The sequence below is a fragment of the Phyllopteryx taeniolatus genome, chromosome 4 (assembly GCF_024500385.1).
Source record: "Phyllopteryx taeniolatus isolate TA_2022b chromosome 4, UOR_Ptae_1.2, whole genome shotgun sequence".
Classification (NCBI taxonomy): Eukaryota; Metazoa; Chordata; class Actinopteri; order Syngnathiformes; family Syngnathidae; genus Phyllopteryx; species Phyllopteryx taeniolatus.
The window spans coordinates 12,193,046-12,304,305 of NC_084505.1; the positions used below are offsets into that span (position 1 = coordinate 12,193,046).

Here is a 111,260-nt window from a genome sequence, read left to right on the forward strand (position 1 = left end):
AATGTGCGACAATGTAAGACAGTTAAATATGCAACCTGACAATCTAACGAGTGGAATATCTTATTTCCTTTTGTTGTCATTTAGAAAGTTTGGCCACAGATCAGCACCTTAGGCCCGTTAGACACCGAGCTATGTGGACGGCCGTCAGCCACTCATGAAAACTATTGGGGGATGTAACGGCCAATCAAAAATGCTGTGAGCTTTCACAAGAAAAACAATCATTTATGGATATGAAGTGAGATCCGGCTGGTCGCCACCAAGCCATACTAATACAGTATTAGATAATAACTATAGTGGTTTACAATAATCCTAAACTATATTTCTAATTTCACATGGACCACTGGCTAAAAAGCAAAGCGTGAAGAGTCTCTGTTGCTGAAATACACAAGTGCAGTCAATGAATGGGGCGATCAATGATTGCCAAGCACCTCTCAAATATCAACACTCTCTTCTGTATTTCTGACCCTTTTCCTCTCTTTATGAGCTAAAGCGGCTTAGTGCTTCTTCCTTGACAATTGAGCCATGTTGTTTGTGGTGCAAAACGTTTTTGTTTCAGCGAGTTAGCTGTGTGCAAGGGATAATCACCCGCTGTGCGGGTGTGAGTTGTCAACTCTTTTTTTCGCAATCGTCTCGCTGCGACGCCGTTCGCCTGCAATTCAAATGCATTGCCCAGTGTGCGCCGGGCCTTGCAAGCCTGCTGGCAGACCAGTCACTCTGGAGCAAGCTTCTGTGATGTGATACAGACAGGCTGGTAGACAGACCGACAGACAGAGATACCGAGCACGGAATAAAATGTTCCATTGCATAGATGGAATACAGAATATATGGCAGCGAACTGTCCACCTGTTGCCTGTCATGTCTGTAATACTTTGATGATTCATTCAGTGTGTATTTTGGTGATGGTGACAGCACGTCCTGAGAGTCGTCCTCTTGTGGATGACAACTGAGGAACAAACACAAAAAGGTGTGTGCGATACATTGACTTACTTAACCTTAGAAAAAGCCGTGTTTGAGATGAAACTCTATTAGTTCTCTAATCACAGCTTGTTATCCTTTGATAGTCAATAATAAAGTCAGACCTGAAAAATTTTACCGTATACCCTGCTTGCATTTAAAAGCATAGACCTACTGTGGTTATAAGAAAAAACCCTAGGATCCTGAGCACATACCATACAATTGCTCGCCTAAAATTTGTGTTTCATTACAAATATTATCTTCTTAGTTGTGTACAAGCTCGAGAACTAAATGCTGTACCTGGATATTAAAGCAGAACTGTTCATCATTATCACTGTCTTTTTTTAAATTCATTTTTATTTATTTTTTTATGTCAAACCCAAATGCTTTCAGTCAAGAGATAAAATAAAGGCTTGATGTTGAAATACTTTGAAGAGTGAATGAAATCCAGTGAAAGAACTCCCACCTGTAAAATGATATATGCATGTAGATGCATGTAATCTACCAGATGACATCACTATGTGGCTCGAGTTATCACACATAACAGTGCACATGCATACAATTAATAAAAAAGATTGTTCAACATGTAAAGTTTGGCATATACCCAATGTAATTATTGAGTAGATTTGTCATTTGGGACAAATTTAGATTGTACAGTGTTTGCTATTTAACGCCCTGTTCTCCTACAGAATCTGTTATGACTTGCTCTTCTTTGTGTGCTTCCATTTCCGTCACTTGTCATTCTGGGTCCAGTCAGGCTGTATTAGTCGGGTATGATCTGCCTTCTGCTCAAGTGCCAACAGTATCAGGTTCTTGTTCCTGTGTGCTTCTGCTCCTTTTGAGTCCCGTGTAGATTTTTTCCTCTCGCTCTTTATAATTGGTCAGGACAAACATGTTTCCACGGCAAAGCATGTACCTGCTTGGATGCCTCTATTGCCTCAGCGTGTGCACATAGCTATCTACAAGCACACACCCAAAGTCCCAAATATGGGCACGGTTATTACTTACACTGCTCTCAACATGGCAGAGCAGAGCACGAACATACACAGAGGAGACACATGAGGGAGTTCTTTAATTCACATTTTATTATGAAAGGTTGGCAAATAACCAGCAAGTATGACAAAACTTGATTGTATACAGCATGTGAGAAGCAAAGATGTTTAACACTTACGGGTATACTGTATGTAAAAGGATCATCAAACACCTCAATAGGAAGTGAAAATGTGCTCTTGGACATTGAAGAGAAAGTTGAAGGGGGGAATGAGACAAAAGAAAGAGGTAGTCATGCTCGTGGAGTACAACATTCGTAAAATTGAACCAAATATATAGATTTGAATAACAAAATAATCATTTATGTGCTATAAAACTGCAGAAGCTGTAATTTTTGTTGCATGTGAGTTTGATTTAACGGCTGCTTGATGAGAGCAGTTGAATTACTTGAAACTGTTTTACTCAATTGCATCATTGCCTTTATGTGATTTACAAATTCTTGTCAAAGAGGCTTGAATATTTTTACATATTTACACCTAACAGTTTTTTGTCCGGTTGACTTAGCTGGTAAATATTTTATGTTATAGATTAAACTCACACAACCAATTGTTTGCTTGAGCGAATAATTATTTTGTTGCATTTAGCTGAGAACAGTACAGTACCAGATTTCTTCGGGATACATAGCATCTATTTCTCCATGAACACCAGCCACAATATTAGGTACACTTGGATAGGATCATGTGCAAGAACATTCTGCTTTAAAAAAAAAGAAAAAAAAAAGATAATGCTGTTTGATACATAATGCCAGAGAGGAAGTAAATTCACAATATTATTCACAGTATTATTGAGTTTGTATCGTTTAATTCCTATCAAGGTCAAAAATTAATTGGACAAAACATGACATAACTAAACACACTGAATGAAATATCATGAGAATGTTAGTGTTAATGCTTGTTTGTTTATATGTGCGCTGCAATTGACGGGTGATCAGTCCAGGCAGGTGTACCCTACCTGGGTTAGGCTCCAGCTCACCCGGGACCCTAACAAGGACAAGCGGTATAGAAAATGGATGGCTGGACAGACTGTATCCGTCAATAAACAAAACACAGGGCAGTTTGACAGAGAAATGATTTAAAAAAAAAAAAAAAATCTTGTCATTGTCAATAAGTAAAGATACATTGTTTGATTGTTGGTGGACAGACTGATATAAAATATTTCTTTTTTTAAATGAGGAAGTTAAGCGTGTACATGTGAGGATAAGCGGTACGGAAAATGGATGGATGGATGGATGTGGTGTTGTTTTTTGTTGTTGTAATATTTGAGTTTCAGCCTGTGTGTTTCATGTACAGTCGTCATCCTCAAAGTGTGTTTTTTGCAAAACCTTCACGTGACGGTCATAGATCTTGAGGGCGGGGCCTAGCCTGATTGACAGACCAGTCAAAACGTCATTCCGCTGCATGAGGAGAAGAGACTTCCCATCGATTTCCTAAAGAGAGCAAAGCCAAGTGCAGTCGGTGGAAAAGGAAACGTGTACACGTGTGAATAAAATGTACAGCTGTTGAGCTGGTCTGCGGTGCCCCCTGGTGGTAAATAGGGAAGTGCCTCCTCACCTGTGTGCCAAAGGCAGCGGCCTGCTCAGGGAAACCAGCTAAGGTAAAATAAGTGACCACGTCAGACACGGTCCAGTCCACAGGGCTCCTCCTGACCCCTTCCATCTTTATAAACCTAAAAATTTAAACAATTGAGTTAGTGCTGGGATACACTCACATGTGGGTAATGAAAGTCACAGTCACTGATCCACTTATCAGCCATTTATTGGACGGCTTGAGGTTAAACTTAAATTTGAGCACACACGCGGGAGCTGCTGTCAGCCACAGCCCACGCCCAGACAATCACACGCAGACTAACCATGTCACACGCCACCCCAAAGGGACATTCATGTCTCTAACACGCAGGTACTACAATATGTACAGTATTTTCTATATATTTTAAGGTGCTTACACATTGCACTTGGTTTGTGTGGCGCCTGCCGTGGGGTACCGCGCAGGATGGCACAGGGAGGAGGGCGGCACGGCACAAGCTTGCCCATATTTGGCACTGGTTGATCAGCGACCGAACAGGAAGTAGTCTGGTGCCCTTTCCCGGTGGTTTGGACATAAAATAGGGCGCTGTGCGATAATATGGATTTGTCACTGTTGCTACGGAAAGTCCTGGCTTTGCTTATAAGGCACTATGGTGCACTACAGCATCTCTGTTTGTCCGAAACACTTTTTTTGGTCCATATTCAATGCTGAGTATTCTCAAGGTCTTTCACGGTGTCCATCATGGGCTGTGTTGAGATGGGTACGCGTGCAGTGTGGAGTCACCTCGACACCTCTCTGCTCATGCGGCGAGATTTTAGTTTTCAAAATATTATGGACTAGTCACGGGTAAATCGCGTTATTATGCAAGTGTATCTGCAAATGTAGACATTAGCTAATTTTAGCTAGCCACATTAGCTGAATAAGTCATGGATAAGTGTTTTTATGCCCGTGTGTAGAGAGGTTTGGAGGTGACATCCATGGGTCCTGTTGATGCATTCATTCAAAAGTAATATATAAATATAAATAAATATAATCCAATTTAATTTGTTGTATTACTTTGAGAAAATAACTAAAATAGTTAAACTGCTTATACATGTTCAACAGGGTAACTTGTAATTGTACCGGACTTCATTTCCCGCATAATCTTCCCAACACGGTCCACCCGTGACTCTAAAAAGGTTTAGCGGTAAAAAAAGAAACAAACAAAAAAAACCATAAAACAGATGGACGGTTAAGAAAAGCCTGAGCTCACCCCCCATTAGTGACGCCACCGTTGATCCCGTGTTCTTCAGACAGGCCAGTGTCTCTTGGCGAGGCCGTGGGTGTGAGCAGGCATGAGGACACGCCTACTTCTGTCTTACATTCAACACCTGCCCAAAAAAGAAAGTTTGATTGCTTGCTCTTGTTGCTAGTAATGTTACTAGTAATGTTGAAATGTACATGAAAATCAACACACGCACACACACACACACACACAATGAGGCGAGAGGAACTCACCGTTAAAGCCTGACTGGTTGTGCTGGATCTGACTCTGCGTGTGAAGAGAGGTTTTTCAATATTGGCATAAATCAATAACTAATAACTAATTTAGTTAACACTTAAGACAGTGTAACAGGTGAAATCATGCTAAACCTCCTAATGATTACCGAAAGGACAAAAAGAAGCTGGCTGCATCATGTTACATTGTGACAAATTGTGTAATATACACGTCTGGACAGACTGCATATACAAAACAAGTTAGCTTGTTATAAAAATCTGAAATCCATCCATCCATTTTCTGACCCGCTTCTCCTCAGTAGGGTCGCGGGCGTGCTGGAGCCTATCCCAGCTGTCATCGGGCAGGAGGCGGGGTACACCCTGAACTGGTTGCCAGCCAATCGCAGAAAAATCTGAAATCAACTACTTTATACTATATGTTACTTTATATATCATCTAATCACAGTTTACTATATTTTCTTTCTTTCAAGTAGTTGGGGAAATTGGTTTATTCAACTACAGTGCGTCCAAAACAGAAAACCTTGGCGAAGTTCCACTGTAAAACGAGACTTAGCTCTTCAAAGTAGTAAGCAGCCCACAAGGCAGGTAAACGCGTTACATTGATTAAGATGTGAGCTGTACTGTGATAGTATGTCTATGCAGGTTCGCACTGGTGTAACTTAGATCATGTTTAAGTACAGTATGAGGTGCCGTAAATGACATCTACCTCACAAACACACACGCGCACACGCACACACACACACAAACACACAGTTTTTTTTTGTGTGTGAAAGGTCAATATTATTTTTGGCCGACAATATATACGGAACCTAATACTGATGAGTATATTCTTTGATCTACTGTATGTTTTAATAGCCCTCCTATTATCTTGGGGCCAGTTTGACCCCATTCAACATTTAACGTCACTGAATATATCCATATATTTTCTAGAAACCTTTGTCCTCATTAGGATATACCCGGGACTGGCCGTCAGCTAATCGCAGGGCAAATATAAATATTAAACAAACAACTATTTGCAGTCAAATTCCAATGGGCAATTTAGAGTTTTCAATTAACCTAAAATGCATGTTTTTGGAATGAAGTGAAGCTGGAGTACCCAAAGAAAATCTATGCAAGCATGAGGAAAACAACCATGCTTCATACAGGAAGGCCGGGGCTGAGATTCAAACCCTGAACCTCAGAGCTGTGAGGCAGACGTGCTAAGCACTTCACAATGTGTCACTGGTCAATAAATCTGATTGACAGATTTTTTTTCGGTCTTGTGACTTTTCCTAATTTAATGGGGACCACTGGGTTATTATTATTATTGTAATCATATTTTAAATGGCACGGTGGCCAACTGTTTAGAGCGTCAGCCTCACAGTTCTGAGGACCCGGGTTCAATCCCTGGCCCCGCCTGTGTGGAGTTTGCATGTTCTCCCCGTGCCTGCGTGGGTTTTCTCCGGGCACTCCGGTTTCCTCCCACATCCCAAAAACATGCATGAATTGGAGACTCTAAATTGCCCGTAGGTGTGAATGTGAGTGCGAATGGTTGTTTGTTTGTATGTGGCCTACGATTGGCTGGCAACCAGTTCAGGGTGTACCCCGCCTCCTGCCCGATGATAGCTGGGATAGGCTACAGCACGCCCGCGACCCTACTGAGGAGAAGCGGGTCAGAAAATGGATGGATGGATGGATATTTTAAATCATCCCACAGCTATGGGAGGCCACACGAATGATCGGGGGCGGGGTCTCCAAGTGCCCACTTTATGTCGAAAATCATCCAACCTCGGAGGTCTGCTTGCAGTTCTGTATAAATGTACTTTGCACGCTTCCACCAAGCAAATCAGTTTCTTCTTGGGAAAAATTTTGTAGTCTGTGCTCCGCCATGTCAAAGGCCGTCAGTGCGCTACTAGCGTGCCACATTTAAAGGGAAGGAGAGGAGCTGCTTTGATTGGATATGATTGAAAACGGGTGTAATCACTCCCACAACGGCACAAACCTCTCTCTTTTAGATCCACAGGCCTGCACTTGTTCACGAAATTACCAACAGTCTAACCAGCCTCTAGCGCACAGTTGCCGTTGATGAAAAAAAGGGCCCAATATGTTTTCAATGGCCTGTACATATGTTGTATGCATTTGACCACAGTCTGTTTTAGCTGTATAAAATATGTATGAAAGATCCCATTTTAACATATATTTGTTTTCCTGGATTTTATACAGATAAAAAGTGACATGGTGCCCTTTACGAGACAAAATTAGTTTGATTTTAACTTTGAAACGTAAATCGGACTAACCTGGAAGTGAACGCAGATGTTCAACTTCGACGAATTTATTTCTTAAATAAATTACGTTTTATCCAAACGCCAATATAGGCAGAGGTAAAGGGCTTTATTCAGGTAGTTGATCAAGAACCCGATGGTCACTCTGTCAGAGCTCCAACGTGGTCACTCTGTCAGAGCTCCAAGGTTCCAAAAGAGGGGAACCTTCTAGAAGGACAGCCATCGATGCAACATCACAGAAATCAGGCAAAATTCCCTGATATATTGAGACAATGATGGAACTCAGATGTTAGATATGGAAAAAACCCGGCACTGCTCAACACCTCGCCAATAGCATCTCTACAGTAAAGCATGGTGGTGTCAGCATCAACAGTCAACATAATCTATTGATATACTGCACAATATAGAAAACTACTGTATGCCCTGTATATCAGTCCATCCATCCATGTTCTATACCGCTTCTATATTCAGGGTCGTGCTGGGTTGCAGCCTATCTCAGCTGACTTTGGGCAAAAGGCAGACTACACCTTGGACTGATTGCCAGACAGTCAAAGGGCACAACTCACATTCACGCAGTCACCCAGTGGGAAAACAGTCTAATGTAATGACTACCTTTAATAGTTATTTTTTTGTTTTATTTTGATGTATATTTTTTTTTAACAAAGTGGTTTACCTGCATGTCCATAGGTGGCTGATCAGGTGTGGCAGGTCTTTTTTCCACATATGCTGTGATGGACATAGAAGGGGGCGCACCCAAAGGAGGTGGACACCCAGTCCTACTAAGTGGATCCATGACTGAGAAGGCATTTGCACGTATAAGGGTGAATTAGTAAATAACCATTCGCCACTAATGCATAGATATGATATTGTCAAACATGTTATTCACCGGCCACGATATCAGAACACTTGCACAATCTAATGAGACCCATTACACGTATCAAAAGATGTGTTAATGCTCAGGTTTGATTGACATTTTCAGAGAGGTATTAATAGAATATGTCTGCATTCGTGTAAAACTGCACTGAATCATACTGGGAGGTGTATCTTATAGTTTGCTAACTTTAGCCACACAAATAGCTGTAATAGAAACAGCTCTCCATGTGATGCAGAACAGTACATCAGTGTATGTATAGCACAATACTACAATTCCAAATCCAATGAAGTTGGGACGTTGTATTAAACAAATAAAAACAGAATACAATGATTTGCAAATCATGTTCAACTTATATTTAATTGAATACACTACAAAGACAAGATATTTAATGCTCAAACTGATAAAAGTTATTGTTTTTAGCAAATAATCATTAACTTAGAATTTTATGGCTGCAACACATTCCAAAAAAGCTGGGACAGGTGGCAAAAAAGACTGAGAAAGTTGAGTAATGCTCATCAAACACCTGTTTGGAACATCCCACAGGTGAATAGGCAAATTGGGAACAGGTGGGTGCCAAGATTGGGTATAAAAGGAGCTTTCCGGAATTGCTCAGTCATTCACAAGTAAAGATGGGGTGAGGTTCACCTCTTTGTGAACAAGTGCGTGAGAAAATAGTCGCACAGTTTAAGGACAATGTTCCTCAATGTACAATTGCAAGGAATTTAGGGATTTTATCATCTACGGTCCATAATATCATCAAAACGTTCAGAGAATCTGGAGAAATCACTTCATGTAAGCGAAAACCAACAGTGACCTTTGATGCCTATGGCGGCACGGCATCAAAAACCGACATCAATGTGTCAAGGATATCACCACATGGGCTCAGGAACACTTCAGAAAACCAATGTCAGTAAATACAGTTCGGCGCTAGATCCGTAAGTACAACTTCAAACTCTACTATGCAAAGCAAAAAACATTGATCAAAAACACCCAGAAACGCCGGCGGCTTCTCTGGACCCGAGCTCATCTAAGATGGACTGATGCAAAGTGGAAGTGTTCTGTGGTCCGACGAGTCCACATTTCAAATTGTTTTTGGAAATTGTGGACGTCGTGTCCTCTGGGCCAAATAGGAAAAGAACCATCCGGACTGTCATGGACGCAAAGTTCAAAAACCGGGATCTGTGATGGTATGGGGCTGTGTTAGTGCCAATGGCATGGGTAATTTACACATCTGTGAAGGCGACATTAATGCTGAAAGGTACATACAGGTTTTGGAGAAACATATGCTGCCATCCAAGCAACGTCCTTTTCATGGGCGCCCCTGCTTATTTCAGCAAAACTATGCCAAACCACATTCTGCACGGGGTACAACAGCGTGGCTATGTAGTAAAAGAGTGCGGGTACTAGACTGGCCTGCCTGCAGTCCAGACCTGTCTTCCATTGAAAATGTGTGGCGCATTATGAAGCGTAAAATACGACAATGGAGACCCCGGACTGTTGAACAGCTGAAGCTGTACATCAAGCAAGAATGGGAAAGAATTCCACCTACAAAGCTTCAACAATTAGTGTCCTCAGTTCCCAAATGTTTATTGAATGTTGTTAAAACAAAAGGTGATGTAACACAGTGGTAAACTTGACCCTGTCCCAGCTTTTTTGGAACGTGTTGCAGCCATAAGATTCTAAGTTAATGATTATTTGCTAAAACAATAAAGTTTATCAGTTTGAACATTAAATATCTTGTCTTTGTAGTGTATTCAATTAATTATAGGTTGAACATGATTTGCAAATCATTGTATTCTGTTTTTATATATGTTTAACACAACGTCCCAACTTCATTGGAATTGAGCTTGTAAATACCTCTGTGAATGTTTCAATCAAAACAGAGCATTGTTATCCTTTATCCTCCTTTGTTATTCAGCTTTTATATCAGATCTCTTTAGATTGTGCAGGAGTATAGTGCTTCACGGCCAGGGCATGCAACATACTAAAAATGTCCTTCACTAAATGATAAATGAATTCTTCTTGAACTCTGACAAACACGCACCTTTGTCACGATGCGGTTGATGACAGAGGCTCTCCTCATCTTCCGACGCTTTCTGGATGTCGCTATCTTCACTGGCTTTCCCAACAAGTGCTGCTGTGGTTGTCATGGAGACTAGGGATGGTCCTCCTTCCTCATTAGAACTCCTGGGATCCTCCTCTTCCTCACTGTCCTCCTGCACACCATCTTCTTCATTGGCTTCTTTCATCGGCTCACTCTCCTGAAGAGACGGCAAGTGCAGCAATGACATGTACAGTATTGAAAGATGTCTAAAAAATGTTGAGGACTCGTTTAGACTTTGTGCTTTTGAACAACATTACCAATGATTTATGGTAATTTAACAGGGTTTTTCACTTTGTAAAGTCCCCTCCAAAAGTATTGTAATGGCAATTCCTTTGTTTTTGTTGAATACTGAAGACATTTGGGTTTCAGATCAAGGACAAAAGTTCAGAATTCAAGCTTTTATTTCATGGTATTTACATGAACGGTGAATAACTGGTTAGAGCGTCTGCCTCACAGTTCTGAGGACTTAGGTTCAATCCCCGGCCCCACCTGGGTTGAGTTTGCATGGCCTTTCCATCACTTTGGTAGAGGTTAATCTTCGTCTCATCAGTCCATCAATATTTGTTCCCAAGTGTTTGTGGCTCATCTCTGTACTTCTTTGCAAAATCCAATTTGGCCTTCCGATTCTTTTTACTGATGAGTGGTTTGCATCTTGTGGTATGGTCTGTATATTTATTCTCTCGAAGTCTTCTTCGAACAGTGGATTGTGACACCTTCATCCCTGCCCTGTGGAGTTTGGCAGTGATGTCACTGACTGTTGTCTTTGGGTGTTTCTTCACAGCTCTCTCAATGTTTTTGTCATCAGCTTATGTTGATAACCTTGGCCGACCTGTTCGATGTCTGTTGCTCAGTACTGTTGATCTTTCTTTCTTTCCATCTTTCTTTCTTTCTTTCTTTTTCAGGACATTCCAAAGTGTTATGCGCATTGTGCAATAGCTATGATCAATTTTCCCTCATCTCTCAGCTTCAAAATGGTTTGCTCTTCTCCCATAGAAATGAAGAACGCAACAGTCTGGCGAAGTCAATGGGTAACGGGCTTGATCCAGTTATTGCAAGTAAGGTATGCCACCAAATATTAAATGTTTTTCACTTTAATGTCTGTTCCAATACTTTTGCTCACTTGAAAAGTGGGTGGCTCCAAACAAAAGGTGCTCTGTCCTAGATGATCTAGACATCTAGATCTTGACGCCTAGATCTAGATGTCAATACCATGAAATAGAAGCTGGAATTCTGAACCTTTGTCTCATATTCATCGTTTGATCTGAAACCCAAATGTCTTCAGTATGAAACAAAAAACAAAGGAATTGACCTTGCTGTTCCAACCCTTTTGGAAGGGACTGTATGTACTATAATGCTTTTATTTATTTCTGTTTATAATTATTTGGTCCTGGGCAGCACACTGAAAAAGTCGTTAGCACGTCTGCCTCAGAGTTCTGAGCTCCTGGGTTTGAATCTCGTGTGTGCTTTCTTTGGTTACTCTTGCTTCCTCCACATTCCAAAAACATGCATGTAAGGCTAATTGAAGACTCTAAATCAGGGGTCATCAACCATTTTGAAATTGAGAGCTACTTTTTAGGTACCGATTAATGTGTTACATAAACACTTCTGAAATAACAAATATGATCACATTATTTGGGAGTAAATCATCTCATTGGCGTTGCACCTGCTAAATTGTACCGCAAACGCTCTGGTTTGGTCATGTGCGACAATACTGACCTTTGAACTACACCAGCTTTTTTTTAAATTGTCATTTCCAAATTTACACCAATGTGTGATTGAAAAAAGAATAGCAACAAAAACAATTTGACACATCTCACTAGTGACACCTGCTCTAATCTCTCTTTAGGTTATTTGTCTGTGTGCCCCACAATTGACTGGCGACCAGTTCCCCCGCCCAAAGTCAACTGGGATAGTCTCTCTCTCTCTCTCTCTCCCTCTCTCTTTGACTGTGCGGAACAGAGATGGAGAGGGGCGGGAGCACACACGGCAGCACACAGATGAGGGAGGAAGACGAGTGGAAACAGCAAGGTGCCATAAGACAAAACACCAACGTGCTGGTAAGGAATATTTAGGAAAATGAGTGATAGCAGGAAAAGGAGTACAATGTGGACATATTTAAACTTTAAAATACAAAGTTAACAATATAAAGGCAGTGTAAAGTCTGCAGAAACAACCAGCACAGGCACCCATCCGTGCAATGAGAAGAATAAAGACAAGCATTTGAACCTGATATTGATGAAGGTTCCAGTTTTTCTAACGTAACTGTTGCACAATGTAGCAATGTCAGTCCCTTCTGAGAGAACCTTTGGCAAAACAAGAGACAGCAAATAATTTCCGGCAGAAGAAACCAGATTAGTTCCTCAAAGCTAACACACAATGCCAATCTTAGATCAGTTATCTGAATACAGACTTTTTTTGTGTTTGTTCATATATTTGAATTTATATTTTGTTGTGTTGAGTGTTTTGCAGTGATTCTGTGTTGTTTCACTCTAAATTTGTTAATAGAAAAAAGTTAAAAACTTAAAATATTCATTAGTTCAATTGTAGTATGTTTGTTTTTCCTTTGTCTCCATCAATTTATAATGATGATCCATCCATTTTCCGTACCGTTTATCCTCACTAAGGTTGCGAGCCTATCCCAGCTATCTTTGGGCGAGAGGGGAGGTACACCCTGGACTGATCGCCATCCAATCGCAGGGCACATATAAACAAACAACCATTTGCACTCACATTCACACCTACGGGCAATTTAGAGTTTTCAATTAACCTACCATGCATGTTTTGGGGATGTGGGAGGAAACCGGAGTATCCGGAGAAAACCCACACAGGCAGTATTAGTAGTAATAGTAGTCGTAGTCATAGTCATAGTCGTAGTAGTAGTAGTATAATGGAAGCAGACTGAATATACAGTATATACAAACAAGAATGGAGAAGGGGTGCGATTTCATAAGTCTGGACTTTGCCACTGGCCGTTCTAGACCAATTTTACTTACTGTTTTAGTTAATTGTATTTTTTTTTTTATTATTGTATTCAGTACATTCTTTCATTGCCTTCTAAGCCTGACCCAGGGACTAAGACTGCAAATTACTGTAGCTAAAAGTAGGAATCTTCTATGCATCACATATTCCCATTTTTAAAGGCAACAAAGAGCAATGGAAAGGAATATACAACATACCAGCTGCACAGTGGGCATAAATAAGTAAAATTTATTATAATACAATACTTGTACGCGCTTGCTTGGTTTTGTGTTAGCTAGAAGCAGACAATCAACTGAAGTTGACATGATTGTCTGCGCTGACAAGCTGCTATTACAAATCATGAAGTTGGCTAACAACAATCTTTGACAAGAATATTTCCTTTCTTTTATAGTTCGTAGTAATTGTTTTTCGGTTCTGATTGCTTCTTGCCAGGTGGATGGAAACTTTGCGTTGGGGTTTTCAACAAAACACACAAAAGGATCCCACTAGAATATTGAACTTGCACAAGATGCATTCATTCCGACTTTTGCATTGGTGCAATATCGCTATTTTAATATTTACAGTCAGAAGTGGGCTCAAGTCATAGCTTTGCAAGTCACAAGTAAGTCTCAAGTCTTTACCCTCAAGTCCTAAGTCAAGTTTCAAGTCGAGAGGGACAAGTCACAAGTCAAGTCCCAAGTCAAGACAAGCAAGCCCTGAGTCAAGTTGCAAGTTCTACACTTTGAGTTTTGAGTCCTTTCGAGTCATTTTAGTCACAGTTGGTTTGGCAACTGTTTCCTTCAGTGGCCGATCGTTCAACTAATGGTTTTGACGTGATTCAAAATTATAATCTCCGTTGCACGGCGTCTTCACATCGCAGTTTACATTCAATCAAAATGCACGGAAGCTTTTCCCTACGGTGAAAATACTTTTCCGGGTTTGCGAGCCGTGCCGCTGCGTTGCCTCAGCTAAAGCCATATAAATAGTACGTAAAGCATCAAATGTTGTTTTACATCAATGCTTAACTATAATCATAATGTATAATGTGCCTGTCGATGAAAAAGCAAAGCTTGTAACCAGAATGTATGCAAAGTAGATCCCTCGCTCGGTACGTTCAAAAACAAATGGAGGCAGCAGCTTCCTTGCTAATATCCACACTTTTCCCTTCAATTCTAGCCAGCATCCTGCTTCTTCCTTAACTCTTACTCTATCTTTTTATAGTTTAAGAAATGTGATCAAGTACAATATATTTTGTGAAATGGGACGTTCCCCTTCCGGGTGTTTCGTCTTTTGTAAAAGTGTTTCTGCTTTTGTTAATGTGTTGTCTGAAATGTAAAAGTGTTTCGGTTTTTGTTCATTTTTTTTTCTGAACTTTAAAAGTGTTTTGGCTTTTGCCAATTTGTTTTCTGAAATGTGTTTCGTTTTTTGTCCAATTGTTTTCTGAAACATAAAAGTGTTTTGGCTTATGTTAATTTGTTTTCTGAAATGTAAGTGTTTCAGTTTTTGTTCAATTGTTTTCTGAACTGTAAAAGTGTTTCAGCTTTTGTTCATTTGTTTTCTGAAATGTAAGTGTTTCGGTTTTTGTTGATTTGTTTTCTGAAATGCAAAAGTGTTTTGGCTTTTGTTAATCTGTTTTCTGGAATGTAAAAGTGTTTCACAATTTGTTATATTGTTTTGCACTTCCAGGCCACCGTAATGTTGTTATGAAGCCACAATTTTATCCAACTGTGGTATCTCAGTCGGAACACGAGGCGGCACTTCATAAAAATATTACATCAAAAAGAGGCGAAGAAGAAGAAAAGGACACGAAGAACAATGTAGCTTCATGTCGAATAGATGCTAGCTGTGTGCTGAGTTGTAAATAAAACTGAATTTGAAGATAAGAAGTATGGAAAATGGATGGATGGATGGATGAATGGATAGATGGAAATATCTGTTAAGAACACCACACTGACTAAACCAGACTGTAATGAACAGTCCACGGCCGACCTGCCATGGAACACAAAGCTAGCTGCTAATGCTAATGAAAACAAGCATACTCGTGTTACTAGTATTTCCACATAGTTTACAGGCAGGACACGCCCTGCTCCAATACGATTGACTCCAGGACACGGGCCGCTCCATTATGATTGGCTGTTGTATCCCTGTAGAACACCCCCTACTGCTTCCAGATGGGAAAAGATGTGACTTAGTGTGGCAGCGTTAAATATGTTTCCCACTAACCCTAACCCACCCTAATCCTAACCTTAAACCATCTAAAGCGGTTTAGCCCAAACCCTAGAACTAGCCCAAACCATAACAAACATCTGTTTTAATTTCGTACAAATGTGATACATGTTCGGGATGGTCATCTCATTACATCTGCATCCCCTGCCCTTCCCGCAGGAGCCAGTCATGTTGCAACGGGGTGTGTCCTGTCTCGAAACTATATGGGAATTCTAATAACACATGCGTGACATTAAGCTGTGTGATTCCCACAAAGCAATGCAGATTTTTTTTTCTTTTCTTTTTTTTCAATCGTCAATGTCCTATTGTAACGTTAATTATCATGATTATTTCCCTGTACGTTACCAGTACTTCGTGGAATGTGTACCTTACGTAAGTGCCATAGTTATAATTGATTTATGTTGCATTGTTTTTTTGGTTTTTTTTTAAAGCATAAAACGGGTAGTGTGTAAGAGTGACCTGGTCAATTCCGCTACTTTCACGTGCCCAACAGGGCTTTAACTGTTAAAAGGAATAAGTTCTACGTAAGCTTTAGAATGGTGGGGCACTTCCACATGAGCGAGTGTTTGTTTCTCGATACTTTGGTAAAAGTGGCATGTCTTTTCAAGTCAATAGACGCGAGTCAGAGTGAAGTCATGAGTCATTGCTGTCCGAGTCCAAGTCGAGTTGCACGTCTTGTGACATTTTGTCAAGTTGAGTCTAAAGCCATCAAATTCATGACTCAGTCATGTGACTCGAGTCCACACCTTTACAGTACATACTAGTAGTAGTGCCAGGAGAAGTGGACGCAGACTTCCCGCCATGCCTAGCGACATGTACATGCGGTAATTACTGATCAATCGTAATAATAATAATAGGTGTCTGTGTATTTCACTCACCTGTTGGTTTTCATTTTTGTTGTGTTGTTCTACTATAAGTGTAGGTTGTGCTCTGTGTAGTGATTCATTGCTTGTTTTCACTGTGCAGAAAGGCCGTAGTTAGTGCGCATAAGCTGTTGTCTAACATAGTAATTGGATGGGGCAGAGGGGGTTCCAGGCACAGTGTTGAGGGGGCACTGACCCCCCGCCGGCACTGTTCTTCCCACTCGTTTTTGAGCATGATAAACTGGTATTTAATTCCTTGTTGTTGATTGTTTTGTTTTCATCTCCATGTTCGACTTAAACGTTCAAATCAAATCACAAAATAACTGGCTTGCCAACGCGTGCCAGCGTCACGCATGGGAGTGGAGAGGGAGGAGGAGATGAAGGGTGATACAAAGGACTGGATGATGATGATGATGATGATGATGATGACGACGACGACGATAGGAACTTGGGAAATACTGGGATGGCGGGGAGGACGGGGAATACGAAGTGACCAGTTGGGTTATGCAAATTACAGAAGGAGCGGCGTGACGTGGCTCGGCGAAGGTCGGAACCACGAATACGATCAAAGTTCCCGAGAGCCGAATGAAACGTTACTGATCCCACTTCCAAAGAAGAAGTCGCTCGTGGACGCGCCTTGCAGAAACGCGCTCACAACATGCGCGCGCGTTTGATTGTTGATTGATTTATACCCCCCAGCCGCTCATGAGCTTTAACCTGCCGCATGCACATGCGAACACGCGCAAATGCACGCCTGTCCCATAAACACGTCCCACTATGATGAATGAGAAACGAGCATTTACATGAAGCGGCAGTATCGTCCTTTTTTTTTTTATTAAATTTTTTTTAACAGGCAGACTCATCGTTCGAACGAGGAAGTGAAGCGCGCATTGTGCAGGCTTTCATTCATTTAACAGCAGACAGCGTTTCGCCGCGCCGCGCCGCGCCGCGCAGGCCCGGACGTGTTGCAAATATTAAGTTAGTGTCGCCCACCTTTATCTTTGCCAGAGTCCCGGCGGGCGCCTGCACGGTCGTCGTCACCCTCCCGAGAGGAAGAGTAATGTTCCCGCAGCGGGTCCTGCGCAGCCTGCCCCCGGCCCCCTCTCTCTCCATGACCATTTTGACTTTGCCCCTGGTCAGCTTTTCCTCGGAGAGGCGCTCTCGGCTGCTCAGATGGCCCCAAATCTCCTTGAACCCCAGCGGCTTCACGGGGCCTTTGCTGGCGGCGGCGGCGGTCCCCCGTAGGCTCCTCTCGGACAGGCTGCGGACCGAAGCCGCCAGCCGGTCGCCCAGGTCCGAGTTGGATCCGGTGCCCCCCGCCAGCTCGGCTGGAAGTTTGTGCTCGCGTGTGCTGGCGTCTGCTGCGTAAGTTTGGTCGTGCGTGTCATCTCCGGAGGCATCGCCGTGGCCGGGACGGACTGCCTGTGCTCCCGTGGATGCACTTGCTTTCTGTTGCCCGTCGAAGCGGGCCGCCGCCGGCCCGTGGCCGCCGATGCTCCCGTTTCCGCTCGTCGCGCTGGAGGGAGAGTCGCGCTGCTTCTTGCTGGTCGCCGGCCGCTGCCGAGACGGGCTGGGCTCCGCGTCGTCCTCCTGGTCGGTGAAGCTGAGCGCGCTGTCGCCGTTGTTGTTGTTCAGAGGGTCTTCGCTCTTCTTTCTGCTTTTCCTCTGCACCTTGGCCGCGTTCCGGTACGAGATCGAGCCCTTGTAGCTAACTTTAAGCACAGTCTGCTCTTGGATCAGTTTTTCCAGTTCTGCCCTGGTTCGGTCCGGGTCTGACCCGTGTCGTCTACGGACCATTCGACAAATCCTCTCCAGATCCGGACGCGCTTTCCGCGAGCGGAGGGAGTCGATCGTTTCCAGGATCCACTCTTGGTACTTGTTGGGTCCGGACATGTTCCGCTCTCCTCGGGGGCTCGGCCGAAGAACGTGTGTATTTGGTGGTCCTCAAGTGGCGCTGCTGTGTCCAAGCTGCTTCAGCAGAGTGCGACTCCCCGGCTGGAGAGCCGCTACGGAAGCCCGCTCGGCACTTCTGCGTCGGTCGGCCACAATGTGCGCTTAAGGTGGACCGAAGATGGCGCTCGCGACGCCATTTAAGGTGGAATTGTCTCGCTTTTGGCGCATCACGGCCGTGTTCTTTGTTCACCGTGTCATCGTGTTCAGTCCACGGTGGATACACAAAGACTGACGCACGCTACGCGCGGTGGGCTGCGTGTGCGCCGCGTGGTGGTGGTGAGGAATTAGACGCTCGAGAGATGCATGGGCGGGGGGCGACTCCGCAGGCGGCTGGACGGTCGAGCATGAGGAGGATGACCGACCTTTGGGTCAGCAACACCAACACAGGGGGCAGAGGTACTCACACTCTGGACTAAAGTATAGAAGTACAGATACCGTGTATATTAAAAAAAAAAAATCAATTTAAAAAACTGGCTCAAGTAGAAGCACTGGTTCAACTCCTTAACATAAAAATACAAAAGTGCACACTCAGAAATGAAAGATTCACCAAAGAGGGCCCAAAAAAATCTCTGCTACATTTGACACACCGCAGAGAACAGTGTTTTAAAAAATGTCTGCCAAATTTAAATAAATAAAAACAAATCACCATGCATGGAAAATAACCCTGCGTTCCATTTGTACTTGGAAGTCGGAATTTCCATGTTTCTAGTCGGAAATTCAAATGGAACGCCCTCTGAAATCAGCAGAATAACTTCAGGATAATTTTTTGTCGCACTATATTTAATTAAAGTATAATCACTTTACTGTATTTTACTGCATCGTGTGGCGTAACTAACTAGAATTTACAGCAATGTCTAAGTGTACTGTAATATATGTTCCCAGCATGAATTGTAAAATTCATGGCTCCACAGTCTTTAAGCATTCCGGTGTAAATAACAAGACATGTATATAAAAGAGACACAACAGTGTTGCCAACAAGTTACTGTAAAACCCCTATGAAATGTCTAACAATGTAGCAGTGATTGACCTCTGGACTAGGGATTCTGATTCTGAATATTGTTTTGACATACCAATCGTTTATCAACAACCATAGCTGGCAATGTATTCATGTATATTGTAGAGAGCTTGGAGGAGAATCCTGCCTGCACCCTCAGGCCTTCACCATCTCCTGCCATGTCTGCAAACCATGGCTTTAATAGGGACCAGACGCTATTTCTTATTGACCTGAGGGCATCATGATGTTGTCTTTCCTCTGGATGGCACATCAGCGAGGGCGGAAGTAACAATACCAGACCAGAGAAGCTTGGATCTTTGGGTATCACCCTGCTTCTTGCTCCAGCAACACCACACGGCCTCATAAGCGTCAGCGAGAACATGATGACGCGCTCTAATTCCTCTGTGAGTCCGAGGAGGCCAGTCAGAGGTGCCACGAAGAGTTGCTGGCTCAACTGAAGTCAGTCCAGCAAGGGTTTCAGGCCCTGATGGGTTGACTGATAGATCAACTGTAAGAGTTAAATTGATGAGACTTTTCTTATAGTTTACATTTTACTGTAAGTTTACACTTTTGCACAATGTTTACTACCTTACTACCAGGAGAAACTTTTCTTTTTTTGCCCAATTTGCATCTTTGTTGTGTTTTTTTAAAATTTATTATTAAACTTTATTAAAATTTATTATATTTCTATGCGGAGTCATTGCAGTAAATAATAATAAAAAAATAAACAACTGAGTAAAACACTTTTCTATTGGCAGGAAAAAAAGGAATAACAGCAGTGCATTTTTGATGCCCACTGTGCTGCTTGAAAGTTTGTAAACCCTCCTGACATGGTCACTCTTTTTGTAAAAAAAACATTAAACTAACCTGGATAAGCATACATCCAAATCCCAATACGTAAAGCACAATATAAATATAAATAATTATATGGGACAATAAATACATTTATATATATTATATAGGTATAGGTGCTTTTATAGCTGTTTTTGATTTGTATGTGGTAGTCAATCTTTTTTCTTTTCATTAAAATCCAAGATACTGCTGCTACTAGTATAATCATTTATGTTATTGTATTAGTGTCTGTAAGAATTAGGATGTGTATATGTTTTCTTATTACTCTATTACTATATTGATGTTCTATAAAGTAATAGCTAAACTAAAAGGAAGTAGCGAGAGATCTCACAAAAGCTGTTTTGGTTGGCCATGGTCAGCACTGAGCATTATCGCTCATTCTGTTCCAGTCAATTCGCTCTGCATCCTCCAGGATAGCAATTATTCTAGACAAGAGACAAAATGTATTTCAGTAAAGAATATGACAATAACATTTTAACCCTAACCGATGGAAGAAATAGAGCAACACAAATACCACAGAGACAAAGACCAAAACCAATACTGTTATCTTATTCACCCTTTATGTAAACAATGAAATATGCCAAAACAAAAAAACAAATAATAGGCTACCTTCAGCGTCTTTATGTTTCCTCTTCATCCACCTTGTTTGATGGTTGCAAAAGGGCCGCATGTACAGCGGCTGAAATAAGTATTTAACGCCTCACCATTTTTCTCACTAAATATATTTCCAAAGGTGCTATTGACATGACATTTCACCAAATGTTGGGAACAACCCAAGCAATCCATACATACAAAGAAAGTAGAACAAACAAGCTCAGAAATTATGTTGTGTGTAATAATGTGAAATGACCCAGGGAAAATGTATTGAACACATGAAGAAAGGGAGGTGCAAACAGGCATGGAAAGCTAAGACAACACCTAAACTCTATCAATCATCAAATAGCAATCCAGCCCCTTGTCAGTGCAAATTGAATATCAGCTGGTTCAGTCCAACGTGATGACCTACAAAAATAGTCTCATTGCCAAGGTGTGAGTCAAGATTAGTAAGAGCAGAGAGCTGTCTCAAGACCATCGCAAACTAATTGTTGCAAAACATAACGTTGGCATTTGTTACAGGCACATATCTAAGCTTCTGAATGTTCCAATGAGCATGGTTGGGACCATAATACATAAGTGGAAAGGCAATCATACTACCATAGATTTGCATCGATCAGATGCTCGTCGCACAATTTCTGAGAGAGGAGTGCAAAGAATAATCAGAAGACTTGTCCATGAGCCAAGAACCACCTGTGGAGAGCTTCAAAAAGACCTGGAATTAGCAGGTACTATTGTCACAAGGAAAACAGTGAGTAATGCACTCAGCCGCCATGGCCTGTATGCATGCTCACCACGCAAGACTCCATTGCTGAAAGAAAACATGTCAAAGCTGGTTTAAAGTTTGCTGAACAACATTTGGACAAGCCAGTTAAATACTGGGAGAATATAGTCTGGTCGAATGAAAGCAAAATTTAACTGCTTGGATGCTATAATGCACACCACATTTGGAGGAGAAATGACACTGCACATCACCCTAAAAACACCATACCAACAATGAAGTTCGGAGGTGGGAACATGATGGTGTGGGGCTGCTTCACACCAAATGGTACTAGTAAACTTCACATTATTGAAGGATGGATGAATGGGCAAATGTACCGAGACATTCTTGACAAATATCTGCTGCCCTCTACGAGGATAATGAAAATGAAACAAGGGTGGACATTTCATCAGGATAATGATCCAAAACATACTGCCAAGGAAAATCTCAATTGGTTTGAAAGAGAAAAAAAATAAAGCTGCTAGAATGGCCCAGCCAATCACCTGCATTTTGTCTTTCCCGATTGCAGTATGTCAGACTACTGCCATAAAATCTTGCCGTATCTCGGTGAGACAGTGCCAACACTACACGACGTATTCTGATACCACCGCATTCTGTCTTTTACGATCAGTAGGCTTCATCTTGTCAAACACTGTCAGAGAGGCGCGGCCAGAAAACGTGTCACCGGTCAACACGACTGGATACACTCGTTACCAGGGCCACGGCAGCAATGCCCCGTGCCAATGTATTGTGTGTGTGTGTGTGTGTGTGTGTGTGTATGTGTGTGTGTGGAGGGGTCGGGGGGGGGACAAAATGAGGGAAAACGTGTGGTGGTCGTCCTTGGTGCTCGGGAGAAAACGATCATTCAAGGATTGCTTGAGGTATGTTCTCGTACTTTTAATAGGATACGACTTGCAAGCAGGCAACAAAACATGCAGCCTAGCAAGCTAGTGCTGGCACTAACGGTTGTACGTAGACATGCTGGTGTTCTGTCGAATAATGCTCTAAAGCTTCTGTTAACATTGATTTGTGGGCATAAATAAATGTTGACAAGGACGACCAAGTATGTTGACAACGGCAAGCACGGCAGGCAATGCGCCTACTCACAATACGCAATCCTATTGGTCGACGTCAAGGTGCGCTGTCAGAGAGTTGTCGTTGATAAGTCACATGACACGGAAGATATCGAAAAAAAATTGAACATGCTAGACTTTTCATTTTGGCGTCGTAGGGCTATCGTAGGGCCAAATCATTGGTCGTGGATTATGTTACACTACAAGATGTTTTGTCATTTCCGACAAAATATGTCGGGCCCGATCTCAGAAATCGGCTGTGATAACTAATCGGGTCAATATCGAGGATAAAATCCTGTAGTTTTATCTAGGTATCAGGCTCTGAAATCATGAAAAATAAGGCCCGCCCTCGAGCTGCAGGACTGTGTGGGCGTGTCTGCTGAAGCCGCTGGAGACAGCCCTTCACCTGTCAATCAAATATGTCGGCTCGTACATGTATTTTTGTCTGTAGTCAGCTACTGGCTGAATAACATTTGCCGCTTATTGTTAAGAAACGGGCGGCACGGTGGCCGACTGGTTAGAGCGTCAGCCTCACAGTTCTGAGGATCCCTGGCCCCGCCTGTGTGGAGTTTGCATGTTCTCCCCGTGCTTGCGTGGGTTTTCTCCGGGCACTCCGGTTTCCTCCCACATCCCAAAAACATGCATTAATTGGAGACTCTAAATTGCCCGTAAGTGTGAATGTGAGTGCGAATGGTTGTTTGTTTGTATGTGCCCTGCGATTGGCTGGCAACCAGTTCAGGGTGTACCCCGCCTCCTGCCCGATGACAGCTGGGATAGGCTCCAGCATGCCCGCGACCCTAGTGAGGAGAAGCGGCTCAGAAAATGGATGGATGGATCTTAAGAAACGGTCAACTTTCCCGTGACCAACACACAACTCTGAGCAAGGCACTGACGTTTGGGACGCCTCTGCCATGGTCGAGCGAGCTCTTTAGCTTGTTAGCTTGCAGGCTAGTAAACGCAATAAATAGTTAACCTTCCCTTAAGTGTCCCTGTTGTGCGGATCTACACGTGGCGCATGAAGCAAGTCTGTGGAGTATTGGACACAGCCAATGTTTGTCCGCCGGTCCATGAGCCCAGTAGCAGCTAATACGTACTAGCATAGCCGCCAGTAGCAGGCCACTTCGCAGCGGAGCCGCGCAACTTGTGTGAGCATACTACTATTTCATAGTAATCTACTGAGAATTTAAAAAATGCTTAGCTAACATTGGCTCAGGCTTTTAAAATGTGTTCTTCATGGCTTTGCTAACGTGAACCGACTAAAAACTGCATCAAAACTAGCAAATAATGACATCTAAAAGGAAATACACCTTAAAGATAGAGTATATAACTTTCAAACTGCTAGCAAGACTTGAAAGTAGCTTCACTTTAATCCCTGACCCCTCCTCGTGTCTCTGCCCAAAGAAACTCCCCCAGCTCACTACATGTGTGTCCAACACTAAATGTTACCAGTTTGATGTTGGACAATCAATTATAAATATGAGAGGTGATCAACTTACTTGACGAGCCGGTGAGAACGATTTCGTTGTCAGTGGTTTTCCAAGCCCAGCCATATGCGGCCGTCCCCATATAGGACATCACCGTTATGTATTTTAACCCTTAATGTGTCTCAACAGCTGTCCAATTCCCTCTTTTTAACTTTTATTACTAACCTGAGTTAAACTAGCCAGGAAACTCCCATATTATAGTCTCCTTTGCGAGAGGCTGCGTGTGCAGTGGTGCTCATGAGCAAATGATTGAGACACTCTTCGGTCACGCCTCCTTTGTCTATAGTCTCCAATTGGCTATTATTGTCATTCTGTGACCAATTGTGAAATAATTAAAATTATAGGCATAAAATGAGGCCAGAGAGGGATGATTTGTTTTTTAAACAGATCATTTTAATATTCTACTGTCAGGTCATATAGACAGTTAAAACATTTAGAACAAAAAGTTGTTGTTTTTTTTAACTCTGGCAAGGCCGAAAACCAACATTGAATGCCCGTGACCTTCGATCCCTCAGGTGGCACTGCATCAAAAACAAAGATCAATGTGTAAAGGATATCACCAGATGGGCTCAGGAACACTTCAGAAAACCAATGTCAGTAAATAGAGTTCGGCGCTACATCCGTAAGTACAACTCCAAACTCTACTATGCAAAGCAAAAACCATTGATCAAAAACACCCAGAAACGCCGGTGGCTTCTCTGGACCCGAGCTCATCTAAGATGGACTGATGAAAAGTGGAAGTGTTCTGTGGTCCAACGAGTCGACATTTCAAATTGTTTTTGGAAATTGTGGACGTCGTGTCCTCTGGGCCAAATAGGAAAAGAACCATCCGGACTGTTATGGACGCAAAGTTCAAAAGCCACCATCCGTGATGGTATGGGGCTGTGTTAGTGCCAATGGCATGGGTAACTTACACATCTGTGAAGGCACCATTAATGCTGAAAGGTACATACAGGTTTTGGAGAAACATATGCTGCCATCCAAGCAATGTCTTTTCATGGACGCCCGTATTTCAGCAAGACAATGCCAAACCACATTCTGCACGTGTTACAACAGCGTGGCTTCATAGTAAAATAGTGCGGGTACTAGACTGGCCTGCCTGCAGTCCAGACCTGTCTTCCATTGAAAATGTGTGGCGCATTATGAAGCGTAAAATACGACAACGGAGACCCCGGACTGTTGACCAGCTGAAGCTGTACATCAAGCAAGAATGAGAAAGAATTCCACCTACAAAGCTTCAACAATTAGTGTCCTCAGTTCCCAAATATTTATTGAATGTTGTTAAAACAAAAGGTGATGTAACACAGTGGTAAACTTGACCCTGTCCCAGCTTTTTTGGAACGTGTTGCAGCCATAAAATTCTAAGTTAAGGATTATTTGCTAAAAACAATAAAGTTGATCAGTTTGAACATTAAATATCTTGTCTTTGTAGGGTATTCAATTAACCATAGGTCGAACATGATTTGATTCTGTTTTTATTTATGTTTAACACAATGTCCCAACATCATTGGAATTGGGGTTGCAGTTGTAAAGTATAAATACCTGAAACAGTACAGTAATTTTTGTATTGTAGTATTTGTATGTCAACATTGAAGAAGCAACACATCCACCTAAGGGAAAGAAAGGCAACGTCAGGATGATTTTACAAGTAAAACTTTATTGGAATGATATTCATGTTGCAAAATATTACACTCATGTTTTTATGTCACTGCTGCTGTGACTTCCCTTTGCTGTGTGTGTGTGTCTGTGTTTTATGCTGTATTGTATGTGTGGTGGGGGTTAACATCGTTCACACTGGGGTCTCTCATTTCCCAAAAAGTGTGACAACATATATCAGCATAGTACCTGCTTCGAAGGGAAGTGTCACTACAGAAACATCGATGAGACACATCAAACTGTTGTATCATCACCTCAAATTTCATTTTATCCATGTTAGTCAACATTGAATCGGACGTGGCTGGGATACAGCAATTGTGAAGTCTTGACAAGTGGCACAACAGTATCAAATAATAAGAATAATCATGATCCATCTAATGTGACAATGTGTATTAGACCTCAGCCCAGATTGATTAATCAACCATTTCACCTCACTTTATAAGAGAAGAAACACTGCTCAGTAGGTGAGCATTTGTTGTTTGATTGTATTGTTAGATTAGCATCCGTTATGTTACATTTCATTAGGATAAACCCATTTAGCTGTATCATGTCATTCTCAAGGGGTCTCTTGTTGGTCTTTAGAATGCAAACGCTCAAAGGTCACTTTCGTTGTATTGTTCTTATGTCTTAGCTTGGGTATGGAGCCTGCTATTAAAAGAAATGGACAGAAAGACAAAAAGGGGTGTACTAAATTGGTGCAGCTTAGTTTGCGCTGAGGAAGTTCTGAAATAAAAGTTTTGTATCCGAATATCCTGCACTAAACCTGGGGCCATCGCATTCGAGTCATCATGCAGAGAATATGAAATGAATCCTGGGGCAACTGGGGCCAAGACTTAGAATGAAGTCATGACAGAGCAATTGTGAATGGGGCATTGAGCCCACACCAGCTGTACGAAAGTCTGCTATGTGAACTGCTACTACCAATAGCCCCCTTCATTTTCCATAACATTCATGGTTAAATAAAAAAATAAAAAAAACTGAAACTTTTTATAAACTACTGCAGACTGAACTTTTAATATGAAATCCTACTATATTGTTATGAGAACCATTGAATGGTGGTGCATTAAAATGTAGCTATAAAATGATACTCAAAGGCTTTACTGTCTGAAAGCAATCAATACAACTTTAGTTTTAGAATTCTTGAATGGCAAGATGTTAAAAAGAACACCACTGAGATGTCAAAACGCTTGCCATCATATCTAAAGGAGGCATTGACCACATGTATCATGTCGGTTAAAGAGTATACAGTGCACGAACCATGTTAGCCACTCCAAGATCTAGCTGCAGATGCGCTCCCTTTTCCAGGCCAGTTCAATGGTATGTCATTTTCTTTTTTTACATCACCACCATATGGAATAAAACACTTTTAAAAAAAAAAAAAAAAAAAAAAAAAAAAAAAAAAAAAAACGTGATGGGCTAAATTTGCCATATGATTAATGTAGTTCAACATTTTAAATGACAAGAGGAATGAGCTGAGTATTGGGATATTTAAACACATTTTTTTTAAAGGACACAAATAAGACCAGCATCAATGACAGATCAAAGTGCTCTGGTAATCCAGAAGCAGTTTGAGGTAGTCTGCCTCAGATGGTCTCTTTCAGGACAAAAACATGCAGAGTAGGTGAGATCTGAGCGCAGACAGCACAGGCTTTTGTCCAGTCACAAAACCAAATGGAAGGGCAAAAACGTGGAAGACACTAATCAAATATCTAAAAATTCCCTTTAGTTCCTTTGAATTCTTCCCAGAAATTAACATTTCCATTTCCATGTTTCCATTGGATAAAAATATCCAATGTCCCCATTGAGTGATATGTTCAAACCTGAGATACCATTATGTAACATGATGTGTTCCTTCACACCATTGAAACCGTGCTTGTCCTTTCCTTTGTCCGCGTCATTGTGTTAGTTAGCGTCACATGATATCACTGGAGACACATTTAAACATTTATAAGTTGGTGCCGTGGAGATGGACAAAGTTGTCAAGTTGCAATGACAATAAATACTGACACACACACAGAGTCATCAAGAGTGACTTCTGTCTGTCTATCGTCCAATCACATTGGTGACTTGACGTATGCTGTCTACAACATGGGGGATGGAGTTACTTGACAAAAAATAAAGTTGCAATACCGAAGCCTTTCAAGCTGAACGTGTATCTCTGTGTGTCTGCTTTGAGCATTTACTTTAAAACTTCTGTTGCTCACCAGAGGAAGCGCAAGCCAACCAATTATCAATGTGAATTTAAAAAAATCAGTGCAGACTTTTGCTGGTCCAGTTCCAGTGGTCTTCACATTTGACGAACAGATGGACCAGTTGACTCTAACAAAGGAATTTGCCTCTCTTGGGCTCCAAACGTGAAGGATGAAATCATACCAGCAGGGAGTAAACTGTGTAGAGGCGACTCTAAACAAGAGGGGTTCCCCAAGCCATGAATCTGAAGCACACCTTCATTATAAAGGGATCCATAAATGAGACAGAATCATAAAGAAATTAGAACAGAAAAAGGCAACACTGCTGGTTATCAGTCTCCTTGCTTGATCCCCTTTCCCTCTTCTTGCAGCTGGTGCTTGTGATTGTGAGAGGAGATGGTACGCTCCTCCTTACATCTCCCACTTGACCAGCTTAGCTCTGTCTCCCCCAGCTTCCTTATTGAATCCCTCCCTCATTCACTCGCGCACTAACTCTAGAACTCAGCAAACTCCTTGGCACATTTCTCATTGAAGGAAATGCGGATCTCCTCCTCCTCGTAGTCGTCAAAGTTGCTGGTGTCGCCTGGCCCCTTAAACTTGGGGACGAATGGAGCTTCCACCTGTTGAAGGACAAAAAAGACAATTTGCTTGCATCTGCACACAAAAACACAAACAGGCAAAACATACACACTTTTTTCTGGTAAATGGCAATCCAGTCAGTAGTTGAAAACCACTTGTGTCCCTTAATGTCGTTGACCCCGTTCTTGAGGTTCCCATAGCGTTTGGTAAGATCAACCTGAGAATAAAAACAATACATTTACTCCATTATGATTTATTGAGGGGAAAAAAAAAGGAAGTTATCATTACAATAGCTGGAATGTTTTACCTGTAGCAGGTTCCTCAGGAGATCCTTCAGGTCAGAGCTGAAGTGAGACGGGAAACGCACCTATGGCAGAAAACAAAGCTGCTTGTTTTTCTCAATCCGTCACAGTTTTTCTTTTTAGAGTTGACCAACATTGACCTTCACCCAAAGTTGTATGCCTCAGATGCAAAATGCAAATAAGGATGGGACACAAGACAGTGATTAAATGCTATCGTGTATTAGAAGAGAAACATTACGATTCCCCCCCCCCCCACACACAAATTGAAGGGAAGTTTGCAATTAAAAAAAAAAAAAAAGTCATTTGTCATTTGTTAAAACATTCATTATGACTTGATAGTAGTACATGATAAATATGAAAGACTCAGCCGTCTCTGACCTCTTCTTGTGCCTACAACTTGATATACAAGTAACCACCGCACCCGAGGAAAAACAACCAATCCGATACAGAAGGCGTGACTTCCAAAGTCTCAAGTAATGCTTGTTACTCAAAATGGTGCCTATTTTGGACTAACGCATTACAAAGCAACATCACTGTTGCTGGTATAATGCTAATGTGTGCTTCAACAAAACTCAAAACAGCTCTTCTTACCTTGCATGAAGCCACCTCTGGCAAATTTAATAATATCCCTCCCGCACAATATGACTAGAAATTGAAGGTCAAACTAAATATTTAAGTATATTGACAAAAATGTCATCAACATAAATTGTAGACAGGTGGTGAATTAGATTTCCAAATCATGATGAGATGATTAAACCAACAACTGCATTAAAATATGGCCATCAGCTTGTAATCATTTTGTGTATTATTGAAGTCGCCTCGTGAAAATGATCCGCATGCGCCACTGCAGGTGAGAATACAGCACCTGTCTAGTCTAAGGATTTGCTTCTTTTGTCTCTTTTGTCCAGTAATATACAGTAGACATTTAAGAAATAAAACAAGTCATTGAAGGTGTCATTGTCAATACATATTGTACATGCATAGCTGTGAAAAGATGTATTTGGCTTTCTGGTGCGGAATATGTCAGTTGTCTGTGTTTTATTTGACTGAACTATGTTGTTGTAAAACTGTTATTCCCCCCGCCCCCCCAAAAAAGCTAAAATTTTAATTTCTCGTACACAGTTTTCAGCAGACAGTGTTGAATAGAGTATAAGTGTCGATCGGAGAGTGAATCATACCTTCCCTGATACAATCTTCTCGTAGATCTGAATAGGCTGGTCAGCAAAGAAAGGGGGGTACCCAGCTGCCATCTCATAGACCAGTACGCCCAGCGCCCACCAGTCCACTGCCTTGTTATATCCCTAATTAGGATGAGAACATGGTTATGAGACATCTCATAAACAGGCTTATTGCAGTCTTGGAGAAGCTTGTTAAAAGCACGAAGTATTGTTAATACTTCCTCGCAAATGTATATATATGACAACTCTCCAAACAAACGTAAATATGGGTAAAATGATGGCCTGGAAAAGAATTTCACATGAAGAAAGCAATAGTCTGCTGAAGTCAATAGGTCGCAGGCTTGATGCAGTTATTGCAAGTAAGGGTTATGGGACTAAATATTAAATGCTATTCACTTTAAGTTAATTTAATCATGTCTGTTTCAATACGTTTGCTCACTTGAAAAGTGGGTAGCTGTCCTGAGTTGTTTAACACATCTTGATGTAAATGCCATGAAATGAAAGCTGGAATTCTGAACTTTTGTCTCATATTCATCTTTTGATCTGAAACCCAAATGCATTCAGTATGCAACAAAAACAAAGGAATTGACCTTGCCATTCGAATACTTTTGGAGGGGACTGTATATTACGTATGCATACTATATTTTTAGCAATACAGAGTAAACAACTGCATCATTTGGTGATCCAGTTACTATAACCCACAGGTGTCAACCCCAAGGCCTACGGGCTACATCCCTTTGTGCCATTTTATGAAGCCTGTGAAAGTTTGTCACTATTGTTTCTTGGCTTAAGTTCAAAACTAGCTACATAATAATGAAACGCAAGGACAATAATTTATGAATATGATGTGGTAATCATTAGGGGTATAACATGGGTAAAAATGGGTAAATATTTAAACTCAGAAATGCATTACAATTTTTCTTACTGCAATTCACTCTTGATTCAGCAAATCCGTGGAATCGATTCACCTCCTGGCCACTGTGAGGCGCTGTGCATGTGGTTCACGTTATATAGACAGCAGTCAAACAAAATGGCTATTCGAGCAAATAGCAGCGTGAAGCGAGCGACTTCTACTTTTAAATGTGACGTTTGGGGTCATTTTGGATTCCCCTGTAAATCCGGAACACAGAAAATGTCTTGTCGACACTCCAACCACAATTCCAACACGAAAACTGTGAGAAGAAGCCATCCCGGAACTGATCCCTACGTACGTAGCTATCATTTTTCATTTCATTTCTAACGAGTGGGAATTCGTGACAAATGTTCTGCAGGCTCGAGCCCCCTCCACAGAAGCCATACAGGAAGGCAGCAATATTGCGAACTTGTTGACAGACAAATGGGGTTTGACGAACGAAGGTACCGGTACTGGTTTATCTCACAATGCCGCAAAAATGCAACTTAATTAGATATTACTTAAATGCCCTGCAAATAATAATAGTAACCCTAATCAGTAAAGAAATATTGTTTACGTATACATGCATTTTCAATTCAGAGCTGAAATTTAACTTTTGTACTCCATATGAACAAATAAGTTATTATTGTGCATTTCTATTCCAGTTTCAAAGAGGAAATAAACACAACTTAAGTTTACATGCACTTTACATTTTCAGCGTTTGTACACAACTGCAATATTTTTTACTTTTGTACTCCATATATACAGTACAAATAAGTTATGTGCAATTTTTATTTTTTTGTTTTATTGCTTAAAACATGTGATGTGACATACAACATATTTTTACATGGCATCAAATATAGATATTTCAAAATTATTAAAATGTACTCTTAATTGTGTATTTTTACGGAATCGATATTGTAACATTTAAATCGATATCGAATCGAATCGAATCGCAACCTAAAGAATCGAAATTGAATCGAATCGTGAGGTTCTTAACAATGCCCAGGCTTAGTGTAACAATGTTTTTCGCGTTACCACACGGAACATATTAGGTAAGCTCTAGCCACACGTCTACTCTGTAAACAAATACAGTGCTGCTCAGGCTAGCGATGGTTCATTTAAAACATGAAAAAGGTATCAGTGCAGCACAAAAAAAGCCGTTGGTGTTTTTATAGTATAATGATTCAGACTGATCAAACTGTTACCGCACCATTGATTTCCTATTAAAAAGACAAACTGTGGATGTTGCACTTTCCAAAAAAGAACAGATTTATGCTGTTAACATTATTAAATATTTGATTTTTATTGTATCGAATACATTACTTTGTTTATTGGGGGAATCTTTCATTTTTGGATCACTTACTGCCAGTGTTCAGTCTAATTTTAAACATCACTAAATCTTTTCCAAAGGATAAGCAGTTTTATGTTTTTTATTTATTTATAGATTACATTTTGTTCCCTTACTGTACTAAATGTGAGCCAAACCATCACCTCAAAACCAAGATACGTACCGAACTGTGATTTTAACGTACCGTTATACCCCGAACGATTATACATTTACTGTATGTGGTTTCACAGTTCTAAGCAGCCCTCTAAGTGAACCCATAACAACGACATGGCCTGCAATGAAAAGGTTTGACACTCCAGCTAAAAGCCAACCTTTTCCTAAACTTATGGTTGGGAATTGGATAGTTTTTATGGGTCACCAGCTGTTACAGTAAAATGTTGTAAATGGGAATTTTAGAGTGTTATTATTGCTGTTGTTGCTATATTATTGTGTACAGTAAGCAAGATTTGGGGGGACGGGGCCGACACAGTACTCAGAGGGCCTATGCGTTTTTTTGAGAAGTAAATTAATCAGCCGTCGTCGGTGGGCAGTTTTCACGTGTGGCCAGCACTTGCCGTCCGCTGCGTTTTGGCCAAATTCAATATGCAAAACAGCGTCGCCCGTCGGTGACAATTGATCACTCTGATTGGTTGTTAGCAAGCGAACCGACACAAACGCAAACAAACGACAAAGAAAAAGGCACTATATGGCTAGCTAAACGTCGATCATTACCCATTATTTGTTCCTGCTTGTATTATGAGCGTGTCGGGTAAGGTTAGGAGGCTATATGAGCATTTTATTTCATAAAATCGCATCCGTGGATTGTATGGAAAACAATGATTTATCACCCATGCTCACTAAAATGCAAAAGTTGTCTGTGTAGCCATCGCAGTGGTTGACTAGTTGAGTTATGTAAAGTCTTTTGACACTGCACTTTCTTTGAAAGACTTGACACCGCCAAAATAGGCAGACTTACATCGGTGAAAAAAAATAAGCTTTGAGAGAATACAGATGTTGAGGAACACAAAGTATACAAGTTATCATGTGGGAGGTCACGTGCTCCCCTACATGCTATTGAATGAAGGTATTCTTCACCCAAAATATGTGGGTTAAATTTACCCAATTAAAGTGGCTGCAAATTGTTACACTAAATGTATTGGGTAAATTCTATGGGTTCTTTTTTTTTTTTACAGTGAGGAAAACATGGATTTACCTTGCTGAGGATGATTTCAGGGGCAAGATATTCTGGCGTGCCACACAGTGTCCAAGTCCTGCCCTTTACACGTTTGGCAAAGCCAAAATCTGTCACCTGTGAGGGGAAAAGACAATGACTTAACTCTGAGTAAGAGTAGTGGTCTGTCTGTCTATCCATCCTCTTAATTTACTCTGAAATGGATTTACTCAGTGTGCAATCTGGGCTTGTTTAATTGAACACAAAGCTAATATGTAGCCATTACCTATTATGTTGGATTGTGTATATTGTACCTTCTGCCATCTAATGAAATAGCTTTTTAATGAAATAGTGGCAAACCTGATGATCTCTCACGGCACCCTGGTTGGGAATTGCTGGCTACTGTGAGTGCGTATATCAGCTCAGATTTTAGAACACAACATTTTTTTGTGAGCAGGGGTTTCTACCGCAAATACATCAAGCTTGAATGTATATTTTGCAGAAGAAACGGATACCCTCACAGGCATTTAAGAAGCTTATTATTTAGTCGTGATTTATAATCTAGGTTTTGTGGGTGTCTGTACTATTAATACACTCGGGAAAACATGAAGTGATCAAAAAAATTAAATGAAATGCAAATCATGATTACATATTAGCTCCATACCATTTTGATACCGGTTGCAATGTGAAGTCATGCCAGTCTATTATTGTAACAACACAATAGCACATCACAATGCAGCCCTTCATTTCATTTTCTAGTGAAACATCACACATTACCCTTCATTGAAGGGAGGATTTCCAAAGCATCACTCACTTACAAAAACAATACTTATCAATAATTGTTTGTAAAACAGAATGCATGATTATCTATCTATATGTGGTGTACATACATTACATATATTTTTTCCCCCAAATAAATTTCCCCTCTCTTTCTCCAATGCGAGAATTAGCTTGAGTGACATTTGGTAGTTACATGTTCTCATTTATTCCTTCTTTAGGGTATAAATGTACCTGTATGTATCCCTGTTGGTCTATGAGCAGGTTTTCCGGTTTCAGATCTCTATAGATCAGGTCCAAAGCATGCAGGTATTCGAAGGTCAGAACAATTTGTGCAGCGTAGAACCGAGCATGAGGTTCACTGTAAAGGTAGGCAGACGTGCACAGGGAAACACATTGCACAGTTAAGGACAAATGTGCCAGAACGTATTTCCACATTTTTCCACATGCCACCCCCCCCCCCCCCCCCCCAAAAAAAATGCTTCATGAACTACATACAAACCTAAATCTGCCAATTCTCCGTAGATGGGAGAACATCTCTCCGCCTGGCACATATTCCATCACCATGTAGAGGTTAGTGCTGTCCTGTAGAGGAAGGAGAGTGAGACATGCTCTGCATAGAAATGCATAATTTTGTAGCTAATACAATTAAATCCATTAACTACTTCACTACCTAAGGTGCAAAAGTTAAAAACGTAACGCTAAGTGACATGACAAAATAATTCTATTACATGTTTAATAAATACAGATATTTAAAAAACACAAACTACATACTGTATACCTACAGTACATGTTTTGGATCAAATGAAAAACAACCTGTTTCTGTGTGGAACAAATGAGAGGAGATGAGTTGATGGGTTTATGTTCATCGGGCTTGGCAGTATTGAACTATGACATTCATCATCTTTTGTAATAAAATCCAGAAGACATGCGTTTAATGCTATCAAAATACTGACTGGCATCGTTCATTGGGGAGCGCCCCTATATTCTAGTTTCCAAAATGTGCCACGAGAGGCCGCTCTCCACAAAGAAACAGCACAAATGAAATGGACCGGCAGTGGTCCAGTATCAAAGAAATATGGCCCCACCTGGGCCATGGATGGATTCAACTGCAGATCATCTTTGTTATCTTTGCAATATAAAAAGTGGTTCATTCCATATACCAATTCATTTTGTGGAATGTCACGGAGGTATAAAAACCAGACATTGTGCAAGCCTGCTGTTAATAGGTTTATCTGAGACATCACAGTATTCAAGCCCGGGGCATTTAAGGTTCATCCAAAAAGCTTAAATGGATAAAGCCTTAAGTGGAGAATGGCCAGCTGGGGAACAGGTAGGTACAGTGTCAAACAGGTCAGCTAGTCCCACATTGCATCAAATTTCAACCATACAAAATTTTGGAGAAATACACAATCAAAATTGCCTTACCTTGAATGAGTACTCTAACCGTACGAGAAAAGGAAAGTTAACAGCTTGAAGAATTCTCTTTTCATTAAGAGTGTGCTCAATCTGCTTGAGCTTCACCACCTAAAATTTGGAGAAAGTGAGAAATGAAATGGCCAAATTGTGGAACAGGTGTGTTTTTTCACTTTTTCACTTTCCATCTACTTGGTAGAGTTCTTTCTTAGCAGAGTTCTCTCTCTTCAGTCCATAAAACCTTGTCCCAGAATTGTTTAGGCTTGTCTATGTACTTTTCGAAAGAGTACAGCCTGGCCCTGCAATTGAGTGTTTTGCATCTTTCAGTGTAGCATTTGAACTTTTGCTCATGTTCATGACGCTCACTCCTACCCTTCTGCAGGTTGTTCGTAATGCCACTGACACGTGTTTTCGGGGTCTCTCTCTCTCTCTCTTTTTTTTTTTTTTTTTTTTACAGCTTTCAAAATGCTTCTGTTGGTGTTTTTCTTGGTCTACCCGACAGTACACCAAACTGGTTGTATTGACTTTGGCCAATGTTTGTGCAATGGCTCTGATTGATATTCCATAGACATTGAGTGCGCTCTTATTTATTATTTGAATAAACAATGCAATATGACTTTCCTGGGCAACAAAACACAACTGTCACATGTTCCAATACTTTTACCAACATGAATATGGCTGAGTTTCAACAAAACCTTTTCAATAAAGTTACATTATCATTGGGTGAAGCAACTACTTTCTCCATCTTGTACTTTCTCCAAATCGCTTCTGACTCAAATCCAGGATGGCATTTATCTTTTGATGTCAAATACAAATATTTTCTGTCTACAACACAATTGAAGGAATAGGCCGTACAGTTCCAAAACTTTTGGAGGTGAGTTTATACCCTTATTTTGAAACCATGTTGTCATTTCCGCTGCAATTAAAGTGCAGGTTAGTCATTAAAAACAATACAACACATTGTAAAACAAGATACATTGAAAAACTGTCCATAGCCACAATACCAGGAAGGCAGTCAATGGTGATATTATACAAGCTTTTCCAAGGATAAACTTTTTTCTTTTTTTGGGGGGTGCTTTCTCGAGCTTGTTCAATATGGAATGAAATATCACTTGATATCCGTCAAGAAAAAGGTAAGATTTTATTGAAAAAGAAACATGGTCCACTTATCAGGTAAATAATGTTAGGTTATTGCTTTATTAGCTTTTTAATTGTTTCTATTTGGCTTTATTATTATCCATTTGAGACAATTTTCATCATCTGAGAGATGTTGCTTGAGGATCAAAATACATTTCTGTTGTAACAGTATTGTACTGTATTTACATCTTATCAGATTAAAAATGGGTGTCTTTTGTGTTGTTGTTTACTTTTGTGCAACTTTATACCATGTATTTTGAGTAACTACTGAATCGACGAATGATATCTAACTACTGTATTGACGTATTATGTATTGGACGAATTTCTTATTTGTATTGTTGATTATATGTGCACCCCAGGAAGATTAGCAAACAAATAAACACCAAATTTAGCAATATATTATGAACACAATCAGCACAGTGAAAACGATTTATATATATTTTTCATATTAGCTGCAAATTCTAATCCAATATCAAATGATGAGACTCCAAAATATGTCAAATTTTGTATTACATATAATACTCAGTCTCCGACACTTATGTTTTTATATTACAACACAATAATTAGACCCCTAAAGATCTCGAAGGCTCTTTTCCATTTCTAAAAAGTGACATAATACAGTATATTGTATGTGTACATTGTTTTCAGCAGCAATGGCATTTCCATGTTTTCTGTGAGCATCTAAACACATCATCACCTCTTTGTAAATTAGCATCGTGGCAGAGAATGCACCCTGACCTCTGGCCCGGACTGACCTTCTGCTTGTTGAGGATCTTCATGGCGTAATGCTGTCCTGTTTCTCTGTGCCTCACCAGCATAACGCGACCAAATGAGCCCGTGCCCAGAGTTTTCAACCTCTCAAACTGCTCCAGGCAAGCAGTGTTCTGAGCGGACGAAACACAAAGCGTCAGTTCAGCTCGTCTTTCTTTGACGAAGGCATTTCAAGTGTTTGTCGAGGGAACTTTCAAGTTCTCATCTATCTGATAAGGAATCCACTTTTAGCAGTGAGTAACAATTTCTACAAAACACACACTACTCTAAAAAATGTAATCTGTGTCATGCCACAATTTGAAATAATTTAGACCTATGGTAACCATACTAAACAGTTTTTATTTGATTTGATTCTTTTTAACCATTCTGATGCAAGAGAATTATTAGTATCGTATATTCGTAACTTGTATATTTTTTATTTTTAAACTTTTGTGACTTTCTTTCAATATTTAAGAGGATCAAGCATTATTTGTCTTCTTTAATTGCACATGCGCTGTAGGTATGCATACCTGTGTAACATGCTAAAATGTCCCTTTTGCCGTTAGTCCAACGCAAGGTTTAGAGCAGTTAAAGATCTACAAATGCACACAATTATGTTTCCATTCCACATTTTTCATCATTATCCTTGATTTATCTTCCCAAATACGGTTTCTTGTATCTACAAGCTTCATATTATTCATACACTGGCCATATTTTGTCTGAGCAGTTAAAGAGTAGCATTTGAATTTTGTGAATGGTCATATTTTAAGATAGAAATGACAAACGAAAATGACAAAAGATGTATATTATATTTGCTTTTTTTATGACCGTAGTTCTTTGCATTTCTACGAAGTTCTGTATCCACTTCCATGAAAATTATTCTTACTTTTTCCTCAAGACTGTCCTATCCAATGTTCTGAATTTTTGCTTGAGTTTCCAGGATACTTTCTAATGGTGCAAAGATTGTGTTTCCTCAAAACTGTCCAATCACTTCAGGGATATGAATATTTTCTAATGTAAAACACAAGGAAAATGCTGAACATTTGTCATACAACGTCTCAGTCTATTGTGACTTTCTTCTCTCATTTCCAGCCAGAAGGTATCCACTCAACAAATACAAATTCACATCTGGCATGGAAATGAATAATTTGGGGCCTAATACAGCCCCATGACTTCATTTTGGTTCTTGTTATGGAAATGTAACATGTTTTACATTAGTCTGAACTACAGTAAAGCAAAGGATTAAGCATATGCCACTTACTTACTTGATAAGCATTTGAAATGTTTGGACCCAGTGAAATAGAAATAAAATAAAAGTCCATCATCACTTGTAGGTCTACTCTACTGTAAGATGGTTTCTGTCACCTGTTCAGGGCTCTCCCACTTCTTCAGGAAGTCCTCTTTGGCTTTAGCAAGGAACTCCTTTACTGTAGAAGACAACACCAACTATGCATTATTTGTTTGGGCATTAAAACAGAAACTCATATTTGCTGTCTTTTCTTAACTAGAGTAGTATTAACACGAGAGATACAACGATTATTCGATAACAAATCCATCCATCCATCCATCGTCTGAGCCGCTTCTCCTCACTAGGGTCGCGGGCGTGCAGCCAATCGCGGTGCCCATAGAAACAAACAAACATTCGCACTCACAGTCACACCGAGGGGCAATTTAGAGACTTCAATTAACCTACCATGCATGTTTTTGGGATGTGGGGGGAAACCGGAGTGCCCGGGGAAAACCCACGCAGGCACGGGGAGAACATGCAAACTCCACACAGGCGGGGCCGGGGATTGAACCCCGTGCCTCAGAACTGTGAGGCTGACGCTCTAACCAGTCGTACACCGTGCCGCCGATAACAAATCGATGACCAAATTAATCTATACACATTTTTTGATGATCATTGTTTAGAGACCTTGTTTAACCTAAAATCCTCCAAGTCATCGGAATTTCAGTCTCTCAACAGTAAATATTAATGATTATATTTATTAAAATAATAAAGGAGTAAATATTATTAATTACATTTATTATAGTAATAATAATAATAAAGCAGACTGATTAGCATTGTGTTTAATCAAATAAGACATTTACAAACATTTTCTTTTACTTTACAATCACCAATATTTTTGTCTAATTTCTGATGACTGTTATGGAACAAACCAGTCACTGAATCGTAATCAATGAATGTTTATGCATTTTCTGCACTGTCCATTTGAAATAATGTCCTGCTTTTGAATAAAGGGATGGAAATATTAAAAAGTTGATTTTAATCTGATTCATCGATTAATTGAAAAAAATAAATCAACGGAATAGTTAATTATTAGAATAATCATTAGTTGCAGCCCTAATTAACACCAATGCTCAAAAAAGTGGCAGGTGAGCAGGAGGGCACACCCTGGTCCCTAGTCAATCACAGGGCACATCGAGACAAACAACCACTGGACAATTAAGAGTCTTCAAGTAACCTAAGAAGCATGTTTTTAGAATGTAGGAGATTGCCAGAGTACCCGGAGAGCCAAGTTTCGAACCGAGTTAAATGTATAATTGCCTCATTTTATTTTCTGTATTACATAAACACAAGTAATTAATGCAGTCAGTCAACAATGGAGGAAGGGGAGAGGCTCACGGTTTCAAGCTGTCACTATTTTGAGTTTGTGTCAGCTAAAGATGAAAATATTGAGGTTCGTGGTAACTCTCTGCTGTCAACAAACTGTTATATGGCTTCAAAAACACTACGTCAATTTTGAAGAAACATGTTAAGTTGTGCGGTTACATTCAAGCTGACAGACAAAGTCCGACTTGTGGATATGAACAATCGGTAGATACTACATGCCCCCTTGAGATGCGTCCTACGACGACACAAAGCTAGTGCGGGGAAAAGTGTCAGCACATTCCATGTTTGTGGGCGGCACGAAAAACAAAATATACTGTACAATGATCACAACGAGGAACGAGGAGTAACCTAGGTAAGGTAAGATTTAGATGTTTGTCTTGTTTTTTAAATGTTCTTGATTCTTTGCACATGCCTTGGTGTGAAAACAAGTAGCCTATTTATGTTATGCCTGGATCAGACTACAAGACAAATTTGGTCTTTCACGATGGCACTATGTCAGACTACCGCCTTAAAATCTTGCCGTATTTCAATCAGCCACTGGGAAGACAACAGGACATTTATTACAACACCACCATATCTCGTATTTTACGATCACTGGACTATCTTGACAAATCAAAAAGTGTGGGAGGCGGCACCAGAAATCATGTCACTAGTCAACGCGACCTGATGCACCGTTACCATGGCAATGACAACAACAATGGATCGCGCCAATGAACTGTATTGGAAATAAACAAATAAAATGAGGAAAAACGTGTGGTGATCATCAACGGTGCTCGGGAGAGTACGTTTTGGGCTGTCCATTCAGGGATTGCTTGAGGTATGTTCACTTACTTTTAATACGGCTCGCAAGCAGTCAATAAAACGTTATGTATCCTAGCAAGCTTGTGCCAGCACTAACGTTTGTACGTAGGCATGCTAACATTCTGTCGAATCATGCTGTAAAGCTTCAGCAAACATTGGTTTGTGCGCCGTAAATAAATGTTGACAACGGCGACCAAGTATGTTGACAACAGCAAGCAAGGGAGGCGATGGGCCGGTCACAATACGCAATCCTATTGATCGACATCAAGGTGTGTTGTCGGAAAGTTGCCGCTGATGTCACACTACATGTAAGATAACCAAAAATAAATCAAACATGCTAGACTTTTGATTTTGGCGTCGTAGGGCCATCGTAGGGCCAAATCGTTGGTTGTGGAATATGTCACACTACAAGACATTTTGTCGTTCCCGGAAAAATCGGGTCCGATCGGGGAAATCGCCTGCGGTAGCAAATCGGGCCAATATCAGAGACAAAATTATCAGGGACTTTTTTCTTAAAAATTACTTTTGGCGAAACCGGCTGTCATTTTGATGTTGCGGCAGTGTTGTAGGCATCTGCTGAATGTAAGTAAAAAAGTTACTGGTAATACCTTACTTTTAAAATCAAGTAATCAGTGAAGTAACTAAGTTACTTTTTCATGGTAACTGATGGTGTGCTACATCTGCCAAATGCATTATTATTATTATTAAACACATTTTCAAATCAGAAGTCAATGAAAATCATCAATCAAAAGCAAAGTGGGGTTCGGTAAGAAAAAAATGCTTGCAAAAACTCAATGTTATTAAAAGTGAAGGAAGAAAAGAACAAAAAATGATTTGCTTTAGCAGGCCACATAAAATGATGTGGCGGGCCATACGTGGCCCCCGCGCCTTGACTTAGTTTGACACAAGCAATTTAGAAGGCTGTTTACGATTGTGGTTGACACTTGAGGTGCTGTGCATCAACACAGAGCTGCTGCTGATGGGGTTGTTACCTCATTTAGCTTCACGACAGGTGCAAAACATCAGTTAGGGCTGATGTAACGAAGTTGTACGCCGCCGCAAACACATTACACGTACTACACATGACTTACTGTATGTACATAATGTATGGCTCAGACTGAACGAACGTCGTAGTCGTTGCTACTGACAGCGTGTCGCCTACTATTTGGATTACATGCACAGCGAGGTCCAACGTGGCTCTTTCTTAATACACCGTAAGGCCTCTGACGCTGATGCGAGGAGGCTGGCGTCGGTGGGCCAGGTGACGCTCAGGTGCGGAGGGTGCCGCTTTGCTCTACTCACCGCTTTCCATCTCGCTGCCCTTCCTGGCCGTGGGCGCGTTGCCCATGATGACAACCTGTCAACAAACAATCAGTCGCTCTCAGGCTCCGCCGAGCAGGTCTGAGCTCGGTTAGGACTACAAAATATTTCCTCAATCAAAGCACGGTGTTGATCTTGAACAGGCTGTCCGCTGCCGATGCCGCTCGCTCGCCGAGCGTCAGATCCCGGGTCGCTGCTGGGCGCTGTTGGCCAGTCTTCTCCTATGCCTCCTCGCAGCCCCCTCCGATGGAGGCCCCCTGGCTTCCCACCTTCACCCCAGCCTCCCCGAAAAACACAGTAACTGGTCGGGCGGGGATGCGGTATTCTCGGTCGAAAGCCTTCGCGCGAGCAAACTGAGGCGTTTTCAAATCCAATGTCCTCCTATATGGACGCCAATTCGCCCAAATCAACATTGGCCCCCTGTAGCCCCGGAGATGAGCGGGATGACGGAACTACAGCCCAGTGAACGTCCCGCCCACTCAACGCAATCCCACCTGATTGACAGCGGGACCTCGGCTCCCAATTGGCCAACAACCTACGGCGACGTCCGACGGCGCGCTGCGATTGGCCCTCAGCAACCCAACGGCAGTATCCCGCCGCCCTACTCAACTAAGGTGGGGTGGTGGGTGGGATGGGGGTAACGTCACTGATATTTTCCTCCGCCGCTGACCTGGCGTGGCAGGACCGCGACAATGTTTGGGAGCGTGAGGTTGTCGTTGGACGGCTGATGGTAGCGCACTCTCCCAAAACACGCGGGCGCTCCAGTCTCCTCACTCGTCTCTCCCCCGCCCCCCTTTACCGCCGCTAAGCGACTCATACACGTTTCACCGAGTGACGTCAACCACGAGCTATTTTTAGAAATGTTGGTCAGAATGGAACGCACGCGCGGCGCGGTCTGGCCAGCTTGGCAGGACGCGGCATGGCAGACGGACGCGGGAGAGAGATACAACAGCTCTTCTGCAGCAACAACCACACGCCGAACTGGAATGAAAGCGCCTCATCCTCCGCTGCATGTATATCAATGTTCTTCCACAGGGCGAACGTGCCCAAAAGCAGAAGCCCCCCATCTATATTTAACTTGAATGTCACGCACGGCGTATAAAGCATATACAGCTCTGCACATTCAGAGACAAAGAGAAAAACACTGGCACTTTTTTCCCCCGGTATTATGACACCTTTTTATTTTCTGATAAATAAATAAATATATATAATTTAGAGTCTTCAATCAACCTATCATAGATGGTTTTGGAATGTGGGAGGAAACCGGAGAAGTAGTTCTTGCCAATAATTGATATTATGTGGGGACACCGATTATGTTGATTCCTCAAAATAAGTATCGACAATGATTTAAGAAGGTAGGAAATGGCTTACTAAACACGTTCTATAAACATCTGCAAGCGTTAACATTTTTAAATGATCCCTCTGACAATGTCACATCGCTGGTGAGCTATTTTTAGAACAGGCCCACGAGCTACTCGTGGGCCTTGGGGGCTACCTGGTGCCCGTGGGCTCAGTGTTGGTGACCCCTGGTCTATATGTGCAGTAATCCTATGGAAGTTTTCTGATGGCACAGCTATACTTCAATATAATTAGCTCATCATATACCCCTGTATTTCATGGATTAATAGATGTGTGCATCTATTTTTGTAACGAAAAATTGTATTTTAAATAAGTTCTGGAAATAGTGAAGACCAAATATTTAAGTATACAATTACTGTTCAATTTGGTGGGTAGGGGCGAGGGGGTGGGGGGAAAGCTTGTAATATCTGTAAAAAAGTGAAGAAAATTGCAATTCTGGTGCATTTTCTGCCAAAATGAAAACAGGTGGGAGCATCCACAAGTTGATCTAAAATCAAAACATTGGTATAAAATGGTTTAGATATTCTCAAAAAGCTGTAACTGCATTGATGAGTCACGTAATCATCAAGTGAGCACTGTGGTGCACACCATGAAATACATATATAACATTTTACGTGACTATCCAGTGACTCTCTACCAACAGGTTTGTCCTTTCAATTAATAGATAACATATTTCCCTCTCGCTGACTCATTTTTTCTCTCCTGCTGTTGCCTAGCAACTTTTGGCTAGAGTGAAAATGGAGTGGCGAGTGATGCTGCATTTTATGAATGAAATATAAAAAAAAAAAGCAAGGAGGCAGGGGAGGGGAAACAGAGAGCCGACTCTCATCGCTTGTGTCACTGCGCTTCTTTCTGGCCTCACTAGTAATCAGGAGACCACCTTGATTGTTGGCAAACCGAAGACAATATTCCAGGAAGCATAGAGCCTCAAGTGAAAAAAAACTTTATTTTTCAATTTATTATTACAAAAATGTCCTGAAAACATACAAAAATTGGACAAGGTTGACTGCAGCTTGGAATAATTGTCATCTCTATGGACCTGCATAAATGGAATGTAATGAAATTAGATTTTCAAGTTAACAGGAAATTGTGTATTAATTTGTCCTTCAATCTTTATTCGAGACTGACTGAGGTCACGTTTTTTTCTGCAAAAGCAAACAAGGCACATCGGACATAATCCCGAAAGTAGGCCATAACGCTTCAGTTTTTTCTATGGCATTTATAATGCTACACGTTCAGAAAAAAATGGCACACTTTTTAGTGAGAAACCTTTTCTAACTACGCCAAGCTTTAAATGGCTTCTGCAAGCTGCAAGTGTACACAAGGATGAGGACAAATGTATTTTTTAAGAACTATTTAAGGCAACCAGAGGCCTCAAAATGGTAACCGATGACTTACATATTGACCACCTCAGCTATGAGACTGCAAATTGGCCAAAGATTATATATATTTGATCAGTCATGTTTCTGTTGTACCACCATGTCTGTTTTTTCCTGTTCTGGGTCCCACAGTGATGCTGTGTTGGCGTGTATACAAGTGAGAAGTGCTTGTCCGTAGAACTAATATGACCATTCTTAAATGCAGTCCATGGAATTGTCGGGTATTAGTCCAAGAGGTGGCATCTTTCCTGCTAGACAGTCCGGAAGGAGCATGCCGCTGATGTTGGGAGATGGGTCCAGGTTCTCGTTGTTCTCCATCTTCTCTGCCAGACCTTCCCAGTTGATTTGGAAGCGAGTGACCCGTGGGTTCGAGGCCAAAATATTCCTGTGCAGCTAAAAGGTTGAAATGCAGGTCCAATATCAGACTTTGACCCCACAATTGTCTCAGCACATCGTCAAAATGGAGCACACAGCAGTTTAAGTCAAGTTTAATTAATGTAGGTGCATTGATTGATTGAAGGTGCACAGACACAATTTTAAAGAGGGAAAAAAGCAACAAAACTTCATAAAGATAACCATGTACACAGAATGCTTAAGCGCATGATTTAGATTAAGATCCCAAATAGTGGGTGCTAAATTGTGTGTTCTGTCACTGAAACAGATTGCACGTGCTGTTGGCAGGTGTGTTGCACACGATCCAATAAGATTGCAAACTTTTACTAAGATACCAAGAAGTGGGGGCTAAATTGCATGTTCACTCACTCGAAAAGATTGTGCGCTGTTCTCAACAGTTGTAAAAGTGGTGGAGACCGCCATATTTAAAAGAGAATTTTGCACTTTAGGTAGCGTTGATGGTTTTCACCATGGAGAATTCAGGAGCGCACCGCAAGCGCAAAATGAAGTTTGAAGTGATGGAACTGGAAGTGTTGGTTGAAGAGGCAAACAAACCCATTAATGATTTACAGAAAATAAATCTTTCACTCTGATAATTTTGGGAAAGTCACAAAAGGCATGTTTTTTATTTGATTACTTGCCCCAGATGTGTGACAACTGGATGTATGTGCCCATCCTGTGTATCATTGTGAAATCCTTTCAAACACACTAGTGAAACACTTTCATATACACTAGTAAGACGCTTTCATACACACTAGTGAAACTAGTAACTAGTGCAAATGGGCTAGTTCTAGCCTAGAAAGATCCAGAATTGGATTGGAAGCCAGTCTGTGTGAAGTTTATGATTGAAAACACAAAATGTGCACAATGGGAGCTTGGGATCATTTTAAAGGCTGCAAATGAGTGTACAAGCCCAACCAAAGGCTAGGGATACAAACCACTGCCTGTAACTAGTGCAACGGGGTCAGTTCTAGCTAGTGTATATGAAATCGTTTTACTCGATTAAATTAAAGTGTTTCACGAGTGTGTATGAATGCGTCTCAGGAGTTTTTATGAGAGCATTTAACAAGTGTTTATGAGCAAAACATTTTCACTAGTGTTTATAGGAGCGTCGCAGTCAGTGTTGGAAAAGTTCATTTTGTACCTGAACTATTTCAAAGTTCAGTTCTCCATTCTAAAAAAATTTTATTAGTTCAGTTCATAATTCAAAATTTTGCACATTTCTTTTGATCATTTTTTTGATTGTCATTTTTCAAATGTTATGTATTGATAGCATATTGCCTTCTATGAGAATGTCGCCCCTGCCAGTATGGCTGCCATGTAGGCATGTCGGTTAGTGGGGTGTGCTACAGCGTGCTAGCATAACTAGTCTTTATATCTATGTGGACAGCTATTTTGACGTGATTACGCTGACATTAACTATTCATTGTCTTAATTTAAGAGATGGTCCTATAAATAGTACTCTTTGACAAAAAATTAAATGAATTTAATCAGAAATGATATTAAATTTCTGAATGGCTGATCGAGGACGGGGAGGCGTAACTTCTGCCTTGAACAGACTTCTGCCTTACGCCGCAGAGCAGACAGGTAGTTTCTGCACCGTGACCAGAAGCAAACAGGTTTGTCCGTTTCTCCATACCAAGACCGTTCATAAACTGAAAATAATACGTAACTAGAGGTAACCTTTCTACGAAAATTTCGGATGGAACCCGAATTGTGGGTAAACTGGGTCGTTCATAACGCGAGGTCCCACTCTACAATGAAAATGCATTAAAAAAATAGCTCTCTTAAAAAAACACAATGCAGCGGGGGTGCAAACGATGATCCGAAATACAACGGGGAAGACTATCTTTAAATATACCAGACAAAGGGTCCTTATGTCATGACAAAAAAAATTGGAACTGTTAAAACGGAAGCCCAACTGTCATTTCTTACCTTGGAGTAGTCAGGTTTCAGAGGTGGGTTTTCTCGTAGTTCTGGGTCAGTGTATTCATTATTGACATAGTAACCAATTCGGATGAACACCTGACCACAGTAGGTGCATGTAATAAGGACGATAGTCACTCCTACAGCGTCACTCTCTGGAATGAGGTCTGGGTTCGGCGCATCGGCCTGAGAGGAGGTACAACCCCACACAGAAGAAAAGAGAGGCTGGAAACCACTTGTACAACCTGATGAATGCAAATGGGAACAGAAAAATAACTCACCTGAAACACAAACATGTTTTTACCAGCTGGCACCGGGCCCACCAGAACAGAGTCCAAAACCTGGTCGTATTCTTCACTCTCAGCTGAACCGACATAGATGATCTTCCATTCCAGATCTGAGAACACACGATTGTGCCGTTATATCTGACAACAATAAGAGGAAACTGGTGTCACGGCTTCAGAGCGTGTGACGAGACATCTCAGAAGCAATTTGTGAATTGCGTATCGAGTTATTATGGGCAAATGACGTGAAGCCTCGTTGAGTCGGAAAGTGGTTTGAGTGTTGGCGCGATTTATGAACATGTATAAATCGTAATAGAGCTCTGCAAATTTTGCATGCCAGTGGTCATGATAAAGCTTTGCCAATTTCCATTGACAAAGGTGATCGCTTACTCATGAAGTCTGCTAAAAAGTGTTTTTTAGTGTTTTCGTTTCACAGACAGTTTCAACTGAAAAGTCAATAGACAGCTTAAAGCAAGCAAAGTTAGACTCTTTTTATGAACGCTCACAGGGAGCGCTGTCACACAATGCACTCTGCCGTAAAATCCATCCATCCATCGATCCATTTTCTGTACCGCTTTATACTCACTAGGGTCACGGGCATGCTGGAGCCTATCCCAGCTATCTTCGGGCGAGAGGCGGGGTACACCCTGAACTGGTGACCAGGCAATCGCAGGGCACATATAAACAAACAACCATTTGCGCACACATTCACACCTACGGGCAATTTAGAGTCTTCAACCGACCTAGCATGCATGTTTTTGGGATGTGGGAGGAAACCGGAGTGCCCGGAGAAAACCCACGCAGGCACGGAGAGAACATGCAAACTCCACACAGGCGGGGCCGGGATTTGAACCTCTGTCCTCATAACTGTGAGGCAGATGTGCTAACCAGTCGTCCACCGTGTTTCAAAATGGTTGGTGACCCCTGGTTTAGTTGCTACCATACCATTATGCACACATCTGGCCTTCACTAGCCTGGTTTACGCATATATGACGAAAATAAATAGACTGACGTAAAAAAAAAATATACTTTTAAAAGTGCACAAGCAGCAAAATAGGTGGAGAACTTTGACATTAGTTAACACGTTGACAGAAGGAAAGTCGACCTCAACGATTCCGTCTTTGGCGAAAGTTCACAGCAAAACATGAAGCCGTTTTGCTTGGACAGAAACGCACCGCCATCTCCCAATCAGCTCTTGGCAAGCATACGCCGCACTAACAAGTAAACCAATCAGAGCAGCTTGGAGGCGGGGCGTCAAACCCAAATGCGCCAATTTTCAATAAGTGCTAAAACGGGAGTCATAATGCAACAGGGGTAAAAAAAAGCCCAACCTCGTGGTACGAATAACCACCACGAGCGACTACGTTTTACACCCACAGAGCGAACAGCGAGGCAGGTATCAGATAGCTAACGTGTCAAGCAACACAGCACCGTGATTGTTATGTTATTTATTGTTTTAACAAGCTAGGAACAAGACTCACCTTCAGGCAAATCTTCCATGCATTCAAACGTGATTTCAAACTGAAAAGGATTTCCGAATGGACTCGGGTTGTCCAGTACAGCCACATTATGCACTTGTACCTTCGCCATGGCGGTTCCTCAGACAGAAACAAAGAAGCACCTTGTGAGCTTATGAATTTGGTGATTCTAGCGTCTCTGCCAGATGTTTTGTCAAGCCCGAAAACATGCACACGCTTCACCAGATACGTAAGGTGGACAGTCACTGTTTTTGTGGACCCGGAATGGGCGACGGAGCTCCAAGCGGAAGTACGAGTACGTCACGTCTTCTCCTCCTCTGGTTTGCTGGGAACACTACTGCCATCTACTGGTTATTTGTTGAACAACTGGTATATCTACTCGTGCATTTTCTGTACAGTTTATCCTCACTGGGGTCGAGGGCTGGTCGCCAGCCAATCGCAGGCCACATATAGACAAACAACCATTCGCACTCACATTCACACCTACGGGCAATTTAGAGTTTTTTTTGCATTACGTTCACCGAGAATTAAAATGACCCGAGGTGGCAAAGGTACTTGAAGAACCTATAGGCTACATGTGTTAAAAAAAAAAAAAGAAAAGACTGTGGTAAAAGTTGAAGTAATGATTCAACTCCGTACACTAAACTCTTTTACTTTAAAAAAAAAAATAGGAAAAAAAAGTAGACTCTTGAAGTATATAAGTAAGTAAGTTTGATTGGTGAACAGCTCAGGGTGTAGCTGGGATAGGCTTCTTGTATCCTAGACTTTAGGTTACATCTACCATGACCAAGGTTATAGAATTTAATTAGCTAATCCCTAGGAGCACGGTGGCCGACTGGTTAGAGCATCTGCTTCACAGTTCTGAGTACCGGGGATAAATCCCTGGCCCCGCCTGTGTGGAGTTTGCATGTTCTCCCCGTGCCTGCGTGGGTTTTCTCCAGGCACTACGGTTTCCTCCAACATCCCAAAAACATGCATGGTAGGTAAATTACAGCTGGCCTTCCAAGCAGTTTAGTTCAAGGAGTATCTTCCTTTCGACTGACACGTAACACATTCAAACTACGGCATTAGAGAAGATTTCCTGTACCACCCCGCAAGAAGAACATTTCAAGCCATTTACTATTTTTTCGCAATCGCTCTGCCTTGGTCAAATCACAGAGAAGGGTTTGTTTACTTGTGGCGCCATCGGAGAAGCTTTGGCGTTTGCCACCTGGAAGACGGTGTGACATCGTGGTAAAATATTCTATACTGCCCTCCCCATTCAGAAACAATGTGTTGTATATAGAGTTACTGTGAATATGTCAGACTAGCAAACTCAGTTCATCCATACCATGCAAAAAAAGAGAATTATTGGTAACACTTGTAGACATCGGTGTGAGTGATCAATCAATGACTGTATTTTTATCATATTGTATGTTTAGTTTTAAAATCATCTTCTGAGCTTAGACGTCATTCTCCACTGACCAAACTGACTTTCTGATTTTAATTCATTATTTAAAAGGAAAACATAGGCAGTGAGATTAGTAGCCATTTTATTTTAATAACCCCTTTGAAACTTTTTATGACATGAAAGGAGGAGTTTTACATAACGAGAATATTGAAAACATGTTTTCATTGTACAAGTATGTGCTGCTTGACTTTGATTATTGCTCACATGCAAATCCTTCATATTTCCTTATCAGGAGTTCCATGCCTAAGCAAGTAGGTCTGTGCTCTGGGGTTTGACACTGCGCGGGTGTAGGCCAGTATTCGATCCAGGTTTTCTCCCCAAGTATATAGTGGAACCTGAGAAGAAGAGGGTGAAAACAAAGTCATGTTTCAAGTACAGTACTAACACCATACAAAACCAGCCTTGATGCAAAAAAACACAATCGACCTAGGTCTCGCGCACACATACACATCCGAAGACTCACGTTTGTTTCTCGTCATCTCTGTGGATATCTTTCGATGAGCCCATGATTAAGTAGGATCTGCCTATGTCCAGTTCTAAAGCATCCCTGCAGTGTGGATAACTGAGGAATGTACGCAGTTTGCCTTGGGCACCCATATCTTTATTTCCTGTAATGGCAACAGGGGAGAAGAAAGAAAATATGTTTACGGAAGAAGTATCAGAATGAGAGCGTCAATAATCCCCGAAAAATATTGCTGATGTTGGTCCGAAACCACCTATGTCAAAATTTGGTCAATTTCACTTTTTTTTTTTTCACAAATCTGTACTATTGTTTGTACACATGGGTCTGTTATTTTTAGAAATTAGTTAACAATTTTGAGTGTTTAAAATGGTTTGCTTTCTTTGATGCAATGTTAATGGCTCAAAAAAAATGCTGTTTTTTTTCCCCCCGAAAAGTGATGGTTTTAGAGATGCGTGGATTTCGCCCAACACCAGCAAGCTCTAAGAAAGCAAATGTGAATATTTCCTAGGTTACTCGACATCCAATCCCACCTTCTTTGATGACTTGCATCACCCTCGCTGTATAGATGTCAGTTGACACACTATCATGAAATTGTTCCAGTTGTACGCGGTACACTGAGGACAGACAAGTTACACATTATCCTCTTATGTATAAAAAGAATGAAATCCATATACTGTACATTCTCTTACCAAAGTCTATCTTGCTGGTCGGGGTACTCTCACAAGACTTGTCTGCGCGCAAATCATTGCTGATTTGACCCTTCTTTTGAAGACTGCAGTTCTCTGGGGTGGGTAAATAGAACGTTTAAGTGGATGTAATGTTGTGTTAGTGCTGCTGGAACTCAGGGTTTCTTTTTATCCAGTCCAGCAGGATCTTGCACCTGCTTAGTGACATATAATATGCTGTACATACTGTATATTGGTGGTAATTTAAGGAATACTTGGAGACTACAAATATTTAACAAGTCACTGTTGCTATTTACTGTGACTCATGTGTGGCTTGTGGAGAAGGCTTCAAAATATGTTTCATTCAACAACTTTATCAGAATGTAGTATCAAACAGGACTCTATACAGACATGGAGGCTTTTTTCCCTAAGTGTATTTTTCATGGAATTCACTTGATACAGTCTGAGTGAACTGGAAGTTGCCATCTATCTTACCTTCAGCACAGGTACATTCATTCTTTGTGCATAGTTTCAGCAGCTGACCAGCTCGCCTCTCTGGATGGTAAAATTTCACACAATGCCTCTCTGCAAATAGACAAGTAGTTTTTGTTGATCTAACAGAAATGTACAGTATTTATTATCGGATTATCTGTGAAATATGATGTAAGACAGTGGCTTTGTATGGACAAAATAATTACTATTCAATTACTAAACCAAATTTGACTAGGCAAATTAGTTCCACGGCGGCACGGTAGATGACTGGTTAGCACATCTGCCTCACAGTTCAATCCCCGGCCGGCCCCGCCTGTGTGGAGTTTGCATTTTCTCCCCGTGCCTGCGTGGGTTTTCTCCGGGCACTCCGGGTTCCTCCCACATCCCAAAAACATGCATGGTAGGTTAATTGAAGACTCTAAATTGCGAGTAGGTGTGAATGTGAGTGTGAATGGTTAGTTGTTTATATGTGCCCTGCGATTGGCTGGTGACCAGTTCACGGTCTAGGCCGCCTCTCGCCCGAAGAGAGCTGGGACGCTCCAGCACGCCCACGACCCTAGTGAGGATAAGCGGTATTGAAAATGAATGAATGAAGGAAATTAGTTCCCCTTGAATCTTCTTTATCTTATCAAGACATTTAGGATGATTCTATGCTTCCAACTTTGTGGTCACAGTTTGGGAAAGGTCATGTTCTGTTCCCAGTGCACAAAGCACAGTCCACACAGGCATGCTTGATTGAGTTAGGTGTGGAAAAACTTGACAGCCGAAACTCAGTCCAATCAAACACATGTGAGATGAACCTTGACCTCACAAATTGTCAAATTCATCTGGATCTCTGGATTAATATAGCCACAAATCCCACTCTCCAAAACCTTGTAGAAAGTTAGAACTCCATATATTTTTTTTCAGTTCCTGTATGTATAAAAATATATATCCTGTATCTCTGCACCAGAGAACCACAGTCTGAGGCAGAAGCGTCTTTGTGACTCACGATCATAATATTCATAGACAGACACAGCAGCTGGTTGTAAGATGCCCACTTCCAGGGTCTGGATGATCCTAAAGCTGATTTCCTCAGGACGCTTATGAGAGACCTGTGGAGGTAATGTGAAACAAAAGTGAGGCAACTCTAGATAGAAGATGATCAAAAGGGAAATAAGCGTTAGAGGCAAGGTGAAGAAGTCATGTCTTACTTTGTCCAGGTAGATGATGAGAGAGCCTTTCTCTGACAAAGCTGTGTTCATCTCATACTTTGAAATGGTGGGGGCATGTCCTTTGGACAGCTACATAGAAACACAAAATCACCCACTGTCCTAAGCTATATTAACAATGTAAGGTTTGTCTGTGAGGCTCCTACCAAGCCCAGGTCTTTGTTGTCAACTCGGAAGCCAGTCAACAAGCCAATGTCCAAGATTGACATGGATGCATCATGCTCCTTGTTCTTATACCTGCTCAGACACCACATTATTTTCAATTCAATCCTACCATAATAAACCGAAACAGAATACGATTTCACTTTTTACATTTTCAGTGGGACTGAGAGGAGGGGACAAGGAGCAAACTGGCAACGTTCCAGTTGCTAGTTTTCTTTTTCTTATTGTACTTACATAACCTCGATTTTGAGCTTGTAGATCTTCTCTTCCTTGTTAATTTTTTCTAGAAATATACATCAGATTCATCTTTTCATGCAAGCAATAAAAACAGTCAGGCAGATGAGCACATTATCAAATACTGTATTTAAAAAAAAGAAAAAGTATTACAATTACCTGGAATAAGCTGCACTGACAAGTTAAAGTTCTGACAGTCACTTTCTTTTTCGGAAGGCAGGGCATAATACAGCGACACCATCTGTCAGATTGAAAACAGCAAATGATATGATTGAGCTGATATTAAAGGGAAGCGCATTCACAATTCTCAAATATATCTTTATTCATACATTGGCCCAATTCTTCCATTCATCCATCCATTTTCTATACCACATGTCCTCAGTGGAGTTTCAGGTGAGCTGGAGCCAATCCCAGCTGATTTTGGGCAAGGGGCGGGGTACACCCTGAACTGGTCACCAGCCAGTCGCAGTGGCCTAATTCCTCTTAACAATAAATGGAATGGATTCATTTTGATTCATATATATATATATATATATATATATATATATATCATCAGCCATTTTCTATCCACTGGAGGATGTAGGCCTCTTCTTCCCGTTTCCAACTACACTGTACTACGGCAGTTTGCAATTTGTTGCCAGTGTATTCTGGTGTGTTTAATAATTTCATCTATCCATTTACTTTTAGGTCTTCGCCGTGCCCGCTTTGTGTCCAGTGGTATCCAGTTGATAGTTTCTGTGGTCCACCTTTTGTCAGCTCTTCGGGCAACGTGGCCAGCCCATTTCCATTTAAGGATTTTTATTTTTTGAATAATGTCGGTAACTCGCGTCTGCTGTTTTATCCAACTGCATCTTTTCAACACGGAGCCTTTGTATAACACATGTATAGCCTTTTTATAACATATATATATAGCCAGAGCCTTTGTATAACATTCATTCATTCATTCATTCATCTACCGTTCCGCTTATCCTCACTAGGGTCGCGGGCGTGCTGGAGCCCATCCCAGAAATCTTCGGGCAAGAGGCGCGGTACACCCTGAATTGGTCGCCAGCCAATCGCAGGGCACATAGAAACAAACAACCATTCGCACTCACATTCACACCTACGGGCAATTTAGAGTTGTCAATTAACCTACCTTTGTATAACATATATATGTTTTGACAATTATTCATATCTCTTAGATAAAACTCACTTTAAAAAACAAAACAAAAATGATCAGGGCACGAGTAATTTTGGACCGACTGTTTAACTGTATTTAGGTAGTTAACAACAGCTGATCAGAGCATGAGTAATTGACTTACTGTAAATGTTGCTTCACCACTACCTTCAGCTGTGACTTTCACATCCTGGTTAATACTCTTCATCTGTGAGTTAAAATGCAAACAAAGGCTCATATATTAACAAAAAGGGACAGTAGCAAGAATAGACAATGAATGGGATATTAGGCACTCTCACTTCAGATGTTCTTGTGGCATGGTGGTTTTGCCTGTTGAAGCTGTATTTGAGAGGTCTTGCTCTGCCCGGCACATCAATGTCCACTTTCAGATCATAATCTGGCTCTTTGGCATTAGTCCAGTATTCTGATATAGCTTGATATACCATGATTGTAGCCTAGACAGAAAGAAAAATAAGCTTATCCCAGATGACATGAATATTGACAGAAAAATCTTCTCTCACCTGAGTTGATCCAAAGCCTCCGCCCACCTTCCTCTGTTTGTTGAACCATCGCACCACAGGTCTGGCTTCCTCAAAGGCCTTTATAAACAGATTAAATGAAAAAGTTTGAACTGGATGCATATGTATAAACTATCAACTACTGTCAAAAGTGGTTGTCAATCCATGATAGTACAGCACAATGTGGTAAACATTTGCTCAATCTGGAAGTGTAAATTTTTACATTGATTTTGATGTATCCATGATGACAGGGTCAATCTCGAACAGTTTGCTTCAGGAAAATGTCCCGATTTTTTTTGTAGCCCAAATTAATCAAATTCACTTACCCCAACCTTGACCAAAGCCAGAAGAGCATAGGATGTCGCCTCCAGTGTATAAATATGTCCCTTAGGCACAGGCCAGTGGCTAAACTCTACAAAGGAGATATGCAATTTATAAAGTACTTTATTTTCAATGAATATAATATTTTATAATATATCATTATATAAATACAATAAAACAAATTCATTACAATAATTAACCATTGTTTTCATTATAGTTTATCCACTTTTTTTCTGAAGTGTGTCAGTTTGTTGTCCTGTATTTTTTTAAATGTTTTTATTTTTTTTGTCTTTGGTAAAAATACTATATTATTTACTGGTGAATATAGGATACCAAAGAGTAAAATGAATGGTGTTTTAGAATTCACCTGGGGAAGCAAACTTGAAGAGGATCTCCTTGTTTAGCTTATTCTTATTAGCTAAAGCATATGATGTTATGGCCACAGCATAAGGGTTGACGAGGCTGGGCAGACGCTTTTCCAGGTAAGCGATAGCTTTGGCTTCGCTGTCTTCCAAACTCTGGAGAGAAGGAGAGGAGAATGTAAGAAGGGGGAGCATGGTGGTACCAATATTGGAGTTAAGAGTAAGACTAGAAAATCATAATACAAAAAGGTGTCTGAGTGAATTATAGGTGAGTCTGTGCAGAACCTGTAGTGTGCTCTAACCAAGTGACAGATAAGACCGACAAGACCTACTTTGCCTACAAATGACTGTGGTGGAATGTTTGGTGGTGGTGGGAGAGGCTTGTAGGTGCAGAATGGCAGACACGGTTCTGTCAGACTTCCCCAGGGCAGTTGTGGCCACCAGGGTGTGACTGAGGAGTGATGTACAAAATAATGTGGGGAATTGTTAAGTGTCTTTGAGTGTCTAGAAACGCACTAAATATGTGGAATGCATTATTATTATTATAAGGCATGGAGATTTGTTCAATATAGTATTTAATATAAAGTATATTTTTACATTTCATAAAGATGTAAAAACCCTTTTGTTTATCACTGACACAAAGATGAATTCATTCATCCTTATTCAGCAGACCTACTTACAGTATACGTGATCCTAATGCAGTTGTTTGCTTTCTGGTCATTACCAATAGTTGAATGATTTGAAATAGTACCATTAGCTAGAATTATTGAGCCTGCTGTGTGTCTATGCAGTGGATGAAACATTTCTGAATGACGGTGGAATATCAGTTTCATTGACCTAGGCACAGCAATGTACAATATACTGTAGTTTTAGCTAGGTACAGTATGTGCTGTATCACAAATAACAGGAACACTAAAAATGACACTGCTAAGGGATAGAGACTTGCACATGAAGATGCACCATCAATTACATCTCCAGTTTCCCTACATGTGGTCCATAAAGTAGATGGGGATTTAAAAAAAAAAAAAAAAGGGGTGACCTGATCAATAATACTGATGCAGCTTTTTTATGTCCCTCACTGTTTTGCACTCAGTTTCTGAGGCCAGTCAGTAAAAGATGTTTGAAAGTAAATGGGGGTGTACTCACATTAACAGTGGCCGAGCAAAGTGCGCTTGACTCCTGCATTGCAATGAGATTGAAGGCCGTCATGGAGGCATCTGAGTCTCCACCACGCACGTCACCCTACACGCACATGCGTGCACACACACACACACACACACACAAAACATAGATAAAGCAACGTCATAATCAGAATCATTAGCAAAATGCTCAATACACAGCAAAAAAATATATAAAAATAAGATAAAAATAAAAATTAAAATAGTGATTGCCCTTACAATCATCTCGCCGTGAGCCACCCTGCCTACTTCTCTAAACATGCCGTCGGGTTGCTGTGCACGGAGAATAAGAAACTTGACAGCATCACAGATCACATCTTTTTGCACTGCCACCACCTGGTTGGACATGGCGAACACTTTGGCAACGTACGCTGTCAGCCTGAAAGAGGCGATGGCACATAAATTTAGTTTTATGCATTTGCACAAATAAAAGCCATCCATCCCTTCTCTCAGCAGCTTATCCTCACTAGGGTCAAAAACAAGTACAGGTACATAGTTTTTTTATTTGTTTGTTTGACTCACCAGCTGCTGCTGCCGTGATTGGTCCACACAGAAAAAGAACCATCTTTCTTCCGGTAAGCAAGCTGATTTTTGTAGCCTGTGCACAAAACAGACTTTCTAACCACTTTGACATCCAGTTATCTTTCATCTTCTGCAGTTTGACAAATCCTCAGTGTAAAGTGTTATTTTATTTATAATTTTTTTATTTTAAGTTTACAGTAATGCTTGCTCCTTAAACAATGTAATGTGGGCCTACCAGTCTTTATGTGTTGCAGGGCTTCATTACGTTTCTGAAAGCCCACAGATTCCCACTGGTTGGTTTTGTCCAAATATATGGTTGCAATTACAGGCAGGGTCATGTGGATCATGTTCTGCTCTCCGCAACCTCCAGGCTGATAGATCAGACTACCCATAGATTTGCCAGCAATGGCATTCTCCACCAGTACACTCACTTGTTCTCTACCTGTATGCACGCAGATCCACAAGGTGAAAATAATAATAATAATTAAAAAAAAAACATCAGCACATACCATGTTGTACAACTCCATATTTTCGTCAGTTGTCAGCACATGTTTTTGTCCATATATAAAAGTATAGATGGCTAGATATAACCATGATATCTCACCTATCACAGAGATCTGTGTGACAGATTCTGTGCCTGGCACCACATCTTTTTGGGGAATTTGACTGTTGATCATGACCTCTTGTTTACCATCTACAATGTACACACACAAATTACCAATTGTCTCATGATTAAGTGCAAAATGACTAAAACATTACACATTTACATGACTAAAACATTACACATTTACAATGTTATTGCCACAGAGTATACACTGTCAGAAAAAAAGGTGCTAAATATTTACCTTTGAAAGTCCAATAGCTCGTGAATGGGGCAGCACCCGCAAGGGTACACCTATTGTACACCTTAAACAGGGTGCATATTGGGTCCCTTACAATCCGTCCCCATAGGGTACAAATATGTACCCTTAGGGTACAATATGAACAAGGTACATATTGGGACCCTTAGGGTCCATATAGTTAGGGTCCCGATATGTACCCTGTTTAAGGGGTACAATAGGGGTATCCTTGAGGGTACTACCTCAGTGTCAAGACATTGGACCCTCAAATGTACAAATTCGGCTCCTTTTTTCTGACAGTGTAGCTGAATGTGGAAACTCACTTATTCCCTTTTTAGCAGGGTCAAGGTTTATTGTCAGAGGAGACTTAATCAGGACGCCTTGAGGCTAGAAAAGCAAAAGCAGACAAAGAAATGCTTAAAATAAAACAAATATATACATTTTAAACTTACAGTATATTTTTGTGTTCTAATATGTTTAGATTAGTGAGAAAAATTTATTTCTTTCTGTATGTCTTCTTCCCATTGTTGATTTTCATTAAAGTATAGTGTGTTAAAATTTACAAGACATATTGCTTTTAACTTTACAGAAACTCTAAAGTGCCTGATAAGAAAACCCTTTCTTTTTTCACAAGTATCTTGAAGCACCAAATAATAGTGAAATTATTTGACTGAACATTTCAGTAGCCACTCTTAAAAATGTGCTTTTACCACCACATTCAGCTCCTTCAATATTCCATCAGCGCGATGTGAACCTCTCACAGCTGCTTGGACCTCGATACCGAACTTTCCTTTCTCCATGGGAATGATGATATAGGGTACAGCTAGTGTAGTTTGGGCCCCCATTTCAACCACCTGGGTGTACTTTGAGCGCTTGGAGGCTGCACTGCACACATGTGCCGTCTCAAAGAGATCCACACGCACCTTGAGCACAAAGATGGAGAAGGGGTTTGAGAGATGAACTCGCTATAGTGTGGAAAACATTGCACCCGAGAACTGAATATATATAATTTAGTATATGGGTTCGTCTTCTAAAACAGCAGAGTAAACACACACACACACACACACACAGACTTACTGTGATTTCATCAGGGCTGTAGTTGTGGAGAATTGCCTTGATTCCAATCTGCTCTCCACGCACAGCCGAATAAGGAAGTTTGAGATCAATGAAGAAATCCTTCCTTACGATCACCTCTAAAGGTTCACTAACACAGATTCCTACAAGATAGCAAACATTTAAAAAAAGGTTCAATGGGAAGGAGCATTCAGAGCCAGCAGGACATTTTGTAACCGGTTTTTGGCTTTAAGGAGAGACTGAAGTGAGTGGCTCCTCACCATGTGTTTTGGATAGGCTAATACCCAGGAACTGCCATGTTGTTATGGAGTCTTGCATGGGAACGTAATTCAAATGTGATGTGGTGTCACTGAAACAAAGAAAACATTGGATCATTTTGCACAGGGAGGAAGATGTAGATGTAGAATTGTCCTGCATCGTTATGAGAGACTGCTTATAGTATATATATATATATATATATTACATTTTGACATTTATTCATATCTCTTAGCTTCTGGGGTAATTTGAATGTAAATAGTAAGGTATTTCAGTCTTTTGCCACTTTGTGTCATTTCCAGCCAGAAGATACCCATTCACCACCTAAAAACTCACTTTAACAAAACAAAAGTAAAATGGTCAGGGTACGAGTAATTTTGGACCTACTGTATAATATATAGGGGTTAGCGTTATACAATGCTAAATGTACACACAGCTCCTATATTGTGTCTCAATTGATGTGCCTGTGTATCGACCTATAGTACCTAGCACAGTAAGTGGTAAGTGTGTACTCACACAGTATAGACCAGTTTCCTTACCAGTTAGGCGTTTGTCGAGGGCAAGCAGGCAATTTGAAATCAGACCAAAGCCAGCTTTCAGGGAAATTGGTGCGGGTAACAATTTCAATATTATCCATGTAAATGTGATCATTCTTCTCACCTTAAAAAGAGATTCAAAAAGAGTCATGAGAGACAATGATTTCAGTCAGCTACGGTTAGCATCACATGTGTCCATCTCTTACTCCGAGCTATTTGAAGGGTGTCTTGCTTCATATCAGCTCTCTGGCCTTCCAGCTCCTTGCAGCAATACAGGAAGGCCTCGACACACGCCGGTCCATCAGTAATGTACTCGCTCCGTATTTCACAAGTGTATGAAAGAGGAGTTTCTCCCATGCCATCCAAACAACAATCCCTCTGTTGCCCTTCATATTTACTAGCTGAAAACAAAGGAAATGTACACATGATGACGATGATATGATGAATAATACAGAGGCCACAGTCAATATCACATGATGTTTAATGACAATGTTTTTTCAATTGTTTGGCATACAATGACGAGAACTGAGTGTAGAGATATCCATACCTAAGGTTGTAGTAACCTGTAACAGAGTTGTAGCTCGTTTCGTCCTGCTGGGTGATGGACATTTCCGCTCTGGAAATGTAGCACAGTTTAAGTCATGAAAATGACGTAGATACAGATGAGCTCTATAAATAAATTGTTGTGCATTTACAATCAATCAATTAACTGGGAGACAATATTCAACATTTGTCAAAAAAATAAAATAAAATCCAAATGTCAATGAGACAAGTTTAACTCGAGACAGTCCCCTCAAGAGTCAAGGGCATCCTGAAAAGGTTTTGTTTGTTTGTTTTACCAGTTTCTGCCTTGCAGCTAGGAGGTCACTTTTTTCAATTTCTTGCATGCTGTGAGACTTAATTTGGCTGTTTCTGACTATAGGTCATACATGGGAGTGGATGTTAACTCCCGCTCCCTCCCACTCCCACAGAGATCGCTCCCATTCCCTCCCACACACAAAAAAAACGTGTTAATTGAGCAACGTTTAGCTCAATGCTGAGGGGAAATGTCCAAATCCGATTAGATTAAAAATAAAATAAATGTAACTGCATCATGGTTTCACTCCGCGGCACGGTGGACGACTGGTTAGCACATCTGCCTCACAGTTCTGAGGACCCAGGTTCCAATCCGGCCTCGCTTGTGTGGAGTTCGCATGTTCTCCCCGTGCCTGCATGGGTTTTCTCCGGGTACTCCAGTTTCCACATCCCAAAAACATGCATGGTAGGTTAATTGAAGACTTTAAATTGCCGTAGGTGTGAATGTGAGTGCAAACGGTTGTTTACATGTGCCCTGCAATTGGCTGGCGACCAGTTCAGGTTGTACACTGCCTCTCGCCCCAAAGATAGCTGGGGTAGGCTCCAGCATGCCCGCGAACCGAGTGAGGGTAAGCGGTACGAAAAATGGATGGATGGTTTCACTCCCATCCATTCTCGGTGACTTTGTTTTCATAGTTCCCGCTCCCGATGACCTTCACTCCCGCTCCTACCCAATCTCGTGATTGATGGTGAAATTCACTCCCATCCTGCGGGAATCCTACTGGACCCACGGGACCTGGTGTGAATTCGCAAAAAATGTCAGGCTCTATTTCTGACTACAGCTCAATGTTGCACTATAAATAAATGAAACTGAATTTTATTCTGTAAAATATTGGAATTGGCGTCAATCGGCGTACCTGTACACAAAAAAAGAGCGGTGGGGGATGGGTGTTTAGGTGTCCCATCCACTGAAAATGCTTGCCTTATCATAAAAAGAGCATAACGCATAGCCGCTGCCCTGGAATGTATAAGAAATGTAGCACAAGTCACTGCGGCTACACTCACAGACAAGAGCATTGCAGGGCGAGAGGTGGGATACACCCTGAACTGGTTGCCAGCTAATTGCAGGGCACACATGGACAAACAACCATTAGCGCTCACATTCACATCTACGGACAATTTCAAAGTCTTCAATTACCACAGGTGAGGCCGGCCGGGTTTGAACCCGGCTGCCCAGTACTGTGAGGCACATGTGCTAACCAGTCGGTCACTGTGCCACCCCTGCACTATCTAATAAGATAAAATATAAGAGCTGTTAAAAGAAATAAAATCTGTCACCTTGTCTGTAAGGAGTTCCTTGCGCAGCGTTGGTCTCAAACACCAGTCCAGCATCGTAGAATACACTCATTCCATCCTTGCCTCCACCCGGTGTGCAGCCTGTGTCGTCCTTCTCCACAGTTTCCCATACCTTTTAACCAATGACCAATAACATTATATACAGCCTTAAAATTTCCCAACAAATCACCTACTAAAATCAGAAACTTGACCATTTTCTACTTTGTACAGTAGTTGTGTGATTGTTGTGCCAAGCATTATTTCCCTAAAAAATACTCAAATTTCAGTTACTTGTATAAAAGTATTTCTCATCTGGCAGCAATGATCCTAACGTGCACAAAACAAAGAAGTCAAAAATGGTTGCCTTTTTCTGGGTCAGACGATACTTCTTGTTCAGAACAAAAACACCTTTGTCAACTGCCACCAGGCCCACAGTGGCTTCTGGGTCTCCAGTGACCTTTAGTCCAAAACTCCTGCGAGGCTCAAAGGATGGTGCTGGTATTGTTGATTCCAGTTTAAGCTAAATACATGAGGGAAATAAATGAGATACACAGAGCTTTGTTTTTGTCTCATCAAATCATTGAATCACTCATTTATACTCCAATTACAACTTCATGAGTTTGGATGACCTCTTTAATAGCTTTACTCTCATTTTACCGTGCCCATGCAGGAGTCCTTGACGTCCACCCAAATAGAGTCTGACACCACTTCGTCGTTATTTGGGCGGTAATAAGCTACGATACGGAACGATGGCAGCATATCTTTGATGATGGGAATGATGAGGGAGATCAAAACTTGGCCTATTGTCCTGTGACGGCCATATTTCACCAGTTGTCCTCTGGCAATGACCTGGAGAGACAAATGTCAGTGTTCATCTTTAAAAAGAACTATCAAACACAGACACAGCCTGGTATATAAAAACTCATACCAAGTATGTGATGTCAGTATCTTGAGTTGGTGGCCTGTTTAGGTTAAGGTTGATTTTCAGGTTATCGCCCAAATCCAGCTCAGCTGTGTCCACCCCTGCAAAAGGCACACTTTTAAGATGACATACTGAAATACCTTCTGCAATGTAGTACTTGGGATGATGATAGCGTCCTATTACCTATGTGGATGTAATTTTTGCTTTTGGTATTATATGGGAGGGCTTGCATTGTAGCAGTTGCTTGCCTGTCTTTGGGAATTTTAGGATCTTTGGTCCATGCCTGTAGTTAAACAACAGAGTAAAACAAACAAAACAAACTACATGAGATTTAAAACACATGGCATGAGGCCATTAAGAACAGATGGCATGCACTGTTTTTCCAAGTTCCCCTGTTACCTTCACCTGCACCCGGGGAGAGACTTACATTGATCACCAAGCTTGGGTCCTTTGCAACTGTATTGACAGTGAGTTTGGCAATGCCGTTGTCTGAGGTGAAGCCGTGCACATCACCTGGGTTCACCACCACAGGCACACCTTGTGCTGGAGTTTCATCAGGATTTAAAACCTCAAGCTGCCACAGAAAACACAAACAACTGCTTTGTCAGCAAACATGCAACTATTTTTCATTCTATATTATCATCATAGGCCAAATTGTATATCTTTGCTATTGGAAGAAAAACAATATTCCGCATAAATTTTAAAAAGTTGAACTATATAATGCTATTACATGACCATTTAACAGTACAGCAGGTCACAATATCAGTCACAACCTCAAAATGTAATGAAAACCAATATGAGTGGCACTGCATCATGATTACAACTGCTTGTAATACTGTATTTTTCTGTAATACACAACTGAGTTTAATTTTCTTATTAAAGTCAGATGTTTTAAAATATGGCTCTTGTACTGGATCGAATTGAATTATTGTATGAATGAATGCATTTTGGGTGCTGTAATCTATTGAAAGCTATATTGGCACTGTAATTGCTGTGTTGTCAATAGTTGTCATGAATAAATACTAAGGTGTATTCTTAGTTTTGTTACGTATAGTTTACTTTTTGAGCAGCTGCACAAATGTCCGATTTAGTATTAAACTTAACATTGTTTGATAGTTTAAGTGTACAGTCACTTCACACAGTGCCAAACAGAAGCACTGATGCTAGGTAACACAACATGAGCGGTTTCCAGGATAATTCACCACTGTTATAGAGTAGCAATACTGTTGTAAGTTGGAGATAGGGAGGTGTGCCATGACAATGACAATATTCTTTTTTTAGAAAGCAACACACTTATTCTGAATTCTCTTGCATATTTTTGTTTCATTGTAAGTGTATATGCACATTACCGTAACATCAAAGGACATTCCTGGTTTGAAATATTTGGGCGTCTTCATGAATTGGATGGTGTATGGAGAAGTGACAATCTGGATACCTCTCAACTCCGCCTCTACCATTTCACTCCCTGTAAATGCAAAATACACACACAATATACTTTTACATCTCAATATTTTTAACAAATTGCTCTTGATTGCGGTTGAATTGGTGTGATTCTCGCATGACAAAATCATTCTGAACACATTCTTACCACTCAACGTCATTACGCTGACAGACACAAATATGTGGCTTCCCACCAAATCATCAATGTTTGGGACGGTTTGTGTGATCTGCGCTCTCTTGAGTGTGACCATTCCTTTGCCTGTCTCGATCTAAAAGTCCCAAAAAAACATGATTCGAAAAAAAAGATGAACATTGGTCAACTACTGTTATCGTGCAGTGGTGCTGTTGACTGAGTTTAAATGATTTGCACAAGGTTAGTGAGCACATCAGTACCTTGGCATGACTTAAACTGTGTTTGCATTTGTTGTTCTACTGTGTTCATGTGGACATATTTGTATTCCTCAACCTGTAAGCTGTATCTATTTTATCTTGTTTTATGTATTATGTAAGTTTTATTTGAAGAAGTTTAGTTGGGTCTCAGGCTCCATCCACTATTCTGTTTTATTGCTCGTTCTTTGCCTTCTGTTACAAAATACTTCATGTTTAATTTTTAAAGCAATTGTTGCAAAAAGGTACACTTAAGATGAATAAAGTATATCGGTGAAAAAGTCGTTATCCTTAGTATTTTCTGGCAGATAATTATTATGCGTAGAAAATAATGTTTTAAATAAACAGTTGATTAATTGATTTTCTCTATGGAAGAAAATGAATCGGAATACTATCTACGTACATTATGGTGTATTGTCTTCCAGATGCCGTATTAGTAAAATGGGATGCAGTAAAAGTTACTTTTACTGTAGTATGTACTTACAGGCACTCGCTGAAGAGATTCAGGAAAGCTGCTCTTCTTACCATCCTTTAGAAACCCAAACACCACAAAAGCCGTCCCTTCTACCTCTTCACCAAATAGATACCTAAATCACATAGGAAGAAAGTGAAGTCCACACTGACGATCAAGGAATGTATAACACACTCTCTTTTTTTGCACCAAAACATATCCATTCTTTGAATCCTTCAAACAGAACGTTCACGTACGTGGCTCTGATGTCGACAGTGAACTCTTGACTATCCTTATAGAAGAAGGGCACCAAAGGGATCACTCTGACTTCAAAACTGGGGAGCACTGAAAGTAATGAAAATAACTCATTATTCCAAATTAGACAAAAAGTACAGTGACAACCTTTTCTGTGAAATAATTCACAATGGAGTGTGTCCTCACCATACTCTTTGACCTCAAACTGTGCATCGTAGCTCTGCTGCGGGTGACTTTGGAACTTGGCAACAACTTTCCACAGTCCAGGACTACACACACAAATTCAAACAAGCTTTTCAAAATGTCTGGAAGAGCATGAATTTATGAATACGATCTCTGTCATACACTTTAATTTCATATTTGCATGTGAAAAATACTGTGAGGAGAGTTGTTTTTTTTGGTAATAGGATTAGCCATGCATTTATAAATAAGGACAAAAATATATGACATTTCTCAATTTTTTGTATTCAATAAAACACAAAATGAGTGAAAAATAGAATTAAAAAAATTCACCTCACAATCTCAGCAAGTTTAAAGCTTCCAGAGTAGATCCCTGACTTCAGAAAGACTGACTCAAGAGGTAAAATGATGTCTTCGGGTGTCTAAGGATAAAGAACATTGAACAAACGTTATTATCAGCCTCACGAGTTTCCTATTAATCATGTATTTGAGCCACTCCAAAATAGGTTATTCGTGAAGCGTGAGATTGATTGACTGTACGCAGAGGTGCCACAACAGGGCAGGTAACCCAGGCATTTCCCTAGGGCCCCCTTGCTGAAGGAGGCCACCAGAGCTGGCTGGCATTGGCCCATCTCAATGACAAAGCAATGGCACTGCTTTAGGCAACGCAACAAGAGCGTGTCACTGTTGGGAATCTCTGGCATAGGGGCCCTGACTTGCTGCTGCTGGTTGAAGGCCAGTAGGTGGAATCGAGAGACTGCAGCTATTGGTCCAATACAACAATACAACTAGAACCACACACTGCAATGACACGTTGGAATTCGTAAATCTCTGCAATGACCCCCGTATCTGGCTTGTTGAAATAAAACAGAGTGAATTTAAATGAAGATCAGTTAACCTATCGTGCAGAGCATGCAAAAAAAAAGAAAAGAAAAGAAAGAGGACCATGTTAGTGCTAAGTGTGAATGTGTATCTGTTACTTGAGAAAAGTAGTGATGCCACTTTTTCCCAATCCCACTATGCATCATAAAATTTTACTGCACATTATTAGCTCACATTGGTTCAATCAGCAGACCAGCTCATAAACTAGTTGATACATAATCTATATCGCCTAAATTTTTCAAATGATACCAACCTCAAATCTTCTATCAGCTTGCTCTATCCAAATGCATACTCATGTGTTTGGAATAGAAAAACATTATATATCTTGTTATGTTAACATGAAGCACTGAAGTTGTTACTGCAAATGGCTGTTCATTTTATTTAATACAGATCTCAAATGTGGAGTGTTTGTGACAGAGGCGCACACACTTGCATGAACATAAAGCAAACTAACCAATTATACAATGCTGTTTTTTTTTCACTTTCAGTGTTGGTAGTTCACTTATTTGTTATTTTATACATCAATTGTTTAATTTCAAATATCTTTACTTTTTGATTGTCAAGGTTTTTTTCTTTTTTTGTTTTGGGGAGAGCCTCCATGATCTGTCATGCCTGGGACCCCCAGAGGTCAAGATAACGGCCTGACGGTATAAGTGTGAAAATGTGAATTCTGTGTGTAATTGCCGAACAGTCCAGCAACCATTCCGGGTGTGGTCTGCCTTTCACACTCAATCAGATAAGGTACACTGCACCTACCGGGTGACCCTGAACAGGAAAAACAGTGTGGAGAATGGATGGATCGAGCCACTCCGTTATCCTCTATCCATTCCATTTCACGTCACTCACTAGCTACCAACAGCCCCGCTGCATTATCATTTTTCAAAATATGTGATTGTGTCTTCCATTGGTACGTTACAACTGTAGAGGGAGGCTGTTCAGCTGCTGTGAACATTTGAGATAAAGATGCTAACCATCATTTCAATGATTATGGCGGCGGCATCAGCTTGGTTTTGGTGATCTCTCTCGACAGGTTTCATGCTAGGTGTCACTCCAAACATCCTGTAGTTCACTGAAAGAGACCCAGACAGCGTTTAGTCACTATGAATCGTCTGTTTTGAGCCATATGGCTGTTAATGACTTGACGCCTCAACGAAGAGCTTTGCGCACCCATGCTGTCAGGGGTGTAGAGATTCTTGTCTGTCTGGATGAAGATGTATCCAGACTGGAAGGACACTAGCACAACCTTGTCCAGCAATCGGTCAGGGAATTGAGCTTGCAGGTACACATACTGCTTCACGTTGGGGTCTGTACTGAAGTCTGTTGGCGGTATCTAATGTGTGAGGAGCACAATGTAGCAAAGATAAGATATGCTGTATTAAGGAACTCAGAGACATCAAAAATACACCCGTAGTATCTCTATTTTACCGTAATTTGTCCAAAGCCCTGGAAGTTGTTAGCACTATTAAGGGTCACTGATGCAAACCCAAGCCTTTTGGTTTTGGTTGGATGGTTCATCACGCTGATGTCCACCTTCATGTCACCCCCAGTGCAGTCTTGACACTCCACAAAAATGTTTTCTGCTGTTCCTACTCGCAACAGGTTAGGGGCAGACATCAACTTTCTGCAAGACATTAGAGGGAGAATCATTAGTTGCTAAGGATATGTAGACCTACACTCTTGGTCACAACATAGTAGTAGCAGTAGCAAAGCAGTATCCAAAATTCAGCTTTCACAAAGATAATTCTCAAATCACACTAAATATTAGAAAGAACATGTTTATCTTGTTTTTCATTCGATACAATAATACTTTGTGATGTGTTTTCTAAGGACAGATTTACTGAATTTGCTGATCTGTTTTATTCCTTTCACTCTGCAGCAGAATTTTATTAATAAATGTTGACAAATGCGTGTTTCTTCCCCGTTTTTCTTCCCTTTCTTATCATTTTGATCATCTCATGACCCTGTTCTGAACACTCCATCATGTTGCATCTAAGGAGAACCTCACTCGAACCCGCTCCCACATGGACTCTGCAAACAATGAGTCAACTATTGATTGGAAGGACTAAAATCCAACATTTGCTAAGTACAACATTTCAACACTGAACTGTTTACCGTGTTTGATGCAATGAATCAAAGAATGACTCTCTGGCCAAATTTGAACAAATTACCTTGACTTGTGGAACTGCAAACTAGTGGTCTGCTAATCATTATGCGAGTGGGCTAAGCCAAAGTTTACAGTTCTTAAACGTCATTAATCAATTACAAATACCTAATAGTCATGAAGGTAGGTAACTAGGTAGGTCATTTAGGTAGGTAACTAGGTAGGTCATTTGGTAGATAGATAGATAGATAGATAGATAGATAGATAGATAGATAGATAGATAGATAGATAGATAGATAGATAGATAGATAGATAGATAGATAGATAGATAGATAGATAGATAGATAGATAGATAGATAGATAGATAGATAGATAGATAGATAGATAGATAGATTTTGACATTGAGAAAAAGTCACTGAGCAATAAAAGGTTGCTAGTAATCTGGTAATGCTGGGACAATTTTTTTTTTTTTTACAATTGTGCAAAGAGATGCAGAGTTCTCTAGCAATGAGAGCAGTTTGAATGACTAATAGAGCAATAGTCCGGTGCAATGACCGTTGTGCAAAGGGTGCCGAGACTTCAAGAAATGTATGCAGTTTAAAGTGACTAGTAGAGCGATAATCTGGGACCTAGGTAAAATCGTACAAGCAGATCACAGTTAGTGTTAGAAGGTGAGTGACAAGTCTACTTACAATGGAGTACCATCAGCCACAGAAGACAAGTAGGCAATGGCCAGGGAGGCCAGCAGCCACAGTGGAGTTGCACCCATGGCTCCTCGATCTTGAGCTGCTGTCAATGTAGAGTCCAGCAATGCAACGCTCCCCTTTTATACTCCTCTCATCCAATCTCCTCCCAAAGGGTCCACATAAGTAACGCAACATCATTTCCCAGCAGCAGTTGACACACTGCTGCGATTGGCAAATGTCTACAAAAGATAAACATTTTATAATCAATCATCGTTTGCCTGACTTTTGTTTTCTTGGAAATAATAAATGAATGCACAAATGTCTATAACAATGCACAATTAAACAAATATAAGTATGTATGACTTGATGACTCGCAAATATAAAATTAGATACAGTTTCACATGAGTTTTGTTTAATGATTTGGGTTAGAACATACACTGTATGTGTGGAGTTTGCGTGGGTTTTCTCCAGGTATTCTTTCCACCTCCCAAAGACATTACTCTTAGGTGACTCTAAATTGCCTGCTGTTGTGTGAGTTTGCATATATTTGAGAGCTACAGATCCAAGGAACACTTTCTGATCCAGTATAGTGGATTTACTTTTATTTAATTGGGTACAGAAAGTTAAGTCAATGTTGATTTTCTAAGCCTGCGGGTCAATATATATTTTTTAACATGCCCACGTGCACAAGGTTAAAGTTGTGTAATGCCGAACAAACATTTTTGGGAGTTTCAGCAACATGGAATTTTCTTTGATGACATTCTTGTTTGGCAAAGCGACATGCCCATCGAACTATTTCCCAAAGAAGCCAATTCTGTCTTTAAATGATCATTATTAGATTTAAAATTTTAATTATTTAAACAATCATTCTAGCATAGCTGTGATAACTAAATAATATCAAATAGTTGTTCAGTCAAACTATATAAAGTACTTATTCACATAGATGTTAAACTTTTTAGTTATTTAATTAACCTTCTGTTTCAATTTGAAAATCCATCCATCCATCCATTTTCTTTACCACTTCTCCTCACTAGGGTCACGGGCCCAACACATTTGGGTTGAAGTTAGTTAAATTAGATTAAATTAATTAATTAATTAAATTGCTTTTTAGAAAAGAAAAGTTTCTTGGGTAGTCTGCAAATTTGCTAAATGAAGCCCATTTACAAATTAAATACTTGCAATTATTAATTAAATATTATACCAACGAATATCTAACGTCTCATAGCGATAATAAGAGACGCTTGTGATTGGCCGATGTTCTTCACGTGACCTGTGCATTTGCATATGGCCAGGTAGTGCCGGGTCCAAATAGTTTCGGTTGTGTTGAGAGCACGGACGTTGCTCCGCCGAATTTTCCCGTAACGTCTTCAAACTGAAGCTTCCGCCAACGACGAACAGGTTCCCAGCTTTCGGACAGGTAATTTCCTTTCAAGTAACGTCGTAAGGCTGACTGTTGAATGGAGCTAAGAAGCCGAGTTCGTGTCGGCGAGGGCTCTTCGCTTCCTCCTGCTGCTTGTGGCGGCTCCCAGCAGTCAGTTGGGCGGACAGGTGGAGCAGGACGGGCTGCATTCCTGCCTGGCCCGCCTCTCAGGCAGCAGAAGCGCAGAACCGCAGAACCGCAGAACAGCATCCCGATCAGACAGTCAGCAGTACAGCAAGTAGTCTATCAAGATACAATCTTGCAGTGGTGGGAAGTAACGAAGTTCAAATACTTCCTTAGTAGATTTTTATTTTATTTTTTTTAAAGTATCTGTACTTGAGTAGTTATTTTTTTAGGACGACTTCTTCATTTTACGCCTTATATTTGAAAACAGATACTGCATCTCGGGGAGTAGCCGCCATTTATACTTGGCATACTTGGCAAATAAAGATGATTCTGATTCTGATTTCAGAGATAGCACATACAAATTATTCAGGGATAATCGAATTTTTATGAGCAAATGATGATCATCTAGTATCCAGCTGTTCCTCTCGGTAGTGGTCAAAGGCAAAGCATAAGTAGCCAGATAATTAATTGGCCAATGGTGACACTGAACTCGAAATGGAAGTAAAACATAATTCTTGCCCGCAAACATATTGCAAACAAAATGGAAAGAAGATGTAAAGGTTTTGAGCTATTTTTTTAAATATTATTTTCAAATCTCACTGAGTTCCTGATCCATGAAAGCAAACACATTTTCTTTGTGTTTTAAGCATAACAAGACATTAGTGGACATCAGCTTGGATTTAGGAAAACTGGTAAACCTTTTTGCCCATTTTGTGACATGCGTTCAATCATTCCCAAACGTAAATAGTGCAAGGGCTCTATTTGGAATCCGAAAATCCTCTGAAGCACACCAAAAACATCAACATGAGAGGAGGATCAGTCATTCCCAAATATTTACTTTTCATAACCAGAATAAGTGTATGTGAATATCGGGTTATTAAAAATGCTTATTTATATTTAGTCCAATCCACATCAGTGGACATTTACTCGTCGATTCATGGATCAAACACCTGTTGTGAATTTTGCCATCCAGCTCCTTGTTGTCGAACAGCAAAAAGTCCTGGAACATTGAACAGTTGGAACGTGCATTCTAAAGTTTAAGATAAGGTTAAATTAAACCGAATATCTTTTTGCGAGTAGTGTAGGTTATTGACTACTATAGGGTGCAGAAATGCTTGGCAATTGATGTATTGAGATGCTTTTACATACTGTATTGTAAAATGAATACCACTCTGATAGTGTCTGAGCATTATATTTCTAAACGCAGACATTTTGATACCACTCTTGTATTGCATTTGCATTAGACTGTGCCATTGTACCTAATATTATGGCCAGTGGATGTGTTTCTCTACGTTTGCTCTAATAATTTTGGCATTTAATTTTGTTTGTGTATTCTCATTGATGTCATTCTTCCACTATACTAGGAATGTTTCCCAGACCTTTGTGTAACTAAGTACACTTATTCTCTTTCTCTGTGTATAGGTGGTGAGTTTAATATGATAATATGAATATGAGTTTAAATCATCAATATGATTTGAGAGTCGTAAGAAAAGGCTTCTTTTTTTATTTTTAACTTTTTGTGTGAATGAGTTGGTGGACTTCCAACATTCCCCAAAAAACAACTGGCTTACAGAGGTTAGGATTTTGAAAAAAAAGAATGGAAATAAAAAAAAAAAAAACAACAAACAAATTACTACTTTCCTATGAGCCATTTTTAGTAGATTCTCAAATTTTAAAAATACATACAGTATATCGCAAACAACTCTTTATCTTTACTTCAGCACTTACTGCACCTTACGTTGAGCAGCATGTGCTTACCTGCTTTCAAGCTGGCCAGCTATTGGCTAGCTACTCTTCTGCAAACATAGCACCGTAAAAGGAACAGTGTGTTTGAGTGACATTTTAGGGTGTTACAGAAAAGGTAAATAGGTGAGATTTTCAGAAAATAGTTGTTAGATTCTACAGAAAAACTCACTGAGTCGTGAATAGTGACTCGCGAATCAGAGGGGGTTCTCTGTATTTGCTTTTCTAAAATACGGTGAACAGAAACCTCCCACCAGGGAATTTGGGTTACACATTATTTTTTTTGTACAAACCAAAGTAGCTGCAGTACATTCATCGAATCACCTTAATCATTTTCCAGATTTGTTTTGTGTGGCATGTACATATTTTTCCATTAAGTGTGACTGTGGTTTACATAATGTTCTTCTTTTAAGTGCAATTCTTAACAGGGTAAATACCTTAATATATACAGGAAATAATGACCTAATTATTGTCTGACAAGTTGTGGTCTTCCAGAGTCCTCACTAATGGCTACTTGAAACCGCATATGGCGAAGCGAATATTGCCCACGTTCGCCATGCCGGCGAATCAAAATTGCCTGCGTCAAAACTCAAAAGCCCTTCCTAATAAAAGTTAAAGTGAGCGCGGTCACTCTGCCGTGTGATATATAATTAATATAATTAGATAATATAATATAGTTTTCCATTTGAACCACTTTTATATGCACATCTTGGTGATGAAAAGTGTCACTTGTGTCACTCCACTTTATCTCTATACTCTGCTGACACTGACATCAGTGCTACTGACAAGAGCATCATTATACAGTATAACATTTTTACAAGGCATGAAGTTAAATTCAATAGTAAAATAAAGACGTGTTCTTCATATCAATTCATCATAACATTTAAGTCCGGCCTACAGGAAAGTTATTTGTTGGCTATATCCAGTGTGTTGGTCATACTATAGAGTCATTTATTTCTTGTGTTTAGCGAATAATGCTGAAGATAACACGATTAACTATTTCACATCGATTTATGTCGTCCGAGAGGCCAACTTGCCTAGAACAGATCGATGTAGTGGGATCGTCGGAATATAGATCCCTACATTGAAGGAGTGGATGAATCATTACACCCTTAGTTGCAGTAATTTCCATTCCCTCATCATTATACTTCTTCTTTGCCAGGTGTAACCACACAAAAAAAACACAAAAAGCCAAAGAAAAAGTAAAAAGTCTGTGATTTGCTTACACATGGTAATAGTTTGAACTCCAAGTTTTTTAAAATTTTTACAAGTATATAATTACAAAAGCGCAGGAGAATTCAAGAAACCTTTGTTCAAATGCACAAATGAGAATTTGTTCTCAATTGCCTTACTTGGATAAAGGTTAATTAAATAAATACTGGTATATGAGTTTAAAAATCGTTTTCCTGTATTAGTTGAAAATATTTGCGTGTTTGACACATCGCCTGTGATGTTTTTTTTCTCTCAACATTTCCGTATCCTTTTTCACAGCTGTCCGTCACAATGACGAAACAGGCATTCTTCCCACCCACGGTTTCGACACTCATCTCCACTGTGGTTCTGCTGCTTTGCTTGACTCTGCTACTGTTGCTGTGTGTCATAAAGAAGAAGAGGAGAATGGAGGGAACCTACCGTCCCAGCGCAGAGGAGAGGAAACAGGCTGGAGCAGCTGGTTCCGAAAAGAATGGCCTGCCTCTCCCCTTGCCCAAAGAAGAACGCCTCATATGATTACACCACATTACGTGGAACCCCAACCGTTGACCCCTTTTCAGCCGTTTGGATTAATGCGCCCACTAATTTCTGGTGATGATACATGCTTAGGCTTTGCACCTCAAGTCTTCTGACACACCATACACTTCTTGATTCTCCATCTTTTTATTCACTTTTTGGACTAAACAGACCATCAATGCTGTTACCAGTTGTGCTGCATGAAAAAGGGAAACTGTGTAATTTCACTGCATAAATTTTGCTCCATGCGAAGGTCCATCGAGTTGTTCTCAGTTTGCCACATGAGAAACTTGAACTGAACTTTGTATTTGAACAGAGCTTTGTTGGTTTTTACAGCACTTTGCATTGTTTTTTTCTTCTATTTATATATATTAACTATGTATTACACTAATGAAGGATACTGATTTACACTGACACCATGATGCACTTTTACGATGTTCACTTTATAAAGTAAAAATAATGTGTATATAAATAAAGTATATATGCACACCACTGCTTACTCTCCTAGGCAAGATCCAAACTTGCAGTTTTTTGCGGTTAAGAAGAAGCAAATTGACTCTCCCAGTCAGCCGGTGTGGGCGCTCCATTGAGCTTCAAACCTCTTTTTAAGTTCTAACACCTTGACAGGAGTTGAGCCTCCCTGCGCATGATTGATGGTGCTGTTAGCATCCGAATGGGTCCTTGAATCACACGACGGATATGTTTGAACAATGTCACTGCTGTTACCTGGCCCGTTAGTCTCGGCCAAGTCCTTATTCCTTGTCTTGTCCAGGAACCCTTCACTGGAGACCTGAGACTGGAAGCCCACCTCTTCACTTTCCTCCCCTAGGTTTCCACTTCCCTCTTCTGTTTCATCCTCATGTACTTCAGGTGTTCTATTTCCATCATGTGTCTCATTCTTACTCCAATTTGCACCATCTTCCGTCATTTTCCGCTCTTCGTCCTCATTCCGCTCAGTTGTGTCCTCCACAGGACACTGTTTACAAGTCACTCTTTTTTCTGGCTCATTCTTCAATTTTTCTTCCTCAAACTTCACTTCCCTTGAACTATTTCTGTTATGGATTTCTACTACATGGGTCACTTTTATTGCTACCTTCTTTTCCTCCTTTTTATCTCCAATGCCTCTCAACGTCTCATGTTCTCTTACACATGCTGATGCCTCACTGACAGCCTTGTTTGGCTCAAAATGCAGACAACTTGAGTTCTCAGTCAGCGTTGGCACCTCCTCTGAGTGTTCCGGATTCCAGCTGTGAAGGCTGCCACTGCCACTCGTGGAAAGAGGTAGGCTCTCCTGGCTGGAATTGACTCGACCAAGCTTAAAAACACAACAGTAGTAGTTCAGCGTATTTACAGTCAATAGATGACTGAGTAAGATGGCGACACAACGAGATCCAATATGAGAACTTTGTGAAAATTCCACCTCAACCAAAGTAACTGATGTTGTGCACCAGAAATCAGAATTTTCTTATACAGTCTGATAAAGACGAAAAGCAAAAATAATATACTGTCGCAGCTCACCCACTCTTAAATGTTACAGACATGACAGAATTTAAACATTGATAAAAGGAGATTTTTGGCTAAAAAATAAAAACATCTTAAACAATTACAATAACTACGAAACACCCACACTGACTGACACTGTAAAAGAGATTAATTTAACAATATGTTTATAATTATGCAGCAGTGGTCAACATCATACTGAGAATGTAATAATTTTACCTGAGGGATATATTTGAAAAAACATCTCAGTATTGACATTAAGTGTAGTATTACCTCTGACAGTAAATTAAAATAAAGCATTAATATGCTGACCCCCCCCAGCCCACCCCCTACTCATTAGTTTCTGCAGTATTACATTATGCATGTTTCAGTTTTACATTCTTACCTTTGTAATATAGTCATAACTGTCTGGTCCAAACAGATCCAGGCTGCGTGTGCCATATAGCAGGCCACGGTCGTGTGAGCTGCGGGTGCTGAGTGTGTCAAAGATTTCGCTTAGAAGATCCATTTCCTCTGAATCACACAGAAATGACTCTTCCTCATCTTCCTCGTCATCCTTTTGAAGCTCAGAGTCAGGCGTGACCACTTGCCCAGACATCATCCTTGATATACAGGGACAAACACAAATATACACATACATTTAATGTACTACAGTATTTAAGGGGCACATGGCCATTACACTTACAGGAAGTGAAAATGAAAGAGAGAGAGTGAAGTTCAAGTGAACTTCAAGTCATCCGAGAAGATGTTTTACACAGTTTGGTAGTGTGTCCGTGGCATTTGTGTCCATTCATACAGAAGAACTTTAGTGAGATCAGAGTCACTGATGTTGGACCTGTGAGAGGGCCTGATGGCTCATCTACTCGGTTTCTAGCTCATTCTAAAGGTGTTTGACAGAAATGAGATCAGGACTTTACCCAAACTGTTAACACAAAATTGTAAGCAAACCTCCATGTCCAACATGGTAGGTTAAATGGTCAATGAATTGGCAAATAAGTAACAGGTCTCGATACTTGCCCACAGGTTTATGTCTCTCACCCGTTCCGTGCATCTCCAGCTGCCGTGGTGCCCTTGGCTCGGGTGACGCCATGTTTGTAACCAGGCCGACGAGGACGTGGCTGAGGGGCAATGTGAAAGTAAAAAAAAAAATAAAAATCACCAGCCCCGAACAAAAAAGAAACAATGATGGACTGACAAGTAGTGACAAAAGTGCAAAACAACACACAAAAGTTCTACAATAATGCATTATTTGATTTATTGTGCTTTATTTCTCAAGCAACTGACAGGTATGGAAAGACATTTGAGCATTTATTCAATATCAATGACATCCAACTTAAGATCCATACCCTTGTACGCTCTTTATCGTCACTAGTTTGGTTTTGTCATATGAGTGCCTAGAAAAGGCCCCCTCTGACAGCACCTTCTGTTTGACCCAGTTTTGTATCCGCTTTGTCCATATTTGGCTAGGACTGCCCCCTTTCCTCTGATTGGTTTACTCCCCGTAGAAGACCCACCTGTGAGCGTACACGTGTTTGTTATGTTGACCAGCGCTGGCTCTGGAGCGGAAAGGGAAGGTGGAGATCTTTGTTGGTGACGTAGATAAGCTTGAAAAATTTGAATGAACTGATTCCAGTCCTCTCGGCAGAAAAACGTCTGGAACTTAGAAATGCGTGGATGACTTCATTCATATTTCACGTGTTTACTGAGGCACCATGGAGACAAAATGACATCCCAAATACTTGAAAAAGTTGGTTTGGCAAAATATGTCCTCTTTAAGCTTGATATCAAGGATTTTGAATAAATGCTCAAATGGCTTTCCATAGACAAGCGTAGATGTTGCACGTAATTTTGTGGTTGTTACCATTCCAAAGTGTTGCGTGATTGGTAGACGATTCTGCAGGCAGTCAGACTGAGCACAATGGTATGATGCAGATCCACCTCTCTGAATGAATTGATTGTAGGCCTGTCTTACACACAAGCACACACAGAATACACTTGTTGGTGGAGCCACAAATGTATCACTGAAGTATCACTGCAGCCATTATGCTAAAGCTCACCTTATGTTTCAACCTGCTTTTCAAACCTGAACTTGCGATACCGTTTGCCTGTTAAAGACAAAGAGTATTATTGTATATACACAGTAGTTCAAGTATAGCAGACGCTCCTCTCAGTAAACACTCCTCAGCTTAAACTCACCCGTATATTATTTGTTTTGGACTTCATGTTGAGGATCAGCGTCCCGCTTCCTTTCTGTCAAAGGTACAGTACAACGGCATTCTGAATTGTGCAACAATATGGGAAGAAACTTTTTTTTGGTCATTACAAGCTGTAACTTACCTTTAAATGATCAACTACCTGTTGATAAGCTTTACTCTTTCCTGCAAAAAAAGACCAACAAGGAGATACAGTAAGTGACAGAGTCCACCATCCACAATCGCACTACACTACAACACACTATATGTACCTGTTGTTTGACCCTCAAGGATCACCTCTTCAAAGAGGTCCTGTGGTATGTTCCCTGTGTTCAGAATATCCAGGCGTACATCAATAAACTGAAAATATTTCACAAAATAGTTATGAATACTAATATCATATCATGATTTCGGGGATGGCAATGTCTTCAAATCAAATGCATATGACGACTGTCCCTCAACAGAATAAGTCTCCTCATTGTTCAAGTATGTGCATGTACTTGTACAAGGTGCAGAGCCAATGTGGCCTTGCACCTGTTCACAAGAATAAAAACCCACGCTGTTATCATATTGATGTTCAATATTTACAGATACAGATGGGGCGCATGCATGGCTATTGTCCTGGTAAGTACACCAACCATAGGAACAGGTAAGGTAAGCCAATGTGTGTACAGCACTAACTTACAGAAAGCAGCAGAACACAACTGCCAGCAAAACTTTGCCTACAGGACCGAGAACTTTACCACAGTGGTTCAAACATTATTTGCTCACTTTCAGTTGGTGTTCAGACTGGACCCGGCATTGTAACTCTATAAGGACCACAGGATTTTACACATTTGTACCTGTAATAATCTATATAGTACTTAATGAAATGTTCGAGCATCCATTCATTTTTAAATTGCTTACCCTCATTAAGGTTGCTGGTGAGCTGGAGCCTATGCCAGCACCCTGCACTGGTCTCCAGTCAATCACAGGGCACGAATAGAAAAACAACCATTCACACAATTTAGAGTCTTCGAATAACCTACATGCATGGTGTCGGAATGTGGGAGAAGGAAGCCAGAGTACCGACAGAAAACCCATGCAAGAACAGGGGGGACGAGCAATTCCCACACAGAACTGAGTCGAGAACACAGAACCTCTCGACTGTGAAGTGCTAACAACTAGTGCCCCGTGCTGCCCAAGAATGAAAAATAACAAATTATAGTGACTAATGGTACAATGATATACTGTAACAACGGCAGCTAAATAAATAAAACAACTGAACAAGTCACGTAGCTAAAATGGTTTAATTTGATTATCTGTCGAGTAGAGAGCAGCAAACCTTGTACCTGTTTGAAAAACTGTAAATGAATGGCACTGTGAAGAAACCGCCTCATACTGGGTGACTTGTGATCGAGAAACAAATCTTGATTGAAGCATACCTCACCGCCCTGCAAAAAAAGAAACATACATAAATAAACATAAATAATGTGAGCAATACAAAATGTACAAGAAAATGAGAAATTTAATCTTCACCTGGATGAATTTCACCTCGAGAAAAATGTAAAAATATTTAAAGTAGCAGAAAGTCAAAAAATACAAATAGTTTCGAACCGTGAAGATAAAAAAAAAAAAAAAAAAAAAAGCTAGGAATACCGAAGACATTTGAGTCCATTCCAAGCCACATGTTATTAAGAAACCAACCTTAAGATTCTGCAGAGCATCTTTGTATCCTCCAAAGAGGACAGATTGGGCCTTGAGGAAGGCCCGTGAGACCCCACAACCAGAAGACACCGCCTGACGCTTCAAACATAACTTCAGCCCAGACATCTGGGGACAGATATACTGTACATTCAGAACTGTTGACATGGTGGAGATAACAGTGGATATAAAAAGGCTACACCCCACTGTTCAAATGCCAGGTTTTAGTGAGTTAAGGTAAATCAATTCAAATCTTTTCCGCCATTAATGTGACCCACAGTATAACCTGAACAACTCAATTGAACATTAAAAAACATCCTTTCAAGAGGGAAAGTGAAAATAAATGACTGAAATGATATGACCCGGGTTCAAATCCGGCCTTGCCAGTGTGGAGTTTGGATGTTCTCCCCGTGCTTGCGTGGGTTTTCGCCGGCTATTCCTGTTTCCTCCCACATCCCAAAAACATCCGTGGTTGGTTAATTGAAGACTAAATTGCCCCTAAGTGTGACTGTGAGTGCGACTGGTTGTTTGTTTCTATGTGCCCTGTGATTGGCCAGCGACCATTTCTGGGTGTACCCTGCCTCTCGCCCAAAGATAGTTGGGATAGGCACCAGCACGCCCGCGACCCTAGTGAGGATAAGCAGTACAGAAAATGGATGGATGGATCTTTACCGCTTGTCCTCACTGGGGTCGCGGGCCGCTGGAGCCTATCCTAGCTATCTTCGGGCGGGAGGCGGGGTACACCGGACCGGTCGCCAGCCAATCGCAGGGCACATAGAAACAAACAACCATTCGCACACACATTCACACCTATGGCAATTTAGAGTCTTCACATCATATCACAAAATGTGGTGACGATGCAAGCAAATGATTTGCAAGTACCTATTAAATCTGATCCACTTCAAACAATTTTAAGTATACTATATCTGTTAGACTGGTTAGAGCGTCTGCCTCACAGTTCTGAGGACCGGGGTTCAATCCCCGGCCTCGCCTGTGTGGAGTTTGCATGTTCTCCCCGTGCCTGCGTGGGTTTTCTCCGGGCACTCCGGTTTCCTCCCACATCCCAAAAACATGCGTGGTATGTTGATTGACGATTCTAAATTGCCCGTAGGTGTGAATGTGAGTGCGAATGGTTGTTTGTTTGTATGTGCCCTCCGATTGGCTGGCAACCGGTTCACGGTGTACCCCGCCTCCTGCCCGATGTTAGCTGGAATTGGCTCCAGCACGCCCGCGACCCTAGTGAGGAGAAGCGGCTCAGAAAATGGATGGATGGATGGATGGATGTATCTCTTGCGATACATTTGCACCACATTCTAAAATGTGGTGTTTCCTTACAAACAATGGTATCTTCTAACTACCAGCAAATAAAAGCTGAACTGTTGATCTTTCATCACAAATAAATGTTTTGATATCAAGCTCAAGTGTTTTAACTCTACAAAAATAAAGGAATTGGCCTCACTGTTCCAATACTTTTGGAGGGCAGTGTACACCACGTATCGTGTTGAGGGTCACAGCAAAGACCGAAGCCTATGCCAGAGTTTGGCGGACTACAGGAACACTCTGGACTGGTTGCCAGTCAATCACACAAATGATCCCACACCATCTGAAGGACAGTTGTGTGAACCACTACTCTAGCAAGGGTGGATGCAGAAATTGTTTTCAAAATACATACTGTATTACACACACATACACACACAAATGCTCTAGTACCACATCTGAAGGTATCTTCTTCAGGTCATTGAAGGGAGTTTCCAATGTGTTTGTATCCACATTCAAAATGACAACTTCCTCCATACCTCGACTCCTCACCTTCTGCCAAATCCACACTGTGATTAAGGTTGTGTGTTCATAGATTTGTTAAGAGTTTACTTTTATATAGTTTCTTACCTCAGCGAGACTGCTGTGAACCCCGATAAGGTACGGCATGGGTGCACTGTAAGAGGTAATATCATATGTGACATATAGAAACACAGACGACAGACTGGCAGACTAACCAGCAATAGTCCAGAAGGTGTGGTGGTAGGACTGGGATGAAGATGTGTTGCCAGTGCATTGGGTATAACAGAGCCCCAAGTGCGTGTACACAAGATGTCAGCTACAAAAAACACAGTAACACACATTTTGTGTTGTATGTGGAAAGATTACATAAAATGTAATGAAAGAAATACATACAGTGCTGAGTTTGCAAGCAAATATTAGGATGCGTCTCTCAAACAGCATGCTGGCGTAGAGCTGCAGAAGGTTCTTCACATCTACCGCCACTATCAACTCTGTCAAGTTCCTCTGGTATGTATGCACACGTAAATGCAAATAAAGTAGCGCTGTTAGCATGAAAGTTTGAGACGATAGATTTCATCCCAGATACTCACATTTTCAGGAATGGACGGGAGACCTCCAGGATCAGGAGCAATGAAGTATGGAATCTTCTCAAGAGGATTCCACATTATTATTTGGGGAAATGATAATAAATGAAAGGAATGATCAAATAAACACTAGTACAGTTTGTCTTTACAGGTACATTGAAACCCCACGATGGTCAAAACAAACATGGATTGGTTGTTGGAGAAAGGCCAGTCTGCTCTCCTGAGCTCTGTCAAAGTATTCTTGAGCCAGGCACCGTTCCCCCTAAAACTGCTCAGTGGCTCAACACTGCTGTGCAGCCCCGTTGAAATCAGAAATGGAACCGACTGCAATGTACAGTATGCTGCTCAGCACAATATACACATTCAGGCTGTACCCAGCCTCTCGCCCAAAGTAAATGCAAATGTATTGAACGTAAATGTACTTAGGCAGGGATTCTAGTTAGCGCACCTGCCTCACAGTTCTGAGGACTAGGGTTCGAATCCGCCCTTGCCTGTGTTGCGTTTGCATGTACCTGCGTGGGTTTTCTCCAGGTACTCTGGTTTCCTCCCACATTCCAAAAAACATGCATGGTAGGTTAATTATTATTAACACACTATTTTTGTTATTTTCCTTTGTAAAAAGTGTATTTTATTTTTTTGTTACTTTTTTATTTACATATTAAGAATAGATTTTTACTGGCGTGTTAAGCGCACAATGCATTGTGAGTTAATTCTTCATACCGTAGTGTGCAGTCAGAAATCGTCATGGAGGTAACGACTGACTCACCGAAGGACTTGCAATACTTAGTTGAAATAATATTTACAATGAAAAGTGAGAGCTTTCAAAGTCGTCTGGAGTCTGGATTGCTTGTGAGCTGGTTAAACACGCTGCACCGCTGACGTTCACGTAAGTAAGTGCTTCTCCCCCCGTCAATCACCCACAGCTTACTTAGTCAAACAGCTGCTTAAACTTGTCACTGGGAAAGAAAATGTTTTCTCGCTCTTCTCCTCAAAATTATGATGGTGGGAGCAAGGATGTGTGTGCCTGTGTGTGTGTGTGTGAGCGTGCAGGCATATCATTAGAGATTTACCATCTGCAGTGAGATAGAATCAGCTGCCAGTGGTATGGGCTGCCTGTACAGTGCAGCGAGCACAGCTTTCATATCATTGGTCTGTTGAGCACACAAAAGTGTTTTGAGTGTAATTGTGTTTATTTGGAACATGCTCGACTTCATTACAAACTCACCTGCCCCTTGGTGATGTAGTCAGCTAGGGTATTGAGAAATTTATAAAAGACCTCAAACCATGGAAGATAACTGTAAAAACAATCATTATGTCAAACTCTAGGAGTGATTAAATTAGAGATGAGCGTTTGCCCTGACATGTTCGCACCTGAGGATGCAAAGGCACGTCCGAGCACTGTTGGTGAGGCGACAGAAGCCAAAGCGTTGGCAGCCCTCGAGATCAGTCAGAACAAAAGTGAACTGCTGCACAGTCCCTCCTACTCTCACCCTGAATAAAAGCAGTTATAGGAAATAGAGTGCCGTCCACCGCAAGTTTGAACTAAGAAAAAAAAAAAAACTGCAGACAGATATGTTTGCCCAATCATACTGTGACGGGATGCAGCTTCTGCTTTTAGTAGCATTTAGTCTGGTAAGTACAAGGCAGGAGATGACAATGGAGGTGGCTTTATTGTATGAGGCACTGTACGGACCAGACAAATAACATTTACCGCTCACATGCAGCAAAAAAAAAAAAAAAAAAAAGCCCCTCTCACCTCAGCAAAAACTTTCACATTAATCCTCCACCCCCAAAAAAATCTAACTTACGTTAAAGACCTCTCACACTCAGCAAAAACATCTCATTCACACCCAAGAAAATCTTATAGTCACTGAAAAAATCCTCTTGACACACACCCAAAACACTCATTCGCACAAAAAAACACTCTCAAACTCACCAAAAACTCACATAAACCTCTCACTCACATCCAAATAATTCTTACATAAACTACAAAAAAAAGACAGAAAATCTCACACACACCAAAAAAACTCTCACACATCAAACAAGTTCTCTTATCACCTGAGACCAAGACCGGCAACAGACCGAGGGATGGTATTATTGCATGGCGGAGATAATTAGCATTCAATATTTGAGAGTCTGCCTGTTTTCAGTCTTGAGCTTCCTCTCAGACGCACAATTTTTGATGAACACAAATATTTTTTTAATTCTCACTGCCAAGAAAATAAAAGAAAATTGTGTCACACAAAAAAAACCCTTGCTTTTTTTTTGCCTCTGCGTGTGAGGTTTTTTGGTGAATAAGAGAACTTTTTGATGTGTGAGTGAGATTTGTTGGTGTATGTGAAAGTTTCTTTGGTGTTTTTCTTGTGCGAGAGGTAAATGTTATTTTTGATCTATATAATACCCCATTATTGTGAGGCCACACAAACACAAAAGGCAGCCCTGCTAAGAGCCAAGTAGTCATGAGAGTGCAAAGTGAAATCTCAACAACAAACAACACTCAATAACACATTTATGAAATTCAGACGGTAAAAAGAAAAAAACACTAATCGATTATATCGTTTTTGTGTGATCTTGCTCACTAACATAGAGTGCCATCGCAATCAAAACGATAGTTTTCGCTTTCACGCTTTTTGGCGCAGTAATGATGGAAAACTCACCTTTGTATGTCATATGGGAAGCAGAAACTGGATAATGTTTGACAAGACTCCTACAAGGCAGACCATTATCTTTAGTGATAGCTACATCATTCAAAGTTAACAGTAGATGGAAGCATGTGGTACTGTGTGTCAAGCAGATGCAAACAAGAGCCTACCTTATCGCTGAAGTCGTCTGGAAATTGAAGACGTACATCTGGATCTGTAGCATATGAATACCTTAATAGTAGTGTTTCCCAACCTTTACTAAGCCAAGGCATATTACATTAGAAAAATCTCATGGCACCCATCCATCCATCCATTCATCTATTTGTCTATACTGCTTCTCCTCACTAGGTTCGCGGGCGTGCTGGAGCCTATCCCAGCTGACTCTGGGCGATAGGCAGTGTACAACCTGAACCGATTCCCAGCCAATCGCAGGGCACATAAAAACAAACAACCATTCGCACTCACATTCACACCTACGGGCAATTTAGAGTCCCCAATCAACCTGACATGCACATTTTTGTGCCCGGAGAAAACCCACGCAGGCACGGGGAGAACATGCAAACTCCACACAGGCGGGGCCGGGATTTGAACCCTGGTCCCCAGAACTGTGAGGCAGATGTGCAACCAGTCTTTCACCGTGCCAGCTAGAGATGTATTTGTCATTAAAAAAAACAGTTTAAGTGAAACTGGGCGGCACTGGATAAACGGTTCCACAAATAACCATATCCCGAATGAGGACAAGAGCTATAGAACATTAATGGATGGGTAGTTTTCATGAAAGGCAAAATTGATGGGAGCCTGATAACAATTGTAGATTAACAGTGTGTTCACTGTGACCTTTGATATTTTCAAGACCACGACAACTATAATAAATGCTGGATAAAATATATTATAAATAAATGTTGCATGTTAATAAAACGTTTGTTTAGAGTAATGCCTGGAGACAGATCACATTCATGTTTCCTTCTGGTTCAAAGCAACAGGACAGGCTGTGTGGTTTTCAAACCACAGAACAGGAAGTACCCTTTGTTACAGTGTTTGTGTTTATATCAGCCGTGTAAAGCAGATGTTCATCACTTTGCTTTACTTTCACCAGTGCATACTGTAAATATGTAGTAACTGCAATCTTTCTTTCTTGTAGAAATGGCGAATGTGTGCTTTCTGATGACCAATTTCCATGGCTGAACAGTTCCACTAGTAAATTTGTTAGCGTATTGGATGAAGTTGTGCTGATATATAATGGGAACTGTAATGCTAGCAGGCCTTGGTGCAAGGTAGCTAAAAGGGACTTACCTCTGTCTCTGGCTGTAGGACATGTTGCCTCAAAGAATACGTTGAATGCTCTATCAGGGTTTTGTCTGTGAAAACAAAGACAAAAGAGAACCCATCACACCAAATATGTCCTTCACTTCTCTCAAGCAATGATCATCATGTACAGTCTATCAAAGGACTATTAGCAATATTTACATTTGTAGGTTTGAATGGAATTGCAATTTAAACACAAATGGTGTTTGCCTGTGACCAACAGACATTCTGTTTTCCTTTCTGTTAATTTGAAAGTTAGGGTCACTTGTTGAGTGCAATGTACGTAGCTACCCGCCACAGGAAACGTTCTGATATGAGAGGAAGTGAAAATAAATTACATCATAATTTGGAGGATGGAGGAGTAATTTGATTAACTTACCTGAGTCTAGAGCCCATGCTGTCTGAATGCCACTGCGCCCATGTGTCGGTACAGGTGAGATCTTCAGTAGGTGAACTCTGATGGCGTTCAGGAAGACGGAGAGAAGGAGTAGTGGAAGTCTGTACAATCTGCGTGTGACTGAACACTTCCTGCTTCGTGTCAGTCTTGTGTCACTGTGTGTGTGCATGACCATATGACACCACAAATTCAAAAGACTGATGTTCACTGAATCCAAATCCCTAATATTTTATTATTATTTTTGAATGATGTAATGTGCACACTATAATGACAATCCTATAAGATTAGTTTCAAAAATTGTGACTTTATAATAATGATCATTTTAGAGATGTATTATAAATACTTATTTATTTTAAATGTAGAACTACACTGAAATGCATTTCCTGTATTTAAAATATAGGAATTATTAGATCTCTCACGATGGTATTGGGCAGTTGTACACCACTGCAAATTACAAGGACATTCATCCATCCATCCATTTTCTACTGCTTAGCAGAGGTCGGGTCGTGAGGGCAGTAGCTTTAGCAGGGACGCCCAGACTGCCCTCTCCCCAGCCACTTCATCCAGCTCTTCCGGGGGGATTCTGAGGCATTCCCAGGCCAGCTGAAGGACGTAGTCTCTCCATTGTGTCCTGGTCGTCCCCCGGGGTCTCCTCCAAACTCTGATACCTGTAATACAGGGAACGAACAGCCCTTATTAAGTAGTACCCATACTTGCGGAGCACCCTCCACAAGACTCCCTGAGGGACACGGTCGGATGCCTTCTCCAAGACCACAAAGCACATGTAGACTGTAGTTAGGTGAGCTCCCATGAACCCTCCAGAAGTGTGATACCCTGAAGTTGGAACACACCCTCCAGTACCCCTTCTTAAGGAGGGGAATCACCACCTTTGTCTTCCAATTCACAGACACTGTCCCAGATATCTATGCGATGTTGCAGAGGCGTGTCACCCAGGACAGCCCCATAACTTTGAAACGGCTTTAGGAACTCTGGGCGGATCTCATCCACCCTTGGGGCCCTGCCACCGAGGAGCTTTTTAACCACCTGGGTGACAGCCCCAGAGATTGTTGGAGGTAGAATGTAGGAGAGCCCACCTATGAGTCCCCAGACTCCAGACTTCCTCATAGGAAGGTGTGTCGGAGGAATTGAGGAGGTCTTCAAAGTATTCTCCCCACAGACTCACAATGTCCCAAGTTGAGGTCAGCAGTGCCCCGGCCCAACTATACACAGTGTAGCGTATATTGGTTTGGAAAAAAAACGTAATTAATTTAGGGGAAAAGAATAAGATGGAAGCGACGCCTGCGTCACTTCTGGTTTAGCGTGATTTTAAGTTTTAGCGTTAAAATCAAATTATTTTATCTCATAAAGGGGCACCCTGTCGCTTTTTAGATGTGTTAAAACGTCAGGACAAAGTGACAAAAAACCTCTATGTCTCTTCATCTGAAGGTTGCAACAGGAATTAGATCAGAGTTCTCGATAACCGGAGGTCTGTTGTCGAACCCAAACACACACAAATGATACAGGTAGTGAATTTTTATAAAAAATTTAATGAGATATAACATGGAAATCTACAGGGAAACAATGCAGGGAAAAAAACCCAAAGGACGGACAAACATTGGCAAAGGAGACTGACTTGTGATGTGAGGGTGGAATGAGCGTGTAGTGACAATGCATATTAGTGGGGGTTCCTGTTCTCGTTAATTTAAACCCAAATAAGCACTAATCTGTACTTTTAGTAGACCGCAAGTTGGATTTACGTGCATGGAACACAATATAGGAAGGCTGGTCGATCTCCTGAATGTTTGGCCGGTCCGGTCCACATGGCGAACAGGTGGATTTGGTGGAAAAGGAGGAAGGAAATAAAAGGAGCAGGAAAAAGAGTTCTAAGGCAGGGCGGCTGGAGCCCGGGTGTCACTGTTTGCAAGATGCTCGGAGCGGGCGTGCCTGCTTCCTTCCCAACAGAGCTTGCCCGTGACATGTCCGTGTCTTAGCTTTGATGAGCTCCTTCGGACTGGCTGGTAATTCATTTAGCATCCGTGTGCGAAGTTAAATCCCCTGTGCTTCTCCTTTGATAAGTAGACCAGGCTTTCTTTAGATGTCCTGTGTATGCAGACAAGCTCAGGTGGGCAGCCGAGGGGGGTTGCTGGGTGTCATCTTTAATGGCGTGTCCGTTAAAACAGTGTTGACAGTGCGCTACTTCCATCTACTGGCATTCTGGATGGTGGACTAGAATCTCCCCGAATCCATCTAGAATTCGTTCTCCATGGGCGCACCGAGCTCCTCCCAGGCCCAAGATTTTGCCTCAGTGATCTCCAAAACTGCATTCTGCTTAGCTTGCCGGTACCCATCAGATTCCTCTGGGGTACAACAGGCAAAAATGCTTGACAAGACTCCTTCAGCTTGATGGCATCCCTTATGACTGGTGTCCACCAACAGGTTTGGGAATTACTGCCACGACGGCCAAAGCTCCAGTCGGCCACCTTCACAATGAAGGCGTTCCTCCCAATCACGCCCCTCTCCGGTTTCACAGTCACTGCCATGTGAGCATTGAGGTACCTCAGCAGAACGAGGGAGTCCCTCGCAGGGGCGCTCTCCAGCACCCCCTCCAAGGACTCCAAAAATGGTGGGTACTATGAGCTGCTTTTTGGTACATAGGCACAAACAACAGTCAGTACTTCTTACCCCACCCGAAGGCGGAGGGAGGCTACTTCCTCGTCTACTGTGGAGAACCCCAACGTAGAGGCTGTGGCACAATAAGTATGCCCACACCTGCTTGGCATCTCTCACTGTGGGCAACTCCAGATTGAAAGAGAGAGAACTCCCCTGACGAAGACTGGTCCCAGAGACCAAGCTGTGTATTAAGTCAAGCCGACTCTGTCTAATCAGAATTTCTCGACCTCACACACCAACTCAGGCTCATTCCCTGCCAGAGAGGTGACATTCCATGTGCCTAGAGCTAGCTTCTGTAGCTCACACTGTACTCATTGACCCGTCCTACAGGTGGTGAGCCCACTGGAAGGTGGACCCAGGTCGTTTCTTCGGGCTGTGCCAGGCCAGGCCCCATGAATGCAAGGTCTGCCACCAGGCGCTTGTCATCAAGCACCACCTCCAGGCCTGGCTCCGGGGAGTCCAAGCGAGTGAAAACAATGTCCCACAATCGTTTTCATTTTAGCGTGATTTATAATACTACTAGTAGTAATATCCATCCATTTTCTGATCCGCTTCTCCTCACTAGGGTCATGGGCGTGCTGGAGCCTATCCCAGCTATCATCGGGCAGGAGGCGATAATTCAAATAATTTGAACCCTGCCCCTAAACATCTAGCCTTACTGCATTTCCACCTGCTCTCCTGGACACACAATATATCAACATTCTCCTAATCATCATGTCAACCAACACCCGAGATTTTCCTGTCATAGTCCCAACATTCAAAGTCCCCACATTGAATTCTAGGCTCTGTGTTTTCCTGTTCTATTTCTGCCCAAGAACCCGCTTTAACGTATGAGCCTAAGTGCAGTTTAATTAATACTGTATTTGGATAAAAAGGTGATTTTTAAAAAATTGTTTCTGATAAAACAAAGGGCTATTTACATATTTTAGCTGTTGATAGTTCATGTTTACAATAAGTAATAAGTTAATGGTAAAATTCACTGCACTTAAAATGTGTGTGTGTGTGTGGATAATTTAAAGGCTGAACCACTTCATCTACAGTAGCTTTCATAATACTGGAGAATATTTTGTTTCTTTCTGATATATGTACCTACTGGTGAGGTAACCTGGGAGTATTGTGGTCAGGCAAGCATGGAGAGAAGCCACAGTTTTTGACTTTACCAGCTTTTTTACACAGCGTTCCCCATTCACTCAATGAATTGCATCATCTTTACTCATGATCGCGACTGACACTTTCTACAAACTACCACACATAGTCTGTTAATACTGTACTATACATATGCATACTCTGAGGGTCAGGTACCTGAACTTGTCCAACATCCAGTGTGCTGGGATTTGGCGTGACATGCCGAGATTCAACCCCTAATTTTTTATCTTCAACTCAAAAGCTATGCTGATCTCTCAGTTAGCCATTACAGTGGTCATAAACCTGAATTTCACAAACAAACTGGGCACGTCCCTCTTCCACGCCTACCCATTGAAAAACATACTTGATGAATACATATATAGAGTCAGTGAACGGTTGGATTTGGGTGGACAAATATAGTTAATGAAATATAGTGAATGAGTTTATTAGAACCTTAAAAACACAAGACATAGATATGTTTACCAATACATTTATTGAAATCAAATACCAAATTAAACAACTGAATTCAAATGCAATGTATTGCATTTGGCCCAGATATAGAACAGTGCAGTGAACAGAAAGAAACCTTTACAGAAACCTGACGACAGACCTCTATGTGGTCACAGCTAATCCAGTGAATCACTGGAAGAAGAGGGCAATTGTCTGAAACCACGAAAGCAGAGAATAGGCAGAAGTGATAGTACAGATAATGCAGACCCGGGCAGCGATTACAGTAAGTGCATGGAGGCAGTGAACTGCATAGGTTTTAGACACCCTCCTCCTCCTCTTCCTCTTCAAAATCTCCCTCCTCAGCAGTAGCATCCTGGTATTGCTGGTACTCAGACACCAAGTCGTTCATGTTGCTCTCCGCCTCAGTGAACTCCATCTCATCCATGCCCTCTCCCGTGTACCAGTGGAGGAAAGCCTTTCGGCGGAACATAGCAGTGAACTGCTCAGAGATGCGCTTGAACAGCTCCTGGATGGCAGTGCTGTTCCCAATGAAGGTGGCGGCCATCTTGAGGCCCCGGGGCGGGATGTCGCATACGGCTGTTTTTACGTTGTTGGGGATCCACTCAACAAAGTAGCTGCTGTTCTTGTTTTGCACGTTCAGCATCTGCTCATCCACTTCCTTCATGGACATGCGGCCGCGAAATATGGCAGCCACGGTCAGGTAGCGTCCGTGGCGGGGGTCACAAGCAGCCATCATATTTTTGGCATCAAACATCTGCAGAGTAAGTTCAGGCACGGTGAGGGCTCTGTACTGTGTGCTCCCCCTGCTCGTGAGCGGGGCAAAGCCCGGCATGAAGAAGTGCAAACGAGGGAAGGGGACCATGTTGACAGCTAGTTTGCGTAGGTCCGCATTCAGCTGCCCGGGAAAACGCAAGCAGGTTGTCACACCACTCATGGTGGCAGAAACCAGATGGTTGAGATCTCCGTAAGTGGGTGTGGTCAGCTTGAGGGTACGGAAGCAGATGTCATACAAGGCTTCATTATCAATGCAGTAGGTCTCATCTGTGTTCTCGACAAGCTGGTGGACGGACAGTGTAGCGTTGTAGGGCTCCACTACTGTGTCAGACACCTGCAGGCAAAATGGTTCAATTAAAAATTAGAATTTCACTCAGCAGAGTGTACAACTTCAACAATGATGATATGTGAAGGGTCATTCCACAATCAGAGGACATTTTCTGTGTTCCCCCCATTCAAATACCCAAAATACAGAAACATGCTCTTGTTGTTTAAATAATGTAATGCAAATGTAACTGTGGCTGTGGTCAAAGGGATTCCTAAATATTATTTAAAACGCCAACTTTTGAGCACCCCCTAAATTAGATTTTTTTCCATTGTCCCTCCCCCTTGATCATCAACTCACATACCAAATAACAGATAAAAAATTAGAGTGAACTTTATACTGTATTATTATGTTGATGGGTCTTCCTTGCAAGCTTTAAAACATGTTCTTTTATCACAGAAATTTCAAAAAGTTTGCTTATTCTCCCTGTGTCTGTGTGGGTTTTGTCCCACATCCCAAAAACATGCACGGCAGGTTAATCGAAGACTCTAAATTGCCCGTAGGTGTGAATGTGAGTGTGAATGGTTGTTTGTTTATATGTGTCCTGCGATTGGCTGGCGACCAGTTTAGGGTGTACCCCGCCTCTCGCTCAGAGTCTGCTGGGATAGGCTCCAGCCTTTCCCTCCCTGTTTTCACTTATTTCTGTATTGCACTATATTTATTTTTAACCACACACTTAATTTTGAGGCTGGAACGCGTTAATTACATTTCCAGTCATTTCCATGGAAACATTACCTTGGTTTAACAACGTTTTGGGTTACGGAATAAATTAAGTTTGTAATACAAGGTTTCACTGTAGTTACGGTGGAGGAAATAATTATTTGATCCCTCACTGATTTTGTGAGTTCACCCACTGACAAAGATATGAGCGGTCTATAATTTTAATGGTAGGTTTATGTTAACAGTGGGAGACAGAATCCGCTCGTTGAGCCGTCACCTTATTATGGTGGAGGGGTTTGTGTGTCCCAGTGATCCTAGGAGATAAGTTGTCTGGTAGGGTCACCCATAGCAAACAGGTCATAGGTGAGGGCCCAAACAAAGCACGGCTCCAAAAACCCATATGTAAACCCCCTCCTCTCTGCCAGAAAACCTAAAATGGGTCATTGATGGGGCTTCCGGCATGATAATGACCCAAAGCACACAGCTGAGGAAATGAAAAAGTGGCTAAAGAAGAAGCACTTAAAGGTCATGGAGTGGCCTAGCCAGTCTCCCCACCTAAACCTAGATTTTCTTGATATTCTTTCTCTCCCTGTTAAAATACACCTACCATTAAAATTATAGCCCATGTCTTTGTCAGTAGCTAAACTTACAAAATCAGTGGGGGATCAAACAATTATTGCCTCTACTGCATGGATGTGTGTGTGTGTGTGTGTGTGTGTATATATATATATATATATATATATATAAAAGCCCAAAGTGAGTGTGTCGGTCAAACCAACAGAAACCTGTTATTTTATACCTGTTTAGCTGTTGTCTTGACCAGTAACCATAGCAACTAACACAGGTAATGTGCTCTTCAGCGAAAAGTCTAACATTTGTATTGATTTGCAATACTGACACTTGTCAGTATATGGAGTAGGCTAATACTAAAATAAAATTAGTATTCAAATAAAGTTACACTCTTTTTAATATTTTTTTCAGGGGCATCGCTATCTGTAATAGGGTTACGCCAAGCACAGCACGAGACAAATAAAAAAGTGTACCTTGTTTGATGGAGCTGGACACATTAAATTATACTGTATGATGATAATTACAATTTTCTTAAAAACATCAATAAATATAAAATAAATGGTCAGATTTTCAATCATATTGGTAACTAAATTGTCCTACAATTCTGGACTGACCCTTAACAAAAGTTAGTGTGACTTGAATTGTACCTTTGGAGAGGGCACCACACTAAAGGTGTTCATGATACGGTCAGGGTATTCCTCACGGATCTTGCTGATGAGCAGAGTTCCCAGCCCAGAGCCGGTGCCACCACCCAAAGAATGAGTAAGCTGGAACCCCTGTAGGCAGTCACAGCCTTCGGCCTCCTTCCTCACTACATCCATAACCGAGTCCACCAGCTCGGCTCCCTCTGTGTAGTGACCCTTGGCCCAGTTATTTCCCGCTCCACTCTGGCCTGGAAAGAAAGACCTAATTATGATCTTCTAGCCTATAGTTGAATTTCAAACCATCATGTCTTGTCTTATATTATTTGCAATCATCAAGAAGGAGCATGAAAAGGTGTAGTTTACCGAAGACAAAGTTGTCGGGTCTAAAGATCCTGCCAAATGGGCCAGACCGGACAGAGTCCATTGTGCCTGGCTCCAAATCCACCAAGATTGCCCTTGGGACATACTTTCCTCCTAGAAATCAAATAGTTCAACTAAAACTTGTGATTTTGATGCCATTAAAACAAATGTAAGTCTTTGCAGTTGTGTTTAAGGATTCCTGACCTGTAGCCTCGTTGTAGTAGACATTGATTCTTCCCAGTTGGAGCTCATCATCTCCATGGTAGGATCCAGTTGGGTCAATGCCATGCTCGTCACTGATCACCTCCCAAAACTGTGACAGACAAAGCAATTCACAGTACGCAGGAAACATAAACACTGTGTCAATGTGCAGTTAGGCCAGAAGGATTTGAACAACATAGTTTATGATTTTGCCTATAATAAACCACAATAACTTGAAATGAAATAATCAAGATCTCATTGGAGAGTAGATCTTCACAAAAAGAGGTTTCACTAAATTGACATTTACTAGTTATTTGAACAGTTGACACAATTGTACATTTAACTATTTCTTTCCTCTATGGAGCTGCTTTGCCAGACCTAAACTGCAAATTCCTTCACTTTTTGTGGATCTTACTGCCTTCATTTCTAAGTGAGAATCATGCAGCATTGCAATGTTAGTCTTATAAGACTGAGGCAAATTTCTTGGCAAAGTGCTTTTGTTGCGAAAGTTGTACAAAGGGCAGCCGTACTCATTTTATGCCACACCTGCACCAGGGGCAACTGGGTAGTTTGCAAACCTGCCTGCTTTTTTAAGTGAACAATTAGAGCCATTTTCCATCTGTTTTTCTCTTTCCAGTTTGAAAAAAATTAATACAAAACAGAATGATAGGATGTATGTTTTTGTCAGGTAGGCCTATTGGGGTAGAGTTGCCAGAGAAGCAATTGGAAACAGCAGCATTTGGATCATATATTCAATTAAATCTAGGTAACATTGTATTCAAGGATGGTGAAAACTTTGCTCTAACACATACTTTGCAATTGTAAAGCAACATTTAAGAACGGTAGCATTTGTTTTTAGAATTTTTAACAAATGGTAAATACAAACAATATGATGTCAGAAAACGTATTTACAGTAAGCAGACAAACATGATCAAAAGATAAAGAAGGCAAGTCAATGACTGCACACAAATATCCACTTAAAACAGTTTGTGTAAGAACATCGTGCCTCATAATAGCAAAGTTTGCAGGACCACTCTGCTTGTCAGGATTGAGCTTTTCGTGGTGTCGCAGGCAAGAGGTAGTGGACCCAAATGCAGGGAAGGGGGGAGGCAAGGCAGTAGTGCAGGAGTCTCAAAACAGGAATTTATTTTCAAAAACAAAAAGACAAAAAAATGCATGTTGAATAACAAAAAAATAAAAGAATTAAATAAAAATAAAGTTCGAAAAACAAGATTCAAAGTGACAAATACTGGGAATAAGCTCACTCAAAAAAATAATCAAGACATGACTGACACCAGAAATGATCCAACACAGACTGACAGAAAACAACTATAAACTGTACAAACCTCAATTCCACTGAAGTGGGGACTTTGTGTAAAACCAAATAAAAACAGAATACCATTACTGGCAAATAATTTACAACCTATATTCGATTAAATACACTACAAACAGTAGACATTTAATGTTCAAACTGATAAATGTTAACATTTCTTTACAAATATTCTATCATTTTGAATTTGATGCCTGCAACACGTTCCGAAAAAGCTGGAACAGGGGCAGCAAAAGATTGGGAGAGTTGAGGAATGCTAAAAAAAAAGAAACCTATTTGGAACATTCCACAGGTGAACAGGTTAATTAGAAACAGGTGTGTGTTATGATTAGCTATAAAAAGGAGCAACCCCAAAACGCTTGGTTGTTCACAAGCAAAGATGTGACGAGGTTCACCACTTTGTGAACAACTGCATGAGCAACTAGTCCGTGCTATTGGGAATTGGCTATTGGCATTTCGTCATCTACGCTCCATAATATCATCAAAAGATTGAGAGAATCTGGAGAGATTTTTGCTCGTAAGCAGCAATGTGGAAAACCAACACTGAATCCCTGTGACCTTTGATCACTCAGGATGCACTGCATTAAAAACCGACATCATTGTGTAAAGGATATTACCACTTGATGCAAAGTGGGAAAAGCATACTGTGGTCTGACAAGTCCACATTTCAAATGTTTTTGGGAAATCATGGACATCGTGTCTTCCAGGCCAAAGAGGAAAAGGACCATCCGGATTGTTGTCAGTGCAAAATTCAAAAGGCATCATCTGTGATGGTGTGGGGGTGTGTTCGTGCCCATGGCAAGGATAACTTGCACATCTGTGAAGGCACCCTTAATGCACATAAAGTACATAGGTAAGGTACATACAGGTTTTTTGAGCAACATATGCTGCCATCCAAGCAACATTTATTTCAGAGACGTCTCTGCTTATTTCAGCAAGACAATGCCAAACCACATTCTGCACGTGTTACAACAGCTTTGTAGTAAAAGAGTACGTGTACGAGACTGCCCTGCCAGCAGTCCAGACCTGTCTCCTATTAACAATGTGTGACGCGTAATGAAGCCCAAAATACGACAACGAAGACCCTAGAATGTTGAGCAACTAAAGTTTTACATCTAGCAAGATTGGGAAAGAATTCCACCAACAAAGCTTCAACAATTGGTGTCCTCAGTTCCCAAACGTTTATTGAGTCTTGTTCAAAGGAAAGGTGATGTAACACAGTGGTGAACATGCCCAGCCCAGCTTTTTAAGAATGTGTTGCAGGCATCAAATTATTATATTGTTTACAATGGAAGAAATCAAATACAGCCAAATACAAGCATACTGCATACTAAAAGTGTATATTATGTATAAACACAGTATTTATAAATAGATTAATATAGTCATGGGGGGAAAAAAAAAATATTTTTCATTTTTAATGCCTGGTACAACTAAAGTTACATTTGTTTTGACAAATATAATGATGACAAGGAAAATAGCTCATGAGAGTTTAAGAGCTGATATTTAGCCATTTTTCATGGTTTTCTTGATAACAACGAAAACCACATTTAACGATACAATTAAATTTATGTATTCTTCAGGTAATATATCTTGAGTGGTACCAGGCATTAAAAGGAATAAGAAATTGAAGAAATATGGGTAGGCTCACAATTTTTTTCATGACTGTATATATCATACACATAATGTAAATAGATATACAATTTTATACACATACAAACACATTTGTTATACAATATATACAGGATAAGGCAGGCATCAATGTAATTCTTTTTTAGAAAATGACTTCAAATGGCCTAATTACTTTATTTTCCAAGATTATCCTAATATTTTGAATTAATAAAAATAAATATCATAGTATTTAAAGTTGTTTTGTCAGTTTTCGTTCCACTGGTTTTACTGATGTTTTAGATTTTTGCAATGGTATCATTTCAGTACCGGTATCGAGGTATTTTATGCGGGTATAGAATCAAAGTCAGAATGTTGGTATCGTGACACCACTACGTTCATTATTAACGACGTTACCCTGAGTCATAACGCCATGAATTGTGACGTGAAACGAAATGCAGCCAATCAAAGAAGCGACCCTACTGAGGAACAACGAAGCGTCCATAAACAAAATCAAACATCTTTGCCTATGTCGTTTTTTGTTTGTTTTTTGTATAAAAGTCGGCTTAACAGGTGGCAAGAAGTATTTTCCAAAGCAAGCCATTTTATTTACTGTTGCTACGCCGCTTCTGCCTCCATTGCCTTTGGCAACACTTGGCAAAGATCGGCGCATAACCAGAAGTGGCTGCCCGTCTTCATTTTTGTGAGATCATGTGTGATCATGCGAGATTTCGAGATTGGCAGTAGAACGGAATTATTGTGTGTGGTGTTCTGTGTTGAGATTATCGGATAACACCACACACAATACAAACAAAACTGTGAAAAGCGTAATTTGTGATTGATCTTTATTTGTGGGGTATGTCACAGATAAAAATAATCTTATGTATGTACCAGGCCTTAATGCATTTGCCAGCAAACAACAATGAAGCCTTGCAAAATAATCCAAACATACCGGTGTAACACACCTGATGTGTGACGTCTCTTGCAAGATTAACCCAAGATTATGCAAACATTACTAAATCTTATTTGAACAGGTACGGTCCGTTGATACAACCGGCACTGAGACAATCTTCAGTGCTTCAGGACTGTGACACTGCCACAAGAAAACCACAACAACAAAACTATCTCTCAATCAGCAGACATGGGGAGCGAAGGACAACACTGTTGATTGTTACAACATACATTTTTGATCCTGTGGGGCGTGTTAAATATGACCTACAGTACAATGAATTAGAGTTTTAAGCATATCTTTTCACAGTTTTAAACTACCAACTAACCAGAGCCAGGACGGCTTCCTAAGAAGACTGCAATATTCTCTTTTCATCAGCTACCAGTGGTTTAGAAACTTAAAAAATAAAACACAATGAAGACTAAGAAACAGCATATTAACAGAGAGCAAAACGATTATAATAAATGAAAATTAGACAGGCAAGAATCAGTCACATCTGTTTGCAAATTTAAAACGTCAGAGTGTGTTATCCCACTTACACGAGACTTGCCCTAATGTTCACCTATTTTTCGTAATCATGTCCACAAAGTGGCAAGCAACAGAAGACAGGTTGCTAATCATAGTATCATTGGTGTACCTTCGCTCCAATCTGGTTCCCACATTGCCCGGCCTGAAGGTGAACAATCTCACGCATGTTGCTGTGTTGTGTGCTGCGTCTGCCAGGAGCTGCTGTTCAGTGCTGTCTGTGTAAGGAGTCCGTGCACTGTGCACAGTGTGTTGGCTAAATGGCGGAGCACTGGATTAGTTCCCAGCCTCAACCCGCCCTTCCGTGTCCTACTTTCCTACTTCCTGGAATGTGACATCATCTATTTTCTCTGAAACAACAACCTGGCGCAACTGGATAATGTACCAGGGGGCACTTGCCGAATGGAGAAAGAATCGAGTTCTTGCTGGACATTTTTTCATTTATTATTATTATTATTATTATTATTATTATTATTATTATTATTATTATTATTATTATTATTTTTAACATGGTACAGACATACATCGTGGATTCAAACATGAAGAATGCAGAAACATTCATGCACTTCATAGTGTTACACAAACAGTGAATCTGACACCAAGATAGCATTTGAGGTGAAGTTGTATAAACCCGTGATTCCCACTCAGTGTGCCGCGGGATATTGTCCAATTTTACTTAATTCGTCTGAAAATTATTTATTAATGACAAATAACGTGTATTTCTCAACTATCTATGCCAGTGACATATAGTCACCTGTGGAACAGTTAAATACCATTCCACTAGATTGCAGAAGGTACAAAATTGTATCTAATGTAGTTGTATTAATTGATGGTGTGCCATGATATATTGAATATACAGATAAAACCAGAAGTTTCCATATACTGTATAAAAATATATTTTTTTCTCATTGTCTGACATGAAATCACATTAAGTTTTTGCTGTTTTAGGTCAAATAGGGTTAGCAAAATTATTTCTATTTGCTAAATGCCAGAATAATGAGAGCATTTTTTTTTTTAGACCATTTGTCATTACTTTCTTCAAAGTCCGAAGTTTACATACAGTAATACAGAATTAAAAATGATTCATTTGATGGAAGATTGCAGTGTTGCAAAAATAATAGCGCATACTGATAGCTGTATGTAATAACCTAGTTGCTAAATCTCACTGTAGTACAACCAGCCACGGCATTATCCACTTGCATAGTACAGTATATTGATATCCATTACAAATGTGGGTAAAATATTCTGCCTTTACACCGATAATTATGTCCAGATTTGATTGAAGGTGATAATTGAACCATTAAAACCACATACTGGTACTTAAAATATGGTTCGAGAGGTTAATAGAATCAGCCAAAATTAAGCATTGTTACCTTTGCAGAAGCAAAATTATTTGATATTGCTGTTGCATTGAATATCATACTGTGCAAGTGATTATCATGCTGTGGCTACTGGGTTCTATGAAGTCTACACATGAGGGCAAAATCCAGTATTAGGGACAAACCTCTGTGTGATGCAGAGCGGTTCATCAACGCAGCAAAATACTGTACATTATTAAATCCATCAGATCCAATTGTATGTGTGAGTGCACAGAGGCATAAGTGAAATAAGCACTGGATTTTGTCACCTTGTTTCAGATATCTGTGTTCAGTTACGTTCCCATTGAAGTACTTGCTCTGCATTTTGTTGTTTATTTTATCAATAGGCTGATTTTGTACATTTTAAGTTATAAGCGATTTTATTTGCTGTTGTCCTTTATTGTCACACCCCTGATCATTTCCGACAGCACTCTTGATAAAATCTCTCACGGCACACTATGGTGCCATGGCACGCTTGTTGGTAATCAGTGGCCCTAGATTATTCGGTATCCCAGATAGTGCTTTATGGAATGTCGTGTGAATCAACCCCAGCACGCTCTTGCAGATGAATGTGCTACCTGAGATTAAAAACATACAAGGGTAAAGATATGTCAAGCTGACAATGTGCTAATGTAAACAGCACTGCCAGAGCTGCATTGAGTTTGTAATACTGCTCGAACGATCAATAATCATTATTACTGGAAGAGATAGAGGGCTCCCCAAATGTAATTTTGCTGAGGGTACCTGAGGTGCGTGGGCCGGCTCTGAGTATTGCATATAAGTCATGTTAATAATGCTATACTTTGCGGGAGGTCATTTTTGCAGTTAAATCATTGATTCACCCGTCGCAATAACTTTTATGAAGGTTTTAAAAAAAGAAATTGCTAGTGTTACTTTATATTTTTTCTTAGTCTCAACTGTGTCAACCAAGCAGAGTGATGCAGTTAGGTGTCTAAAGCTTGTGTTTTCAACGTGTACAGTATGTTTTCAAGCTGACAACATTATAGTACCCCGTGTGACCAGAAAGAGGCGACAAAGATCCATTTGTACGTTGCAAAGCCACAGCTAGGCCGACCACAGTATGTTACCTGGCTCCTAGCCATTTGTATGACAATAGATTTATCGTAGAACTGCAATGACCACCAGTTGAAGTAAACTGAATAGATTTAGTAAGCAAATGTAAAATATACAGTAAGCACAAATTTGCAACGTAAACAAAGCTAAACATGAAACAAGAACATGTGGAATGTGACTTGATTTTGTAAACAAGTACAGATATTTTAAAAAATGAATAAAATGGAAATAAAATACTGATTCAACTCCTGTGCTTAAGCAAAGTAAAGAGTAAAAAAAATTTTTTTTTCAACTTTATACAATAGTAAAATAAAGGGAGTGGGATATCACTTTATATGTTGAATGTTGTTGTTTACGAGCTAGCTAGCGTTGGATAAACTTTTATGATATCAAAACAACCCATAGCTTTGCTTATGTTGTGAGCTGAGTAACAAAATATGCTACATAAGATAACGATAAAAAACGTGAAAAAAATACGTGACTTTTTTTCTGTGTTTTTTCATATTATACACACATTTTGAACATCAGAAGTTCGTGGTTTTTAGGCTGACACAAGACAAAGCACTCACAATGAATCTTTCTTGAAGACAAAAACTGAAAAACAATGTCTTAAATAAGGCCATGGATGGGAAATACAGTAGCTAGGTGTGCGCACTACAATATTGCTGTTGTCCCAGTTTTATTTTCTGCCCGATAAGACCCCAAGATCTCAGTCAATCAGGATATCAAACGTAGTTGACTTTACCTCTACTTCCTTACCTTTACTTCTTTTGTACGTCCTGTCGTCTTCCCTTATTACTTACTGCCGTACTGCACTGTATCATAAAGGTGAGTGAGTCCGCCTAGTAATTCAAGGATTTTGAAGGACATGCATGACAAACATAGTATAAAATTAAAATCTTTGAATTAGTTAATTGAATTAGTTAATTTTGGTGAAAATATGCACAGAATAACACTCAATGTTACATTGGCTCGCTAAAAAAAAGATACATATGCAAAGATTTTGTCACTATTTAAAATGGCATGTTTGTCATACATCTGGGGCCTCATGTACAAAAAGTGCGTACGCACAAAAACGTGGCGACCGTTCTTTTTCACGGTGAAGTTCAGATGTATCAGCTGAGTGACATGACCGTGGAAATGTGCGGTGCCTCACGCCAACTGCATGGCTGGCGTACGCACGTGTCTGCAGCTTTTGGTGCTTTGGTGACATTTAGAGGTGATGCTGGGAAACTGTTCTCAGAAATCTGCACACCAGAGACACATGAATAATTAGCACTGATGAACAATTCATGCCTGCGATTGGCTGGCAACCTGTTCCGGGTGTACCCCGCCGCCGGCCCGATGATAGCTGGGATGGGCTCCAGCACGCTCGCGACCCAAGTGAGGAGAAGCGGCTCAGAAAATGGACGGATGGGTGAAACAATTCATGCCCGGCAACATTTGATTTCAACAATGCAATTGAGGCAAGGACTGAGAATTAATTTGTTAACACGTGTATTTAATGAACCACTGATATTTGTGAGGACACCTATTAATTGATCAAGGCGATTATTTATGCCACCTATTGCCCTTACAATCTCTTCTTCTGACTCCAGCACATGCATTGAAAAAAAGAGCCCTTTGAATTTACTTGATTTGAACATGTACATCGGTTGCACATGATTCAAATGTGTTTAAATTTACATAATTTACCCCTCTTCTCGTAAAAAAAAACGTGATTTTTAAAATGATAAATCTAGTAATCAAAAAGGAGTCAAAGGTTTTGATATCCTCTTTGATATGCTGATGTGCTTCTATTTGAATTCAAAAGATTTATGACAAATACCATACATACATTTACACATGAACCTTTATCTCACAGGGCTGAGTGTAGGTTACTGTATGAGCACATTTGTTATGAGTTCTAAAAAATACATGGTATTAACCTTGTGGGGTGATCATAGTCAGCCACATGTCCTCCCATCACCCCTGAGAGAGCAGCGTCACCCACGATCGCAGCGATTCGCTCCTCAAACGGGGTGAGGCCCTCCCCGCCGGTTTGAGCAAATTTGTTATTTCAGAAGTGTGCATCAAAATGGTACCCCTTTGCATTAATCCGTACCCCAGAAAAAGCTCTCAGTTTCAAAAAGGTTGGTGACCCATCATATACAGTATTGAGTCCACTAACAAAAAAAAAACTAATGGTCCCAATGGGAATGTGCCATTGTTTCGATCTTAGCTTCTCAAATCACCACTGGGACTGTGATCACTGTCCTCCAAATCAACTTCTTCTAACCAGTGAAAAATACAAGACTTTACAGTTCCTTTAGCACACTAGCCTACAAATTATAGGTTTTACAGCCACTTAGTTGTGACGAGAGGAACTATTGACCAGTGGTATAGAATCAAAGTCAGAATGTTGGTATCGTGACACCACTACGTTCATTATTAACGACGTCACCCTGAGTCATAACGCCATGAATTGTGAAAACACAGAAATCATTGAAGAGGATTGGTGATGCATCACAAGGACATACATATACGTACTCAGACACACATACACAAAGAGGATAAAAAATATGCATTAGAGAAAACTTTGAATTAAAAATAAGGCGAAATAAGGACAAAATGAAACAATTTCCCTGAACGGCTGAAGGGAATGGGTTTAGTTATTAAAGGTTGTGATTTATTCAAACAGTATCATAAAAATCAATGTGGGTTTTATTGGAGTAATTTAGATTCTTGAAATTCAGAACTTCGGACTTTAGTGAGTTAAAAGCCCTTAGAAGTATCTTGTTATAGTTTTATGTCTGAAAGGGCTAATAAGAGTCAATTTGGTTGCGCACATTGTTCCTAAAGTCAGTATGATTGTGGATGGATTTAAACAACAGTATTACGTAGCAGAATAACTACTAATAAGTAGTTAGTGGTTTAACACCATATCACATGCATGTTTGTCAACTGGTGAACGGAGTTGCTGAGCCAGCACATTGAGGAAGGGTGGGCCTGTAACTCCACCCACAAGGGAGGGGGGGGGGGGGGGGTAAGCCAGGAGCCCGTCCAGCAGGGGACACGCCCTACGCCCAATACTAAAACCGATCTTTTTTACCCGATCAGCTAAAAATCACGTGATTGACCGCAATTTTCGATCGCATGATTGGATTGGGACAGTCCGAGTCAAAACAAATTCGATTGGACAAATCATTAACATCAAACGTCTGTAAATTGTTCTTCACTGAGAAATTGATAAACCTCTCATTTCTCAGAGGGCGTGTGGACGCATGATGTTGAATACTGTAACTGCAACAAAATATCTGTTATCTGTATTTTTTTGTCATAGGATAGACTACATGGAAACAAAATGTTTAAAAAAATTCAGACAAGGATACTGGAGTACGGTATTGGAAAAAAACATGTCATGAGCTATCCTTGTAGTTCCTGTTTTGGAGCGTGGGTGGCGCTTTGTGCCCCTCTCGCTCTCTCTCTCTGCCCCTCTCTCTCTCCCTTCCCTGTAAGCAGCACCACCTTGACCGCGCACCTGTTTTCAATCAGCCGTCATTATCTCTGCCTGCATAAATGCCTGCCAGATCCTGGAAAACCTCACCAGAATATTAACGTTCAACTGTGGTACACCGGCCTAGTACTTTCACGTAAGCTGTGCCTTATTCACATTGTTCTGATTTCCATGTTCTTCCTCGTCCTCAGTGCTCCTTCCGTGTTCCCCGCCTTTCTGACATCTTCCACCTCGCCGCCAAGCCGTCCACCTGCTCACCCCACCGCCTGCCGCATGTTCCCTGTCTCGACGGCTCGCCATTATGCCTCAAAGGTCCAATTCCCAATTCCTTTTCTATAAATTATTCACCACAAACTTCTCAGCCTCTGCTTGCTTCTGGGTCCAGTTACAACGGATACCTTCGTATTGTGACAAAACAATCATAGAGGCTGAATACGGTTATGGTGTAATAATGGCTTAAAAATGTAAAATTCACATGAGTGTAAGCACACGTGTCACCAACCAACTAAAGCAGGGGTGTCAAACTTGTTTTCATCATGCACCACATTGTAGTTCTGGTTGCCCTCATGGGGACCCACCCAAAAATCACTGTTGTTATTGCTTTGACTCCATCTATGGATCCCAGGAGAAGCAGTTACATTTCTTGTTCCTTAACTAATATGTTCTGTAAGTACCAATCACATTACATAATTCCCGCTGCATTTGGTTATTATCATTTTTATAGGGTAGTTTTGAACAAACAAAGAAAAATTGTGTAAATACTAATTTGAACAAATCTTTGAACAAGTAAACAGAAATAAACTAAATGCAAGCAAAATTGATGCAAAACAAAATTTGCATGCCCCGAGAAAGCTAACGTGAGTACACATGACAATTGAAAATCATTTAGAAAATCCAATTTAAAAAAAAAAAAAAAAAAAAAAAAAAAACTTTGATTCCAAAGAACACAGGGACCCAACTTTCAAATGAGCAGAGGGAGTTAAATAAATCATAAAATGATGAAGCATGTTTTATCAAATTTCAAATTTGTCTGGGAGTCACCTCCTCGTCATCTAATTAGCCCAAGTATTTGTGCTCATTTGTCCTTTAGGAAATACGCATGAGTGAGTGAGTATGCACAAGGTGTGGTTCAGTTACAAGAAATAACTTGCATCTTATCCTTAAAGCATTTTTTAAACATACTGTACCTCTGACTATACACCTTTTAAAATCATGTTATGCAGTTAATTCTGTCATGATCTGTGCCCTGCAGTTCCTCTGCGGAGCATGAGTGGCGCTTTTGCCTCTTTTTTCCATCTCTCTCCAGCACTAATTACTTCCTCGCCTGTGCACCTGGTTCCAATCAGCACTCACCACTACCTGCACTTAAGCCTGCCAGTTCCCATGTTCCAGCGCCAGAGTATTCTCGCTCCTACGCGATACACTGACTGACGCATTGCTCATGATAGTAAGAAAAGATTATCTGGTACCTGTGCTCGTACTTACTCCCTGTTGTTCCTCCTCCTCCAGTGCCCTCCTCTGTCTCCTGCCACAACGCTCGCTCCAACCGCATTTCCAAGTTCCCTGACCCGCACGCTCCCTGCTCCTGCGGACCACCATCACGCCGTTGGATTCCTGACCTTGCGCTTCTCCCAAATAAACCCTGTCTTCAGTCTCAGTCTGCTTTTGGGTCCAGTCCAATACCGTTTGGGACAAACCGTGACAAATTCTATGCCAATGTAAACTACAATTACAATAATTAACATAATCTGTCACGTATACCTTTCTGAAAATGTCAATAAGACTGTAAGACAGAAATGAAATAATTCTAATATTTGTAAATGCAATATTTGTGAAAAAAAAGCAACATATTTCAGAATATTAATTAGAGGAGCCATTATTTTCTATTGTAGTGCAGTGGACAACTGGCTAGAACATCTGCCTCACAGTTTGGAGGACCTGGGTTCAAATGGTTTCACTCTGGTTTCCTCCCACATTTCAAAAACATGCATGGTAGGTTAATTGAAGACTCTAAATTTCCCTTAGGTGTGAATGTGAGTGCAAATGGTTGTGGTTGTTTGTTCATATGTCCCCTGCAATTGGCTGGCGACCAGGTCAGGGTCTATGTAACCCCGCATCTCGCCCAGAGTCAGCTGGGATAAGCTCCAGCATGCCCGCGACCCTACTGAGGATAAGCGGTACGGAAAATGGATGGATGGCATTATTTCTTATTAGATTCGTGATGCTACTACTATCACTGAAGCGATGGACTGTTTACTTTTACTGCATCAACCATTAAAAAAATGCAAATTTATATTTATATTTTCTTTTCCATTTCAGTTACCCCCCAAAAAGCCCTTTTATGGCCTTTTGTACTTGTTAGTGATACATGCCAAGACGTAATATAAGAAAGTCACAAAATATTGTCATTACCTGTGGGAGATTCCAGGGTAAACTCAATTTTAAATCCAATTAATTTGTCTACACCTTATTATTTTTCACATCTTTTATTCACCAGCAGTTATGAAAATAACAAAATATGAACCTGTGTCAAGGATTTGATTTGTGGTGATGGTGGCAAAAGATAGACCAAAATGCAGGAGAAGCAAGGCAGTCATTTCATTCCAAAACAAGAAAGGCAAACAGTTCATGTGGCATAATCAAAATACTTAATTAACAAAGTGAAAAAAATAAATAAATTCAATGTAACAAAAATCATATATTGTACAAATCTATTGCTGCAACTTTAAGCTCTGTACACAAACAGGATTTTAGAAAAAAGATCAGGAGAAATCAATGTTGTGGTGCAGGCTGCAGTGGGTGAGAAAGACAAGCATCCGTTTGTAATAATGGGAACGTCTCAGACCTGAAGGAATGATTTGACACACACACACCATACCATTGAAGAGCTTCTTCTGTGGTTTTGTTGTTCTTAATGGTCTGCTAACACGACCCGCTGAACAGCACACTACCCACATGCAGGTGTTCCCATCATTATTAGTGATGGCAGCTTTCCAGTCTGCAAGAAGAAGCGTGTAGCTATTTAATTAAATTGTTGTTAAATGTTGCATTGTGTCGTGAATTCTTTCTTCTCCACAATGTGATTGTTTTCTCAGTGAATTGCATTTACGGAAACAAAGAATCAAGGTTAAAAACAAAAACAAAAAAAAGTCATGATGAGGAGTTCAAACGAAGGGCTAAAGGGTTGTGATCTTGTCAACCATAGCAAACAGAGTGTTAGTATTGTTGAGGTTCTTACAAATGATTTCAGAAAAGTATTGCTCTCTCACCCTGACCTACTCTTGGTTAAAATGACAGACTTAGTCTGTAAAGGTCATAGTCCCAAGGCTACAGTGTGTATAATGACAGAGATCACTGTTTGGAGGTCGTTACTGATCTTCATGATTTTCTTTGAGATGTCAGACACCATGTCGTTAGTAGAACACAGCACTTTGGTGTTCTTCTTGCTGCAAGCGTCGTCACCGATTATCAACGTTTTTGGCCCAGTAAGTGGCTGCCTTTTTTCCTTGTATGATTTAGCGTCATACCTTTCATCGATGCTGGGATATGACCATTCTTACAGGGGCTGAGGGTCTTGTAGTGGCGCAAATCTGTTTGTAAGTCAGACGTTGATCTTTTGGACAGGTTTGCTCATTTTCCTTAGTTTCACTGCAGCAACTGAAGTGTATATTGGTGTTTGGATAAAACGTAATTTATTTAAGAAATAAACTTGTCAAAACAGCGACGCCTGCATTGCTTCCGGTTTAGCGGGATTTGATGCGTAACGCTATAATCACGCTATTTTGTCTTGTAAAGGGCACCACCTCTCTTTTTTTATGTGTGTAAAATGTAGGAAAAGTGACGAGAAACCTTTTATCAGACCCATAATCTAAAGGCTCCTACATTTTATGAAATATGAATACTAGATTACAGAGGCTTTATTATTATAGTCAAAACACACACAACACAAAAGGAGTGGAATTTTATAGAATATTTAATGAAATCTCAAGGAATCTATAGGGAAACACACAAAGGGATCTAACTCCAGGAGGAAAGGAAACATGAATAATGGTGAAAGAAAGAAAAACAGGCGTACGAAAAGGGAAATAGGCCATTGTGTGTTGCGGGGCTAAAGTAAAAAATGTGAGCATTTAATGCATTGAGTCAGAGCAATAGAGAGCAAGGTTGGAATTTTTATGTGAAGCTAGTATTTTCCCCAAAATGATTAGGCACTAATTTTGTACATGCTTGCAACGATTGTTATTTCCTACTCATGGCCGTAGATCAGCTGGTCTTTGGGGTGGTCTGTCTCCTCTAATCTCAGGAGGAAAATGAAGCAGGTTTGGTTGAAGAAGAAGAAGAAGAAGAAGATGCACAAAAATAAACAACAACTGGTCCCATCGGGGTCCGCTCGTAACTTTCCTGCCGATTGAACTTGTGGTCAGTCCAGCTCTTGCTCACAGCTGCGTGCGTGACCGGTACGGGATGCCAGTAGTTGCTTGCTGAGGCTCTGCCAACTGATCGCAGCTAGGAATAGCGATCGAAGCCGCATGGAAATGGGCATTCAGAGCAAACCAAAATTTCAGCTGTTTAAGATGAAGAACCCATTGTGGATAAAATGGGTTGAACCACCATATAATTATTCATGAATCTTTAATACATATTCAATCATGCATTCATTAATCATAGAGAAGAGGCATTTTTGTTGAAGATGGAGCTTCATATAATTGTGATCTTCTCTGTTTTATCTCAATTGCATTGACCTATGCTATGTAATGAATTTCCTCAGTTTGTAATCATGTCTGTCAGAAGGATTATTATTATGGCATCCAAACAGTTCAATTTTGCTCTCATCCGACCAGACCACAGTATATTCGCCCAGTATTTAACTGGCTTGTCCAAATGTTGTTCAGCAAACTTCAAACGAGCTTTGACATGCTTTTTTTTTCAGCAATGGGGTCTTGTGTGGTGAGTGTGCATATTGGCCATAGCGGCGGAGGAAATTACTCACTGTTTTCCTTGTGACAGTAACTGCTAATTCCAGGTCTTTTTGAAGCCGGCTTTCCACTTACGTATTATGGCCCCAGCTGTGCTCACTGGAACGTTCAGAAGCTTAGATATGCACCTAGAACCAATGCCATTGTTATGTTTTGCAGCAATTACCTTGCAATGGTCTTGAGACAGCTCTCTGCTCTTACCCATCATGAGATGTGTCTTGACTCACACCTTGGCAATGAGACCTTTTTGTAGGCCATTAATTAGGACTGAATCAGCTGACATTCATTTGCACTGACGAGGGGCTGGATTGCTGTTTGATTATTAAAAGATTTTAGGTGTTGTCTTGCCTTTCCATGCCTTTTTGCACTTCCCTTTCTTCATGTGTTCAATACTTTTTCCCTGTGTCATTTCACAGTACACACAACATAATTTCTGATCTTATTTGTTCTACTATCTTTGTATGTACACCTTTGGAAGTATATTTATTGAGAAAAATGGTGACGTGTTTAGTACTTATTTCAGCCACTGTAAGTGAAGGTAACAAAATATATTTTTTAATTTAGCCTAAAATGAGATCAGACTTTGAAACAAATTGTAATACAAAAATGGAATTTTGAGCTTATTTTTTTGTTGAGTGGCCTGTATTTGAAATATTTAGGGATTATAGTAAAAAAGATTAAAAAATAATATACAGTATAGATTTTGACCTGAATTAAAATTATTTTTTGAACAACACTCATTAATCTAATGAGTAGCTTTTCAGATAAGCAGAAATTGCAAAGGCGAATACGAAGCGTTTTGTATGGCCAAATATTATAGTGTATCAAAAGATGCTGATATAAAAAACATTTTTACTTATTTTTTAATGTCTGGCTGATAATTTAATGGCAAATACCCCACTCTGTTTGGTGAATACATTTGTAAAACTGACTCTAATATCAGTGCCTCACCAGCCACAAACCTCTCCACACATCACTGTCTTTTGAAATACAGTATGAACTAATCTGAGGTTGTTTCGTGTTGATTTTTTACAATTATGCTATTCATTCATATTAAATAATTCTTCATGCCTATCAATCCCTGCCAATGCAGTTAAACTAAAAGACATGAAGCTAAAGGGTAGTTTGAGTCAACCTTTCCTTCAATTCATCACACAGAAAAATGTCTCCAGTGTTTTGTGATGTGTAATATGTTAATACCAATGTGGACACATTATTGTTCACC

At 40.7% G+C, this 111,260-nt stretch overlaps 6 protein-coding genes and 1 long non-coding RNA gene across 11 annotated transcripts; 1 reads left to right on the forward strand and 6 right to left on the reverse strand.

Moving 5' to 3' along the window:
* Positions 1-2,021: 2,021 nt before the first annotated feature.
* Positions 2,022-18,659, reverse strand: samd1b (sterile alpha motif domain containing 1b). The gene is made up of 7 exons (XM_061769513.1): positions 17,304-18,659; positions 10,204-10,420; positions 7,959-8,080; positions 5,025-5,058; positions 4,780-4,897; positions 3,555-3,669; positions 2,022-3,430 (listed from the first exon to the last, which is right to left on the reverse strand). Exons 1-7 carry the CDS (start codon positions 18,201-18,203, stop codon positions 3,284-3,286), a joined length of 1,653 nt encoding a protein of 550 aa, XP_061625497.1. The 5' UTR covers positions 18,204-18,659; the 3' UTR covers positions 2,022-3,283.
* Positions 8,001-15,370, forward strand: LOC133476312 (uncharacterized). The gene is made up of 4 exons (XR_009788020.1): positions 8,001-8,106; positions 11,257-11,323; positions 12,110-12,320; positions 13,675-15,370. It is a non-coding gene; the product is annotated as an uncharacterized LOC133476312 (long non-coding RNA).
* A 6,998-nt stretch (positions 18,660-25,657) lies between the features above and the next one.
* prkacab (protein kinase, cAMP-dependent, catalytic, alpha, genome duplicate b) lies at positions 25,658-42,907 on the reverse strand. 2 transcript variants are annotated; one of them, XM_061769523.1, is made up of 11 exons: positions 42,115-42,907; positions 38,763-38,824; positions 37,403-37,531; positions 35,523-35,621; positions 34,597-34,679; positions 34,329-34,455; positions 33,360-33,455; positions 29,925-30,047; positions 28,752-28,811; positions 28,557-28,661; positions 25,658-28,485 (listed from the first exon to the last, which is right to left on the reverse strand). In XM_061769523.1, the coding sequence occupies exons 1-11, from the start codon at positions 42,158-42,160 to the stop codon at positions 28,360-28,362; spliced, it is 1,056 nt and encodes a 351-aa protein (XP_061625507.1). In that variant the 5' UTR covers positions 42,161-42,907; the 3' UTR covers positions 25,658-28,359. The 2 variants fall into 2 exon arrangements, with proteins under 2 accessions (XP_061625507.1, XP_061625508.1); XM_061769524.1 differs by lacking the exon at positions 35,523-35,621 and having other exon boundaries at positions 42,115-42,906.
* A 1,510-nt stretch (positions 42,908-44,417) lies between these two features.
* asf1bb (anti-silencing function 1Bb histone chaperone) lies at positions 44,418-49,589 on the reverse strand. Its single transcript, XM_061769526.1, has 4 exons — positions 48,955-49,589; positions 47,471-47,586; positions 47,199-47,375; positions 44,418-45,263 (listed from the first exon to the last, which is right to left on the reverse strand). Exons 1-4 carry the CDS (start codon positions 49,061-49,063, stop codon positions 45,066-45,068), a joined length of 600 nt encoding a protein of 199 aa, XP_061625510.1. The 5' UTR covers positions 49,064-49,589; the 3' UTR covers positions 44,418-45,065.
* An 877-nt stretch (positions 49,590-50,466) lies between these two features.
* On the reverse strand, positions 50,467-69,979 carry LOC133476313 (complement C3-like). Of its 2 annotated transcripts, XM_061769519.1 has the most exons (43): positions 69,830-69,979; positions 68,462-68,657; positions 68,204-68,366; positions 68,008-68,105; positions 66,488-66,576; positions 66,161-66,243; positions 65,977-66,064; positions 65,753-65,855; positions 65,030-65,150; positions 64,791-64,906; positions 63,869-64,015; positions 63,625-63,724; positions 63,448-63,542; positions 63,177-63,368; positions 62,884-63,039; positions 62,523-62,652; positions 60,937-61,005; positions 60,596-60,790; positions 60,393-60,513; positions 59,859-59,947; positions 59,602-59,741; positions 59,235-59,447; positions 58,848-58,911; positions 58,290-58,379; positions 57,921-58,127; positions 57,686-57,761; positions 57,383-57,542; positions 57,132-57,227; positions 55,991-56,141; positions 55,629-55,714; positions 55,306-55,383; positions 55,084-55,239; positions 54,930-54,992; positions 53,788-53,869; positions 53,629-53,677; positions 53,379-53,469; positions 53,215-53,304; positions 53,013-53,115; positions 52,025-52,114; positions 51,554-51,646; positions 51,395-51,478; positions 50,865-51,009; positions 50,467-50,736 (listed from the first exon to the last, which is right to left on the reverse strand). In XM_061769519.1, exons 1-43 carry the CDS (start codon positions 69,904-69,906, stop codon positions 50,595-50,597), a joined length of 4,977 nt encoding a protein of 1,658 aa, XP_061625503.1. In that variant the 5' UTR covers positions 69,907-69,979; the 3' UTR covers positions 50,467-50,594. The 2 variants fall into 2 exon arrangements, with proteins under 2 accessions (XP_061625503.1, XP_061625502.1); XM_061769518.1 differs by having other exon boundaries at positions 53,013-53,304.
* Positions 69,980-75,264: 5,285 nt separating this feature from the next.
* On the reverse strand, positions 75,265-87,055 carry dennd1c (DENN domain containing 1C). 3 transcript variants are annotated; one of them, XM_061769521.1, is made up of 22 exons: positions 86,905-87,055; positions 86,514-86,578; positions 85,391-85,434; positions 85,236-85,285; positions 83,950-84,069; positions 83,804-83,873; positions 83,649-83,729; positions 82,585-82,638; positions 82,388-82,498; positions 82,210-82,310; positions 82,103-82,148; positions 81,926-82,024; positions 80,219-80,344; positions 79,864-79,965; positions 78,805-78,892; positions 78,678-78,718; positions 78,537-78,590; positions 78,398-78,445; positions 78,202-78,303; positions 77,379-77,458; positions 76,726-76,942; positions 75,265-76,155 (listed from the first exon to the last, which is right to left on the reverse strand). In XM_061769521.1, the coding sequence occupies exons 1-22, from the start codon at positions 86,919-86,921 to the stop codon at positions 75,406-75,408; spliced, it is 2,466 nt and encodes an 821-aa protein (XP_061625505.1). In that variant the 5' UTR covers positions 86,922-87,055; the 3' UTR covers positions 75,265-75,405. The 3 variants fall into 3 exon arrangements, with proteins under 3 accessions (XP_061625505.1, XP_061625504.1, XP_061625506.1); XM_061769520.1 differs by having other exon boundaries at positions 81,926-82,027; XM_061769522.1 differs by lacking the exon at positions 81,926-82,024.
* Positions 87,056-91,191: 4,136 nt separating this feature from the next.
* On the reverse strand, positions 91,192-99,411 carry LOC133476317 (tubulin beta chain-like). Its single transcript, XM_061769527.1, has 5 exons — positions 99,244-99,411; positions 94,726-94,834; positions 94,525-94,635; positions 94,165-94,409; positions 91,192-92,296 (listed from the first exon to the last, which is right to left on the reverse strand). Exons 1-5 carry the CDS (start codon positions 99,298-99,300, stop codon positions 91,484-91,486), a joined length of 1,335 nt encoding a protein of 444 aa, XP_061625511.1. The 5' UTR covers positions 99,301-99,411; the 3' UTR covers positions 91,192-91,483.
* Positions 99,412-111,260: the final 11,849 nt, after the last annotated feature.

What these genes read in the sequence shown, in the direction of transcription:
- samd1b (XM_061769513.1), bottom strand. Translation starts at nt 18,203, where the DNA reads ATGTCCGGACCCAACAAGTACCAAGAGTGGATCCTGGAAACGATCGAC. An exon ending in GGACTCTGGCAAAGATAAAG is followed by an intron (nt 10,421 to 17,303) that starts GTGGGCGACACT and finishes CCGTCTCTTCAG; the next exon opens with GAGAGTGAGCCGATGAAAGA. An exon ending in GGTGGCGTCACTAATGGGGG is followed by an intron (nt 3,670 to 4,779) that starts GTGAGCTCAGGC and finishes TTAAATTTTTAG; the next exon opens with GTTTATAAAGATGGAAGGGG.
- prkacab (XM_061769523.1), bottom strand. Translation starts at nt 42,160, where the DNA reads ATGGGCAACGCGCCCACGGCCAGGAAGGGCAGCGAGATGGAAAGCG. An exon ending in AGTGGGAGAGCCCTGAACAG is followed by an intron (nt 37,532 to 38,762) that starts GTGACAGAAACC and finishes TCGTCCGCTCAG; the next exon opens with AACACTGCTTGCCTGGAGCA. An exon ending in GGTTAGAGTACTCATTCAAG is followed by an intron (nt 34,680 to 35,522) that starts GTAAGGCAATTT and finishes CTTCCTCTACAG; the next exon opens with GACAGCACTAACCTCTACAT.
- asf1bb (XM_061769526.1), bottom strand. Translation starts at nt 49,063, where the DNA reads ATGGCGAAGGTACAAGTGCATAATGTGGCTGTACTGGACAACCCGAGT. An exon ending in AAAACATGTTTGTGTTTCAG is followed by an intron (nt 47,376 to 47,470) that starts GTGAGTTATTTT and finishes ACCTCCTCTCAG; the next exon opens with GCCGATGCGCCGAACCCAGA. An exon ending in TGAAACCTGACTACTCCAAG is followed by an intron (nt 45,264 to 47,198) that starts GTAAGAAATGAC and finishes TCAACCTTTTAG; the next exon opens with CTGCACAGGAATATTTTGGC.
- LOC133476313 (XM_061769518.1), bottom strand. Translation starts at nt 69,906, where the DNA reads ATGGGTGCAACTCCACTGTGGCTGCTGGCCTCCCTGGCCATTGCCTAC. An exon ending in CAGCGTAATGACGTTGAGTG is followed by an intron (nt 64,907 to 65,029) that starts GTAAGAATGTGT and finishes TTGCATTTACAG; the next exon opens with GGAGTGAAATGGTAGAGGCG. An exon ending in AAGCTCAAAATCGAGGTTAT is followed by an intron (nt 53,470 to 53,628) that starts GTAAGTACAATA and finishes GTGTCTGAGCAG; the next exon opens with GTATAAGAACAAGGAGCATG.
- dennd1c (XM_061769520.1), bottom strand. An exon ending in TTCCCATATGACATACAAAG is followed by an intron (nt 84,070 to 85,235) that starts GTGAGTTTTCCA and finishes GCTTTTATTCAG; the next exon opens with GGTGAGAGTAGGAGGGACTG. An exon ending in CACCTTCTGGACTATTGCTG is followed by an intron (nt 82,149 to 82,209) that starts GTTAGTCTGCCA and finishes TACCTCTTACAG; the next exon opens with TGCACCCATGCCGTACCTTA.
- LOC133476317 (XM_061769527.1), bottom strand. Translation starts at nt 99,300, where the DNA reads ATGCGTGAGATTGTTCACCTTCAGGCCGGGCAATGTGGGAACCAGATT. An exon ending in CTACTACAACGAGGCTACAG is followed by an intron (nt 94,636 to 94,725) that starts GTCAGGAATCCT and finishes TTTGATTTCTAG; the next exon opens with GAGGAAAGTATGTCCCAAGG. An exon ending in ACCCGACAACTTTGTCTTCG is followed by an intron (nt 94,410 to 94,524) that starts GTAAACTACACC and finishes CTTTCTTTCCAG; the next exon opens with GCCAGAGTGGAGCGGGAAAT.